Source organism: Equus caballus, chromosome 15 (genome assembly GCF_041296265.1).
Source record: "Equus caballus isolate H_3958 breed thoroughbred chromosome 15, TB-T2T, whole genome shotgun sequence".
In the NCBI taxonomy this organism is placed as follows: domain Eukaryota; kingdom Metazoa; phylum Chordata; class Mammalia; order Perissodactyla; family Equidae; genus Equus; species Equus caballus.
Window position 1 is genome coordinate 43170177 of NC_091698.1, and position 144179 is coordinate 43314355.

At 43.9% G+C, this 144179-nt stretch overlaps 1 protein-coding gene across 20 annotated transcripts; it reads left to right on the plus strand.

Annotated features, from left to right (window-relative positions):
- Positions 1-5716: 5716 nt before the first annotated feature.
- Positions 5717-95596, plus strand: EVA1A (eva-1 homolog A, regulator of programmed cell death). 20 transcript variants are annotated; one of them, XM_070234795.1, is made up of 7 exons: positions 39207-39347; positions 39786-40024; positions 69143-69171; positions 69500-69588; positions 70796-70915; positions 78091-78261; positions 94302-95560. In XM_070234795.1, the coding sequence occupies exons 6-7, from the start codon at positions 78216-78218 to the stop codon at positions 94676-94678; spliced, it is 423 nt and encodes a 140-aa protein (XP_070090896.1). In that variant the 5' UTR covers positions 39207-39347; positions 39786-40024; positions 69143-69171; positions 69500-69588; positions 70796-70915; positions 78091-78215; the 3' UTR covers positions 94679-95560.
- The last annotated feature ends 48583 nt before the right edge of the window (positions 95597-144179 follow it).

Here is a 144179-nt window from a genome sequence, read left to right on the forward strand (position 1 = left end):
TGTGGGGGGGTAAAGGAGACAGAGGCAGCAGCTATGATGACTCCCAAGTTTCTTACTTGGGGCCTCAAACGTAGGAGTTGGGGCCTCAGGTGTAGAAGTTGGGGCCATTCACTAGGACATGGGACACGGGAGCAGGAGCCCTCTGTGGGTCTGGGAGACTTGGGAAAGGCACTCAATTGTGTCTCCTTCTCTGTGGCCTCATCTCTAAAACGGGGGTGATGCTGCCCACCCCTGGCCCCTGCCCAGCGTGCTGGGGGCCGGAGCTGATAACAGAGGGCATGCTGACAATGGAGAAGTGAATAGTTGATGGAGAAAGTTACGACTAGGGGAGATTTAAAGAATGAAATGTTCTCTGTCTCTCTAAGTGAATAGATCAGAGCCAGAAACATTCCTTCTAGGTGTTTTTTTTAATTATTATTATGTAAGTTTCAGGTGTACAGCAGTATAATTCAGTAGGTCAGATGGAGAAAGACAAATATGGTAGGATTTCACTCATTGGTGGAATCTAAACAAACAAAACAAAACAAACAAACAAAATAAAACAAAAACAAACTCAATCCTTCTGGTCTGACACTGCTACTCAGTGTCCACATCATGGCCCACCTTGACCCGGCCTCTGTCAGCTATAAAACGAGGAGCACAATGTGGTCCCACCTCTAGGCAGGGCGGGATGTGAGGAAGGAGGGGAGAGGCCCTTCAGAGGATGGTAATTACTGATTGATCTGTCCCCAGAAGTGAGGCAGCAGCAGGGAGGATGAATGAGTATGGAGCCAGGTCAGGGTCCAGAGAGGGCTGGATGCTAGAGAGCGGGACGCGGGTGGGCAGACGCAGCATGTGAGACTTGGAGGAGCTGGTACCTTGCAGATGGTTGGGGGATGGTGGTGGGGCAGGGAGAGTGGAGAACAGTTGTGACCCGGGAGAATCAGGGTGGTTCAGGCCCAGGACTGCCTCACTGGCCTTCCCGGACCCTGGAGAGCGTTACCAGGATGGCTGGCAGGGCAGCCATCTTCACCACAGAGTCCTCAGCGAAGAGAGGAAGAGAGGAGATCATTGGCCTCAAGGATGTCTGAACTCAAGGGCACCCAGTTTGCAGTGCCTCCCAGGCCCTGAACTACTTCCTGTTCCCACCAACCATCCAGTGGAGGCACCAGACTTTTCTCCTATGTGACTGGTAGGCCCTTGAGTGTAGGGGCTCCTATCCTTTAGTTGCAAACATCTCACTGGAATACTTAGAAAGGCTAGTTCATGCAATAATATAAAATTCAGAATGGAGGGGCCGGCCCAGTGGCGCAGTGGTTAAGTTTGCACATCCCTCTTTGGGGACCCGGGGTTCGCAGGTTCGGATCCTGGGTGCAGACATGGTGCCGTTTGTCAAGCCATGCTGTGGTAGGTGTCCCACATGTAAAGTAGAGGAAGACGGGCACAGATATTAGCTCAGGGCCAGTCTTCCTCGGCAAAAATAAAAGAGGACTGGCGGCAGATGTTAGCTCAGGGCTAATCTTCCTAAAAAAAAAAAAATTCAGAATGGAAATTAGCATTCAGTTGTGTCCCCTCCTCCCAACTGGAGTAGAAGGTAGGTGAAAACCTGCTGTCTGAGAGGCCAAGGGGTTAGCTTCCTGCTTTCTCAGCTCACATCCCCCCAACTTGCTAAAGAAGGTTGACAATTGGGCTGGGCGCCAGGGAATGAGGGGGCAAGAGTGGGGTCTGACGTAGGCTCCTCGTGAGGCAACACCTGAAGCTGAGGTTTTCCCATGTGGTACAGTCGTGGTCTCTTCAGAGACCCCCCCTTCTGGGCCCTCTGACCACAGGCCCTGTGACGCTGTTGGCCCCTCTGCACCGAATCTCACTGTTGGGTCCCCTCGGCCTCCCACGTTCTGCTCTCCTGCCAGGCTCTTCCGCCTCTCCGCGAGCTGAGAAACACTCGCACATCCCTGCTGACCGTTCTGGGAGCGGAGCCCAGTCCCGGGGCAGCCTCTTCTGTGCTGCCTGGGCTGCTCGGCTGTCTCCGCGTTTCCTGGTCCCCCAGTCGGCGGCAACACGGTGCAAGACTCCCTCCTGGGACGGTGCAAGGCTCTCGGCAGGCGTGGGGGGAGGAGGCTGCCCCTCCACGCCCCTCAAGAGAGTGGTGGGCACTTGGCAACAGCGCCCTCCAAAGGAATCTTTTCCCAACTCCTTCTCTCTTCTCCGGATCTTACAGACTCTTCCGTGTTCTCAAGCCGCGGGCTGTGCTCAAGGATCATAGAACCAGCTTTATGATATTTCCCTTGTGAATTCTGCACGTTGTGAACTTGCCCACACTCGGCCATGCCTGGGCCTCGGGGGAGACTGAGGCAGGAGAAGTCGCATCTAACAGGTCTGTTAACAGTGTGGGTAGAAACCCTGGTAGGGTGGGGAGTGGGGGGTCAGTTCAGAGTCTCGATTCACTCCCTCATGTGCTCCATCACCCACACAGTGGCCTGTTCTTTGAGTCAGGAACCCGGAGACACCCCAGGGACTGGACAACCTTAACGTTTAAACAGTCCTTATTCCATTCAATTTGGATTGTTTTTAAGTCATCCATTTTTAGGTGAGGCTCCTGGCTGGGACGAAATTCAGCAGAGTATGAAAGTGGGCAAGACTGCTGGACAAACTTGGGGTGCAAATGTGGGCATATCTCTCGTTTTTCCAGTTGCATGGCAAGTGACCTCCATTTACTTGGCAGAAAAATCTGCATCTGCTTGAGGTCGCCCTCTCACCTATCCAAGAGGTCGGGGTGTGTGAGGGACAGAGGACTGGGAGCCGCTGTGTCCGCCGCTGCCGCTGCCCGAAGCTGCCACACGGTGGCGCTGTAGAGAGCGGTCCCTCGCCTGCCACAAAGGGGCTTTTGTCCGCGTCCCCGCGCAGACGCTCAGGTTCTCCGAGGGAGGATGACCCCGTTCCCTCAGCGGTCACCTCAGCCAGGGGTGACCCCGATTTGAGATCACGAGGTTGCAGCTCAGCTGAGTTCTGCCGCCAGTTTTCTTTCCCAGCCGCCGTCCAGGTGCCAGCTGGTCCCAGGAGCCCCAGGGCAGCACCAGCGCCCAGGGATCCCAGAGAACCTTTGTTTTCAACTCAAAACACAAGGCGTCCTGTTATCACCCGTCCCCCCTCCCATGACAAGTAGACAACGGGGCTACTTGCCATGCATATAGACTCCTGAGAAAAGGACCCTCAGTGACTCCCTGGGGCATTCCAGCCTGCCGTACCTCTTCCTTTCCCTGCCCGCCTTCTCAGGGCGGCAGCCAGGGAGGCGATGGTGATTTTCTGTCCGAGTCTACAGGCCAAGAAGTTGGCACTTTTCTCACTAAAGAAAAGGATGACAATTTAATCTTGTAATATTTTGCAGGCACCCCTCTTGTAAGTCACCCTGCCTCAAAGAGTAAAAGTGTGTTTAACCTGCTTTAAGATCCAGAACAGTCCGTGGCCCTGACCTTCAGAGCAGACCCCTGGGAACCATTTGAAAGCAGTGCTGCCGTTGGCCCCTCCCACTGATAAGGAAGTGACTTCAGGTGCCCAGGGCTTGTTCACCCATGGCAATCAATGTTAAAGCTTCCAAGAGCAAAGGGTGGGCTCCATGGGGATGCAGAGTGGGGAACCCCGTGCTTTTGCTGCAGGGATGGAAATCACAGAGTGCTGGATGTCACGCCCATCGCTAAGCCACACCTCATCATTACTGAACAGGAACCAGGCACTGAGGGGAGCAGAAGGCTTCCAGGGTGAGACAATACATCCCACAATCTGGGGTAACAACAGCGGCCATCTTTAAACATGGGTGATATGCAAAGCATTGGGGGGGCACTTTGCATATGTTATTTCTAATCCTCGTGACTGCTCTGTCTGCTAGATATTTACTACCCCATTTTACAGATGAGAAAAGTGTGGCTCAGAGAATTTAACTACCCAGTCCAGTGCCACACAGCTAGTTATTTGTGGAGTTGGGATTCAAACCCAGTGCTTAGGACTCTACAACTCATTCTCTTCCCATAATCCTATGTTGTCTCTCAGGAATGGTGTCCACCTTGGAAAAGGATGGCAAGGAGAAGGTAGTTGGCAATGGATCTTGCCACATTGCAGGGTTCCTTGTGAGATTTAAAGTTTAGACAAATGATTGCTTTGCCTGTGAGTCAGCCACAAAAATCATTGTGACCTACATCCCTGGCAGAAAGAGTGGGTGGGAGCAAAGGGCAGAGAATAAATGTGAGCACTTCTTCTCTTGGGTAGTGGGTGGGCTTCTTGTTCATCTGCACCCTCTGTCACATCTCTGTGCCTTTGCCTCACCGCTCCTCTGCCTGGAGTCACCTTCAACCCCACCCTGCTCCACTTGAGGAAAGTCTGTCTCCTCTGTGAAGGCGTTCTTTCCCTGATGGCTCCCCCAACACGCAGGTAAAGTGAGCTGCTCTCCCATCTGTGTTCCCATCGTTCTTGTGCAGGCAGCAGTGCAACTGCATCGTGAAAGGCACACTCACTGTTTGTTTAGGCCTGGGGCTGCCATGGTGGGTTGGGAGTTCTCTTTTACCCAAGACAAAAGCAGATGCCAGGAATAACCAGCGCCCAATCATTCAAGGAGAAGGAGATCTGAAGGAGGTCTGCAGAACCCCCAAACCAAAGGGGGCCATGGTCAGGGGGTATAGCTGGGACCAGCAGCCAGGACCCTGGAAAGGGTGATGAAAACCAGCACCAGCAAGGCAGGCCTGAAGGTGCAGCATCTACGCGGTGCCTGCATATCCATGGTGGGTCCTCAGTAAGTGGGTGATGAATGGGGGAGGAATGATGGAGTATGATGAACAGCCTTGATTAAGCCAAACCCGAGGGTGTATTTGTCACAGGCAGTTACCGCAGTCTGGGTTGAAGTCATAATTCTCCCAAGAACTCGTCATGCTCCTGGAACTTCCCCCTTGGTTTCCCAACTGACTTCCCACTAGTTTGACCAAAGACCTGGACTGCTTGAACTGGTAAACCACACCGACCATCCCTGCCAGCTGCACTCTGAGTGCTTCCCTCTGCAGGCGCCTGTTTGCAGAGCTGGAAGGAGCCGAGCCCTACTCAGTGGTGCAGGATGACTCAACCCCTCATTTAGGGGCCAGCCCCTACTCCTGGCCATGAATCTAACTGTGCCCAACACCCCCTTGTTTTCCTAACCGGGTATTGGGAATTTCCTTGGTTAAGCCTCCAGGTCTTCCCTCCTTCCGGATTTAATGAGCTCATTTATTTTTCTTTTTCACTTAGCAGGTTGTAGGGCTGGTTAATGAGTAGTGGGGTTCTCTTTAAGAGCCAAGTTGGGCCCAGCTCAGGGCACTTTTCTTGCCATTGCCAGCTCTCCAGTCCCCAGGGTCTCTTGCAGTCTCTCCCCAGCTCTGGCAGCCGCCCTCCCACTGCAATTCCTCTCTGCGGAAGTTTCTGGAATACAATGACACATCGGCCTCAGGGTTTTGTTTTGTTTTGTTTCTTCCCATATCTTCCCTGGGACAGTTGTCTCGAGATGAGCTTGTGCTTTCTAAAGAGAAGAAGCCGTGGAAGCATTGGGAAAAGAGATCTATTTTTAAATACAGACGCTCCCCTTGGAGTTTTGCCTGAAGCTTTTGGTAGACTTTGGGGTAGGGGGGCTGGCTGTGAATTCCAGGGAGACTCGCCAGAGGCTCTTTAAAGCCTCCCTTGTGTGAAGCTGATGTAAGGAGCTGCCAGGAGGGAGCGCTAATGGAGGGAACTTGGAAGCCTGGCTGCGGTGGTTGGTGCTTGGGCAACTCAGCCCACAGCGAATGAGAAAGAATGTGGGGTCCGCATGGCCACAACGGGAATCTACAGCCGCTGACTCAGTTCCCTGAAGATCCTCGAGGTAATGACTTCACAGCTGCTTTGTTGAAACGTGCACCGCAGACAGTTTAGCCCAAAGAGTCTCCTTGTTCGTTTGTCCGTCCATCGGTCCATCCATCCATCTGTCCGTCTGTCCAATAAGCAAAGCTTAAGCTCTCACTGGGAGGCAGGCACTGGGAGGCAGGAGGAATGAGTGGACACAGCCTTAACAAATGCCCGCAGGCCCTCTCCACACCTTCCAGGGGGTGAGGTTCCCCGTGTGATGGACGCTGACAGACCGTGGGTAAGTCAGCAGGCCAGGCTTGGGCGGTTTGCAGAGTGGTTGTTAACTCCTTGTTTCCTGCTGAGCCCCTGAAGCTTGGCTACCACCCTCGCTCTCCCCAGCTCCTCTCCCCACTGCGAAGTCACAGCCCTCCGTCTGCTTCTGTGGGCAGCAATGGGGAGCCTGAGGTGCCTCCATCCCAGGTGAGAGCCAGGGCTCTGGGGGGCCATGTCCTCGTGGCCAAAACACATGCTGAAGCTTGCTGTCATCTGCTCCCTACCTGACCCCAGCTAAGATCAGAGAGAGGGGCTCAGGCAGGGAGGCAGCCTGCCTCCAGTCAGTCATGTTGGGCTGCTGTGGGTGTTAGCCCGCTTGGGCTGCCGTGACAGAGTACCACAGGTTAGGGCACTCAGACGGCAGAAATGTGTTGAGTCACAGTTCTGGAGGCCCGACATCCAGGATCAAGGTGTCAGCAGGGTCGGTAGGTCCAGGTCAGTAGGGTTGGCTCCTTCAAGGGCCATGAGGGAGAATCCATCCCAGGCCTCTCCCCAGCTTCTAGTGGTTGCCTGACAATGTTTGGTATTCCTTGGCTTTTAGAAGCACCACCCAGTCTCCGCCTTCATCTTCACCTGATGTTTTCCCTGTGTGTGTTGTCTCTGTGTCTAAATTTTCCCTTTTTAGAAGGACACCATCCTATTGGATGAAGGCCACCCTAATGACTTAACTAATTATAGGGTCACACTGCAAGGTACTAAGGGTTAGACTTCAACGTAGGACTTTTAGGGGGACACAGTCACTCCATAGCACCATGCTTCTGACTTTATCCATCTCCTGCTGCCGTCAGCACGGCCTATGGGGAGGAGGCCAGAGTGAGTCCACCTCAGGGAGGGTCCAGAGCGGAGCGGGGGGACGGGGAGGGGGGGCACGTCATGAGGCGGCCTGGAAGCAGGGAGGCCTTTGCTGGAAGTAGAGGGTTTGCGCCGGCCCGCGGAAGTGTCCCGGGCGGCTGCAGAAATGGGGAGCGGCGGCTATTGGTAGCCGGTGCAGGGATTCGTCCTTGACGCCTTTGTGCTCAGAGCTGGCAGGAACCTGAAGGAGAAGAGAAGCCCCGAGTGGGCAGCCCGTCAGCCCGGGACAGACTTGCTAGGGGAAAGCAGGGGGCAGGCTGCCCCCAGGATCTGGGTGAGGGGACCCCTGGGACTTGAGGGGACGGGGAGAATAGCGATCAGGGTCCAGAGCTCTGGAGGACTTTCAGAAGGTCATCTGGTGGCAGGGACCCGAGGCTGAGGCTGCTGGTGAGAGCGCCCGGGGCGACTGAGGCTGCGAGACCCAGTCGCAGTGGTGTCCCTTGGCGGCCATCCGGGATTCGCTGAGCTCTTCACCACGCCCTCTTTGAAACACACGTGAATTTAATAAAAAGGATAATTATAGTGGGGCGTTGTATAGAGCCCTTGTAGACTTTGACGGATAATTGTGAAAAAGAAAACAGGGGACATTTGCCCTACCAAAAATTAAAATTTAAGATAAAGTGATTGTCATCATAAGAATATTTTTTGACACGAGTAAAAAACTCGATGGAATAGGTTTAGACTTCAGGAATGGACACAGTATGTTTACATACTTATTTGATAAATGTGACATTTCAATTCAGTGGGAAATTTATGATTGGTTCAAGAAATGGTGTTGGTCTCGTCGACTTTCCATCTAGGGGAACAAAGCGAGGTAGACACCATCTCGTACACTATCCAACGATACATCCCAGATGGGTTTGGGTTACTAACTGTCAGTAAACAAATAAGCACATACATAAAATATTTGAAGAAAATTTATTGGGAAATTCATTTTCCAAATTTCTAAATTTGTATAACTTCGGAGTAGAAGGAATATTTTTAATAATGATGGAAATCCCAAAAACTGTGAAGGGAAAAAGAAAAGGACACATGTTCCTACATATTTTTTCAAGTTTTAAGAAAAAACCACCATAAGGAAAGTCCAAGGACAAACTATAGACTCAGATAAACATTTGTAGCACATATGGAAGGATATTATCCTTAATTTACCCAAACCTCATATAAATTGGTAATAAAACGGCAAAAGGCAATAGGAATATAGGAAAAAATATGTACAGGCAATTCACAGGAAAGGAAGTGAAGATTTAAGTGGAGTCAAGAAGGATTAGTCAGAGAAAGTCAAATTTAGTTATTTATTCATCAGATTGGCAAATCTTAAAAAGACCAGTAACGCCTTGTGCTTGAGAGAATGCAGAGGATCGAGTACTTTTGTATCTTGCTGGGGGGAGTGTGAACTACTGAAACCTCCAGAGAAAAATAATCTGGCAATGTTGATTAAAGTTCAAAATGCACACTGTTGACTTAACAACCCCATTTTGGGCCATCATTTCAGTAGATATAAAAGTGCTAGTACCTAAAAATATATGGGCAAGGGTGTTTACAGAAGCACTGTTTGCTGGGGCAAAATATTGGGTGATGCACAATTATCCATCGCCAATAAATTGGCCGATAAATATGGTGCCTCCACTCTGTGAGCTAGCTGTCACACAGAAGAGTGAATGAGTTAGACCTGTCAACATAGTCACATGGGGAGATGCTAATATATTAAGTGCAGAGTTGTGGGAAAATGTGTATACTATGATCCCGTTTTTGTAAAAAAGTCGAATAAGCAAATAAAACCCAATTCACATGGCTGTTCTGTGTTCGCATCTATTTAAACCAGCTTGGAGAAGCGAGGCTTAACATAAGTTACCTCACGGGATAGAAACGAGAGGGAGTGGTTTTTCATTTCTTGTTTCCATATCTTGGGCTGTTTTGCTTATTACAAGAAAGTTTTTGCTTTAATTAAAAGCAATTGGATAAAGGCAATTTTAAAGGGAAAAAAAGGACAATGTGTTTGAAACACTTCTATGACTCATCGGGCCCTCAGGATAAAGTCTACTCTCTTTAATGGATTTACAAGGAAGGCCCTGGGATCTGGCGCCCGCATATGGCACCAGCCTTTTTCCCCTTTGCTCTGCCCTTTCCCCTGTGTTCGCCACCTGTGTGGGACCGGGAGCATTCTTGACAGTGCTCTGCCCTCCCCACACACCTGGACCTCACTTCCCACAGGAATCCCTGAGACTGGATACAGTACCTGCCTACCTGTTCCCATAGCTCCTTGTGCCTATGACCCTGGTGGCATTGCTGGCCTCTCTTGTAATCTCCTGTTTACTCAGTTTTGTTCCCCACTGGACAGTAAATACCAAGAGGGAAGGAGTAGCATTCCTCATGATGTCCCCAGTGCCTTGTCTAGCTCATTGTAGATGCTAAATACAATAAATGTTTGTTAAATGAATAAAGGAAAGAAGAACAAAAAGAATGAAGGCCAAGCATTAGAGATACAAACATCACCTGTGCTCTCAAAATTTCATGGTGGAGAGACAGGGATGTCAATAACCCAGTAATAATACAAGAAGATAATTATTGTTATAGGACAGAGGGAACACAAGCTTCCCAAAATCGCCTGGGGAAAGTCTGGAAGCTTTCATGAGTGAGGAAACACTTAATCAGAGATTTGAAGAATGAATGGACATTTACCAGAAAAATAGGAGAATGGAGTGATGTTTCTGGCACAAGGACCAGTGCCTGCAAGGGCATGAAGGCAGGAAAGAGCATGACATGTTCAAGATGTAGTATTGCTTGAGCATGAAGTTCAAGGTTGGGGAAAGGAGTATATGAAAGATGATAAATGGAGGCAGATACTGGAGCCAAATCCTTCAAGAAGGCCCCCGAAGGCCATGCTCCATTCATTGGGATGTAGGAGGAAGGTTTTAAGCAGAGTTGTGACACGAGGAGTTTTAGATCACACTGGCAAATGTGAAGGAGGGGTTAGGCTGGGGGCAGGAGGTGATATCAGATAAAGGAAGATTGGTCAGGAGTGCAACAGAAAAGAAGTCACTACAATCTTCTAGTGAAGAAGTAATGAGGGCTGATCCACGGTAGACTGGGCTCAGAGGAGGAAGATTGGGTGACGAACCAAGAAAGTCAGGCTGACATGACTCGGTGCGTCATGAGCTTGTGTGGGGGTGGGGAGGAAGCCAAAGCCGATCCTCAAATTTCTGATTTGGCAACTTGTTTCATTTCTTACATGAAATTCCGGCAGATGATGACTACAGCTAACATTGCTGCATGATCGATGGGAAAGTTAATCCTAAGAGTTCTCCTTACAAGGAGAACATTTTTTTCCTTTTTCCTTTTCTTCTTTCTTTTCTTGTTATTGTATCTATACAAGAAGATGAATGTTAGCTGAAGCTACTGTGGTAATCATTTCACAGTATACGTCAATCAAACCATCACGCTGTACGCCTTAAATCAAACCATCATACCGTATGTCTGAAATTTATACAGCAATGTGCACCAATTATTTCTCAATAAAACTGGAAAAAAAGATGGAGTCTCCCATTGTGATGCAGAGAATAAAAGGCTGAGCTGGAACTGTCCACCCCCGAAAAAAGAAATACAGGAGGAGAAACGAGTTTGAGGAAGGTCGAGAGCCCAAATTCGTTTTGAGTGATGTTGAGTATATTCGTTTCCTGGGGCTGCTAACTTCCACAAACCGCATGGCTTAAAACAATGGAAATTTACTCTTTCACAGTTCTGGAGGCTGGAAGTCCAAAATCAAGGTGTCAGCAAGGCCGTGCTCCCCGTGAAACCTGTAGGCAAGAGTCTTTCCTTGCTCACCTCTCTCTGGCTTCTGGTGGTAGCCGCCAATCCTTGGTGCTCCATGGCGGGCAGCTGCATCAGCTGATCTCTGCCTCTGTCATCACATGATCTTCTCCTGTGTCTCTGTTTTCATGGAGCATTTTCCTCTTTTTATAAGGACACCAGTCATATTGGATCAGGGCCCACTCCAATGACTTCATTTAACTTGATAACACCTGCAAAGACCCTATTTCCAAGTATGGTCACATTCACAGGTGCTGGGGGTTAGGTCTTCAACACATCTTTTGGGGGGACATAATTCAACCCACAGCACTGAGTTTGAAGGGCCATGGCGCCTTGGGTGGAGGTGTCCGGGAGGCCTCTGGATCAATGGGAGTGAGGGCTCAGGGGAGAGGCCTGGGCTGCGTATCTTCATCTAGAAGCTGCCAGCAAAGAAACAGAATGGGGAGATCACAGCAAACGGGTGAGTGGTCTGAGAAGGGGAACCTTGGGGAGGGTCGAGGTTTAGGAGCTGCAAAGGGCAGGGTGACTGAGAAGAGGTGACTGAGAAGGAAGGGCCAAAGAGGGCGTGTCTGTGAGGGACTCTGCGGACACGGCTGGGATGGAGCAGGCCTTTGTCCATCCTTTCCTGAGAGCTGAGGGTCGTCCACTGGAGCCCCAGACTGTTTCCTCTTGCCTGGTTCTTTCACGTCTGAATCTCTCCCCCGTCCGACGTACCCGACGTAGATTTCTTTCTTGTTCAGGAAGCACTGAAACTCTGTAGCCATCCTGAAAGGGTCAGCAGAGACATTACAAGATGTTGTTGGGGCGGCCGCCTCCCTCTACTCAGCCCTGCAGTGCAGCGTCGATGAAGCAAACAAGGCCGGCACGTTTATGTTTTGCATTTCTTCAGAAATGAGCCGGCAGTTCTGTCATAACACTGAGGAATTACACTTTACTGAGACACCAAAATATTCCCATATGGCTACAAAAGTGTTGTTGAGAGTGTCTACAGTCTTCCCCCTCCATCACACCCCCCACCCTGAAGAGAGGCTGCGAAGTCAGCTTTCAGGTGTCAGAGAAAGTCGCAGATTCTAGAATATGAGACGGGAAGTCGAGGCAGACCAGAAGGATTCAGCCAAGGCTTCTGAGGGGTGTGCCTTTCAAATATGGTAGAACAAGAGAACGTGCTCTTCATCAGAGTAGGCTCCCTGGCTGGTTTGTTCACTGCGGTGGCCCCAGTATCCAGTAGGCTCATGGTAAACACCTAACAAATATCTCCAGGCTCTGGGTGGCCTAGGAGATCAGTAAACGACTGAGCAGAGATGTGAGCTCACGTGGGTCTCCCACTCTGATGCCTAATGAGCAGGAGCGTGATGCACACAGCAGTCATCTTTTGCTTCCCCTATGGGGAGGCCAGAGGTCAGTGGCCAGGCCTACCCCAGTATGGCATTCCTGGGCCTCCCACTGCCTGCTCCAGCAAGATCCATCTCCTCTGGCTCTGGAAGATGCGCAGAGGCCAGAGTGACTATTGCTTATGACAGAAAAGACAATAGCTAATATTTAGCAAGTGCCCACAATGGACTGGACTCTGTGATAAATGCCTTATATGCATTATCTCAAGTAACTCTTGCAATGACTCTATGAGGTAGATGCTATTTATATCACTATTTTATTTATTTATTTATTTGTTGAGGAAGATTAGCCCTGAGCTAACATCTGCTGCCAATCCTCCTCTTTTTGCTGAGGAAGACTGGCCTTGAGCTAACATCCATGCCCATCTCCCTCTACTTTACATGTGGGACGCCTACCACAGCATGGCTTGCCAAGCGGTGCCACATCCACAGCCGGGATCCGAAACGGCAAACCCCGGGCCGCTGAAGCAGAACGTGCAAACTTAACCACTGCACCACCGGGCCGGCCCCTATATCACTATTTTAAAACAGGAAAATGAGGACCGGCCCTGGGCCGAGTGGTTAAGTCTGCACACTCCGCTGTGGCAGCCCAGGCTTTCGCCAATTCAGATCCTGGGCATGGACATGGCACCGCTTATCAGGCCATGTTGAGGCAGTGTCCCACATGCCACAACTAGAAGGACCTGCAACCAGGATATACAACTATGTACCGGGGGGGATTTGGGGAGATAAAGCAGAAAAAAAAAAGATTGGCAACAGTTGTTAGCTCAGGTGCCAATCTTTAAAACAAAAACAAAAAAAAGCAGAAAAATGAAATTTAAAATGGTGAAGTCACTTTGCCCAAAGTCTCTTCACTAAGCTACAGTGTGGTGTTGAGTGTGTTTGAACACAGACTGTCTCAGACTAGAGCCCACTCATTGAAGCCCTTCATTATGCCCGTGGGTTTTGCCAATCTCCTGTTGAAATTTCTTGTCTGCTCATTGCGTGTTTAGTTTATGAATTATTGCCCAAGAGATGGGGCAAGAATGATGTGGACGGTTAGGAAGCCCTGAGGGAAGCTGCTGTCAGGTTCCAGGAATTCAGATACTATGTTGGCTTTGGGGAGAAAAACGGCAGTGAGTTTAACGGGAAATGCAGAGGATCTGGGTGCCCAGGGTCGCTGCAGCCCTGTGAGCACTGCGTGTCTGCTGGCTGAGGTCAGCTGTCACCACGTGTAGGCTTACAAAGGGCATCGACTTGCAGACTGGGCTTCTTTGTCAGTCAGTAAATTATGCATCAGAACCAGTGACTCGTAGACTTTGGGGATTGGCAGGGCCCTCAAAGATAATCCAATCTGACTCTGATTTCACAGGTGAGAAGCCTGAAGGCCAAAGGGCAGAGCTGGGACTATGGCAAATTAAAGAAGCCTTCAAATGCTTTGATAGTTTTGTCATTGACAAGTGAGAACTATATCCACACCCACCCTCCCTTGAATCTGGGCAGGCTCTGTGTCTGCTTGGCTAATAGAAACCTGCTAAGTGACACGGTGCCGGTTTAAGAGACTGGCAGCTTCAGCTTCCTGCTCTGTGAACATGGACTTTTGGAACCCAGATGCCATGCTGTGAGGAAGCCCAAGTAGCCCCATAGAGACACACGTGGAAAGGAATTGAGGTCCCTGGTCAATAGCCCCTAGTGATAGTCAACCTTTTGTGGCCAATTTGGAAATGGATCCTCCAGCCCCAGTACAAGATCTTCTACTGGAAACACATGGAACAAGAATAGCCATTTCTGTAGAGTCCTGCCCCAAATGCAGATTTATGAACAAATTAAATGCTTGTTGCTATTTTAAGCCTCTAAGTTTGGGGATGGTTTGCTATGCAGCAACAGATAATCAGAACAAGGACCAAGTAACGAGTGTTATGACCCTCAGCCAGTGTTTCTTTCACTCTAGTGCATTCGTGCTCAGTGGCTCCCTTCGGGTCCCCAGACCGCTCGTCAGTCTCAGTGGTCTATGAAGCTAGAAAGGCTGGTGACTTATCCTGCATGAGGACAACTGGATGACTGAGTGTCTTCAGCAAAAGTGACCAAACCTAACAGACAAGAGAATCCCTGAGGTCTGGGGTTTGAATGCCTGGATTCTTGAGGCCCATTCCAGCTGTGCTTTGAATGAGAACTGTTAGGAATGAGACTCACACATTTCTATTTTTTAAAGCTTCCCAGATGATTCTGATGATCAGCCAGTTTTGGAAACTGTTGATCATAAATCGTTTGTGAGCAATTGGGAGAAATGCCCCAGCATCACCTACATGCCCAGAGTATCCTAAACTAGACATTACTGGAATTTTTCTATGTCTGTTAAGACTCCTGGACAGGATGAATTATGTCTCCTCCCTAGTTAAGCCAGCTGGGCCTCCAAGTTCTTAACATACTTGCCCTCCATTTAACTTGGTGTTGGCCTGGGATCCCCAGTGTAGATGTCTCTGGACCAGATTAACGTGACAACCAGTAGAGTTGTTTGCTAAATATTTATGGCTCTTTCCTCTTCTTGGCATGTAGTTGGGATACATTTCTGGACCCCTGTGATTGAGTGGGACCATACAAACAACCCTGGCCAAAGAGGAGAAGTGATGTGTGTCACTTCTGGGCCAGACCATTTTATTACAAGTGCAAGACCTTCCAGAATTCTCTCTCTCCATTTGCGTCATGAGTAGTAATGTTGTGGATGGTGGTTCTTTTATCAGCACGGGCTCCTGAGCAGCGATGATGTACAGGGCCTTCTTGCTTACCTACAGCAGACATATGATATTAGCAAGAAGGGAAGTTTTATTCTTTGAAGCCGCTGAGATTTGGGAGATGTTTGCTATTGTAGCATAATCTAGCCTAGCCTGACTGATACAGCCGGTGATGGCAGGTGTGTCACTCTGAAGCATCCTCTCTCTTATGTGTCTACTGGTAAGATCATGCCCATAACCAATGTGGATTTTTATATTTTCCACTTTAAAGACTTCTTAATCACAGAATTCTATTCCCATTCTTGCTTAAATGAACACTTCTCCCCAGTAAATATGTCAGTGACCTGTCAGGATTCTCAGAACAGCCACTAGGTGTTGAGAACATGATGCTACTGGTTGAAAGGTAATGGCCTTTGTTTGCCTATCACATGGAACTCTGATAATTACAAATGCTGGGACATAAACGAACTTAAAGAAAATTCTGCTTAAATGTTTAAAACTCTATGGAATATTATCTTTTTAAAGGCATGTCTTACAAGGCGTGTTTCCCAATTTTTCTGAAAAGCCAGTGGTGGGAGACAATCTCTCTGTCAGTGGAATGAGCGTGGATTTCCTGCGCTCAGCAGAGGTGTGCTCTATAGGAAGACGTTATTTCCAGAGGTCATTTTCCTCTCCTATGGTGGTAGAGAAGTTGAGAGCCCTAGTACTCAAAGAGAGGAAACGCTGCCCTATCTCCTGAGCCAGCGTGTGGGGCTGCATCCAGGCAGTGGCAACCTGTCAGAGATTATTATGCTTTTCCTTAGCAGGAGGACATCAACTGAGTGACTGCTTTCTTTCACCTTGTTTGCAAAACTTGTCACCAGTGCATCTTGCATTGGTATCCTGGGTAGTGGGATTTCTTTACCGTTTAACAAATAATTCTCTCCCTACTTGAGCTATATTTGAATTTGGTTTCTGAATTTAGAAGTGTTAACTTTTAGTTCAAGTAACATGTGTATATATTCTGTTAACAAATAATTCAGGTATTGCAAATAATGCTGAAATCCCTCTTGGCCAGCTCCCGTTTCCCATTCCCCTCCCCAGGGTGGATTGCTGTTATCAATTATATGTGTACCCCTTCAAATTTTCATACACATATTTACATGTGTATATATACACCTGTAAAATTATATAGTATTATTGTGTGTTTTAATTTTTTTACATACATGGAATTTATTATTCTTATCGTCTTCAAATAGCTTTCTTCACTTAACATATCATAGAGAATTTTCTATGTTGGTATAGAGAAATCTCATTGTTTTCTATGTAGTTGTTTTCTATAATATGGATGTGCCATAGTATATTTAATAATTTCCCTATTTAAAGACTTTAAGGTTATTTTCAAGATTTTGTTATTACAAAGAGTGTGGCCATAAACATCTTTATATATGTGACTTTGGGCACAGATGTGACTGTTTCTCTAGAGTTGATAAAGAAAAATGGAATGGCTTTGTCAAAGGATCTGGATCATTACATAAGAGCAGTATTTTCTCCTATTTCTGCTATTATTTTATATTGAGTCTTTTATCTCAAAGGTGAAAATGATATTTAATTTTCTTTTCTCCAAGTAATAGTGAGATTAAACTGTTTTTATATTTTTATTTCTGTAAATTATTTCTTTGGACTCTTTTCTCATTTTCCACTTGGATTGTTTATCTTTTTCTTATTGATTTATTGGAGTTCTTTATATATTCTGCATACTCTGCCTTTGTCTGGCATGGTCATTGCAATTATTTTCTATGACTATGTATATCTCTTTTCACTTTGTGGTTGTTTTCTCTGCTTGCCTCATTACCTCTGTTTTCCACTAGTCAAGTTCTTGTATTCCCTGAGTTTGATGCCTCTTTTTAGTGGTGTTAGCTTTTCTCAAATGTTTAATGATTTGTGAGCGATTCTTTGTGTTTGTTTTTCCCTGTTAACCACCATGTGTGCATTACCTGCTTGTAAGTATGCATAGGAGAGGGTGAGAGGTGGGAGGGAGGCATTGCATGCTGCTGTGCTGTACTCAGGGTGCATAAAGAGAGTCTAGGGAGAAACAAATTGCTGCTAGATGTGTTGCTTTGATGGTTAGACTCCGAGGCAGGAGAACTCCTCATACTTGCAGGGGGTTGTGAGTTGCTTAAGGCAAGAGTCTACTTCATTGTCCAAGCACACATGCTCGTTGCTCATCTCTAAACACAGTTGGCTCTGTTGCTTGCTGCCAGGTCCAAGTAGATCAATCTAAGTAGGAGGAATGGGTGGGAAGACGGGAAAGTGGGAAGTTAGGAAGGATTCTATACCCCTGGTGGCTCTTACTGTGAAAGCTTAGATAATAATCCTGTTAGTGATTCCAGGGCCCTGCCTTCTCTACCCTCCTGGTGGACTGTGCCCAGCCTTCACGTCACCTTTTGCAGCTGCCTTCTCCTCTGCGCCTTTTGGTTGTAATTTTCTTCTTCTATACAATCCTACCTGTATTCCATGTTTTAGTGATTTTTTTCCCCTGATTTCTGGTTCACTGAGGGTACATCTTCTTGTTTTCTAGAGTGGATTATCCTTTCTAAGAACTTTGGGTTAAAGGAGAGGTTGCCTTGTGAAATCTGTCAGCTGTCTTGAATCAGAAGGTCAGAAGTCATCCTACCTGATGTACATTGCACTGTTCAGGCTGTTACTTCTGAAATATTAAATGCTTCTCTTGAGCAAGAGAGAACAGAGGAATATTGGAGGATTTGCCTCACTAATGTAAATATTCTCATCTAGCCAAAGTTGTGCTAGGCAATTTACATAAGCTAAAGAGGGGAAATAAAAGGAAGGAAACCAGACAGTGTAAAAAAAAAATCTATCTTCAAATTTATCTCTGACAGTATTGTCTACTGGAATTTCCCCAGAGGGCCTATCCTGACTTATGAGCTGCATGTGTCAATTGTGTTTGAATAAAATTTACATGTTCACACCCTAGTCCATTTTTAAGTTGCAACACGTCTACAGCCCTCACTCACTAATAAGTCCTCTGGGAACAAAACTGTCCTCCGACAAACCTGGCTGAGTGAAGTGGAAACAAATAGACCATAAATCTCACAGAGCAGCCGTGGCTTGTGGCTTGTGGCTCAGGGGCAATATTTTTGTAAATTGCTCATACCCATGACAAATATTTGCCCTTGCAACTTCTCCCTCATGAGGGCTTGCTGCAGGTATACAGGGAAAATCCTGCTCATGGACTGGGGGCCTTGGCAAGCAGCCCCTAATGTCTCCTTTCTGTCTTCCTCACTTTCAGGGACCAGCTTCTCTGCTACCTCCGCCACCTGTGAGAATGGGAGAGTATCAAGAAGATCAACTGTATATCTCAGTGAGTTTCAGTCAATGTGTTATTTGATCTGGGGTGACACCTCCTGGGTTTTGCCACTTCTGCTTAATATATACAATACCTTGGAAAAATTTAGTTCACATGTCACAAATGGGCCACTGCAATTAAAAATAGAACCAGCATTTACATTTACGTTCACAGAAAGGGTGGGTGACCCCAGCTTCCATTAATCTTCTATCAGGCGGTTTTTTCCTGAGAATATTTGTATCAGTTTTCTTACACGATGAGGAAGAGAAAGTGAGCAAGGCAGAATTTTCTACAGGACTCTTCCTTGAGAGAGAGTTCAATAAGTTGAAACAGAGAATGAAAGTTTATTTTATTTAATGTAGTCAGAACTCGAGGTTTACTGAACTTTGTTCTTAGGCCAAGAATTTAGGGGAACAAGACCTCATTTCTCAGATTCTCCATAGCTCAGAGAATTTTACATCTTTGCTGAAATGACAAGACATCTGAACACATTAACCTTGAAACTGCAGGATCTCGAATTTATCGAAGGAAGTGAAGGTACTCAGATTCAGACTGGACATATTTTCCTTTATCCAACTGCCCTGCGTTCAGGGGGAATACAGATTCATGGAAATTGTAGATATTTGACAGAAATGAATTCACAGTACTAGTCCTAGATTTTTAATGTGTAGGAATCATTGTTTAAGTTTCTGTAGCCATTCTTGGAATGGAAACTTGAGGATATTCAGAACTGCTGAACATTAGCTCTAACAGCCTGACTGTTTGGGTTAAAAGTGTCTTGTATCCACTGGGAAAAAGTCATAATCCTGAAGTTTTGGAGACAGAGATGTGTATACTAGACTAAACTATGGATATATTCCACAGGCTTGATAAAAACTTAGCCTGTTGATACCAGTTCTATAATTAACAAGGACAAAATGGAACTGAGACCAATAACAGGCCTATAAATGTTTTATAGAAGCTACATTTATTAAAATGTATTTTGATTTGCTTTGGTTAATAAAGCCTATATTTCTAAAAAGCCCTTATTTCTGGCTAGCAAATGGACTATCAGGGTATAAACAGTTGACATACATACGTGGCCCATCAGTGGAAAAATGAAATGCACAGCTCTATGGCGTGCCTTCGGAGGGTTACTGACTTATGGCTGGTCTCTGGCCAGTTTCAGGATTCCTAAATACCCGAGGATGGTTGTGCAAGATGAGCACAGGTGCTGGTATCATTTGGCCAGACTCCTTTTTCCCACATACATGGGATGATGCTGTCTTTCATCTTTGTGCATGAGGTGCTGTTTTCTTCGGCATTCTGTAAGGAACCCTCACAGGGAGGGAACGACTGACTGGCTCACCCGAGCAACGGCTTTTCGTGTTACAATGCGATCCCTGTCCCCTTTGTGTTCCGTGTTTTGCCTGTGGCATTTCAGTTCCCTGACTTGGATTTTCTCCGCTCTGTCTTTGACAGTTGCATGAAGCATTTTTGTTTTTTCTTTTTTTTTTTTTTTTTTAAAGATTTTATTTTTTCCTTTTTCTCCCCAAAGCCCCCCGGTACATAGTTGTGTATTCTTCGTTGTGGGTTCCTCTAGTTGTGGCATGTGGGACGCTGCCTCAGCGTGGTCTGACGAGCAGTGCCATGTCCGCGCCCAGGATTCGAACCGACGAAACACTGGGCCGCCTGCAGCGGAGCGCGCGAACTTAACCACTCGGCCACGGGGCCAGCCCCGCATGAAGCATTTTTGGTAATGAGACTTCAACTTCATTCTGGATAACGGCCATACTTAAGTACATGCTTTTCAGCTTGGATTATTGCCACACTTATCTTATGAATATTTGTCGGCACTAAGATGTAATTTTGTTTTTTTGTCCAGGATCCGTTACAGAGTCTAATTCCTCCCCCTCTGGCTTTGTTTTCTGTCTTTATATGTGGGACGCTCATCTCCAGTTGAGATATCTTTGGCATGCTCTTCCACCTTGCTGGCCCTCTTGCCTCTAAGCCATTTGTGACTGCTTAGGAGCACGTAGACAGTTTTTCTCCAGCTCTAATGGATTAAGCCATAGTTCTTGTTCTTAAAAAAATTCCTTGTGAGTTATCTTATGCCGTGCAATCTTCAGACGTTGCTTCTCAGTCCTTTAACATTCTATAGTCAGGAAAAGCCTGGGGGAGAGAGGCGACAGGTGACCTCTAAACTGTTTACATAATGAAACTAGCTCAAACCTTTTTATGGATTTTTTAAATTATGAAAGTAATATGTACCTATTACAGAAAACTAGAAAAAAGAGAAAAAGAAAAAGAACCCAATATCCAGAGAAGATGTGTATTCGTTTTGAGTGTTTTTTCTTTCTAATCTTTTTTCTATTTGCTTAAATTGTATAGCATTTAGGCCTATGGTTCAGATTTGTATCCAGCTTTTAAATTTCATATTACATCATAAACATTTCCTTATGTCAATACCAACAATCATAAAAATTTGTAGTGGCTTCAAGACATTTAAACACAGAGATGTACCATAATTTAACAACTCCTTTATTATTGAACATTTTGTTTCCAAATTTTCATGAGCGTTCCTAATGATGTAATGAACATCTTTATACATACCGCTTTTTAAAATTATTTTCCTAGGCTGGTAGTTTGCTGTCTAGAATTAGACTCAAAGTTCCAGAAGAAGTCTCTCCAACATAAAGTTCAAATATTTAAAGGGAAAATAAACAGGGGAACCAGCCCTGATGATGTGGTTGGGGTTCGGCATGCTCTGGTTAGCAGCTCTGGTTCAGTTCCCGGGCACGGAACCACACCACTTATCTGTTGGTGGCCATGCTGTGGAAGCAGCTCACATAGAGGAACCAGAGGGACTTACAACTAGGATACACACCCATGTACTGGGGCTTTGGGTAGGAGAAAAAAATTAGAGGCCAGCCCCATGGTCTAGTGGTTAAGCTTAGCATGCTCCATTTTAGCCGCTCAAGTTCAGTTCCCAGGCATGGGCCTACATCACTCATTGGCGGCCATGCTGTGCCAGCTACCCACATATAAAATAGAGAAAGATTGGCACAGATTTTAGCTCAGGGGAAAAAAAAAAATCAAAGAAAAAAACAGGGAAATCCAAATAAACCTCTTATATAACCTTAGTGCATTTAACAAAACTAAGAAATTGACAGAGATGCCATGCATTGACTGAAGTATGGACTTTTTCCAGATTTCTCCAGTTTTTTACTGACATCTTTCTTCTGTTCTAGGGTGCAATCCAGGATGCCGTTTTGCTCTTAGGATTCAACTTTTAGAACAGTAGTGATGACAGTAGTTTATTCAGAAAGGGAACTGAATTGTGTGTTTTCTGGGTTCTTGCATCGCTAACAACGTCTTTCTCTTCCTCTGACTTATAAAAGGTGGCCTTGTTGTGAGTGGGCTTCCTGAGTCACAATTTTCCCGGTTTTCTTCCTTTGAATATTTAAATATAATTATCATGTTTCTTATACATTTCTTTTTCTTCAGTCTAATCATTCTGAGTCCATTGGGTTTTTCTTCTATGATTGGTTCCTCACATGATCTGGCTTCTCATGTGATATTTGACAAGCCTTCACAACTCTAATTGTTTGCAGCTTCTTAGAACCTCACTGGTGGTTTGCTGTGTAGAACTGGATCAACACTCAAGAAGTCTCATCAACACAAAGTACATTCGAATTTCCGCTACTTCCATCTTCAACACTTGACTTTTTGACACAGCCCATGATTATGATCCTTTAGCAGCTGTATCTCTTTGTTGACTCAAACTGAGCGTCTATTCAAATAAAATGTTAATATCAAATAAAAAGTTGACATTAACATGAGGAAATACTTATGATATAATATGAATTTGAACATTCTTTATTAAAATAAAATGCATGGGTTATTTATCCTATCTTAACCCATGCATTCTCAATGGGAATGATTAGTGAAAAATCTCTATATTACAATGGTTTGCGGCTCTCCAAAGCTCAGCCTTACTCAACAAAATCTTAGTCCTTAGTATTTAATTTCTCTCAGGGAGAGATTAAGTCAAATTTAAATGTTTTCCTTGGGGGAGGTGATAATAAAAGTTATACAGTTATTATCTACAACAAATACAAGTTGTCCCAAACTGACAAGATAAGATCAGTTCGATGGAGGCTTAAATGTATAAACATCTTTACTATGAATTGATCCAAACCATCAGTCAACATATTAAACAAGGCAGCACCTTGGTCGTAAACATCTTGGCTACCCTCAAGATTGACACAAAGTTAGTGGCTTGGTACGATTATTCACAGACCAGAGGTCCCTCCTCATAGGTAACATGATATCATTTTGAATACAAACACATGATATAATGAACGACCCTGCTAAATGCTTTAATAAAGTGAAGACAGATTAGGGTTAATGGTATTTCTTTAGTTTATCAACTTAATAACCCAAATTAAATAGTAAATGAAATCAGTCTGGAACAGCTATTAATAAATCTTCCCCAGTCCCTAATGATCATTGCATTCTCTCTCAGTGCTTATAAATCACCACCACCACCATTAGCATTATCACCACTTTTTATTGAGCAACTGGTATGTGCAGTTTCAATGCTAAATGCCCTACACTTATTTCCATTTTTACTCTTCAGAAAAAATCCTGTCAAGTAAGTATTAATATCCTTAAGTAGGCATTAATAGCCTTTTACAGCAAAGGAAACAGGGTCAGAAAAGATAAGGAAATTTTAAACTTCATGTTTTTCTTAGAAAGGGGAGCTGGCCTTCATGGCCTGCCTGATTCCAAAACTCATGTGAACATTGCCTCTCATTCATATTTTCATATTTTTATTGTAATAGTCACTACTATGTTCTAGACTTTATCTGATTGGTATAATTCCTGGGATTCACTTTTTCCCATGCACGAAAATTTGAATATTATTTTATCAATTTATACTTTACTCTGATTTCTTGGGAATTACTGACTACTTCCTCAATCATATTCTGTGTGTTCCTTCAGGAAACTGGCATGGTGTAGATATGGGCCTGGAGAAGTAACTTTACTTAATTGGAACCAGCTTCCCTCTGCCAGCACAATTAGAGTTAGATTTTAGTATAGAAAGAGTTTGGGAACCATCCAGATTTGGTAATGAAATCGCTTGGGGCTGAGCATTTGCTAGAGAAAAACCCCCTCGTTACTGATCCTGGCTCTGAGGGAATTCTGCTGGGTGAATGCCTGCTCTAGTTTCAGAGCTAGCATGGCTGCAAATTTTATGAAGCATTTGGCTCTCTCTCCTATGCAGCCCTGGTCAGATTTTCCTAAGTTTTGCCCACGATTGACCCAGCCACGGTCAACATGTGAGGTAGGTAGGCTCTGGGGACAAGAAGACTCCTTTAAGGCAGCTGAAGTGTTTGACAATTCCTCCTTCCTTTATCTTAGCCAACAGGAATATGTCAGGCTTTCAGCTTTTGTCCTATTGAAAATGTTAAATACCAGCTCAGTGCTGTTTTATGTTTCATTTTCCTGTTACTGGTATTTCATATGCTAATCATCCATTTATGTTCTTCTTCTGTGAATATAAGGAAAGAACACTTGTCCCTCTCAATAAAGTGGCCTTTATTGTACTGAAGCTTTAATTTTGATTTAGTCAAATTAATGAAGCCTTTATGATTTCTGCTTTTTGTATCTTGTTTAGGAGTTCCTTCTCTTTCCAAGGTCATATAGATATTGTTATGTTTTTCAATCAATCTGGAATTTATTTTTTGAATGGTATTAGGTGGAGATCCAGTGGTATTTTTCAGCTACGGAAATTTCCATATGGAAATCAAGTTGTTTTGGTTCCACTTATTAAATAGTCTGTCTTTCTGCCAGTGATTTACAATGCCTCATCTACTTTATACCAAGGACTCATTTATGCTTGTGTCTATTCTTGGGCTCTTTATTCTATTTCATTGATCCATTTGGCCATCTCTGGGCTGTTATTGTCTTACATTTTACTCGCTGTCTTACTTTGCAGTAAGCCTATATAACTGGCAGGGTAAGTTCTTGATTTCAGAATTATCTTGGCTATATCTTGGCGTTTTGTTCTTCCATATGCCATTTGTAAAAAATTTGTCCATTTCAATGAAAATGTCTACTGAGATTTTGATTAGAATTGCATAGGTAAATTATAAGGTAACTTGATAAGGATATTGTACCAGATATCTTCCATTTCTTCCTTCAAATTCACCTTTTTTAAAGAAATAAAACATTACAATAAAGTTGAATTCTCCTTTTCTCTCTTATTGTCTTACTCTGGAAGGCTGCCTTTTACTCAACTCCCTTTCTCAACCTCAGTTTCCTGATCTGTAATATAGGGATAACAAGAGTATTCTTATAGAATTGTTGATAAGGAATTAATATATCCAGTGCATAGTAAGCCCTATATGTAGGCTATTAAATAAATAAACACAATATCCAAAAAGTTAAGAGGGAGAATAATATCCATAAAAAAGAACAAGAAATTGTGAAACAAAAACAATATAGATATGAATCCTGAAAAAGGGAAAATGTTGACATAGAAAAAAAGAAAAAAAAAAGAACCAGAAATCTTGGAAATGTCAGGATATTACCTGAAATTTCAAATACAAATCGATACATAGAATAAACTCTAGATTGGGAACTCTGTAGAGACAATTGATGAATTGGGATGTAGTTGATAGAAACCACACAGAAAGCTATAGAGCTAAAGAGATTAAAAAATATGATTGAGATGACATGGAAGGCAGGCAAAAAAGTTCCAAGACAAATCAAATAGGAAATAAAAAAGTATAAAATAAAGGAAATGGCATATGTCAGAAAATCAATATTAGAAGGATTAATAACAGAATGTCAGAACTATAGAAAAACATGAGTTTTAAGATTGTAAGAACATACACAGAGATGAGAAGGATGAAATAAACCGACAACTAGACATATTAATGGGAACTCTAGAACATAAAGGATAAAGAAGAATGTTAAAAGTTAATAGAGGGAAAAGAAGAATAATTAAAATAAAAGAAATAAGAATTAGACTGACAAAAGACATTTCATAAGTAACAGTAGATGCCAGAATACAATAATATTTTCAAAGTTATGAAGCAATATCATGGTCAACCTAGAATTCTATACCCAATTAAACTATTGTACAAGAGGGGAGAAAATAAAGATATTTTCAGAAATATAAAAAGGTTGAGCATTTACCCTCTATAAACCTTTGAAGAAAGAGTTACTAAAGGATGTACTTGAGCAGGAAGAGATGTAAATTCATAGTGAAGACATGAAATGTAAGAAATGAGGCAAAGATAGTAAAATATATTGGTAAATCTAATGAAGTAATTTGAAGAAGTTAAAAAGATGAGACTAATATAAGGAAATTGTAGATTTCAGTGAAGAGGTAATACACATAAGGGCTTTCTCTTCTTCAGGATGAGGATGGGTGACAGTCACTTGGAACAGGGTCATAGACATTCCACTTTAATAAGCCACAGCTCTAGGTGTGATCTCAGCTTTTAGTAAGCTTCTTTCATGAAGTGAGCCCAGCCCTGGTCTCTCATCAGGCACAGGCTGCTTTTGAGTCCTGTCACCCTTCAGGAGTTGAATTTCTTTGTGTTAGTCAGCTGAGACTGCTATACTAAAATACCGTAGACTAGGTAGCTCGAAAACAGACATTTATTTCTCACAGTTCTGGAGGCTGGGAAGTCCCAGATCAAGGTGCCAGCACATTTGGTTCTGGCTTGCAGATGGCCGCCACCTTACTGTGTGCTCACATGGATCTTGATGTGCTCTTGAAGAGGGTGAGCTCTGCCTTTCTTCTTCTTCTTGTAAAGACACTAATCCCATTCCGGGACTCCAGCCCCATGGCTGTATCTAAACCTCATTATCTCCCAAATATTCTACCTCCTAATACTATCACATTGGAGATTAGGGCTTCAACATATAAATTTGGAGGGGGAGGGACACAAACATGCAGTCCATAACATCCCTAAAGGAGTAGAATTCTAACCCTCTTCTGCCCATTTCTGGATTCATAGGTTCATGGCTTCAGCCCCTATTCATTAATATTTGATTCATGGAAACATTTATCTTGTTTGTGAGCATGGCTTATCTCACTTAAAAGTTTTTTTTAACTGTTTTTTACTATCTTTGGAGCAGAAGGGAGAATTTCAAGCCAAAATTCATAGTATTATGCATGTTTCATTGACTGAAAATCCCCCAATGTCTTGGCTGGATTATCTATGGTCCGTTTGGCATCACCACCACCTGCGTTCACAGACTGCCTACATCAACAAGGCAAAGTTAGGAATCACATTTCCCAGAATTCCCTTCTATGATCCCACTGTAGTGTGAGTCAATGAGAGGCATCTGCATGAGAGTAGACGGCAGAGAGGAGTGGGAGAGGTCACACTCTCTGGAAGCAGATGTGAGGTTCTCAGCAGCTTCAGTGTACCCCCTTGTGAATGAACCTCTTGGGTACTGTCGGCAGCTGAGATAGCCAGAAGTAGCCTCAGAGAATCTCTCACTCCAGAGTTGCTGGCTAAGATGGACCGTAGGAATTTCTCAAAGTTTTCTGATATTTGAAGCAGCTTTCAAGTAAGCTCTTCAGAACCTGTTATGATGGTAATGTAGGCTGAGATCATCACAAATAGTCTCCTTGACCTTTGTTCCCTAGTCCTGCAAACAGATGTGAAAGCCTCAAATATCCTATTTTAAAGCCTTTAGAACTTGTAGGTAGAGGAATGTGGTAGCCAGCCTCTAAGATGGCCCTGGATGATTGCTTTCTCCTGGTATTCATGACTTTGTGGAGTCCCCTCCCAGACTGAATCAGGGATGGCTCTATGTAATCCATAGAATCTGGTGGAAGCTACTGGGTGTGACTTCTGAGGCCATGTCATAAAAGGCATATTGGCTTCTGCCTTGGCCATTCCAAACACTTGCTCTGGGAGAAGCCAGTTTTCAGGTCATGAAGACTGTCTACTCAACAGTCCTGTAAGAGAGGTCTGTCTGATGAGGAAATGAGGCCTCCCACCAACAACCAGCACCAGCCTGCCAGCCATGAGAGTGAGCTGCCTTGGAATGGACCCTCCAGTTCCAGGCAAGTCTTCAGATGACTTAAACCCCAGTCAACCTCCTGAGAGACCCCCACCTAGTATTTCCCCATTGAGCAACTTCCAAATTCCTGGCCCATGGAAACCATGACAGATAATAAATGATGATTGTTGTTATAAGCCACTAAGTTTCAGGGGATGATTATGCAGAAATAGCCAATACAAGTGGCTTCTATTTTCCTCACCAAATGCTTATTAAGAAGCTTTTCATTCTTATTCTTCCCAAATTGCCTTATGTACCTATACAGTCACTGAATAATGGGAATTAGACCCATTGCCATTTTCTTGCCTGGAATTATTTGACAGGCCCAGGCAGCTTGTGTTATTCAAACTGGTTGCCAGTTTCCGGTTGGAAGAGTGTTTGTATCTCCCAATATTATCAGCATGTCCACTGCTTATTCTTTTCGAAGAGAGAAGATGGCAGCTTTGAGAGTGGTCAGATTGTAACTGGTTGACTCTCATCTCTACTATTTTCTGGCTGTATAATCTTCAGCAAATTTCTAAAGCTTTCTAAATTTTAGTTTTCTTGACTATTAAATATGAATAATGGTACCTAACACATAAGTTTATCAGCAGGTTAAATTTTAAACGTATATTAAGAATTTATAACATAGCGCCAGGCACATACGGATCATTTACTAATGGTTTCAATAATGATGATGATGATAAAGTGTAGAGTTTGGTCTTTGGCATTCGAGGCCTCCCACAAGCCCCTTCCTATTTCACCTATCTATTGTTGTATAACATACCACTCCCAAAATTTGTATCCAACAGCAAGGATCATGGTATTATCTCTCACAATTCTGTGGATTGACTGAAATCAGTTGGGTGGATCTTCTGCTCCATGTGGTGTCAACTGTGGTCATCTGGGGCCTTGACTGGGTTGGAATATGCAAGACAGCTTGCTCGCATGCCTGGTCTTAATATGTCTGTTGGTTGGGAGCTCAGTTGGGGCTTTGATCAAAGAGCCAACACATGGCTTCTCCATATGGCTTGGGCTTCTCACAGCGTGGTATATGGGTTCTAAGAGACAGCATCTCAAGAGCCAAAGTTCCAAGAAGCAGGGAGTAAAAGCTACTGATTCTCTTAAAGACTAGGTCCAAAACTGGCAGAGTGTGTCCCTGCTACATTCTATTTGTTAGTTAGTCACAGAATCAGCCCAGATTCAAGAATAGGAGAAGTAAAGTCTACCTCTTGATTGGAATAGTGACAAAGAATTTGCCACCATCTTTAATCTACCACATTCCCCAATTTCCTTTCCAAATATCTCCCCAAAATCTCCCTAAGGGGATCCTGTGAAGCAAGGAAAGTCTATTAACATCCAAAACATGTCCAGTTGTTCCTTGCCTCTCTGTCCAGAGCAAGTCCATCCCTCTCCATAAAACTTCCCCTCAGATAACTTTACCCTCTGGAGGACCCTTAAAACTGATTCTCAGGATTGGCCATTAATCAGTGCCTCCTGCGCAGTTTTATGACAACACATGTACCTGTTACTTGACACTTTCCAGACTCGAATACTCATTTTGCATGTAGCTTTCCATTAAGTGGGTTTTCCTACTTCTTGGCTTTCTGCATAAGCCAGTACAGGTCTTATCGTTAATCAGTGTTTAGTATTTTCTGATTTGAATGATATACTGTGGGGAGGCAGAGGTGGAGGGGAATTGGCATTTATTGAACACTTAAAGTCAAGCATGATGCTAAGCTTACACACATTTCATATATTTTTTATGACCATCCTATAAGATAGGTATTATCATTCTCCACTGACAGACGACGAAACTGAGTCCTTAACTTGCCTTATTGCACAACTAGTAAGTGAAAGAACAAGAAATGAATGCAGGTCTGTTTAATGCTAAGGCCCTCATCTTTTATTGGTATTGTCCTGCCTACAGCTCCCTGGAAATGAAGCTATCTGGGAAGAGAGGGGAAAACGATGTAAGCCTGGACTGTGGTTTCTAGAGCATTTGAACCATAAACTCCCCATGGTGAGGGCATGCTCTAGTCAGCCTCGCTGCGTGCAGGCATTTACCACGGCCAGGGACCAAAGCTAAACATTAACCCACTTGAGCTCTGCTTTTTCTTTCTGTTTTCAAACTCCCTAGCTCCCCGTGGCTTTGGTCAGAGAAACTCTTCATTATTCTGCCCTTTTAAACAGCTTCTGGGCATCATGACGCCGTGTTTGGAAACACCGTGGCATATTTGTGGTGCTTAAAGTTCACGGAAACGTCTGGATCCCCAGCTTCCACAGGCCTCGAGGCTCCAGCATTGACCGGGAGTCCCTACTTATGCCTCCGTTTGAGGAATCTCAAGAGAGTGCTTGTGGCTCCTTCTCCCCAGCCTTGGAGGGGAGAAAAATCGCTGGCCAGGCATTTTCAGAGGGTTTCAAGCGGATCAAAGAGAGAAAAGCAAACACTGAGGAAAAATGTGCTATTTATTCTTGGAACAAAGTTACATTGGCAGCTTTCTCCTCGCCAGTAATACTTGTTTTCCTGAAAGGATTACAAACGCCTTTGCTTCCTCCCATAGGACTTAACCATCGCTCAGCTCCTGACCTGCAACTTCTGTCTCCCACCCCCTCTCAGCCATGCTTTCAGTTTTCTCACAGGCTGGGCAAAAATTAAAGAGATTAAAATCATCCATGAGAGAAAGTGGGTTAGTGCAGCTGCTGCAAATGCCCGTGTCAGCAATCCGAGTCAGCAGCTCAAATAAACTCGGCCATGTGAGCGGTGTTCCTGGGCCACAGCCCGGAGAACCCCGGGGACGTCAGGCCTACCTCCCTGGGGAAGGAACGAGGAGGCTAAGGCTGAGTGAGGAGGGCAGCCTGGTGGAGATGTCTTTCTTTGGGAGGGCAATTTCATTCATGTTTTTTTCATGGACACTTCTGCTGTTAATTAAGTAATTGGACAAATTCATAGAAGGTTATGTGGCAGGATAATTTATTGACATATTCTTCTGTGCCTTGTTCTCTTTGCTGTCTGTACTCTTCTCTCCTTGGCCTTAAGAAGGCAGTAAGACCCTGGTGTGCTTCCGTCTTTGGTGGCTTTTTTGTTGCAAGTCTGACAACAGATTTCTAATGGGAGCAGAGATCCTTATTTCTGTTTTTGTTTTAGCTGCCTGTGCTCATTGAGGGGCATCGTAAGGCTCCGTGCTGGGGCGGGACCGGGGGCTTTGAGTTTCTGAGGCTGCATAGCCAGACTGGAGGCTAAGGGAGAGCCTGAAAAGGACAGGAAGAGCTGGACCACTGGGGGTGGTGGTGAAGTGTGAATATCTGAACTCCGCTTTCCCACAGCATCCACCACAGGGGCTGCTCGGGGGCAGGAGAGGTGGCAGGAGGGTAGAAATGACTACACATTAAGGGCTGTGGCCTTGAGAAGCCATGTGATAAAAATCCCAAGGCCCAGGCCTCAGAAGAACCTGTCTCATGGTTCCATGCAGGCTTGGACAATAAGCCTGGATGTGGTGACCAGTGTAGACAGAGTCTAGAGGGCCCCCTTCACATGCTCTGTATGGTACAAGCCACCAGGGACCTTCCCCTGACCCTAGGGAGAGGGCATGCCTCAATAATGACTGAGATTAAATTTCCCTACAGAGGGAGTAGAGAGCTCAGGACAAATTTAATTCAATTCAGAGAAATGAAAGAAGTGTGATGTTTCTTGCACCCTAATCATATATATATAGCAGCACCTACTAGGTGCGAGGTACTGTGCCCAACACTGGAGACAGAGATGGACAAGATCCTTTTGCCCTGGCAGGACTCAGATTCAGGGGGTGCAACACAGTGCAGAGCCCACAGTGAAGAGGTGTCACAGGTGCTGGGGACCCAGGAGGGGGCGCTGCCTCTATCTGGGGGCAGGGAAGGCTTCCCAGAATTGCTCACCTTTGTTCTGAGTCTTAAAAGATGAGCTGGAATTCCTCAGGGGAGGATGGGGGTGGAGTCAAGAACATTCTGTACAAAAGTACAGAAGCATGAAATAGCATGACATGTTTGGGAGACTGTAAAGAGGTTGATAGGGCTGAAAACTAAGATTGTTACAGGATGGGTGGGAGAGGCAGACAGGGGCTGACCCGAAGGGTTTCGCGTCCCATGCTAAGGAGTCTAGACTTTATCCTGTAAGAGGTGGGTGACCCCCGAGGGATTTTAGTGATGTGAACAGATGCATTTGTTACGAAGCAAAGCTGGTTTAGGAAAGTTACAAAGGAGGAGTGATCACAAAGGTAGGAGGGCATCTGGGAGATGGGGAAGTGCAGAAGTGAAGGGAGGAGAGCTTGTGAACAGGAAAGTGGCCAACAGTGGAAAATACCCTGAGAGGTCACCAATACAAGCTCAGGGGCAGCCACTGGATTTTGAAATTTGCAGGTTATTAGTGACTTTAATAAGGGCAGTTTCAGTGGAGTGTTGGGAACAGAAACCAGACTACATGAGTTGAGGACTGAATGGAGTTTAAAAAGTGATGAAAATACAGTAACAAGCTGGGCTCCAGACCAGACCAACTGGATCAGAATCTCTGCTGGCGGGGCTTTTTTTAGACCTCTATAGGTAATTAAAATGCACAGTCAGGATTGAGAACCACTTCTGTAGGAAATGTAGAGATGACACCTGAGTCCAAACAGATGAGTTTACAAAACAGTAAGGAGCTCAGTGTAGTAGTGGATGATCTCCAAAAGTCATCAGGGAGAGGAAAGTGTAGAAGTTGCTCCCTTGTCTGAAGCGTGTGCAGACAATGCCAAACGGATACAAACCCCTGGACTTATCTCAGCCTTGAGTGAGTGAGGTCATCCTCACATGGTCAAAGGTAAGAAATCTGGTTCTGTCCCAAGAAAGTACAAATGGTTGAAAACAGAGTCCTTGTCCCTCCTCCTATGGCACCGCTATTTACATGAAGCCTTCCAACACCCAGCGCTTATGAATTCCAGAAGTGGTAAATGATCTCCAGGAGTGTTGGAGCAAGGCAGTCAAGTAAATCGAATAATGAAAGACAAAGGAAATTGCCTCATGGCCCTACGAAAGGCTAATGGATGTGCAGACAGAGACACCAATGTGTCACCATTAATGATGTCACTTTAGGAAAATCAAGAGGTTGAGAATTGTTTTTAATGCTATGCCCTACGGTCATTTCATTGTATTCATCACAGCAGGAGTAAGCTTGAAAAGAAAATGGGTGCTTGTTAAAAATATTAGTTTGGGGGAAACAGGACAATTTCTTTTTCTATCTTTCTTCTTTTTTTTTTAAACCCACTGTCTCACTTTTGCCATGACATTCCCTGGCAAAGCAATGGGATGGCCGTTAAGGCCCACGGATAGTCATTAACCAGGTGGCATTTAAATTCATTCATTCCACAACAGCCTGCTGAAATTAAACTAGTCATTTGATAGTCTTAACTACCAACACTTCCTAGACACCACAGGTCGGAGAATACTGCACCACACATTTACAGTCCAACCTTTCACCAACTTTTTACAAGGTCTAATGGATGCCTTTTATCACCAAATAAATAGCGTTGATGGCCATGCCCCCTCTGAAGTTCTAGTTTACAGATACAGACAACTAAATGATAAGATTCGTGTTCCCCAGGCCTTCTGGCCCTTTTCAGAAAGCGAAGTTTTATCTGCACAGGAATATGAGGGGATTCTGGGAGCACATTCAATTGTTTCAAAGAAATTTTAATACAACTAAAAAGCCCAGGGAATATGAGCTGCACAGCTGAGTTGCCCCAGCATTCTAGTCACCTCCCCCACCTTTCTTAAAATGTTATGTGCCCAAAAGGGATGCGATAATGAGGGACAAGCATCAGTTAAGCATGGGCTTTCTTCTATGGTGAAGTGGAGGCTCACTGAATTATTTCCTCACAGCTGCAGTCGCAGGAGTAGAGGTCTAAATACTCTTGGCTTACCCACTTTGTCTTGCTCAGGGTAATAGAGTAGAAATCAAAATATTTCTCTAGCCAGTTGCTGCTGCCCAATACAACATAACCTCTGATTAATGATAGGTTTTAAATCAAAACATAGTCACCAGAGCAACCATAAACATAGCTGAGTGTAAATTTTGCCCCTTTTTTCCTCTCCGTTTTCCACAGGGACGTTTTCATGCCTAGGTTGGCAACTCCTTTACTTTTTTCATCCTGGCCAACAAGGTTAAATAAGCATGAACAGAACTTTAATAAATCATCCGTACAAAATACTCTCTTTCTAACCAACAGGAAGCCACTGTAAAAACGAGAGGTTTCAATTATAAAAAAAAAATGAGACAATGGAACTATGAAACAGGGCTAGGGAAATGGCTAATCGTTGTTCTTTAAGAAAATGCAAGTTAGATCCCTACCCACAACATGGATGACCCTAAAAAGTTGTCTAGAAGATAAACATCTGTGTCTATTTTTATACTGAAAATACCACGGACTCGCAATGTAAAATTGAGACATCCCATTACAAGTAATTTTGGTCACATGACCTATTAAAAAATTATTTTTCATATGTAGCAAACTATTAAAATTCACATTTTTAGAGGAATAAGAAACACTAGAGTTTAAAATAAAGTATGAAATTTGAATTAAAATGGCTCAACCTAACAGCATAGCTGACCTGAACACAGCCCTATTTCAGCGCTCCCTGACAAGGCTGCCTGAAACTCTTCCAGATTCCTCAAACACTTGTTTCCTGTAACTCTGTGAACAGTGTTGAGCGAGAAATTCAGAGTGATTTGGCCTGAAAGATAAATGGCAAACACAGGACAGAAGACAAAACATAACAAATTATTCATTTCCTTGAAGAGTGTGCACTAACCAGAACAGATGGTCGCAGGGACCCCGAACTTCTGAAAACCCCGCAGTGCGTGCATTTAACCAGTTCTCTGATTCATCAGTTTTACGGTTGCACGTTCTGGAACATGGGGTCCGTATGCACAGGTGTGCTACATCTAATCAAATCAAATGGATGGCAATCTGCTCATTTGGGTTAACCAGTCCCCAAATGGGAGTGATTTCTATTCCTAAACTGGTATCTACAACCAGCAACTAGTCATCCTCCTGTGTCTGGGCAAAAAAAAAAAAAAAAAAACCAGCTGGAGGAGTTTGAGATCTACTTTGGATATGAACAAGGAGTCTAAAATTATTCTTCTAACAGAAGAAGAGATAATAAATGAAAGGCTGATTCATTTCTTTCACCAAAATGTCCACACTAGGAATCCTTTAAATTAGCAAGTTTGATTAATGTATTTACAATGCGATCCATGTGATTCATTTTTAATGGTTTACTCTACTTCTCAGAAGTATAGAGTTTACTTGTAATGAGATGTACAGAGCGACGGAGCATCCTTACACATGTGTGACTTCAAACCCCCCAGGCACATGGGCAGTTTGATCGGGCCAGGGGTCTTCTCTCTGCTTCAAGCCGCTGCTTGCCAGACCTTTCTTCCTCATTCTGCTTCTTCCCTTGTCTTTGATCTTCCCACTACCTCCTTCCCCTCCACCTTGAAGATGCCTGAACCTGCCCCATGATTTAAAACACATCAGTAAATTATTATTAAATAAACCTTCCATGTTTTGTATCCATTTACAGATTTTTTCTATATCTTTATTTCTTTTTATAATCAAACTTCTCGGACAAATGGGTGTATTTACAGTCATGAGCTGCATAAGGACATTTAGGTTAACAAGGGATGGTATATCTGACGGTGGTCCTATAAGATGAGTACCGTAGAGCCTGGGTGTGTAGCAGGCTATCTCATCTGAGGTTGTGTAAGTACACTCTATGATGTTCGCACATGATGGAATTGCCTAACAACACATTTCTCAGAACGTATCCCCGTTGTTAAGTGACGCATGACTGTATTTCAAAACACTCCCCAGGTGAGAGTTGAGTGTAACATGCAGATTGCCTACCCTGTTGAGGGCAATTCTCTGTGAAGGGCAGGCAGTCTCCAGGAAATGGCAGCTGAATTGAACTGCATGGGCCCACAATGGCCCGCACGATTTAGGGTGAGGACATACATCACTGTAAGCATCTTGTGGTGCCTTCAGCAGCTTATCTTTTAGGGGTAAAGCCATATCTGAAGTCCTGAAGGTCTCACCTTAGTTCAGCTGGTAGCTCAGCTTTGTTTTGTTGTCTGCCTTTTGATCTTGTGCTCTAGTTTCCTTATCAATAAAAGGAGGATAATTAAAGTCTGAGGTCATATTTTTGTTTGAGGCAAAAACCAGTACCACTAAAAATGTGCCACAAAAAGCTTTGTGTAAAATTGTTGAATTGCTGTCATGCAAACACAGATGGGAGTTTTGGAAGTGGAAGCAGCAGAATGTGTCTGGGGTCCCTGTCAGATGGGACTGATCAATGGAGCTCAGTGATGTCAGGACCCTCCTATCAATTCCAGGCCTCACGATGGTTGTGCTGCTGAAGGCATGCCACAGCCTCCCCTCACTTAGGGTTAAAATGACATCTCCTTTGTGCTAACTGGAGGAGCTCTGGGGGCCAGACCTTTTCCATGAGTTGGATGTGCTGTTGGCCAGGACATCAGTGTGCAGGACAGGATGGTGGAGCCCTGCTCTGACCACCAGCGCCCTGGGAGACCCCGCACACTCTGCATGGAGGCCCAGACCAGCTGGCACCACATCAGCAAGGCTGTTCATGCTGAGAGCCCAGCTCACAGCCCTGGGCCTGGACCCCAGCATGCAGTAGTTACTTTCAGATCCCAGTTTCCTGGGATGTACCCTTTTCTTCTTCTATTTTCCCACCCCTAGCTGTAACTGGAGCTGTGTGCTGTGCCTGTGCACTTGGACTCCCTCCTGCCTCTGGCCCTGCCGGGCTCATCTTGTGGATCTCAACCCCAGCTTGTGTGGGAACATCCCATCCACCTCTGCCTTAAGACCAGTCCAACAGACCCTATAGGACCAGGGGGGAGCAGCTTCACAAGGCAGCCACTGAATGTCTTTCCTGGTCTGGCAAATGGGCTTCATGCCCCTTCCTCACTTCTGACCTAAAGTCTGAATTGCTATGATGCTATTCTTTAATTATGTCCCCCTAGAGATGGACTTTCCCTTCCATGGAAGATGTGAGGAGGGGACAGGAGAGGTGGTGGACATGCACAATGGTGGCAATAAAGTGTACCACTTAAAAAACTGGGGCTGTGGGGACAAACAGATCTTCACTTCATGACATCTCAATTTTCTCATTTATAAAATAGGAAAATAAAAGAACTTAACCCATCAGGATGCTGATGCTATCAGGATTAAAATAAACATACGTGAAAAGGATTGGCGCAGGTTTTGGCACCTAAGATGCTCTCATTAAAAGGCAGCATGTGCACACCACCATGAGGCCAGCAGCTTTGAGACATCCCTTTCCAAGGCTTAGCCACAGCCATGGGTGCCCTGAGATAGCTTACAGGAGCATGTTTCTGCAGGACCCTGGAGCAGTCACTCCAAAGCCCTTTCCTCAAGCTGCCAGGATGCATGTCCTGGAGAATGACCTGTAAGACCTCCACAGGGGCTCTCTGGTCACCAATGTCCAGCTGCACAAACAGAGGCTGGGGCTGCCCTAGATGGCGGCTCTAATCCCTCCATATCTGTGATTCCTAAAACCAGTTGGAATGCAGGGGTTCAACAGTATCTTCTTCATTATAATGCAGTAAGGTGATCCTAAGCAGAGCATTTAGCCCAATGCCTGGTGTGTACTAGCATTCAACACATCCTAGCAGTTCTTAATACAGTAGTCCTCCCCCCAATCTCGGGGGATACATTCCAAGACCCCCAGTGGACGCCTGAAACTGCACATAGTACTGAACCCTACACATATTGTTTTTCCTATAGATACATACCTGTGATAAAGTTTAACCTATAAATTAGGCACAGTAAGAGATTTAACAATAACTAATAACAAAATAGAACAATTATAACAATATACTTTAATAAAAGTTACCATAGATCTTAGTGACCTCAGCTTGTGATTTTTTTTCTTTCCTTATTAAGTTGAGAACTTTCGCCTTTTCACTTAAAGGATGCGCCTATGACTTCTCCGGCATATCTGAATTACCAGCATCACTACTCTTGTGCTTTGGGACCATTTATTAAGGAAAATAAGGGTTACTTGAACACAAGCTGCGATATAAGACAGTTGATCTGATAACCAAGAAGACTACAAAGTGACTAACGGGCAGGGAGTGTATACGGTGTGGATACACTGAACAAAGGGAAGATTCACGTCCCAGGCAGGATGGAGAGCGATAGCAAGAGATTTTATCATGCTACTCAGAACAGCATGCAACTTAAAACTTACAAATTGTTTACTTGTGGAATTTTTCCATTTAATATTTTAGGACCTTGGTTGACCATGGGTAACTGAAACCACAGAAAGCGAAGCCGCAGATAAGAGGGGACGGCTGCAGTAGTAGTTTCAGATCCAAAGCTGGGTTCATGGGTCACAGTGCTTCCGGCTGGCCTTCCTCTGGCTTAGGGGGGCAAATGAATAGGCTCTGGATTAGGTCCATTCTATGGAAAGTCTATGCCACCTCCTGGCATCTGTGCCCTATTTGTTTACTCATTCATTTAGTACATATTTATTGAGCACCAATCATGTGTGTGTAGACCTGTGCTCGGCACACAATCCTCTGATCTCTGGTGTTCGTGCATGGCTGTGCACGGAGCTGGCACACGCAACATTCCACCAGGAAAACCCACTTCTCACCACCACCTCTCCTCCTTCCTACTGATAAAGCTGGAGAGTTAGGTGGAGCCCTCATCACAGCACCTTGCATGCCAGGGTGTGCCGTCTAGAGTTAGGTGTGTATTTTATAGATAAGGAAACTGAGGCCCGGCAGGGGAGTACTTACTTGCCCAAGTTCAGATAGTAACTTAGTAGCCATCTGAGGCTAGAATCTGGTTCCCCGATTAATGTAGGAAACAAAGGCCCCTCCCCGAAGACCAGTCATCTCTGTATGAGAGCGGGATCACTTGTCTTTACGTTTTCATCTACACATAGCTGTTCTTTCCCTTTCTGAAGGGCTGCATTTCAAGGTTAAAGGAAGTAGCTCTTGAGTAAGTCTAGAACAGTGGTTCTCAACTCTGACTGTATTAGATCATCTGGGAAGCATTTCAAAAACACTGATGTTGGAGCCCCACCCCAGACCAATTAAATAAGCATTTGTGGGGGTGGAGCATGGGCCTCATATTGGTTTCTAAAGCTCTCCAGGTGTTTCTAATATACAGTCAGTGGTCGAGAGAGCAGTGCCTCCAAAAGTCTAACGCACATTTGAATCATCTGGGGATCTTGATAAAATGCAGATTCTGATTCAGCAGGTTAAGCGGGCTGGAGAATCCCGACTTCTAACCAGCTCCCAGTTGATGTTAATCCAGCTAGTCCCAGGACCACACTTGCAGGAGCAGTTCCAGAAGGTGCTCTGGGATTCTGGTCACTCACTGGTTACTCGAGCCAGGAGCCTGGAAGTTACCTCTCTCCTTCATCCTCTCCTCATCCCTAACCTATTGCTCATGGTCATCAGGTCTTGTCAGTTCCATCCCAGTGCTCCCTGCAGCTCCCATCCTCTCCTGATGGCCTGCTGCAACATGCTGTTCCATCCTGTTCGCCCACCATCACTCCCCATCCTCGCTGTGTCCTCTGCTAGACTGCTTCCCAATGGGGCTTCCTCAGTCCTTCTTGCCTCTGCCTATGCTGTTTATACCCCGTAAAAAGCTCTTCAGTCCTTGACCCATCTCTTAAGAGACCACAGCATCTCTGGAGCTCCTCTCTGCCTGCACTAATCTATGACGATTGTCTAGGAACAGCATGTCCTTTTGGTTCATTTCTGCGTATCCAGCGACCAGCTCAGTGCCTATCAGGCTCTCAATAAATAGTTGCTGAATTTAACAAACAAAACCTCAACTCCGAATGAGCAAGGCCAAACAAAGACCGCAGTTGCTCTCCATCAGAACAAAATGAACATTCCTTCGAGATTATGCATCAGGCTTTAAAACTCTTCACTGGAGAAAAAAAAAGTTGGTCAAACTTAACAAAGTAAGTACTTATTTCCTGTCTGGGTTGGGTGGTTTAATAGGGGTTCAAAGAAAGCGACGGGACAGGAATGAAAGGATGGATGCTGGCAGCAGCTTGGAGGTCTGCTTTCAGATCTGGGCTCGTCCTAGTAGGGGGAAAGGCGAGAGCTCCGGGACAGGGTGAGAACAGCCGACGGGGAACCTTCCGGGGCCCTGAAGACGGTCGGAAGCGCGGAGAAGCAGGCAGGAGTTTGGGAGCGCGAACTAACTTGGCGCGGAGGGAGGCGCAGCACGCTGCAGCCGTTCAGGTTTCGCGTCTTCCGAGCGCCCACATGGGCCGCTGGCTTGGGGAAGGGGGCGGGGGAGAGGGAGGGCAGGTCCGGAGCAGAGTGGGTGGAGGAAGGGGGAGACCGAAGGAAATGAGACAACCTTTTCCTCCCACTGACTCGGGCTCCTCCAGCGTCTGCGGGGCTCCGCGCGGCCGCCCCTGAGCGCCGCGGCCGGGACCCCGCGCCGCACCCCGCCCCGGCCCCGGCGGCTCCTCCACTGGGATTTCTCTCCGAGGCGCCAGGGCCAGCCCAACCCCCGAGCACCGCCTTGTCGCGTCCTTCTCTCGGTGATCGGCTCCGGGTACCCCGGATCGGCCCCGCACGCCCCGAGCGCAGCCCCCGGAAGTGCGCGCCGGCGGCCCCGGCGAAGGTAAGCGGCGCCGGAGAGCGCGCCCGGGGCGCAGGGGCGCCAGGCATCCCGAGGGAGGCCCCGGCTTCCCCGGAGCGCCCCCTCTTCAAAAACACCCTGTGCACTTCTGACCTGAAGCCGCTGCATTGTTCCCCACCCCCTGCCCAGGTGTTGCAGGCTGGGTCCCCCAGGGGATTCTGTTTCCCAGCGCTTTCTTTATTGCCTCCTCTTCCTCCTACTTTCCTGTTGCTTCCCTTGCCCGCCGCGTCTTTTTCTGGATCCAACAACTCTCAATTCTCTGCTTCTGCAGCTTGGCTTCGGAGAGCAGGTCCTTTCCAAATCTCGGCGCCTCTCTCCTTCTCCGCCTCCAGGAGCAGAGGCTGTGCGGGGCGGCCCGAGGCAGTGACTGGCTTTGACCCCGGGCCTGCCGGGTGGGGACCTCCCTGAAATGTCCTTGGTTCACATTGAACTCAATTACCTGGCTCCTTTCGGAGGCATCCAGCTCGCAGCGCGCGTTTGGCGACCCCCAGGACCCCCAAATGAGAGGGGATTGGGGAGTGAAAAGGCTGTTGGCGCCCCCTAAAGCCTCAGTGGGACGCTGTGCTGATGGATAAGGGCGCAGTCAGCTCCTCGCTTACTCAGTCCTGGGTTCCCAACGATTGGGGGGGAGGAGCACCCCGCGCGGGACGCACATGTGGCGTGGAGGTAATCAGGAGGACTCAGAAGGAGAGGAAGGCCAACCACATCGTGCTGGTTTGCCATTATTTGCTCTTATTAACTGGCTGAGTTCTCACATCAAGCTTCTGCCTTAATATTCCTGTTTTACAAACGGACAAAATAAAATGCAGAGAGGTTAAGTAAAGCGCTTAGGGCACCCCAGCTAGGAAGGGGCCCAGCCAGGGTTTGGTTGGGTACCAGGTGGTTTGTACCACACATCCCACGTCCAGCCCTACAGAGGTTTCCTCTGTCCAGTCTGAGCGGGAACCTTCCACCTCGCAGCTCGTGCCACAGGAGACGAGGCTTTTTCCATTTTGAGCCAATGCATCTTGATTCTGTTCAAATCCAAACGATTTATTTAGTACCTACTATCCTCACAGTTCAGTGGCAAACACTGAGGTTTCACCTTTGAACTTCACTCATCCTCCCCCCGTCATCCAGTCTGTCACCAAATCTGTAATTCTGCCCCGGAAGGCTGGCTTGAGTCTCTCTCTCCAAAAGGCAGTTAAGCTCGATGGCTAAGAGCCCAGGCCCTGGAGCCAGACCACCAGCGTTTGAATCCTGGCTGAGGCCTTTCTGTACCTTTTGCGGCTGGATTTCCTCATCTGTGAAGTGGGATGGGAGGATGTCAAGCAGGGGTTCTTAACCGGGCTTTCGATTTTGCCTCCCAAGTGACATCTGGCAATGTCTGGAAACATTTTTGGCTGTCCACATGTCACTGGGGGGGATGCTGTTCATCTGGTGGGCAGAGGCCAGGGATACTGTGATGCACAGGACATCCCTCACAGTAAAGAGTTATCTGGCCTCAAATGTTAATAGTGCTGAGGTTGATAGTAGAGTGTATCAGTTCATGAAGAGTGCTATTATTCCCAACTCGCATCGTCTTATCTGTTCCAGTTTGGCTGATTATACCAGTCTCTGTCCCCAAATCGTCCCTCACTGCAGTGCCAGAATTCTGTTGATAACACCGCAGCAGGCCACACTACTACACTATCTTAATACCCTTCTTGGCCCCCCAGTGCTAACAGAAGGGATGGGAATCTACACGTGTTTTACAATCACCAAACGTAGATCCTGTACATATGAAAGTTCGAGAATCACTGTCTTACGCAAGCTAGCCTCTGATGTTGGCTCACATGGCTGTCCGTGATTGGCCTCAACTTACCTTCCCAGCCTCAACTTATGCCACTTCCTGTATCCGGCTGCCATACCACTCAACTCACTATTCTTTTGGTCTTCTAGATCCTGACTTTTTGGAATGCCTTTCCTCCTCCTTGACTGGCAAATTCCTCATCATTCTTTGAGGCTAGTGCTTAAGTCCCCTTCCGAGTGAAGCATCCTTCAGTTCCTGCAGACAGTTCTGTTGATCCCTGCTACCTTCTCCCCCTTTTTTTCTTTCTTTCTTTTTTTTTTTTTTTTTTGAGGAAGATTAACCCTGAGCTAACTAATGCCAGTCCTCCTCTTTTTTGCTGAGGAAGCCTGGCCCTGAGCTACCATCCGTGCCCATCTTCCTTTACTTTATATGTGGGATGCCTACCAAGCATGGCATGCCAAGTGGTGCCATGTCCGCACCCGGGATCCGAACCGGTGAACCCCAAGCCGCCGAGAAGCGGAACATGCTAACTTAACCGCTGCGCCTCCGGGCTGCCCCCCCCCCACCACCTCTTTCCTTTGATATATCTCTCTTGTAGTGTTGACTGCACTGTACAGGGATCCCTTGCTCGTCTCCCCACTGGTCTCTGTGCCCCTAGAACCCAGCTCAGTGCTGTGCTTATGGTGGTGCTTAAGCTTGCGGGCTTTGGAGTCAGGCTGAATCCCAGCTCTGCCACTTATTAACTCCGTGACCTTGAGCAAGTTGACTCAGTCTCAAAGCCTTATTGGTAAAATAGGAAGAAATAGTCTGCTTGCTCTGCAGACTAGTGTGACTAACTAATGGGATAATAATTGTTCATCTGAATACTGAGTGTCTACTCTGTGCCAGGACATGGCTCAAGTTTAGCATTTTATGTTTTTTCTCATTTAATCCTCATAATGACCCTTTAAAGTTAGTACTGATATTACTCTATTTCTCAAACAAAGAAGTGGAGACACTGAGAGGCTAAGCACTTTGCCCAAAGTCACACAGCTAATGAGTGGTAGGGCCAGGATTCACACAGACATTTGGACAACAGAACACTCTTCACACTGTGCACCTAAAGGGCTTAGCCCCGCGTATAGTAAGTGCTCCGGAAACATGAGCTGAGGTTGGTTGTGTGCATTAAGAGCTGAAGTCTGTTGGGTTTTCTACCTGTACCTCACTTGTGATCTTAAGACTGTGCCATTATATTTACAACTCCTGTTCCTTTCCTTTTCTCCTTACCTTGCCCCCAGCCACAGAGAGACAGGACATTGGGGTCAGTCCCCTGTCACAGTCCCGGGTCAGCACCAATGAACCTGATGCTAAATGAAGCCTTAAGGGTGCCTGGTCATAATGAGAACAGCATTAGCTCTTTGGGTGTGCGGCGTGGAGTCAGCACACCTGCCGGAGGAAAGAGGTGCAGATGTGGGGTCAGGAACTACCTGACTCCAGCTTTGTCGTTGCCGTGTGCACCTCACACATAAATATTGGTGAAGTCAATCAATGAATGTGGGGTGGATGGATCAATACCACCAGCTGGGTCTCCCCCATTATACTCGATCAGATGCGGAGTGTGCTTTCTCTTCAAGCGTTATGAAGAACATTTATATATAAAGGGTAAAGCTTGTTAAGAGAATTTAATGGCCCAGATGGGGTTTTGGAGAACCAGGTTTGGAACCATTCACTGACCCCTGTGTGAGTTGTGTGTGACACCGGGTACTAGGTTATGGCTGATCACTTCACCAACTTGGCGTCTTTGATTTCCCTGAATGTAGCCCTGGCTTTGAAAGCTGAGCCCCCTCCTTGCTGGTCCCTTGGCCACTTGCTCTGGTGGCAGACTGCCTTGTGCAGATCCCTGCACGTTTGTGGACTCTGGCTTCCTCCACAGCTGCCCCGCACAGCTGTGATTCCCCTGAGTTTGCTTATTTTGGCAGATTGTCCCCAAAACTTCAGTGAGATGAGGTTACCTGGTGTGTGCACAGCCTGGAGGTTTTATTAGGGGGTCACAGAAACGCTCTAGTAAGGCTGCTTTTGAGGGTGGAGCGTGGGAGAACTTCCGTGTCCGTCAGTCTGTCAGAGACCTTTCGGAGCCCCTGTGGCACTGCCTTCTCCCTGCAGCCCCCAGACTCTTACTGCCTCCTAGAATTATCCTCTCTCCTCAGCTGGTACATCTGAGAAACGGATCCCCGAGGTTCTTTTTTTTTTTTTTGAGGAAGATTAGCCCTGAGCTAACTGCTGCCAATCCTCCTCTTTTTGCTGAGGAAGCCTGGCCCTGAGCTAACATCCGTGCCCATCTTCCTCTACTTTATACGTGGGACGCCTACCACAGCATGGCTTGCCAAGCAGTGCCATGTCTGTACCCGGGATCCGGGCCGGCGAACTCAGGCTGCCGAAGTAGAATGTGCGCGCTTATCTGCTGCACCACCCGGCCGGCCCCTCCCCCGGGGTTCTAATTATAGCAGTAAAAGTCAGACCCAAGATCTTTGGGGCATCAGTTGCATTTTCACAGAGGCTTTTAGAGCCTGGTCCAGAAAATAAACTAGCCCGGGGGAAGGTCAGGCCCAGTGCCAGATGTTCAGACCTCTGATGTCACACATCTTGTTGGCTGCCATCTTGGGTAGCACCTCCTAACTGACCAGCAGGCAGATTCCTAATGAAGCTGGTTCCTGCTTGTGTGTCTGGTTCTAGGGAGAGACAGCTCACCCTGTTTAGGTCTTGAGCTGTGTTCTCGTGAGATGACTCTCCATTGTTTGACTCTATGTGAAATCCTGTTCAGTGCTGTAAGGGCCATCTGGTCTAGATTAGACTAGACTAGAGTGGTGATGGCATCCTGAGGTGTTAGGTGGGGTTGGAATACACAGGGGGTGAGTTGCTCTGTGCTGGGTGTCAGAGACACAAACATGAAGAAGACGTGATCCTTATTGTCAAGGTCATAGTCCATGACTTGTGATGGACATGTGAACAGGTCATCAGAGTGTTAGGTAGAATAACAGAGATCTGAGCAGAGAGCTGGGAATTAAAGGAACCAACCACTGTCTCTGACTGAGGAGTCAGGAAGGGCTTCAGAGAGAAGAGGATGTTTGAGCTGGGTCTTAATGGAGAAGTAGGAGCTTGCTGGGTTTGGGGGCACTGGTGATTATGGGTGTTACAGACAAGAAATTCCACATATACAGCACAGAGCCAAGAAAGGGGCTGGCAGATGCAGAGCTGAGCTGTGTGGCGGGACTGGAGAGCTGGAGATGGGCCTGGGGAGGTGACTTTGACTTTTCAGCAGTCACAGTGTCTCCCTTGGAAGACAATGGCATGGGCATGTAAAACCTAGGTGGGCTGAGCTCTTTGGTGGCTCTGCCTCCTGTCTCTGCTGGCATGTTTCCTTCTGGGAAACAGTGGGACCAGAGCCCGGGTGTCGGGGGAGGGACACTGTCTCCAGAAAGCAAAGAAACCACAGTCACAAACAAAGCTGCACTTGGTAGTTGTGGGTGGTTGTTTTGTTTTCTTTTCAAAGCCCTGGCTGATGAACCGTGCAGAGGGCCCCTCCTGAGTCTGGGCCTTTGAACATTACCTTTAGAGCATCTAAAGTCTGTATGAGTTGCTAAGTAATTGCTAGGTTTCTCTGGGCTTAGAGATGGAGGGAGAGAGGGAGGGTTGAGGGAGGGAGGTAGAGAGAAAGAGAGAAAGAGAGAGAGAGATTGATCAGATCTGTTTTACATAAAATCCAGCATGTGACTCAACAGATCAGCTGTCAGCACTGACACGTTTCCTGGGAATCGAGTTCATATGTGCAGTCCTTCTCTTTGAACCCAAAGCTTTTTGCATAGCCTTCACCATAGGTGATGGGTTCATATGCTTGTTGATTGGATGATCAATGTAGGTGCTTCTGTAGGTCATCCCGAGATTTCACTCACTTGTTCACCACTTAGTGACCCCTTGGCACGTAAGAGGCATTTAATAAGTGATAAATGAGTGAATGAATGCCCTCGCATGAAAGTCACATCCCGACCCTCAAGATGCTCATGGCTTGAATGGAGAGACAGACAAGAAAACAGACCAACACAGCACCGTGGACTGGTGTCGTGACAGAGAAGATATGGGTGCAGAGGAAGACACAGTCCAGCCAGGAGTCGGAGAACGGAGGCAGAGGGAAGGGTGGTCTCCTCTGAGCATCCTCCCTCTGGGGAACATGGACCCATGGATGGTTCCTAGTGCTGGATTATAATAGTAGCACCCAGAGGAGGTGCCAGAACCCATGCTGAGGGCTTCCCATGCCTTTATTGGATTGATCCCCACAACCACCCTCAGGGGTCAGTATTAGAGGAGGAATCAGGGTCCTACCCACAGCTAACAGGCAGACCTGGGATCAGATCCAGGACCCCAGGCTCTGAGCCCTTCACCATGGCCCCAGACAGTCTCAGATGGTCATATTATCACCAAAGATGCTTTTAGAAAATCTGCTTTGCAGAAAGGAAAGTAGAGGTGTGTGGGCTGCTGAGGTCTGGGTGGGAAAGGCCATTTCCTCCCTGTTTTTCCCCCTTTCCCTTGCCCCTGCCTGACGTCTGAGGCCTTGCCCTGGGTGGTTGGCAGCTCTCTGCTCTGGGGGTCGGCACCTCTTTCTTCTTCCTCTGGCTCCTCTGTGATCCCCTGGCAGCTTGCACTTTGTCCTCCCCAGTGAGAGGTGGCGGAAATGCCACTCAGCAGAGAAGGAACCATAAACTTGCGAGGAAAAGAAGGCTTTTTACAAAACACCTGCTGTAATTTAAGCCTCTCCCCGTTGCCCTGTGCCCTCCTGCCTGTGTCACTCAGAAGAGTAGTAGCTGCAGGGAACAGACTTCAGGGGATCTGGTTTCTGCACGGGGACCTCTGATCAAAAGCCCTGCCTAAAGCCGTCTTCCCTTGGGCACCTACACAAACACGGCTGGCTTGTCCTTTTACTCGCTCATCTTGTCAGGACAAGACAGGCCATGGCAGCCCATGGGAAGGGCCTCTTACTGGAAGACACGCTCAGGACTTTCCTGCAGCTCCCTATCCTGTGTGCCGCTTGGCTGAGCAACCTCTGGCAGCAGCTCCCTTCTTTGCTGCATGAGATGCAACCATGAAGCTGTGGGTGGGTGGAGTGAGCGCTGGAAGGGCAGTCAGCACTGCCACTTACCTGCTGTGAAGGCTTGGTCCCTTAATCTCTCAGCAGGTCACTTATGCGAGGGCAGAATTGTTGGTCTGGAAATTCTCCAATATTGGACCTTGTTGATGTCACAGCAGGTGCACTGCAGGGACTCATGAAAAGATAGACACAAAGTCTTGGACATTTAGACTCTGGAAAAGACACACATGAAAGGGAAAAGTCCCTGTGGATGGGCTTGCATGCTCACAGAGATAGCTTGCTGGCCTTGGCGTGTCTGCTCAGGTAAATCTGTCAATGTTTACTGACACCCTTGTGTGCCAGGCACAGTTCTAGGCCCTGGGGACACAGAGATGGACAAGATGCTCTTCTTGTCCAATAACCTCAGCAATCCAGTGTGGAGACAGGGGAATCAGAGATAGTAAGCAGCATTTTGCTGTCCATCTCTCATGAAGGTTAAGTTCTCTAAAAGCAGGACATCTGTCTTCTGATTCCCAAATCACTGGAGCCTGCTGTGAATGCTGGCATGTGGTAGGTACTCAATTAATGACTGTCGCACCACTCGAAATGCCGTGCTAGAGGCAGTCACAGAGTGCTAGGGGCGTCCCGAGGAAGGACACCTCAGCGCAGCTTGGACAGCAAGTGGATCCAAGAGGACGTGTGTCTAGGAGGCTGAGATGGAGGCGCCCAGGCTGATGGGAGAGGGACCATCTAGGCAGAGGGACCGACGAAAAGTAGAGCGTGGCCAGGTGAGCAGGCATGTGTGTGTGCTCCAGGAAAGGCAGGGAGGCAGGTGTGACTGGAGAGAAGGGAGGCAGGTCTGGAAACGGGCAGTGACCACATCAGGAACAGCCTTGCTGGAGAATTTGGATTTTATTCTGAAGGGGCTGGGAACTACTGCAGGATTTCACGCAGCAGAGAGACTCGGCCAGAGTTTCATTGTAAAATAGACCCCTCTGGCAATAGAGTGGATATTGGAGAGGGTTAAGACAGGTGGCGGGAAGACCAGGTGGGACACCATTGCACTTGAAAGGCTGGAAAAAGCCGGGGGTTTGCAGTCAGATGGATGTCAGACGACATCCCAGCCGCACAGCATCTTTGTGTAACTTGGGCCACTTATTAAATGTCTCTGAGCCTCTGTCTTCTCATCTGAAAGCAGGGACTCTAATTCCCCCCTCATGGATGGTATGGGTTGTGGTCAGGATTATGTCCGATGAAGTATGTGACGTGTCTGCTGCAGCGATTGATCCGTAATCACCATGTGATAATAGCGGCCAATATTCTTTTTAATATTATTGTTGCTTATTTATCATCCAGGTGAGAAATAATGAGGTTCTATCCAAGACACTGGCAACAGGGGTGGAGAAGTGGGCACAGACTCAAGAAATACTTTGGCAATAAAGTCAACACAATTTGGTGACTGATGAGGCGGGGGAGTAAGGGAGGGGCAGGAGGCTGGGATGACTCCGGGGTTTTGGCCTGGGCAACCAACAGGGAGGATAGTGGGGCCATTCATTAGGAGAGGGCATGGGTGGGGAGGAGGAGGAGAAGGAGGGAATGGCCTTTGCAGAAAACGACGATGAGCTCAGTTTCAGACAAACTGAATCTGAAGCATCTCGGGGGTGAACAGGGAGACATGTCTAGTGGGCAAATGGTTTTGCAGGTTTGGCAGTCAGAAGAGTATTCTTAAAAAAGATGCACATGCAAACTTTTAACAAGAGGTGATGAAGTCAGGTCATGGTGTGTCTCAGTTGCTCAAGGAGAGTCTGGAGCATGGGAAGAGGAATTATAGTGACTACTGCTTGTTGAGTGTGTACTGTGTGTTCCAAAGATTTTATGTGTATTAATATCTCTTCTACAAATGAATAAACTGAGGCACAGAGAGGGTGAGTAAATTGCCCAAGGTCAAACAGCTCTAAGTGATAGACCTAGGATTTTAACCCGGGCGGTCTGTGTCAGATTGGCTCTGGGGGTGGGGGGGCCGTGGCTAGCGTGTAACACTGACCTCTGAGGGAGGGAAGTAGGGGGGCTAGTGAAGGCTGAGAGGTGGAGGAAATGAGAGACTGGAATGTGGAAGAGGAGAGTTTCCAGGAGGGAGGAATCGATATCATAAATGATGTGGAAATCCACTAAGAAAAGATTTGAAATATCCATGGATTTGGGAGTTAGGAAGCTATTGATGACTTAGTGAGGGGAGTTTGAAAGGTGAGGTGGGTTGAAGAAAAAAATGTGAGGTGAGGAAGTGGAGATACCAAACATGGGCAATTCTTTCCAGAAGCTTGGCTATGAAAGTAACAAGAGAGGAGACAGTAACTAGAGGTATTAGGCAGAGCAATGTTTTGGAGATGGAAAAGGCCTGTTAAGGCGTATATGGGTAGGGACGGAGCCAGAGGGGGCCCTGCCGAGTGGCCACAAGTGTGCTATGCACACCGGGAGAAGTATCTCCATGCTCACTTTCTTTTTCCACACAGATTTTAAATATTTCTCCCTGTGTTCTGGACAGCTTCCATACGGATGGTTGGAAATCACTAAAGAAGCCCCTGATAGATGTTTCAGAGCTTCACCTTTTATTGGGAGTAGAGAAAATTTCTTTCATAATGACCCACGGTGAATCTTCACAAGTTGTGAAATCCAGACCATATCAAATTCACGTACAGTATTATCATCCACTGAATTTGTCTTCGAGGTATTCTCTGAGAGAGTGTAATGTGCTGGGGCTCCACATCATGCGCGGGGAATTGGTATCTGCTCTGCAGACACCAGGGCAGTAAGGAGGATGGGTGACAGGGCAGTAAGGAGGAAGGAAAGGGACTTGGAGCGTGGTGGGGGTGGGTGAGGGGAGGGGAGGGGACACTGGCTTTGAACTGGACATGAGACACTTGATCCTCTGAGCAGAGGGAGAAGTGGTTGGAGATGAAGGTAGATCTGGGAAGGAGACAGAGAGCTGCTTGGGTCTTGTAGGAAATGGAAGGCACGTTATAAGGAGGTTTGCTGGGGCAATGACCTTCTGCTTAGAAAGACCCTAGATGATTTGGCTGCTGCCATTTCAGTTCTTATTTGCAGTAAAGGCTGACATTTCCTTATGAAAGCTTTGTTGCCAGGCCTAAAGGACACAGGTCGAACAGGCTCTGAGAAGATATATTTATCTACAGCCAAAGACAATCTCTGTGTTTTAACACATAAGATTCTTTTGTTGTTCAGATGAGAGGTAGAAACCACAGAGGGTTAAAAGCTTGACTTAAACAAGAAATTCAGCTTTGCTTGGTTCATGGTGCTGACATCCCTGAGGCTCAGGGCTAGAATTAGAGTTTGGCTGCCAAGTTCATAAATTTGCCTCCGTTGAAATGGCATCTTTGCTCTTCTTGGAAACATGTCGGTGAAACGCACACACCTCCACAGAGGGCCTTTGTGGATGGGGCTCTCCCAAAGAGATGCTGACGCTGTCCAGAATCAGAAAGGCCACACAGGAATGGCCTTGGGGTATTTTTTTTTCCCACACGAAGCAGCAACTCAGCTGAATTATTTGCTTGATCTTGAGCTTTGGGTGTCAGGAAAAGTGAACAGTACATCTTTCAAGAGTCACATTTCAAGCTTGAAGTTTCCCTTGGTGCTGGACACTGTGCAAGGCAGGGGAGGATCATTCCTGCCTAACCCCCTCCCCACCCCGCCCTGCCCAGGCCTCTCACCTGGATGTGGGCATGGTGCAGAGGGCCTTTGGCTGGGTGTGGGTGTGATGGACAGACAGGACACTATCCTTAGGGACAGAGAGAAGAAGCCGCAGGAATCTTTTCCATCTTTCCTCAGTAGGCAAGGAGGAGAGGGTGTCCTTCTCCAGGAGGGCACAGCTAGGACACTGTATGGGTCAGTGCAGACGTGAACTCCATGATATAATCCTGCATGTGGCTTTATTCCAATTCCACGGGGTCTGAATTTGCTCTCATGGGAAAGGGCTATGTGAAAGTTCCGCGTTGATTCTAAGAATGAGTGAATAGAGCTGAATACATGCACCAAGTATGTACATCAGGTTTATCAGTGGTGCTTATGCCCATCCAACCTTTTGGACCATGGAGGTGCCAGAAGGGTCTGCGAGGCAGTATCTGGTGTGCTCAGAAAGTAATAGCTTTGATATCTTCGCTTCTTTCATTTGCATTTGATTTATTAGTAAAGGCATTTTTTCATTAATCCAATCATTCATTCATCCAACAAATTCAACAACTACTATGTGGCTGGCTCCAGGCCAGGTGAGGGTGATGTGGTGATGAATCCAACACTATTAGTTCCTGCCTTCTTGGAGCTCACAGCTGTTATGGAAAGACATTAAATAAATAAATACACAGAGAAATACATGATTACAAACCGTGGTAAATACAATGATGGAAAAGAAGAGGGTGGTTCAGGAGGGAACGAGAGAGGATAGTTTGGACTGGAGGCGTCCGTGAGGAAGACAGCTGTGTAGACCCATGTCTACTATATACAACATGCCATTATTGGTGGGATATCACTTCTGAGGAAGGAGTGCCTGACCCTTGGGTAGGGCTGAGGAGCAATTCTGGAAGGTTTCATACAAGAAGGGAGATTGAGGAAGAATCTTGGGGAATAACGGGGAGGTTTCTCTCTGGAAAGGGAGTAGGGGTGTTCTGGGTGAAGGGAACCTGGTATGTTTGGGGGACTCTGGTTCAGCGAGGATGCAGTTCAGGCTGCACATGGGGGAGTAGTGAGAGAAGAGCCCGGGAAGATGTGCAAGGGCCAACCCACACAGCTTAGACTTTATCTTAGAGGCAAGTTGCTGGAGGGAGTGACGAGCTACCAAGGGCAGTGTTCTAGAACAAGTTACTAAGGCTCTGGAAAGCTTTTTTTGTAAAGGACCAGAGAGTAAATATTTTAAGCTTTGCAGGCCATATAATCTCTGTTGCAGCTACCCATCTCTGCCACCGTAGCGTGAAAGCAGTCATAGATGGTATGTAAGTGAATGAGCAGGGCTCTATTCCAATAAAACTTGACATACAAAAGCAGACAACAGGTCGGATTTACCTGTGAGCTGTAGTTTACCAACCGCTGCTCTGGAACGATAATTCTGGTGGCTCAGTGGAGGTTGGGTTGGAGGATGGGGAGGGAATGGAGGTGGGGAGGCCAATTAGGAGCTGTGGCTTTAATTCTGGGGAACTAAGGGAGGACCGTGGCGAGAAATGGTTTGTGACACGCTCCAAGGTAAAACTGACAGGACTACATGCCCAATTTTATGGGAACGTGTCTAGTTGTTTCTTTAATGCTCAGTGGACTGAGTCTCCCAGTGAAGAAAAAAAAATCTCAGACATTCTGGACGTGTGACTCAGAGCCACGTGCACATCCTGGGAGGTCACCTGCTGGTCGCGGGACACCAGGCTGGGTGCATTAGGTAGATTACCTCAATGTTAAGCATAATTCTTAAGAATTCTTAAGAATATTAAGTTGCATTTCCTATTTTCCAGACTGAAGTTTAGAAATGGTTCAGCCGTTTGCCCAGAGTCACGTAGCTGGTGAATGGTGGAGCTGAGATTGAAGCCAGGGCTGGTGTCAAAGCCTGTGCCATTCCTAAAATGTAGAGTCTTCTCTCCTCGCCGGTGCAGCTCCCCCCTCTCCCTTCTCTCTCCCTTGTAAGACCCGTCTAGCCGTTTAAGGTTCTCAGTTAGTCTCTGGCATAGCAAGGACTGGACCTGTGTTTTAGCTGCAAAAACCGTTAGGTGTGAGATTATTTTTCTGAGTTTGACGAAGGTCATGCAGTACAACCCAGACCTGGACTTAATCACTGTAACCCGATGATTTCCACATGTTACATTATGGAGAAGACAGTGTGGTGTTGGGTTATGGATTCGCGAATCTCTGAATTTAACTGTCCGGATGAGAACATGTTCGTCTAATTGAGGTAATAGTATCAGATGAGGGAAAACTTGTAAGTTTAAGCCCTGGAGATCAAGGTTAGTGCCTGGAAGGACAAACGTGACAGGTGTGGTCAAGGAAATCAAGTCAGTTACCATTCTCTGTCAGGTTGTCTAGTGACCCCACTGATCATTAACTTAGTGTCTGTCCAGGTTCAGATACAGACAGTCTCTGCACCAAATAGTTTAAACAGGACTTCAGAGACATAGAAATATCCAAGAGCAAATGAATTATCTCATGGGTACAGCAGTCCTTGTAGCGAGATCAGTTGGCCAGGATGGGGTCACATGGTGAATGGAATGGCAAAGAGACCTCCATGATTGATGTGGATCAATCACGTGACCCACGCCTGGGACTGGGGAGGATGGACACACAAACAAGAGTGGGGCTCTTCCAGCAAAGAGGAAGGGAGAAGGTCTGTTGGGGAGATAATACCAGTGTCTACCACAGTTGTTCATCTGTTTTGACTACCAGCCTGCAGTGATTTCCGACGGCTGCCATAACAGAATACTACGAACTGGATGGCTTAGAACAGAGATTTATTATCTCACAGTACCGGAGGCCAGAGACGGTCTCAGCAGGGCCCTGCGCCCTCCAAAGGCACTAGGAAAGGATCTGCGCCTGGTTTCTCCACTGGCTTCTGGAAGTTTTAGGCATTTTGTCTTCTCCGTCTGTCTCTTGACATGATCTTCCCTCAGTGTGTGTCTGGGTCCAAATTTCTCCGTTTTATAAGGACACCAGTCATATTGGATGAGCTCATCTCAACTTGGTTAAACCTGCAAAGGCCCTGTTTCCAAATAAGGTCACGTCTGAGGTAGGTCAGGTTAGGACGTCAACATCTCCTTTTCAAGGCACGCGATTCAATCCATAGTACAACCCTTTCCGAGGAGGAGTTCAGGACTGCTTCTCAGACCCAGGTGACTGAGAAGCAGTCCAGATCCCACTCCAGTATCTTCATCTGGTCATTTGTCTGTCCTCTTCCTCTCTATGCTGCTTGGGACATAGAGGTTCTGTCGATTGACTCATAGTTGATTACATTTCAGATGGTTTCCTGTTGTAACTTCAAAGCCTCTGCCCTTCCCAGTGTTCTCCAGCCCACACTCACTGCATTTGCCTCTCCTTCCCCTTCTGTGCACTTTGCTCATCATTCATTAGTTCATATGACAGTAACTACTGAGTTTCTGTTGCATTCCAGAGACGACACTAAGCTCCGAGGATGTAAAGATGTAAAAGGTGAAAAACACAGTTCCTACTCTCAGGGAGTTCTCAAGGGAGGCCACATGAGCAAAGAGTGTGAAACAATTGAAAAGGAAAGTGTGCATGGAGATTCTTACTGTACTGTCCCCAGCATAGGATCCTCCTTGGCTCCCTAGTGCTGACGGGAGAGTCCAATCTCCCAAGTAGAGCACCCCAAGCCATTTCAACAGCTTCATCTCTTGCTGTTCCTTTCCTTTCACTTTGTGCTACAACCGTTTTAATCCACTTGCTGTTTCCCAACTACACAGTTTTCTCTCAAATCTTGTCTTTCTCTAGGAATGCTGCCTCTGTTGGAATGTGCTCCCCCATTCCCATCCCCAGCTGTTACCCACTTGATTAATCCTAATTCTTCTTTGAGACTCATCTCTGGGGCTGCCTCTTCCAGGAAGCTGACCATGACCCCCTAGTCTCTCCTTTGGGAACAGTACTCGCCTCCCCCAAAGAGACACTGTCTGAGGCTTCTCTTCCCAAATCCAGTGTCTGGTGTCATGCCTCTGTTAATAGGTGCTTAATCGATAAGTGAGTGAATGAATGAATGATTCCTAGGCTGTGCTTTGCTTCTGCTCTCCAGGCTGCACTCTTCTTTTGGCCTCCTTCCCTCAAGATTATGTATCTGGTGGGGCCAGCCGGTGGCGCAGCGGTTAAGTGCGCACATTCTGCTTCTGCGGCCCGGGGTTCGCTGGTTCGCTGGTTCGGATCCCCGGTGTGGACATGGCACCACTTGGCACGCCACGCTGTGGTAGGCATCCCACATATAAAGTAGAGGAAGATGGGCATGGATGTTAGCTCAGGGCCAGGCTTCCTCAGCAAAAAGAGGGGGACTGGCAGTAGTTAGCTCAGGGCTAAGCTTCCTCAAAACAAAAAAAAGATTATATATCTGGTCACCACTACTTCCTACCACAAGTCCAGAGACCTCACTGTTCGTGACGTACTTTCTGATAGGCTGACACCTCAGCTATGCTGGCCCTCATGGTCAGTGGCCACATATGGCTGCCCCCTGGCCATCATCTCTTTGGTCTGCTCTACTTCACACAGAGAAAGATCTGCTTACTGGCCTGTAGGATGATGGTTCTCATAGGAAAAACAAAACTCCCTCCATGGCCTTCCCTGTTTCTCCATTTCTGAAGTTCCTCCCTCTCCCAATTCCAGGAGCCAGGGACACGCATTTCTGCTTCATTGATTAATTCAACAAGCCTTTTTTTGAGCCCCAAGTTTGTATCTGGGGCTATGCTTGAGGCACATGAGTTTTCATCTAGTTGCGGCCATTCTAACCAAGAAGATCTGTTTCTTTAACTCCTTCCTGTGTAATATATTGGGTTTCTCCTATATATTGAATGACACAGTAGCTTTCAGATTTTTTTTTGCCATTAAACTTCTTCAAATGAAATCTTATATGAAATATCAATGAGTAAAACACAAGAAACCAATATTTTGTTGTGTAAATTATCATTTTATTTGATAATTCTAATTTGTAAGATAAGTTAATTAATGAAAACAATGAGACTGTTATATGACTGTGAAATTTGAAATTAAGCGTTTGGGCTGACAGTTGCAGCCTCATAGCATCCTCGCTGTCAGTGCATCCCTGTATTTTGTACTGGCTGTACAGTGTACAGCCTTGAGAAAACTGTGATGGCTAGACATTGGGAGTGATAGCACTTAAACAGGATACCTTGCAGAGTCAATTTATTCTGATTAAAATGACCCAGAAACTTGAAAGGACTCTAAGAAATACAGGAAATATAGGAATATAGGAAAATTTGGTTTTAATGTTATGTTATAATTGTTTGTACTTAATTATAAGGGATCTAATTGAAAAGAACAGATGAATAGGTTCTTCATCCGATTTATATCTTTGTTTGCCAGAAAATCCTTCCCCAAAACATATTGTGCCATGTGAGATGTTAATTATGTTATTAAAGTTATTTTCAGAAACTTCAGTGCCTGTTTCTCCCTAGTAATCACTTAAAGCCTTTAACACAGCAGAAAACATTTAATTTGGCATGTTGAGTCCAAACTTCAGTTGTCCTTTTCATCACTGACACTTTATCAGCTCCAGGAGTCATGAGAACAGCATGGCCCTGCGTGGCTCAGTTTTTCTTCTTTGGATTTTTGGTTTTTTGGTTTGTTTGGAGTTTTAAAAGCCTGCCAAACACTGTGAGGATAAAACAAACACTAAAGCTACAAATATACTTACCACGGTGCCAGGTGTGATGTGGTCACTTATCACTGTCCACTTTATCATTGCCTCTTTATAAGAGTGTGCACTCAGTGGGTACCCTGAGTCTTGGCTGGCATTTAATTGAGCATGGCACATGTGAGCCAGGGTGGTGATAATGCACTCGCTTATACAATTTTACAGCAAGAGAAGACTTGCTTGGATCTGAATTGTTAAAAGACATTTTTGGAACTACAGCTTTCCTAATGAAGGACATATCTACATGTGTTCAAACATATTCATGGTTTTGGCAAGAGAACTTTTATTCTGAAGTGGGTGTGAGTCTGTTAACCTGTAGGTCATAGAGTCTGTGATTTTTCACATTTGACATATTACACACTTGAGTGTGTCTGTTTGCAGTTTAAAAAACATTGTAAAAAATGTAATTTAAATCAAACGTTTATAAAACTCTCAAAACAAATAGGCTGAACTCCACTGTATTGGAGTAAGGTGTATGACAAGTGTGGTTTCAGGGAAGCTGCAGAGCTGGCTTGGGAGGGCCTCCCTGTTGCGATCACATAAGAGTCTGCCCAGCTCAGGGCTTTTCACCTCCCAGGTGCCCAGCAGTTTGTCTGAGCTGAATCGAATTGGCCAAGAGCAGATCCAGTGTGGCTGTGGGACCAACGGCCCCTGGTCAGGGGCCATCCCCAAGGATCCACACAGTTCCCACCAAGGAAGGCTGGCACAGCCCCTATCTAGAATTTCCTTTTCCTCCAGCTCCCCAAGGGACTGCTTGGGCTTCCAGACTCTCTGTAGTCAGGGTATGTGGTCCGCCCTTCTGACTTCCTCCATCTGGTGCTTATACTGTGGATTTAACAATAGTAATGGACTTAGAAGTCAAGTTGGGACCAGGAGGCCAAAACAGAAAAGAATCAGAAGGCCAGCAATGCTTCTTGTTCCCATTTACATGTTCCTCGGTTGGGCGTTATCTCTGTGAGTTCTTCCCATTCGCAGACTGTTCAGAAATACTGGACTTGGGAGGACCCACTGGTGGTAGACTGAAGCCTTTGCTTGAAGAATACTGGTTAGGAATAAAATGGCAGGTGGATCACCTTTTTTAGTGGCCTAGATTAAGGATCCACAAGTCTTCCAACATGTCCTGCCCTGCTTGCAATTCTAGAGAGAAAGCCACACGGGATCGGATCAGACTTACTCAAGCACATGTTGGTGTGAAATTCTTTTCATGCCCGGTGTGGTATGAATGCTGTGATTCTGTCTGACCACTTCCTAAGAGTTTCCATGACACTTTCTTCTTTCTCCAACTGACGCTAGCAAGCTAGTTTTCTCCAGGGTCCAGGTATGGGCCTTTCCCTCTACATTCGGTATTCTTTGTCAGGGTTAACTCATCTGTATTCATACTTCAGCTGATGACTCCCAAACACCTGTAATTATCGCTCCAGGATCACAGCATGACTCCCATCTTCCTTTCCAAACTTATTCCCCCAAACTTCTTTACATTTCTTACAAGCTGGCCAAATGCAATGTTCTTGGGCCTCCCTCTGCCCCCTCCATGAAGGAGAATCTGATGAAAGACCCCTATTCTCAAAGGGCTTATAGCCTAATACAAAAATATAGAAAGCATATGCTTTTATTGTATGCAAAATAGTGGCATGTGGGATTATGGGAGTCCAGAGGAAGGAGCAATTATTTAAGCAGGGGAAGATTCTAGAATATTCTTGCAGGAGGTGATGTGACATGGATCTTGAAGGATAGGTAGGACCCAGAAATGCAATAATGTAGAGAAGTGCATTCAGCAGAGCAAAGCCCAGAGGTAGACCCGCATGGGAAGAGTACAGAGAAGAGAGTGATTCCATTTGCCTGGACATTGGGCTGTATTGGAAAGGATGGGACCAACCCATGAAGGGCCTTGGTTTACAGTCTCACAATTTAATTTTACTCCGTAGATGACAATTTTAGAACAGAGGAGTGGCATTATTAGAACACTGTTTCTGAATACTCTGCCTGGCACTGGTGTATGATATTGGGATGGATGAGAAGAGAAGACAGGAACTCCTGAGTTAGGCGAGTGGTAGTGGGGATGCAGAGTTACAAGGGGCATGAGATAGAATTTTCATGGCAAGGGAGAGGAAAGATCTGTGATGACCCCACGGTTTGAACCTGAGTGATTGGGAGGCTCAGGATATGTGAAGACTGTATTAAAAAGAGGAAGTGGATTGGTGGGGGCAATAAATTTAGGACACATTGGGCTGGAGAGATTTCTAAGGATCCAGGTGGAGACTCCCATCCTCCTTCATCCAACCTCAGTGTTCTAGACTCCCCTTTCAAGTCAGGGTGGTCTGGCTTCTTTCCCTACTCCTCCCAGCTGGTAACAGCCCCACTTTGATGCCCAGGCTTATCTGACTTCAGCAGCAAATCTTGAGACCTGACCCTCTGGGCACAGATAACAGGGCGTCCATCCTGATGGGCTGACCTAGGGCTGATCCTGAGAACCTTGCTGCTCATCTCCAACCATGTGTTCTGCCTCACAAGATCAGCTTTTGCTTGACTCCTTTTCAAATTCCTGTCCCCTTTGTGATAGTCTCACTCGTATAGGCCTTCCTGGGACGGAAACCCTGCCCTCAGACTGGTGCCAGGGCCCTGATATTCACAGACAGAACCCACAGGCTGAAAGCTAGTTTTTAAAGATAACTTCCTGAATTGTCTGTCTGTTCCGTCAACCTAGGGGACACCTTGTGGTTTCTGGTCATTAGCCATTCTAAGACCATAGGGTTGGCTCAACTCTTGTCTGCAGGCCCAGTCCCCAGTGCCCGTATTGTCCTCAGGGATGGGCCCTGGCCTTCTCCCCAATCCCAGGTGCTCCTTCAAGTCCAGCCCCACACCTTGCCAATAATTCCAAGAAATTGTGAGATGTTCAACAAGTACACAGAACACTCTGCACCTTGCAGTCACCTGGGACCTTTGATGAAAGCGTTTGCATCCTGCCTCCCAGGTCTTGAACATTCCTTTGGATTCTCACCCCTCCCTCTGTCTTTACCCTGGTTGTCCTTCCACCACTGGACGCCTGACCTTCACACTACGCTGGAGGTCTTTGGACTGGTGCTGGTTTTTCCTGTCTTGGTTGTTTTTGCTACTGGTTGCACCTTGGTTCTGACAGTGCCATCTTCCATTTCCATGGGAGCTTCCTTTGTGCTTATGGTCTGGGGACTGCCGAAATAAACTGCAACTGGGGAGAAATCTGGGAGCATCCAGAGCCTCTGTGACTGATTTAGTCAAACATCTTCAATCACTTTCTTCTCATTCTGAAGACTTCACATGATTAAAACCATTCCCAGCCAACACTAAATAAATTTTGCACATGCTGCTTGAATTACTGTGCAATCTTACCCCAGTGTGGCTTTCTTAGAGATTAATATTTCACTGAAACTATTCCTCTGGGTAGACTGAAACCAGCAGCTGTGGAAACTCAGCATTTGGTTTATACAATGAAACTTTAGGACTGGGCTGCTTTTCACATGTCTCAGATATGCTGCTCATTTGGAAAAAAAATAAGCATTCTTGGCAGAGTCCCTGTGGCATGAGCTAAACATCTCAGCTTGTGTTTCTGTATATTCGGATATAAAGTGATGAAAAAATGTGGTTCTAAATGCCCATCATATGGCATTAATGCATAAAAGTTAGAATTACCATTTGTTGAGCACCTACTGTGTGCTAGGCATCTTACATGCTCTGCATCTCCACAAACACCCTGTAAGTGGTCCAGCCCTGGGTCTGTTTGCCTCTGATTCCTGCTCTGCCCTAGAGGCTGTGTTTCTCAGGCTCAAGGGTGCTCTGGCTTCCCGCTAGATTTGGCCAATGGAGGCACCAGTGCGAGGTTGGGGGTAGAGGAAAGGAGGAAGCCAGAGTATATCCTCCCTCTCTCTCCATCAAGCATCTTCTCCGGTAGTGACCATATGTCCATGGTTCCAGCTCCCACTGTTTGAGACCTCCATGGTTCCAGATTCTTCCTGATGACCCTGGCTCCTGGATAGTACTGCCTCCTCCCTTTTTCCCTTCAACTGCCTGCCACTCGTTGTTGCTGATCTCTGGATTATCTCATGGTCCTGTCCTGTGTGACCTTACTCCAACTAATTTTGTCTTTCTAAAGTCATACCAGTTTGAGAAGATCTTTAAACTCTTGACTTTGTCATCTATTGCAGGAGTCTCCACATTTCAGCTTCTCTAGCACCTTCAACCCATATTTCTATCTTTATCACTGCAGCCAATTCCCTGCATTAAATTCCTTTTGTTGCGAATACTTGAAGAAGTTTCTGTTTCTCTGCTTGGATGCTGATTGATAAATTGAAGTAGGAATCATTAGCCTCATTTAAAGAGGAAACAGGGAGTCAGAGAGGTTAACTAACTTGTCCAGTCTTAAAGATAGGAAATAGTAGAGCTCAGGTTTCAACTCAGGCCTGATGAATCCTGAACCTTGTGCCCTTTCCCATACATCAGCCTGTGTTCTGTTTACTGGTGCCACAGGAACCAAGTCTAATTTCTAATGTATAATCTTTTATATTCTGGAAAAAGAAAGCTCTCATGATCTTCCTTCTCCAAGACTTGCCTAGATGAAATGTTCTTTTCCCTTTGACTGTTCCTTATGAGAGAATTGTGAATTTCTGCTAATATCCTGGTGAGGTCCTCTAGATTAGTGCTTCTTAAACTTTAATGTGAAGATTATGATTCAGGATGACTCTGGAGATCATGCATAAAAATTCTTTTTAATTAGACTTTTTTTGGATGTAAGTTCAGATTTACAGGCAGTTGTGAGAAGTAATTCAGGGATCCTATGTTCCATTTAACCAGTTTCCACAATGATAACATCTTGCAAAACTATAGTACAATATCACAACCAGGATATTGACATTGATACCATCAAGATACAGAACATTTCCATCACCACAAGAATCTCTCTATTGCCCTTTTATAGCTACAACCACTTCCCTTCTGACCCCACCCCCTCCTTAACTCCTTAAACCACTAATTTGTTCTCCATTTCTATAATTTTGACGTTTCAAGACTATTATATAAATTAAAACATGCAATATGCAACCTTTCGGGATTGAGTTTTTTCACTCAGCATAATTTTCTGGAGATTTATCCAAATTGTCATATGTATTAAGTTTTGTTCCTTTTTTCTTGCTAAACAGTATTCCATGGCATGGATATACCACAGTTTGTTTAAACATTGACCCATTGAAGGAAATTTGGGTTATTTCCAGTTTTTGGCTATTACAAATGAAGCTGCTATAAATATCAGTGTGGATTTTTGTGTGAACATAAGTCTTCAGTTCTCTGGGATAGATGCCCAGAAGAAGTGCAGTTGCTGAGTTATATGACAGTTACATGTCTAGTTTTTTGAGAAACTGCCAAAGTGTTTTCCAAAATGGCTGTTTCTTTTCACATTCCTAGCAGCAACGTATGAATAGTTCAGTTTCTCCACATCTTTGTCAGTATTTGGTATTGTCCCTCTTTTTTAGTTTAGTTCTTCCGATAGATGTGTAGTGGTATCTTATTGTGGTTTTAATTTGCATTTCTCTAGCGACTAATGATATTGAATATCTTTTCTTTTGCTCATTTGCTATCTATGTCATTTCTTTGATGCAATGTCTTTTCATGACTTTGTCCCTATTTTAAAGGGATTGTTTGCTTTTTTTACTGTCGCGTTTTGAAGTTTCTTTATGTATTCTAGATACTAGTTGCTTTAACAGATATATGATTTGCAAATATTTTTTTCTACTCTATAGCTTGTCTTTTCATTCTCTTAACATAGGGGAAATGTTTTTAATTTTGGTGGAGTCCAAATTATTAATTTTCCCTGTTTTGGATTGTGATTTTGGTGTCACGTCTAAGAATTCTTTGCCTAGCCCTAGGTCCCAAAGACTGTCTCCTATTTTTTCCCAGAAGTTTCATAGTTTTACATTTTGGTCTGTGATCCATTCTGAGTTAATTTTTATATAAGGTGTGAGGTTTCCTTCAAAGCTCACTGTTTTGCCTATGGATGTCCAGTTGCTCCAGCGCCATTTGTTGAAAAGGCTGCCTTTCCTTCATTGAATTGCTTTTGCGTCTTTGTCAAAAATCAGTTGAGGGGGGACTGGCCCCGTGGCCGAGTGGTTAAGTTCGCGCGCTCTGCTGCAGGCGGCCCAGTGTTTCGTTGGTTCAAATCCTGGGCGCGGACATGGCACTCCTCATCAAACCACGCTGAGGTGGCATCCCACATTCCACAACTAGAAGAACCCACTATTGAGAATATACAACTATGTACCGGGGGGCTTTGGGGAGAAAAAGGAAAAAATAAAATCTTTAAAAAAAATCAGTTGGGCATATTGGTGTGGGTCTATTTCTGGATTCTCTATTTTATTCCATTGATCTGTGTGTCCATCCCTCTGCTATAATACACAGTCTTGATTAATGTAGCTATACAGTAAGCCTTGAAATTAAGTAGACTAATTCCTTCCACTTTATTCTTTTTCAAACTTGTTTTAACCATCCTAGTTCCTTTGCACTTTTATATAAATTTTAGCATAATCTTATTTATATCTACAGAAAATCTTACCGGGGAGTTTTAATAGGAATTGTGTTATACCTGTATATCAATAAGGAGAATTAGCATCTTACTATGTTGAGTCTTTCTATCTGTGGCCATGATATGTCCCTTCATTTATTTAGATCTCTGATTTCTCTCCACAACATTGTGCAGTTTTCAACAGTCTAGTTTTGTGCATGTTTTGTTAGATTTATGTCTAAGTATTCCATTTTATTTTTTTTTACCTTTTTTTTTTTTTTTTTAAGATTTTATTTTTTCCTTTTTCTCCCCAAAGCCCCCCGGTACATAGTTGCATATTCTTCGTTATGGGTCCTTCTAGTTGTGGCATGTGGGACGCCGCCTCAGCGTGGTCTGATGAGCAGTGCCATGTCCGCGCCCAGGACTTGAACCAACGAAACACTGGGCCGCCTGCAGCGGAGCGCGTGAACTTAACCACTCGGCCACGGGGCCAGCCCCATAAGTATTCCATTTTTTGAGCTATTGTAAATGGTATTGTATTTTTAATTTCAGTAATTTAAGTTCACGTGTTCATTTTGATCTAGTATGTAGAAATAAACTTGATCTTCATATGTTTTGTATGTTTATCTTGCTTTTGACTTTGCTTAATTCACTTACTGTAGGATTTTTTGTTCTTGCTGTCTGTAGATTCCTTGGGATGTTCTCTGTAGACCATCATGTCATCTGCTAACAGGGACAGTTTTATTTCTTCTTTCTGATCTGTATCTGATCTACAGTTAAGACATCATTTTTCTCAGGCTGCTTTCAAGATTTTTTCTTTGTTTTTAATTTTCAGAAGTTTAATTATGATGTGTGTTGGCATGGATTTCTTTGAGTTTATCCTGTTTGGGGTTTGCTCATCTTCTTGAATTTGCAGGCTTATGTCTCTTGCCAAATTTGGGGATTTTACAGCTATTATTTCTTCAATTACTTTTTCAGTTCTGCCTGTTTTCTCTCCTTCTGGGGCTCTGACGCCATGAATGTAAGATCTTTTTGTTATAGTCTCATGGGTCCCTTAGGCTCTGTTCAATTTTTTTTTTTTTTAATCTATTTTCTCCCCATTGCCCAACTAAGTTCATTGTTTTATCTTCCAGCTCATGATTCTTTCCTTTGTCCCTTCTACTCTACTGTTGAACCCATTTACTGAGTTTGTTATTTTGGTTATTGTTTTTTTTTTATCCTAAAATGTTCATTTTTTTCTTTGTATCTATTTCTTTGCTGAGGCTTTCATTTTTTTTCATTTGTTTCAAGCATGTTCATAATTACTTGTTGAAATATTTTTACCATGGCTGCTTTAAAGTCTTTGTCAGATAATTCTAACATCTCTGTCATCTTGGTATTGGCATCTCTTGATTGACTTTTCATTACTGCTGGGTGAGAATGGGAGTTCTGATCCCACGTGGTCTCCACTGATACCATGTTGGTTATGGTGGGGCTTATAACCACTGTGGGTAATGAAAGTCCTGACTCTCCCCTAGGCCTCCTCTGACACTCCCAGTGGGGCGGGAGAGGGGCACCTAGTTACTGCTGGATCTCCTGTGGTCCCCACTGATACTGCCAGGAAGGGTGGCTCGTTACCAGCTATTCTCCCTATCTAGGCTTTGTTGACAGCACCCCTGTAGGGATGTTGGGATGTCTTGTTATAGTCTCTTGAGGGTAGTAGCCTAAGCTCCATACTCAGCATTTTCTGGTGTGGGCTTAGGTGGGGCCACAGTTTTTTCTATGGAGTTTGGCTAAAGTAGAGTGGTTATCATCAGAGTTTTCTGTCTTACTAAGCTGTCCCTTTCCTGGTCCTTTGGCTAGAGAGGAGGCATTTGTTGGTTGTTTTTTTTTTTTTAGTCTGCCCTTGTTGGGTTGTGTTTCTGGGTTGCCAGCTTCTTCATCAACTTTATCCCTGTTTTATTCTGACCATCTTTATTTTGAGTACTTATCCTTTACCTGGACTATTGAGTTGGCCACGTAGTGAGTCTTTCACACCATAATCTCTGGCTTCTGCTACATATTCTCCACACTCTGCCAATGTTTTCACCCTAGGAGGCAGAACTGACCGTGTCATTCTCCTGTTTGTATTATTGTCCATAAAATGAAGTTCAACCTCCTTTGGAAGGCACTGCAGATCCTCGAAGATCCACTTCCAGCTTTGCCTTTCCAGCGTCAATTTCTACTAAGTCCTTCTGCCTACCCCTTTGCTCTAGCTGTGCCATATACTTCAGCTCTTCTTCTTCCTTCTGTCTCCACTGCCTTTCTTTACTCTGGGGAACCATAGTTTCGAAGTTAAGAGCAGTAGAATTGGGCTGCCTAAATTTAAACTCTCTGACATTTTCTACCTGGATGATCTTGGGCAACTATACCTCTTTGTGCCTCAGTTTTCCCATATGAAAAATGAGGATAATATTAGCACAGAGTTGTTATGAGGCTTAAATTAAATACTCTACATAAAGCTTTTAGCAAATTGCCTGATTGCAGAGGAAGACCTCGATAAATGTGAGTTGTTAGTATAATTAGTTATTAAATTAATACTTGTTGGTTCAAAGTTCAGTTTAAATCTTACCTCTCTCTGAAGTCTTTATGGGTCCTCCCCACTGCTCTTACATTATTGGACTTTACTACTCTTTCCCATCTGCACCCACACCACTTAACTTACATTGCTTTTGTCCTTCATTCTGTTTGCCTTGGAGGTAGCTAGGTTGCAAATCTCTCTCACTGACCACATTTGTTCATTTCTGGATTCACTCAAACGAAGGAAGGATTTACTATGAGTCGTGCACTGGGCCACGGAGGTGACTAAGACATGGACCTGCCTTCAGGCAGTTCTCAGTCCTTGGTAGCAGCAGAGTACTTTGCTAAATAAATGGTTCCAGTGGGGCTTAACAAATATTTCTTGGCTTAAGACAAGCAGCTGTACCTTAGGATAGTAAGATAGGCTGATCCAGCCTAAAAGGCATTGCAGTGTGTTAAAATTAGAAACTTTTGTGAGCCATCCATAGCACTGAGCTCTGCCTAGCCCCAAGGGAAGGCCCCAGACTTTGTGTTAGAGCTCTGCTGTAACAGCACCTTCATCTGTGGCCACTCTGTGAGTCCTGTCTGGACCACACTAGGTCCAAGACCTGATCTGTAACTCACCTCTCATTTGCAATTCAAGACAAAGCTCCTTGTCTGGGTCTCAGGAATTATATAGCTGTCATTTATGGTTCAGAAACTGTTCATTCTGTTTTATTTTTTAAAATAATTTTAATGGATTTTATTTATTTTTTTTTAAGATTGGCATCTGAGCTAACAACTCTTGCCAATCGTTTTTTTTTTTTTTTTCCTGCTTTATCTTCCCAAATCCCCCCAGTACATAGTTGTATATCTTAGTTGCAGGTCCTTCTAGTTGTGGCATGTGGGATGCCGTCTCAACGTGGCCTGACGAGCGGTGCCATGTCCACGCCCGGGATGCCAACAGGCGAAACCTTGGGCCGCCGCAGCGGAGCACGCAAACGTAACCACTCGGCCACAGGGCCAGCCCCGAATTTTATTGTTTAGAGCGGTTTTGGGTTCACGGCAAAATTGAGTGGAAAGTATAGTGAGTTCCCATGTATCCCCTGCCCCCAAACATGCACAGCCTCTTCCGGTGTTACGGGCTGCAGTGTCCTCCCAAATTCATATATTGAAGTCCCAACTCCTAGTATCTCAGAATGTGATCATATTTAGAAATAAGCCCTTTAGGGCCGGCCCCATGATCAAGCAGTTGTGTTCCTGCACTCTGCTTCGGTGGCCTAGGGTTTTGCTGGTTCGGATCTTGGGTGCTGACATGGCACCGCTCATCAGGCCATGCTGAGGTGGCATCCCACATAGCACAACCAGAAGGACCTACAACTAAAATATACAAGTATGTACTGGGGGGCTTTGGGGAGAAGGAGAAGAAGAAAAAAGAAGAAGACTGGCAACAGGTGTTAGCTCAGGTGCCAATCTTTAAAAAAAAAAAAAGAAAAGAAGATCTTTAAAGGGATGATTAAGTTGAAATGAGGCTTTTAGGGTAGAAGCCTAATCTTATATGATTGGTGTCCTTATAAGAAGAGGGAAAGACACCAGGGCTGCGTGTGAACAGAGGGACGACTGTGTGAAGAGGCAGCAAAAGGGTGGCCATCTGCAAACCCAGGAGAGAGACCTCAACGGAAACCAGCCCTGCCAGCACCTTGACTATAAGTTTTTAACTCATTTGAGTAAATACCAAGGAGCACAATTGCTCTAGCATACAGTGAGAGTATGTTTAGTTTTGTAAGAAATTGCCAAATTGTCTTCCAAAGTGGTTGTGCCATTTTGCATTCCCACCAACAATGAAAGAGTTCCTGTTGCTTTACTTCCTCACCAGCATTTGGTGTTGTCAGTGTTCTGGATTTTGGCCATTCTAATAGGTGTGTAGTGGTACCTCATTATTGTTTTAATTTGCAGTTCCCTAATGTTGATTGATTTGAGCATCTTTCATATGCTTATTTGCATCCATATATCTTCTTTGGTGAGGTATCTGTTCAGATATTTTGCCTGTTTTTTAATCAGGTTTTTTGTTTTCCTATTGTTGAGTTTTAAGAGTTCTTTGTATACTTTGTATAGTTGTCCCTTATTAGATATGTCTTTTGCAAATATTTTCTCCCATTCTGTGGCTTGTCTTCTCATTTTCTTGACAATATCTTTCATGGAGAAAAGCTTTCCACTTTATTGACGTCCATCTTATCAATTATTTCTTTCATGGATTATACCTGTGGTGTTGTATCTGAAAAGTCATTGCCAAAACCAAGGTCATCTAGGTTTTATCCTATGTTATCTTCTAGGAGTTTTACTGTTTTATGTTTTACATTTAGGCCTAGGATCCATTTTGAGTTCTTTTTTTTGTAAAAGATGTAAGTTTTGTGTCTAGCTAGATTCTTTTTTTTTTTTTTTTTTTTTGCATGTGGATATCCAGTTGTTCCAGCATCATTGGTTGAAAAGACTATCTTTTCTCCAGTATATTGCCATATTCATTCTATTTTAAAGCCTGTATCTGGCCACCTCAGCCCACTCACTTAAGTCCTTGACTCCCACCTCCATGACAGAATTCATTTTAAGAACTTGTGTTCCAGGTGCTGTGCTGGGCAGCACAGATGCAGAAGGATGGGACATGAGATCCCCAACAGCCAAGAGCTTGTAGTCTCCACTCTGGAGCTGTTACAAGTGCAGATCTGGTGGTTTCATCCTGCCGCCTTACCAACAGATACTTTGGTAGATGGGCTGGATGTGAAGCCAAATATTTGTGGGCTGAGGATTGAATGATGGTAAAGAAATGGAGAGAGGAAGTGTAGGTTTCCTCAAAGGTGTTTGGCTGTGAAGGAAGGAGATTGAGTGACAAGGACCCAGAGGGGAGCCTGAGCAAAGGGAAGATCATTAAAGGGTGGGGGCAATTAAGCCAGTTTATTGTAGATAAGGAGTAGATAAGATCAGGAGTTTGAAAGAAAGAGATTACGTGAGTGATTGGGAAAGAATGAGAAAATGTTTGAGAGAGAAAGGTATACATACACATATGTATATATACACACATACATATACACATGTGTGCACATATACATGCATATGTTTATGTGTATACACACCTCTGTATATATATATGTATATGCATGATATATATACACATATTATATATATATTTATATCAGACTCACACAGAGAGAGAGAAGAGAGAAGGGGAGGAAAAAGAGAGATAGAAAGTATGAGAGAAAGAATTATACATATAAATAATCTGTCTCTCTTTCCTTCTCTGTGTGTGTATAGTCTATCTATCTATTTATCCATCCATCCATCCTTTCATCTATCTTTCTATCTGCCTACCTCTCTAGAGAGAGAGCTTGAGATCAGTCAAAAAAGAGAAGATGAAAGAAGGATGAATCATTGATGGGATGAAGTCTTATAGGAAGAAGGAGGAAATGATTTGATCAAAAGCACAGGTAAAAACTCCCTTAGAGACAGGAGGGAGGAAGGTCAGAATCAGATGCAAGAGAGTGAAGTAACCATTCATATAGGTTGGCCTCTATTTTCTCTGGGAAGATGGGAGGCATGAGAGGGATGAGGATGGAGAAGGGAGCTGGAAGAAAGAGGTAGAGGTTTGATGTATTTTCTCTTGGAAATGAGAAAGTGCGATGCCAAGGATGTGTAGGGTCTCCTAGCAACATAAGGGCCTCACTGAGGATGTAAATCAAACATTTATAATGATGCTCATATGAATGATTCTTTTTTGTTGTTGTTTTCAGAAGCACTCAGCCTGTGGGCAGGAAAGCAGGTGGGTAAGGGTCAAGTGGTCTTGGGGTTAGGCCCGGGGTTGGTGGGAGGGCAGCAGAAAGGTCCTGGTAAGAGCTGAGTGTAATGTAGTTATAGTTGCCAGGCTGTGGAGAGAAAAGTGAGTGTAAGACGAGACTGATAAATGCGGGGAGCTGAAGAGTACAAGAAGCCAGAGGTCTCAAAGAGGTTGAGGAGCACATTTACTTTGATTCCAGGAGTGAGAGAAGTAGAAGGATAGAAGGTTCTGGTTGGAGAGTGGGATGTCCGAGTGTGAGTCATTCATCCAGCTGTCACTCAACATCAGTATCGGCTCTGTGCACTTACTGTAGGAAGCTCTGGGAACAAATCAAAGAATGAAGATGTGGTCCCTGTCCTTAAGGAGTTCACAGCCCAGATTTCAGAGGTGGTGCCTTTCCAGGTGACGACAAGTTCCAGGATATGTCCTTGGAAATGGTGTGCTGCAAGGGTTTGGAGGGGAAGGTTGGTGGAGCAAAGGAAGCAAAGTGGCTGGCAGGCCAGCATGTTGGATGTGTCATGCACAGGTGTTTATCAGTCCTGCAGAGAAAATTGGAGTGTCTCTCTGCTCAGTCATTTCTCCAGGGCCATGTGTATCCTCTTTCCATCCTGTGATGTGGGAGCTATTTTTCCATTCAAGCCTTTGCATCTCAGACTCTGTGTGACCTCGCTGAGGTCAGTCTGTTGTGGTTTTCGTTAGTGAAGAGTGGAGGGCAAGTGGGTCTCAAAAACCTGCTTCCACACTTTGGTGCAAGAGTCTCTAAAGAACTACCCGTCTTGTGCTTCAAGTTTCCTTTTCTTTCTTGCCCTTAATTTCTTCACCAATAAAATGGAGATAGGAAGGTGCTATAAATCTTTTGTGAGGCAGACACAGCTAGGATAAGTATCTATAAAGACGTAGATAAACAAGCAGAAGTCGATGCTGCAGGAGTCGACAGGAAGCAGTGATGACAAATGAATGAGTGTGTGCATGTGGAGCAGGGGATGCTCGGTTCTCTGGGAGCTCCGGGACTGATTTCATTCTTTCTATGACTTCTAAATGAAGCTCACAAGGAGCCCACTGGCTCTCCTAGCTGAGTTGACCAGAGGTCTTGAGACTTCTGGATGGAAGGCATGGGCTGTGGGAATCCACATATCAGCATTCCAGGTTTTCCATGCCCACACAGAGCTTTGTGAGACCTCATTTCATGGCCCATCTGGGCATTGCTATCTGGCAACCGAATTCCCTTCCTTCCTGTTCCAGAGAGGCTGGCCTGCAAAATTCCCTGACGAGGGGCCACGCAACACATCCCACTAGCTGTTTTGTGAGTTTTGGCTGACAGGAGGGAAGAGGAAGCATGCGTCTTTGATCTTTTACCCCTTGCTTCCCTTTCTGCTCTGACCTTGGGAGGTTGGTTTCTGGCTGTCTGTCAAATTCCAGATTAAACTCAGGCAGTGGGCTTCATCCTCTCAGGGGATGCAATTCCATCTCTTCAGGGGTCCAGACAAATACCACCCAGGTTCATGTTCGTGCTAAGCAGTTCATGACGACACCAGGTCTAATGCGTGATATGATCTCCTGGGCACATGATGGCTCTTTGATATTTTCTGTGCCATTTCTCTCTTTGTAGAGCCTGAGAAGCCAACTGGGGCCAACCAAGATTCAGAACCTCTACTGCCTGATACCAACATCATCAGGGATGAACTTTTCTTACCAGATACTTCTCTGCTCCTGACACACATCTCCCCAGGTAGCTAAGGGGATAATGAGATTTTTTACACCCTCTGCACACTGTGTAATGAGATAGTCCCCTGCATGGGGGCTCACATGCCAAGGATACTCACCGCTGTTACTGAGATGTAAGATGAAATGTACCATCACCAGGCGCGTTTCATTTTGCATATTCAATGATTACACTCAGTATAAATGGGTGGACTCTTAAGGTTCCAGGGAATATGAATTTGTAGCACTGGGAAGGAGGTTACCTCTAAAATGGAAGCCATGAAAATCGTGTACAATGCATGCAATTAGCTGTCCAGTCTAAGAGAGGGCGCCCATAAGACAGGTTGTCATCCCCATCAGGTTACGAACGTGTGTTCAGGAAGTGAACTGGGGTGTAAGTGATGGAAAGAAGCTGTCTCTTTTCAATTGTGCTGCAGTTTGTCAGTAATTAGATGAAGGAGCTTTGGGTGTAGGATGAAAGACAGTTGTTGGAGACTGAGGATTATGAGAATTGGTAGGTGCTGTCCAACGAGACTGTGTTTTGATGCTGGCTGACTGGCCCTAGAGTGTTCTGTAGACATGGTTTTTCTCTAGAATGGTATAGGGTTAATCCAATGGGTTATCGCTGGCTGAAGCCCTGGCTTTGAAAATATACAGCTCCTTAGTCATAATTTGTCCTTGCCAAGATAATCCCCAGGGTTGACTTGTCTGGAAGAGGACCTCATCTAGATCTTGTGCCAAGTGGCTCTCCAGTTAGAATTAATAAACTGGTGTTGGTGGATGGTGTGTTCTCTTGTGGGCTAGGTAAATGTGAGTTGTTCTCCCAGAGCCCATTCCTTTCTAGTCACTGGGAACATTGAGTTGCTGGCCCAGGGCTTGGACCTGTCGCACCCTGATCAAGGCTGCTGGAAGCTGCCAAGTGCCCCTCTCTCTGACACCTTTCTAACTATATTGGTGATGCGCATGAGGGTCACAAACACTGAGAATCGCTGAGGCTGGTCAATGAAATAATGATGTTTGTTCTAGAACAGGGTTTCTCAACCTCGATCCATTAACATTTGGGGCCAGATAGTTCTTTGTTGTGGGGGGGCCTATCCTGTGCATTATAGGATTTAAGCAGTATCCTTGTCCTCTACCCCCACTGCAGTTGTGACAACCAAAAATGTCTCTAGACATTGCCAAATGTCCCCTGGGGGCAAACTGCCCAAGGTTGAGATTCAGTTTTAGGAGCTAGCCAGTGATAAGGACTTCCTTGAGGAACAGAGCACAAATTTGCACTTGGGGGTGGAGGAGTGCTTCATGCCCCTTATCTTTATACTGGTAGGTGTATTAGTCAGGGTCTTCCAGAGAAACAGAACCAGTAGGAGACATATCTATATATATCTTTATATAGAAGTAGATGTATTTTAAGGAATTGGCTTACGCAATTATGGAGGCTGAGAAGTCCCATGATCTGCCTTCGCAAGCTGGAGACCCAGCAAAGCCAGTGGTGTATTCGATCCAAGTCTGAGGGCCTGAGGACCAGGGGAGCCAATGGTGTAAAGCCCAATCTGAGGGCCAGAAAAGATGAGCTGAGCTGAGATGTCCCAGCTCAAACAGTGAAGCAGGAACAAAGGGGCCAATTCTTCAGTCTGCCTTCCTCCACCTTTTCTTCTGTTCAGGCCCTCAGTGGATTGGATGATGCCCACTCCTGTTGGGGAGGGCTATCTCCTTTAGTAAGTTCACCGATTCAAATGCTAATGTCATCAGGAAACACCCTCACAGACACACCCAGAAATAATGTGTAATTTGGGCACCTTGTGGCCAGTCAAATTGACACGCAAAATTAACCATCACAGTAGGAGAGGCAGAAATGTTTTAATTACAGGGCAAACCGCCAGTGGAAAGTGTCCAGAGCTACCTGGAGCTGGTCCATCCCTATTAAGGGAGGGCTCAGGGAGAAGGGTTGGGAGTAGCTTTTGGCACTGGGGATCATCCTTTCTCTAATTTCTGCAGACCTTGTCTCAGTGGCAGCTGCCCTGGAAGAATCCCTGCCGAGTCCTGCCCTCTGTCTCGGTGTCCTCACTAAGGTCCTCTGCAACCACTTGAAGAGCTGGCTGTGGGGCAGGGCCAGTGAGGACTCACTCTCCTACCCTGGATCAGATTTATAAAGGAGTCACTAAGTGAAACTCCTCCTGGGCCTGTGCCGTTGTAGTTCCTGAGTGCTCAGGCCGAAGGGGATCTCAGAGGTCAGGTAGAGCACTTTGCAGACTTTACTGGGCATCTTGTGAAATGAGACTTCGATTCAGAAGGTCTGGGGTGGTGCCCAAGATTATGTGGATCTCACAGCTCCCGAGTGATGTTGATGCTGCTGGTCCTTGAACCATACTTTGAATAGTAAGAATCCAGGCCAGAGGTCTGCAAACTATGGCCTGTGGGTCAAATTGGGTCTGCCACCTGTTTTTGAAAATAAGTTTTATTGGAGCACACATTCAGTTGAGTAGTTGAGATAGAAACTACATGACCCTCAGAACCTGAAATATTTACTCTCTGGCCCTTTACAGTAAGGGTGTACTGACCCCTTCTCTGGGCTGACTTGTGCCGCATGGACCATGGAGGGTCTTCCTGATTGCTCTTTAGGATGGGCCATGCAGAGGTTGTCTTTCTTCACCCTTGACCCGCCTTCCTTGTCCCTCTTCCTCTTGCCTCTGGCTCCTGCAACCCTCTCCATTAGCGCCTGTGGGATAAGGAGACTTGCGGGAAGAATTTCTGTGCCACAGTGAGGCTCCCATCTTGCGTGTGGTCCTCTCGTAGTCCTGAGGAAGTGCTCTGCTGGGCGTCCCACTCAGAGCCAGTCAGCCCTGGTATCCTTTTAATCCTCAGAGTGTCTCACCCTCAGAAAGACCCTCAGAGACTAATGCTTACAAAGCTCACACCTAATTGCTCTTTTGGTTTTTCAGCCAGCCAGCCGACATTTACTGAGAGCCACCTTTCATCAGGCACCGTGCTAGATGCGTGGGTAACACAGTTTATAAGATGCCTCTTCAGTCTAGGAGACAGACGTGTAAACTGATAATTCCAATTACAGTATCATAGCTGCAATATTAGAAGAATATTTGGATACTTTGATAGCCAAAGAATGGGGTCTGGAGGATCTGGAGCATCAAGGCAGTAGAATTTTTTTTTTTTTAAATCATGAATTTTTAGTAAATTTTACACAAACATTTTTTTCATCTATTGACATGATATGTTTCCCCTGATAGTCTATAAATGTGACAGATTACAATTATTTACTTGCAATATTTTTTATAAGTGAGATACCATCTTTTACTTAAAATTAAGCCTTATTCATAGTGTGATATAAATTAGAATTTTGTGGACATCAATTTTAATATTACTGTAAGATAATTCTGCTACCATTCCTGTTAAAACAAAAGTTTGAATACAGGATCCTCTGACTGAAGTAACCTTCAAAATTCACTGTTGTCCCTCATCAATACCTTATTTTTATTATTATTAGTTTTTAAAACTGTGCTGGAATACATATAACATAAAATTTGCCATCTTGACCAATTTAAGCATACAGGTCAGTGGCATTAAGTATATTTACATTCTTGTGCAACCATCACCATCATCCATCTCCAGAACACTTTTCATCTTGCAAAACTGAGACTTTGTACCCAGTACCCATTAAACAATAACTCCCCACCCCCCCGCCCCCAGCCCCTGACAACCACCGTTCTACTTTCCGTCTCTGTGACTCTGACTACTCAGGGTACTTAATATAAGCGGTATCAAACAGTATTTGATCTTTTGTGACTAGCTCATTTCACTTAGCATGATGTCCTCAAGATTCATCCATGTTGTAACATGTGTCAGAATCTTACTCCTTTCTAAGTCTGTGAGTAATATTCTATTGTATGTATATACCACATTTTATTTATCCATTCTTCTGTGGATGGAATACTTTTAATTAATTCTACCTTTAGGCTACTGGAATAATGCTGCATAATAATTGGTGTACAAATATCTGTTCAAATCCCTGCTTTCAATTCTTTTGGGTGTATCCCCAGAAGTGGAATTGCTGGATTATTTGGTAATTCTATTTTTAATTTTTTGAGGAGCTGCCGTACGGTTTTCTGTAGTGCCGCCACAATTTTACCTTCCCACCAACAGTACAAGGGTTCCAATTTCTCCACATCCTCTCCAACGGTTGTTATTTTCTGGTTTTTTTGATAGTAGGCATCCTCATGGGCGTGTGGTGGTATCTCATTGTGTTTTTGATTGACATTTTCCTAATGATTAGTGACGTTGAGCATCTTTTCATGTGCTTAGTGACCACTTGTGTATCTTCTTGGGAGAAATGCCCTTTCAAATCCTTTGCCCATTTTTTACTCAGTTTGCTTGTTTTCTGTTGTTCTTGAGTTGTAGGAGCTCTCTATATAATCTGGATATTAACCCCTTATCAGATATATGATTTACAAATATTTTCTCCAATTCCGTGGGTTGCCTTTTCACTCTGTTGTTTGTGTCCTTTGATGCACAGAAGTTTTAAGTCCTGATATAGTCCAATTTTTCTATTTTTACTTTTGTTGCCTATGCTTTTGATGTCATATCCAAGAAATCCTTGCCAAATCCAATGTCATGAAGCTTTTCAATTATGCTTTCTCCTAAGAGTTTTATAGTTTTAGCTCTTATGTTTAGGTCTTTGATCTATTTTTGGTTAATTTTTTCATATGGTGTCAGGCAAGTTCAACTTCATTCTTTTGCATGTGGACGTTCAGTTTTCTCAACACCATTTGCTGAGATTGTCCTTTCCGCATTGAACGGTCTTGCCACCCTTTATGAAAATCATTTGACCACATATATGAGAAAGTATTTCTGGGCTCTCTGTTCTATTCCATTGGTCCGTATGTCTGTCTTTATGCCAGTACCACACTGTTTTGATGACTGTAGCTTCGTAATAAGTTTTGAAGTCAGGAAGTGTGTGACTTTCAACTTGGTTCTTTTTCAAGGTTGTTTTTGCTATTTGGGATTGCTTGGAATTCCATATGAATTTTTGTATGGATTTTTCTGTTTCTGAAAAAAAAGCAGTAGGATTTTGAGACTGCCATAGAACTTTTTTTTTAATGAAGTGTTACTTTGTTATCATTCTTATTTTGTTCTTCTACTCCCCAAAGCCCCGCAATACATAGTTGTATATTCTGGTTGTAGGTCCTTCTAGTTCTGGTATGTGGGATGCCACCTCAGCATGGCTTGATGAGTGGTGCCGTGTCCACGCCCAGGATCCAAACCAGTGAAACCCTGGGCCAGTGAAGCAGAGTGCATGAATTTAACCACTGGGGCCCGGGGCAAGCCGTGCCATAGAACCTTTTAATTCTCTCTTCAAGGAAACATTTGTCAGACAGATAAGGTTCCGAGGGGCATTTTAGGCAAAAGAAAGAGCACAATGAAAAGCGTGAGAAGATAAAAGAGCATAGTGTATCTGGAGAACTAAAAGTAATCTAGTATCATGGGAGAATTAGACATACTTGTATCTCTGTGTATATGTGTGTGAGTGTAGATTCAAGTGAGAGATGAATTAGGAGCTAAGGTAGGGGTCAGATATTGTAGAAGTGGACGTGTGTTGTGTTAAGAAGTTTAATGGGGATTAGTTGAAGGGTGGCGCTGTGGACTAAAGTGATCAGATTAGTACTCTATAAAGATGACCCTGTTTTTGAGAGTAGGTGCTAGATTGAGCAGGAAGGACGTGTTGGCAGTGTTGGCAGAAGGAGCAGGTAGGAGCTATTGCAAAACTCCCAGAAATGAAATGATGAGATGGCACTGTGGTAGAATTAGTGGGGATTGATAGGAGGGAATGGATCTGAAATAGCCTCGTCCTACTACATACCCAGACATGTTCCAGTGGCCCCTGGATCCTGAAGTCCTCAGACCTGCAGAACAGTCTCAGAGCTCAGCTTGGTGGTTCCAACTATTCGCCTGTATCATCCAGTTTTAGGAACTCAAACGGCTATTGAGGTAGGCCTTGTGCTCTGCCTCAGAGGTGCAGGGGTCCTTCAGCAGTAGCCAGCCCCTTCTCAGAGCCCCTGAAGCTCCCATTCCTCAGCCTGTCACTCTCGGGGCCTCTGGCTGCCCCAAGGACCTTGTGATCATTTCTGTCTTACCTGTGCATTGGTCTGTCTTTCCTTGCTTTGGTCTTCCATTGGAGTCCAACACAGTGAGAGTTGTCTTTTCTGTTGTGACCCATTCCATTCACTTGTGGAATTGCAGCTCTCCAGGCCTTCTAAATGTAGCCCATGTTTCCAACATCCATGACCCACCTGAGAACCTGTTTCTTCTCCATGGACTAGAGCCTTCTGCTTCTCTAGCTTTCCCAACCTGCCATCCTGCCACACCGTGTGACTCAGTTCCCCATCCTCAGCTAGAGCAGCATTGAATAGGAGTCGTCAGGGTCTTCGCAGCTTCTCTCCCCTCTATCATCAGGAGCTCTCTGAGGGCTTCGCTGAGTGAACTGGGTAAGGATAATGTCAGGTCTGGGCTGCGGCAGCCAAGCCGCTGAAACTGAGATCCCAAGTCCCTGTTCTGAACCCTGGTGGGACGGTTCCGCTGATGGGCAGGCTGTGGCCGTGTTCGGTTGACCATCACAGTCACAGGTGGAGTCACGGAGCTGCGGGCAGGGAGTGGGCTCAAGCTCCCAAGTTCTTGTGGGCATTTTAGACCTGGAACCGCTTTGGCAGTTGTGGAATAGCCAGCTCTGGCCCATTGCCAAGGACACGCGTTTGGTGACCTGTGGGATGAGACAAACTGATCGAAGTACATGGGTGCCGTCAGAGGAGGGGACAGCAGAGACAGGAGAGGAGCGGCCTGTGGCTTGGGATTCCAGTGCTGTGATTAAAGTGACTAGGGGCTGTGCCTCAAAGGCGAACCGGGGAGAAGGCAAGAAAAAGCGCCAGGAAAGGTGAGGGAGAAGTGTTCAAATGTGTTGGGAGGAGATGGGGAAGAGAAAGGAGAGAGGCCAGGAAAAACAGAGACTTGAGGAGTTGCCACTGCCTTGAGAGCCAAGAAGCTTGCCCAGAGCAAAGAGGACAAGACCCCAGATCACAGGCAGGAAAGGCTGGCTGGCATTTAGGAGGCTGACTCTTTGTTCTTGAGCCCGGGCTACCTGGAACATAGCCGCAGGAAAGCAGAATGTGTTCTCATCACTCACTTTGTGTTCCCAAACAGAAGAGAAGAGAGGGAGGGGCCGCTGTGATCCTGCTGAAGCCTTCTCCAGGCAGCCTCCTCTGGATGCTGTGGCGGGGCTGACATTCCACGGCAGCGCGGAGCCGGTGATCGCGGAGCACGGGGACATGGCTTTGCTCAGCAACATCCTGGCGGCCTATTCCTTTGTCTCAGGTAGTTGTCCCTTCTTGGCTGGGCCAGGGCTCTCTCCTGGGTGGCCATCCCTGGCCTTCTACTCAGGAGAGAAATGCTATGCCATCATAGCGGGGCTGTGCTGTGCTGAGTTTTGAGATGAAAAGTCTTCTGGTTTGAGAGTTCAGCTTGGCATTCTCTGCTTTGGCAAATGAGGGTTTCTAAGAGCTTTATCTTGCTGAAAATGTTTGGTTTTCTTTTGGGGCTTGAGTGAGTGAATGAAGTAGCTTGGGGCTGTTGCCTGCTTCTGTCATGATGCATTTAAATACATGAAAGCACACCTCAATAAAGCAGAAATTAAAAAAAATATATGAAAATGCTCCATGGTTTGAGTGACCAAACTGATTTTCCGATGCTTGAGTGAGTTTTTAATTTTTTGATGTTTTGCTTTTGCTTTGTTTGTTTTGCCTGATGTCTCCGGATGCTGTATAAAAAGGAAGGGACTGAAGTTCCGATTAGAATTCCTCTGGGCAAGGACTGGTTTTATTTTCTAATTCTCTAGCCAGGGTTGATGTGTGGTGACCTAAGAGTTCAAATGCAAAGCCTGACATTTCGGTTTATAACGGTGACTCTGAGCCAGGGCCGAGGATAAAGGAAGCTCGTGGCTTCTCTTTGTCTTGGATGGCGTGCAGCCTGATTTTAGAAAGGAGGACTACTCAGGGCTTACCTGGCTGGCTCCTTTCTGGTTGACAAGATGCACCACGTAGTCTGCGTGTGCCTCCAGTCCAGGACTCTCCCTTCTTGGATCAGCAAAGGCCCAGGTCATCAGTTAGCTCCTTACCCCGCAAGGAAGTCCGGTGCCTGGGGCCTCCTTACCCGGGCACCCACACATCATAGGAATCTCAGCTTTGCTCTTTGTTTAATGCTGTGCTGGGAAGAAAGGACACTGGAACTGGAAAAGAGATGTTTCAAACTCTGGTATCATGTTTCACAAGCAATTGAATGATGATCCCTTAACTCTATAGTGAAGACATCCCCCAAATGAAGTGGGAGATGGAGGCAGGGAGGGTCTGGAGTTTTCAAGGCCTCAAAGGACACTTGCAAATCAGCTGTTGCAAGAAAATGTCTTGGGTGAGAGCAAACAGGGTGCTGGACTTTGGAGCTCTGCTCAGCACAGGAGGTACCTGGCAGTTTTCCATTTTGGTCAGCATGACCCTGAGTGGTGACCATTGAACGTGGAAGCTCACTCAATACGCTGGTGTTTACTGTGTGTCTTGTGATCTTGTTAAGGCTGAAAGGGTGCATCGCCCTGTTTTTCTCTCCCCTCCAACCTTTCTCCTTCCCACACCATATTCTAGAATTAAATATTGCTTGGGATACAGGAAGACAATACTTTCAAGTAAGTATGGACTGAGATAAAAAGAGAATGCAAAGAAATGGAAAGTAGAGTGGCTAAAATAAGTAGAGTGTTGGATCCAGTAAACAGACTTTCTGGCTGAAAATTGCTACTGAATGTGGAGAAAGAACACTCCCTGACTATAAAGTAAATGAATTAAGAAAATTTAAAATATGAAGGTAAATATAACAGATAATCATTAACAGAAGTAAATAGAACAAATGGATCGGAAGCAGTAATGAAAAGTATGATAGAAGAAGATTGTTGAAAATTTCCTAGTCTTGTAGCTCTCTCCTGTTCTTGTTCAGCTATGTCTAGTCTTCAACTCCATAGGGGCCCCCAACCCCTCCTATTTTCTCCCAGCATATCAGTTGCCTCTTATCTTGTCCGTGTGGTCCATCATCTCGGCAACACACTTGCTAATACACACCACTCCTTTATTCCTTTGTCCAGCTTCAGATTAAGCCAACAGGCAAAATCCTAACTCTCAGCAAATCCTGTTTTCTTCTCCATCTCTCCCTGCACTCAAGTTACTAAAAGTTGCTACAACTTTGCAGATTGAAGCCATTAGAGATTCATGGTCAGCAAACCTCAGCTGAGCCTTTCAAATAGTGCTTCCGTCTTGCCGGTTGCTCTTGGAAACATCTTGTTCCCATTCTTCGCAATAGCCATTTCAAACCTTGACCATTCCAATAACTTTAAATATCTGTTTATCAAAATGTACCCTAAAATTAAATGGCAAATGCATGCTAAGAAAAAAAATTGTGGTGTTAATGAAGAAGGATAAAGTTTATAATATATAAAGAGCTGTTACAAATCAATGAAAAGATGTGTCCCAAAAAAAAGGGGACAAAGGATAAGAATCAGCAGTTTGCCAAAAAGATTTTAAAAATACAAGTCACGGATAAAACATAAGCAGCTCAAATTCTAGCAATTAAACAAATGGAAAATGAAGAGAACATGAGGTTAACATTTTATTTTATAAAATTTTCAAAGATTTTAGCATATTTGCTGCTGAAGTGAGCACAAAATTCTCAAAGATTTGAGTGATTAAGTCTATAACTTCAGTTTTGGAGAAAGAGTGGGGAGATGAGGACCTGTACATAGTGCCAAGGGGATTGTAAATTGCTACAACCTCTCAAGAGAATGATTTGGGAACATCTGTGCAAAGCCTTAACTTGACTTCTAGAATTTATCCTAAGGAAATTATTAGGGATATGGGCAAAAATTTTACTATGAGAACAATTTGTCTCATAACTGTTTATAATAGTAAAAAGTCAGAAAAATGGGTGGATATTAGTTGAAGTTGAAAGATGTTTAGGATGTGCTGTTGGGTGAACAAAGCCTGTTACCATACAAGAAATGCAGCATAATCCCATTTATGTGTGTATACGCATATGTATATGTAACCACATTTTACTGCAAATTCTATCTGGATGCTGGGATTGTTGAATGTGTGTCTCTCTTTTTTTATCACATGAAACAACAACATTTTATTTGGCCTTGATTCAGTGGGTCAGGAATTTGGGCAGATATCAGTGGGACACTTCGTATCTCCTTCACTTCTGTGGTCTCAACTGGAATGGCTTGAATGGCCAGGCACTGCCTGGGATGGGTAGGTCTCTCTCTTCTAATTCTCTCATCTCATTCTCTCACTAAAGTGGGAGGATCCAAGATAGTCTCACTCATCTTTGTGGGGCCTTTTTGCTGACCGTCAGCTGGGGCCATGGTTAGTCTCTCATTCTCTAGCACATTCTCCATTTGATCTCTCTCTCCAGCAGACTAGCTTGGACTTCTTTACATGGTAGCTGGGTTCCTTCTCTGCCTGTGTGGAAGACCTCATAAGACCTGGATTTGGACATCTCAGTGTCCCAGAATGTCACTTCTATCTCATTCTGTTGGTCAAATCACAGGTCCAGCCTGGATTCAAGGGGATTGAGTCTTGATAGAAGGAGTAGCAAAGTGACATTCTGTGTCTGTCTGTTTTTAATTTTCTTTTGCTTAGCTGTATTTTTAAGTATTCTGTACTTCATTGATATTACTTTTGTAATAAGTAATGTTATTTTATTGCAATTTAAAATTTTAAATTACATCATACGTATATTTAAAAAATTATCATTTCTTTACTCTTTTCTGACTTCCAGCCCTGTGTATCTAAATACCCTAAATGTTACCACTTGGATGTTCCATAAGCATTTCAAATTCTACCTGGCCTGGAATGGAATATTGGCCTTCTCTTTCAATATGCTCCTTCTTTTGTGTACCATTTAGGGTGCCACCTGTACCAGAAATATGACTTTTAGCCTTTTGATGCATCTTCTTCACTGCCTGTATCCAATTGCTTAGGGTCCATCTTTTTTGCATCTCAATGTCCCTCAGATGTATCCCCTCCACTTTATTCCACTTTTGTTCAAGCCCCATCATGTTTTTGTCTGCCTTGTCATAATGGCATTTTCCATGGTCTGCTTGCCTCCAGTCTTGCTTTACAGTTTGTGTTTTGTAGCAAAATGATCTTTCTAAAATGTAGACGTGATGATGCAATTTTTAAAATTTTTTACAATTCTTAATAATCCACCAAAGATCCCCATTATCTCTGGGATAAAATCCAAACCCTTTGTGTGGTTTAAAAGTTAGAATTGTTTTCAGCTGCAAATAATAGAATACCTCAACTTGGTGGCCTAAACACATAGGAGTTATCTTACCCACATAACAAGCAGTCTGGTGGTAGGTGGTTGCTAGCATTGGTCCATTGGCTCAAAAATGTAGGAGCCAACATACCTGTGATTCTCATGGCTTTTCTTTTATGCTTGTCATTTCATGGCTGCAAAGTGGCTGCTGTTGCTCTTGCCCTCATTCAAAATTGAAAGAAGGCAGAAAAAGGAAGAAAATTCCAGTAGATCTCCTTTCGTGTTTCATTGGACAGAACTGTGTCACATGGCCATCTTTAGCTGCAAGGGAGGCTGAAAAAGTAAGAAAGTAGTCTAGCTTTTTCAACCTCCAGACCAGTAGTTCATAACCAGGGCTGATTTTGTCCTATAGGCTGATTTCTGGCAATGTCTGGAGACATTTTTGGTTGTAACATCCAGCACTGGGGGTGCTGCTACTGGCACCTGGCAGGTGGAGAAACATCCTACAATGCATTGGACAATCCCCACAACAAGGAATTAACTGGTCCAAGATGTCAGTAGTGCCAAGGTTGAGAAAAATGCTTTAGAGTAGAGACCAGCAAGGGAGAAGGAACTTGGGGATGGTTTGAGGTTTCCAGTCTGCAGATTTTTTTTTATGGCTTGCTGGGGCTTTTTGTGCCTGACCTTGACTTCTCCATGCTCTTATTTAGTTATAGCCCTCCCTGACCAAGACCTCACTCCAGTTATTCCAAATCACTTGCCAGGCCTTTTCTTATGCTTTTGCACAGTTATTTCCTTTTCCAAGAATTCTTCTCTTTAGTCCTGGACTGGCTAACTCTCTCCCAGTCTACAGAACTCTTTCTGTGTCATCTTGTCCTCTCTCTCCCCACCCTGACTTAGGTGCCCATTCACCTAAGAACCATCCATGTGACCTCCCCATGCATGTTTTGTTTCTCCCTTTCTCACCACTCGGATTGGAGGAATTAACATTTCTTGTTTTAACTATTTGCAAGCAACCCCTTGGGGTCACAAAGCAATAATTTATAATGAGGACAATAATCTCATTGATACTAATAACCTCATTAATAACTTCTACCGGTGTTGTTCGAAAAATTAAATGGAATAATTGCTCTTTTTAAAATTTTTGTGAGGAAGATTATCGCTGAGGTAACATTTGTGTCAATCTTCCTCTATTTTATGTGGGATGCTGCAACAGCATGGCTTGATGAGTGGTGTGTAGGTCCACGCCTGGGATCTGAACCTGCAAACCCCAGGCTGCTGAAGTGGAGCATGCAAGCTTCACTACACCACCGAGTCGGCCCGATTGCTCTTTTTAATTTAATGTTTGAATTGATAATATATTCTCCAGGATCTCTCTTCCATTCGCTTTAGATTTTCCTTAAAATTCACCTTCTCAATGAGATTCCCTCTGGTCACCCTATCTATCTCCTCCTTCCAGCATGCATTCAACACTTCATATCCTCCTTCCTGTTTTTCCTGTTTTCCCTCCCTGATTGCCTATCACCATCAAACATACCACCTATTTTATTTACTTACCTTGTTTATTACCTGTCTCCCCTACCAGAATGTAAGCTCCCAGGAGCACATAAACTTTTGTCTCTTTGGTTGACTGCTATGTCCTCAGCATCTAGAAGAGTCCCTGGCACCTATTAGATGCTCAGCAGATCCGTGAAGGAACATGGCTCAATGATCAAACAATATGAAAAGACATAAAGTAAGACGTCTTCCCCACTGCCACCTCCATCCTGTCCCCAAGTTTGACCCTTCACCAGCTTCTCTGCATCCTTCCAGAGTGCTCTGTGCAGATGTAAGAAAACATGAACATACAGTCTCATCGTCCACACTGTTGTACACAGGCACCATATCATACATACTGGGTTCTACTTTGCTTTTTTCACTGAAAAATATATTGTGAAGATATTTCTTATCAGTGTAGAGAGAGCTTCCTCATTTTTAGAAGAGAATTACATACTGTTCCACCGTACAGGTGAACCGTACAGTGCTGTGGTAAATAATCGTGGCATACATACGTGTTCAAGTGCTTTTGTAGAATAAATTCCCAAAAGTGGAATTGCAGGATCAAGGGTATATAAATTATTAATTAAGATGTCATTAATTATTATTAATTAAGATAAATTATTAATTAAGATGAATTTACCAAATTGCCATTTAAAGGGTTTTACCAATTTACATCATACTGATGTATGAGAAGGCCCTGTAATAGTATTTCCAAACTGTTGGATTTTTGGCAATCTGATAGGTGAATAAGATCTAAATGTCATTTAATTTCTGTTTCTCTAGGTCACAGGTCAGCACACTTTTTCTTGAAAGGGCCAGATGGCAAATATTTTCAGCTTTGTAGGCCATACAGTCTCTGGTCTAACTACTCAACTCTGCGTTGTCACATGCAAGCAGACATAGACGAAACATCAATGAATGGGCAGGGCTGTGTGCCAGTAACAAAACAGGCAGCTGGCCGGGTTCGGCTTGTTAGCCATGGTGTGCCAGTCCCTGCTGTAGGGGAGCAGCTTCTCGTATGTTTGAGAGCCATTCATATTTCTTTTTCTGTGAACGATTCATATCTTTTGTCTTTTCCTTAAAGCTCTTTCTAGGTGCTCTTTCTAGATTAGCCCTTTGTCTCCGTTATAGATTTCAGATATTTTTCCTAATTTGGCATTTGTCTTTTGACTTTGCTTACAGTAATTTCTGTTTAATGCAGAAGTTTTGGGAGATCATTAATTTTTCATTTAACCAATATTCCTTGAATGTAACTGTAGGTACAGCTGTGCAGACTGTGTAGTATTTAACCAGACTTTGAATCACTTTTTCTCTGAGATCGGTGTGAGGGAGGGGGTCTCAGCAGTGAGGGAGCCTAGCCCTCCATAACTCAGTTGAGAGTCGCAAATTTGGGGATTTGAGGAAATATGGTCATTTCTGTTTTCTATTATCCCCTTTTATATGGGGATCCAATGAAGGCTGAGAACATTTACGTCTCTAGCCCTGAAGGCATTGTAGACTCAGTAAATTTTTGTGGAATAAATAAAGTAACCATTAACTGACCTATAAAATTTGAAAAAATGTTAACGGTTGGAATATCCTCTCCTGGAAGAGTTTGGTGAAAGTTTTTGGCAAGATAAATTAATGTACCACTTTTGAAAAGCCACTTGGCAATGTGTATCAAGAGGTATAAAAATAAATCTCTTTTGACACAAAGATTCCTTTCCTGAGGATCCATTATAAAGCAATGAATTGAACAAATGAATTGAACAAATAAATAGGCAAAAAAGGAAGTAGTAGTGATAAGCACAAAAATATTCCTTCCCTCTTTTTCTGTGTGTGAGGAAGATTGGCTCTGAGCTAACATCTGTTGCCAATCCTCCTCCTTTTGCTTGAGGAAGATTGTTGCTGAGCTAACATCTGTGCCAGTCTTCCTCTACTTTATGTGGGATGCCACCACAGCATGGCTTGGGAAGCGGTGCTAGGTCTGCTCCCGGGATCAGAACCTGTGAACCCTGGGCTGCTGAAGGGGAGCACGTGAAGTTAACCACTGTGCCACCAGGCCAGCCCCCTCCTTCCATCATTTTTAATAAAAAGAATTTTTTTTGCAACAGCCGAAGTATCCAAAGGTAGGAAACTGTTTTTGTAACTTTTTGTGCATTCACTAGATAGAATACTATGTAGCCATTTTTAGGCATAATTGACCGGAAGACTATGGAACAATACAAAAAGATGTTACACATTGTATGAAATGTATATCCCTGTGGGGAGGGGGATGAATGGGTGGAGCATAGAGGATCCTTAGGGCAGTGAAACCACTCTGTATAGATGCTATCATGATGGATACGGGTCATTATACATTTTTTTGAAACCCATGGAAGGTACACCACCAAGGGTAAACCCTAATGTAAACTATGGACTTTGTGTGATTATGTGTCATGTAGGTTCATCATTTGTAACAAAGGTGCCACTCTAGTGGGAGATGTTGATAATGGAGGAGGCTCTGCATGTGTAGGGGTGGGAGGTATCTGGGAAGTCTCTGTACCTTCTTCTTAATTTTGTTGTGAACCTAAAACTGCTCCAAGAAATAGTCTTGAAGACAAACAAAAGAAGTATATCCAGAGAAAAATATATAAGTTGTGTATATACTCTGACTATAACCAGTAAATATAAATAAATTGTACACATTTATATGAGAGAAAGAACAGAAGAAAATTCACTTCACTGTACTATGTAGTGTGTAGTTATATTCATATTGTGAGATTATAGTCATTTTATACATTTTTTTCTAGCGCATATATATCTCAAATATATCATATATATACACACATATATATATTTATCCACATATAATACATTTATTAACTGGACTTTTAGAAATTATGTATTCATGATTTAATTCAATAAATATTTGTGACATCCACACCATGAGCAAGGCACTGTGCTGGATGCTCTGGAAATCCAAAGTGAGTCATGTGGATTCTGCCCTCAAATTTCTCACTGTTGCTAGCAAAGATAATGGTTACACAACTAACTATAGTACAATGATATATAGCGCTGCCTAGATTGGAGGGGCTAATTAATCACACCCTTCCACACTCAAGGAGCCAGAAAAGTATCAGTATATGCTATCAACTTCAGCGGTGGATAAGCCAGGTCAGAAAAGATGTCAGGGTTTTCTTCTTAGGTCCCCTTGAGTCTTAGGGCGATAGGACTGCAGGTCTTTCTCACTGCAGGTGAAGAAGTGAGCAGGGTGGATTAGGATGACGGGTAGGGTAGTGGAAAGCCTCTTTGGGGTGCCTATTGCTGGGGATGGGGAGGGGAAGGAAGGGGAAGCTAAAAGAGGTGAAAGCAAAGGAGGACACACCAGAACTGTCTAATGAGCACAGTGCATCTCCACTACTCCTTCCTAAGGTGAAAGAAAGTCAGAGCTGGAAGGAGAAGGAAGGAAGCTTCCTCCAGCCTTTCAGAGAGGGCAGAACTGTTAGTGGGAGTCTTTGCTTTCCTATGGGGAAGGGCAGAATCCCATAAAGAGACATCCTTGCAATGCCTTAAGAGTTCAGAGAAGAGATTATGTTGAATATTCCCTGATTCCACATAAGCCCTGCTGTTCTCTTTAAAGCCTACTTTTAAAACTTTCTCCTTTCCACTCAAGGGATTGTAAGCTTTAGGGCCAACAAGAAAGTCCAGGCAGGGAAGAGATTACACTTGCGTGGACACCAGCTGATCTGGCCTGCGCTGGTGTTACTGTTCTCTCCTGCAGTGTCTACTGGGCATGCTCTGACCTCCAAGGGTGCAAATGAAATTAGCCTCAGGACCTCCACATAGGGCCTCTTCCTGCCCATGGAAACAATGACCCTGCAGGAAGCAAGATACAGCAATACATTTATTTTTATTTATTGGGGGAAAACAACCAACAATAGCCCTCCCCACTCTGCTTCCTGGGTAATTAACAGCTGTCTGGATCCGGTCAAGACCAGGGTGGATCATTGGCCAAGAGGAAGTGACCTGGAGCAGAGAAGAGAAAAAACAACCATAATAGAGCTGCAGTTTTTATTTTTGCAGAAGATTGATGAAGAGAAACAACACAAATTATATCAGCTGTGAAAATTTTTACCGGACTTCTCTGGGAATCCACGTCTGAGATTGCTGTAGGCAGAAGAGGATACTTTCTGATCTGGGTGGCAGGAAAGGATGGACTAGTTAAGCTAGAGGAGGAACAGTGGTTTCTAAGATTCAGTTCAGTAAGCATCTTCAAAGTTAGTCTATGTAATAGGCGGAGTGAGGGCAGGGTGTGAAAGAGAGACGTACACTCACAGGGAAGGGCGAGTGGGATGAGAAAAGGAAGGAAAGAAAGAAGGGAGAGAGGGAAAGAGGGGGAAAGGCAAATAGATTGGATGGATGGGTGGATGGGAGGGAGGGAGGGAAGAAGAGGAAGAAAGAAGGAAGGCAGGCAGGCAGGCAGAAAGAAAGATAGAGTGAGCTATCATTTACTGAATGCCTCTCTGTGCCAGGACCTGGAATAATCAATCCCTTTTTGCTGATCATCTGTAATACCTTTAACTTTTACCACAATTCAGCAGGGTAGGTGAGTAGTGTTTAAAAGATGAGTCTGAGATGAGGTTTCAAACGCAGGTCAGCCTGATGGTTTTCCACCATGGTAAAAGCAGGGATTGGGGTATCCTTTCTAGAAAACCTTCTCAGATCCCCATATCTGAACTTAGCTTATCCACTCACCTTTGTGCTTCCAGAGATCCCTCGTCATGCTTCTATAGTAATATTTCCCTTTGGTACTGGAACGGGTGGGTCAACTTCCCTGCTGGACTGTTAAGCTTTTCAAGACAAGAGCTCCCTCAATCCTTTCCCTGTTTGCTGAATACCAACTGGACAGAGTCCAGTTCCAGCCTCTTCACTGCATTCATTTATTTATTTATATTGAGATATAAATGACCTATAGCATTGTGTAGATTTAAGGTGACAACATGTTGATTTTATACATTTATATACAGTCATGCACCACATAATGTTTTGGTCAATGATGGATTGCATGTATGACAGTGGTCCCATAAAATTAGTAACATATAGGCTAATGTGTAGTAGGCTATACCATCTAGTTTTGTGTAAGTACACTCTATGATGTTCACACAATAATGAAACTGCCTAATGACACATTTCTCAGAACATATGCTTGTCGTTAAGGAATGCATGACTATATTATAATATGAGACCATCATAGTGTTAGCTAACGACTCTTTCACATCACATAACTATTATCTCTTTTTTGTGTTGAGGACAATTAAGATCTAGTCTCTTTGCAACTTTGAAGTCTATGATACAAGATTGTTGTCTATAATCACTATGCTGTGCATTAGATCTCCAGGACTTACTAGTTGCACATTTGTATCCTTAAACAACATATACCAAATTCCTCCACTCCCTAGCTGCTGGTAACTAGCATTCTACTCTGTTTTTATGAGTTCGGCTTTTTTAGATTCCACACATTAGTGATATCATACAGTAGTTGTCTTTCTCTTTCTGACTCATTGAAATTTATAATGCCCCGAGGTCCATCCATGTTGTTGCAAATGGCAATATTTCCTTGTTTTTTATTGCTGAATAATATTCCATTGTATTTATATATGTACACCACATTTTCTTTATCCATTCATCTGTTGATGGACACTTAGGTTGTTTCCATGTCTTGGTTATTGTGACTACTGCTACAATGAACATAGGGGTGCAGATATTTCTTTGAAATAGTGATTCCATCTCTTGTTTCCTTGATCATCTCACTAGATGCAGAAAAAGCATTTGACAAAATATAGCATCCTTTAGTGATAAAACCCTCAACAAATTGAGTGTAAAAGGAACATATGTCAATCTAATAAAGGCCACACATGACAAACTCATAGCTAACATCATACTCATTGGTGAAAGATTGAAAGCTTTTCACTTGCATACAAAAGCTCCAGCCTTTTACCCCCCTCTTTATATTTTTGGTGTCACAATTTACCTCTTTTTATATTGTGAATTTGTTAACAGATTACAGTAGTTATAGCTATTTTTAATACTCTTTTCCTTTAACCTTTATAGTGTGCAAGTGGTTAATACACTATCCTGTTACGGAATTAGAGTTTTCCTAAATCTGACTGTGTATTTACCTTTACCAGTGTGTTGTATATTTTCATGTCACTAATTAGCATCTTTTCATTTCAGCTTGAGGAACTCCTTTCAGCCTTTCTTGCAAGGCAGGTCTAGTGGTGATGAACTCCCTCAGCTTTTGTTTGCCTGTGAAAGTCTTTACTCTTCCCTGGCCTGTAGGGTTTCTGCTGAGAAATCTACTGATGGCCTAATGGGGTTCCATGTGTAGCTTCCAATCATTTTTTCTCTAGCTGCTTTCAGGATTCTCTTTTTCTTTGATTTTTGACAGTTTTATTATAATGTGTCTTGGAGAAGGTCTTTTGGCGTTGAGATAATAGCGTGATCTATTAGCTTTGTGAACTTGAATGCCTAAGTCTCTCCCCAGGTTTGGGAAGTTCTCAGCTATTACTTCTTTAAATAAACTTTCTGGCTTCTTTCTTCTTTATTCTCCTTCTGGACCCCTGATTATGTTAATAATTGTACGTCTGATTGACTCCCATAGATCATGTAGTTTCTTTGCTCTGTTTCCTTTTTTTTTTTCTGTTTGCCTCTAATTGAGTTATTTCAAAATTCCTGTCTTCTAGGTCACTTATTCTATCTTCCATTTGATCTGTCCTGTTGCAGATTCTCTCTATTGCATTTTTCATTTCATTCATTGCATTCTTCAGCTCCAGAGTTTCTGTTTAGTTCTTTTTTATTTTTTTTAATGGTTTCTATCGCTTTGCTAAATTTCTCATTTTGTTCATGTAATTTTTTCCTGATTTCATTGAATTGTCTTTCTGTGTTTTCTTGTACCTCGTTGTTTCCTCAAAACAGCTATTTTGAATTCTTTATCCACTAAATCACAAGATTTCATGACTTAGAGCTCAGTTATTGAAGGATTATTACCTTTTGGTGATCCTTTCTTGATTCTTTGTGTTCTTTGTAATGTTGTGTTGCTGCTTTTGCCTTTGAAGTAAGAGAGACCTCCTCAAATCTTTACTTGTTGCCTTCAGATGGGATATATTGTTCACTGATCCTGTTATATCTGGGGTTCTCTCTCACCTGGTATTTAGACACCTGCTCCACACTTCTTCCTCCCTCTTGTGGCAGAATTCTTAAGCTTTTATGTCTTCTCTGGTGCTTACAACTCTCTTGTAAGAAACTTGCTGGAAACTTCTCTTTTATTTTCCAGAAGGTGGTGCTATACCTCAAGTTTGTAGTTTCTTTCTTGCCTACAGAGCCTGGTGTCTTTTTCTGATAGCACTCCATTTACTCAACTCTTGCTGCCAACTCTTGCCCATGCAAGGAGCCACTGCAGAGTGCAGGGAGGTGTAGGTTTAGCAGTTGGGGCATTGGGAATGCCTGCCAGCTGGTAGGAAGATCCTTGGATGAGTCTTGTGAGTGGGCTTCCTGCTGAAGTCCTGAGAGCAGTCAGCAGGAACCACATCCCTTTAATGCCCTTTGATTTCTTATCTGCCTCTTTCTTTTTATTTTAATTTTATTTTTAAAGATTGGCACCTAAGCTAACAACTGTTGCCAATCTTTTTTTTTTTTCTGCTTTATCTCCCCAAACTCCCCCGTACGTAGTTGTATATCTTAGTTGTGGGTCCTTCCAGTTGTGGCATGTGGGACGCTGCCTCAACATGACCTGACGAGCAGTGCCATGTCCGTGCCCAGGATCCTAACCCTGGGCCGCCGCAGTGGAGTGCGCGAACTTAACCACTCGGCCACGGGGCCGACCCCCTGCCTCTTTCTTGATATCCTCCCTACCCTGAGTCATGGAGGTCCTGCTTCAGTACTCTGAGTGTTGCTGGAGAGAAATGAGTTTCTCCTATAGCATCCAGCACAGCTGGGGTAGTTAGGCAGTCACACACTGCTCTCCTTTTGCTGGAAAAATTCATCTTCCCCTCTGCTGCATCTGAACTCTTTTTTTTCCACCCCCAGTGGTGTGCTGGACTCTCCCCTCTGGAGGGCTGGACTTTTATAAATTCTCTCTGGTTCAGGGATATTTGCCCAAGTCAGCCCCCTCCAGGTGTTCTCCATCCGCACCTGGGAGGGGTTGGAACAGGTTTGCTGGCTCCACTGGTTCTGCAGCCCAAACCCAGGTCTGTCTGCCTATTGCCAGATGAACAGGTGGGCAAGACGCCTCCCCGTTCCTTGGTGTGTGTTGTTGGATCAGCCAACTCCCACAGAAGCACTTTTGTTTGTAGATAGATGCCTAATTAGTTGTTAACAAAAGGAGGACAAAAAGTAGGGATGTCTTATGCCACCATGATGTTGATGTCACTCCCCTTTCACTGCATTTACATCCTTTGTTGACTACTCTTGTTAGACTATTTATGTTTTCTATTTTCTTCACCACTCTTCTCTTTGTATCTACCAAATTTATATCTATTTTATGCATGTCACTGTCATTTTGGTGGGGGCTTCAGAGAGAAGGAGTGATCATAAACACATGCATTCAATATGCTGTGTTTAGACTGATAGAGCCTTTTTTGGGTACAATTCAGAATGCATAAAACTTCAAAATGCTTATGCCCTTTGACGCAGTTGTTCTATTTCTAGATAACTAAACTGTAGAAATAATTCTGCATATGCATAAAGAGATGTATCCAAGGACAAAAGGACATTGATTCTAGCATTGATTATAATATGAAAAATTAGAAACAATTTATATACTATCAATAAGGAAATGGTTAAATAAACTTTGATAGATCTATACTACAGAACATTATGCAGTAGTCAAAAAGATTGCTGTTGACCTACATACACACATCTGGAAATCTCTCTAAGAAATGTTCTTAAATTTAGGGGGCTGGCCCGGTGGCTCAGTGGTTAGGTTTGTGTGCTCTGCTTCGGCAGCCCAGGGTTTCACTGGTTCAAATCCTGGGCACAGACATGGCACCGCTCATCAAGCCATGCTGAGGCAGTGTCCCACATGCCACAATTAAAGGGACCCACAGCTGAAAATACACAACTATGTACCGGGGGGCTTTGGGGAGAAAAAGGAAAAATAAAATCTTAAAAAAAATTAAAAAAAGAAATATTCTTAAATTTAAAAAGCAAATGTGTGTCATATATGATCCTACCTATATTCTTAAAAAGCCCACAAAATAATATATATTTTGATCCATACTTATAAGTGAATATAGATGATGGAAAACGAATTTGCTGATGCCCAATCTTGGGTCCTGTCAGTTGACCATGCCCTGCAACTCAAGGCTAGGCATGTCCCTATATTCTCACACTTAGGTAGGGAAAGGTTCTCATTCTGTTGAGCACATCATACAGGGAGGATCACTGGACCTGCTAAGCATAGTACTCTTCACCAGAATGATTATTTTCTCCTCTCACCAAGGAAGAGCTCAAATTCCTTCCCCCAAAATTAACCAGATGAAGTCATTCCAAAATGCCTACACTGGCTTTCAATCTGTGATTGTATAAGTTATCTATTGCTGCATGCAAATTACCTCAAAACTTAACAACTTAAAACAACACACATTATTATTTCTCAGTGTCTTTGGGTCAGGAATCTGGGTTTGGCTTCGCTGGATTCTCTGGTTCAAGGTCTCCCACAAGCTTGCTGCTGGTCCAGGGCTGTGGTCACCTCAAGGCTCCAGGATCATTCACTTCTAAGCTCACTTACATGGCTGTTGGCATGATCTATGCCTTTGAAGGCTGTTAGCCAGAGGCCATTCCTAGTTCCTTGTTATGCAGGCCTCTCTGTGGTACAGCTTACAAGATGGCAGCTGGCTTTATCAGAGCCAGTGAGTGAGAAAAGACAGAGGGAGAGAGAGAGAGAGAGAGAGAACATGAGCAAGTTGGAAGTCAGTCTTAGGTTACCTAATCTTGGAATCATCCATCACTTTTGCCATAATCTATTTGTTAGAAATAAGTCACGAGGTTCAAACTTCTAGGTCCAGCCCTCAAAGGGAGGGACTTGCACAAGAGTGTGATTACCAAGGAGTGGGGGTCATCTTAGAAGTTGCCCACAACTATGATCAAAAGGTAATTCAAGGGATTGCAGGAGCAAGTTCAGAAGCAAAGATTTTTCTGGTATAGGTAAAAAGGGGCTTTAGACAGATACAGCTCTTAAGCAAATGGCATCTAAGCCCAGTTACTTGCTTTCAGTAGGTGCTAAATAATATTTATTTTTTTACTTTTCATTTTGAAACAATCTCAGACTTAAAGTTGTAAGAATAGTAAAAGAATACCATACACCCTTTACCCAGATTCACCATTTGTTGATAATTATATTTTGAATACATTATGCACTTTGTCACTTGGGAAGGCAATGCTATATCCATCAAGCTTTGCGGTCTGCTGAGAGCTGTGCCAAGTGGGCTGGAGTCATATTTGCTCTCTGCATCTGGAGTTGTCATCTCTCAAATGCTGTCTTCTTCTCTCCACTCCCCCAGAAAATCCCGAGCGAGCAGCTCTGTACTTCGTCTCAGGCGTGTGCATCGGGCTGGTCCTCACCCTGGCTGCCTTGGTGGTGAGGATCTCCTGCCGCACAGACTGCCGGCGGCGACCCCGGAAGAAGTTCCTGCACGAGCAAGAGAGCAGCAGCAGTGACAGCAGCGACAGCGAGGATGGCAGCTCGGACACGGCATCGGACATCTCTGTCAGGAGACACCGCCGCTTCGAGAGGACTTTGAACAAGAACGTCTTCACCTCGGCGGAGGAGCTGGAGCGAGCCCAAAGGCTGGAGGAGCGCGAGCGCATCATCCGAGAGATCTGGATGAACGGCCAGCCCGAGGTTCCAGGGACCAGGAGCCTGAACCGCTACTACTAGGGGCAGGAGCAGGAACCCGCACACCCCTGGAAGCCGCCTGCAAGGGAAAGTGTCTGCAGGGAGGGTGGGCACAAAGGGCTGAAGGCAGTTGTGCTACTGTTCCAAAGGCAGAGATAAAGCAGGACACGCCCATTTTCTAGCCAGGAGGACTGATATCTCCTTTTTAACTAAATTTATGGAGAAGTAGAAAAACCAAGTCGATTCATCAACCTTTCTAGGTCTCGGAATGGTGCTGAAAACCCCTCTCCAACAAGGTGCATGGAGATTAGAGAAACGGGACTTTGGTTTCTCTTGATTTCTGAGGATCTCAGAAATTTCTGCAGACTTGCTTGCTATGCATTATTCTTTTACAAAAGGAAAGATTATCGTAGCATGCGGGCCAGGAATAGCAGGGTGAGCTTAACCCAGTAAATGCAATTTCCTAAATGACTCTGTGCTGTGGAGGTGATTCTGATCCAGACAGCATGATCCATACTTAACTATTTAAGGCTGATTTTTTAAATCTCATGTTGTAATGGCAACCTCGTCCATTTTAACTGGCACCTCAGGGATCAAAATCCTATTTTTTAGTATAGTTCCCACCTCATTCATGAAAATGAATCCAATTATTGTATTATGGGAGATGTGTCAGTGAACTAAAAAAATGTCAATAACCTCAAAGGATGAAGGGTTTTATTTTAAATAGTTTATAAAATATATATTAACATGCATATTTGAAAATGCTGCATAAGAATAAAAGCTGTGGGTCCCCCGTCCCTTTTTTCTGGAGAGAGCAAAGTTTTGTTGTGACTTGAGATAATCATGATTTTAAACATTTTGTTAAAAAAAAAGTTGGACTTCCAAGAAAAGAATGGGAATGAGAGGTGAGGAGTAAAAACAAAATTAAGATGGGATAAAAAATAAATGTTACAAAAAATCTTTTTCTTTCATGTTGGCCTCTGTGGTTACACGCACTTTCTAGGGCAGCCCTTTTCTCTCTGGTTACACTCATCTTCTATGGCAGCCCTTTTATCTAGGTGGGTATGGGCTTTTGCCAGGTCCTTCAAATAACTGGAGAGTTGGAGAAACTGGAGAATGGAGAAATGGCCCCTGTGTGACTAGGGGCTTTTCATTTCCCATCTGTGGTATGTTCCGGTTACGGTCTAGTTGAGTGATTGTTAAGCAGGTAGAGGAATAGAAGACTTACCTACGGCTGGAGATAAAATGGTGGCCCTGTGTGGAGAGGGAAAGTTGGCAGGGAAGGAAGAGAGGCAAGAGTGCACCACACTTAGAAATCGGTTACAGGGGTGGAAGCAGCATCCTCCAGCCTGAAAGATAGGAATATGAGCTCTGTCTATCGGCTCCCTTTTCTTGCTGAGTGGGCTCCGTAGGCAGTCTGTCTGGATGCTCCAGAGTCTGCCTTCTGGGAGAGTTTCCCCTGTCCACTGGCTTCATCACCATGCCTGCAAGGATAGTTGGGACGCTTCCTCTGCTGGGGTCTCTCTTGCTTTAGCATCCTGCTGTCTGTAATAGGAGCTTGGAGGGCTGTCTTAAGAAGTGAGCAGTCGTAAATCTCTCTTTGCCAAGGGGGCAGTACATTTTCTTGAAACCCTCGGTGGCTGGCCTGATTATATCATTTTGGGTGGTCTCATTGTCTAGTAACAATGCCAAAACTCTTGTTAAATTAGTTTCTCTGAATCTGGGTTCCCACCCTTGTCGATCAGTCTCTTGGTAATTGCAGGAATCACCCCATCCTCCTGGGCACTAGATTAACGTCGTCTGGCTTGGTCTTCTGCCTCTCAGAAAAGTGAAACAATGAGGAGCTGCCTTCATTGCCAGGATGCATCCATAGCTGGTTACAGGAGGGATGTGACCCTTAGGTTAGGCAGGGGCTCTGGTGACTGCAGAGGTGGACGTGTTTGGGAAGACCCCAGGGCCTCTGCCTTTCCCGGTTCTCACTACAATATCCTGTTGCCTTTCTACCAAGTCCATAAAGTTTCCATTTTTAGGGTGGTGGGTGCTTTGCCTGAGCACAAAACAGGTAACTAGGTACCTAGGTACTATACTAGATAAAAGTTTAACCTGCTGCTTCACTTCCATATACCAAGGATTCTGGCTTTTTTAGCCAAGATATTGGCTGAATATCAAGCAGTTCCACCTTTTAAGTCTGTCACTCACTCCTGGTTCCAGATTCTGTATTAGGACACTTTCATTTGCAACAGAAAAGATACTCAACTTAAGAGCATCATTTGATTCCCATAGCTGGGAGGGGCAGAGTTGGGTCTGGCTTCAGGTATGACTGGGTCCAGAAGCTCAAATGCTATCAAAAAAGTTCGATCTCTCTCAGCTTTCATCTCTGCTGCTCTCTGTCACTTGTCTCATTTTCTTCTACTGCAGATGAAACTGTAACCCATTTGTACCAATATAGTGTGTTGAACTGCTTGCTACCGATCAAACTCCCACACAGCTCACAGGTTGTGTAGTGTGTGTGTGTGTGTGTGTGTGGCACAGTTTCGGAGCTTATCTAGCTCAGGAGAGAGCATGGAAGGGATGCTTTTGATGTAGCTTCCCTGTTCTTCCGTGGTTCCACAGAGAGGCACTAGCTGTCAATCATCTGAGAAGATGTGAGGAAGTGTAGGTGCCTTAGGCGGCTCCCACCAACTTCCCTGAAGAGCCTCTTCCTGTGCTGCGAGGCACAAGTGGCCAATACGAACTCATGGCACATCTAAAGCCACTCAGGGACCTTTGTCATTGGCAGGGAATATGACACAGGCTCTTCTGGATTTACATCATTCCAATATAAGAGCACAAGAGGAAAGAAACTTCTTCTTCAAGGCCAAAATATACAATCACAGGGAGGGACTGCTTGGCCTGGCTCCTGTAGTGTGCCCATCCATGGACCAGCCACTGTGGCCCAGGGGTGGCTCTGGCTAAGAGGAGAATGGGGATACGGTGCTGGGCAGACACTAGCAATCACCACTGCACCACTCTTTCCTCTCTTCCTTGGTTTTCTTCTCTCTCTCTTGATTTTTAGTTTTCTTTTTCTTTAAAGATTGGCACCTGAGTTAACGTCTGTTGCCAATCTTTTTTTCTTCACCTCCTCAAAGCCTGCCAGTACATAGTTGTATATTCAAGTTGTGGGTCCTCTGGCTTTGCTATGTGGGACACCACCTCAGCGTGACCTGATGAGCGGTGCTAGGTCTATGCCCAGGATCTGAACTGGCGAAACCCTGGGCTGCCGAAGTGGAGCGCACAAACTTAACCATTCTGCCACGGGGCTGGCCCCAGTTTTTAATTTTCCTAACATTCTCTTTTTTCCTCACTCCGTCGATATGAGTCTGTCCTTCTCACCTTGACCCACTGATCTTCTCATTCCACATATCCTGAGACATCTCAAAGCTCACAATGGCTCTAATAACTTCCTGCAGACTGCTGATTTGCAATGTCTCTCTCCAGTCCTACCTAAGTTTCAGATTCATATCGCCCCCTGGGCCTCAACCACAGGAGGCAGCTGCCCTACAGGAAGTCTTGGCAATGTCAGGAAAACATTTTGTTTGTCACAATTGAGTGGGTGGGATGTTATTGGTGTCTGGTAGGTAGAGGCCGGGATGCTGCTGAACTCAACCTTCGAGCCTTTCCCATCAAGGTCCCGGCATGGGAGTGAAGAAATCTCCATGTGATTCCAGCCATATGGTTCTTCCAAACCAAAGCCCCCAACCCTGGGGAATAGACATGAATCACTCCTGCTGAGCCCCATCCAACTTCTTGGCCTACGGAATCCATGAGCACAATAAATTCGTTGTTTTATGCCCCTAAGTTTTCAGGTGGTCTGTTACACAATCATAACTGGACAATGCCCCAGACTGTACTCACCTTTTCCTGAATCTACCAGTCTACCTGTATTTTTTATAGGTATACATTTCTATGGCAGTTCATGACAAGACAAGTTACAGGGTTGCTCAAGTCAGAAGCCCAGGACTGATTCCAGGCTCTTCCTTTTCCTTTAACCCTCAATTATAACCAGTTAGCAAATCTTCCAAATTTTAAGTTATCTGTATTTCTTGCATCAATCCTTCCATCACAACATAGTTCAAGCCCTTATTATCTCCTGCCTGAACAATTGTTCAAAAACCTTCAAACTTCTCTGAGTCTTGCCTGCCTCAATGCCATCCTGAATATAGATGCCAAAAGGATCTCTGTTAAATGCATAGCTGCCCATGTGTCCATGCCTCTTTTAACCCCCCAGTTTCTTCCCATTGCTTATTGAAAATGTCCAAATGCCTTTAGAGACCATGCCAGGCTCCCCAGGACAGGCCCCTGCAGCCGATCTCCTGCCCCTCCTTGCCCATTCCTTTCACTCTAATAAGATGGAATTGTTTATAGTTCCCTTCCACATTCTTGATTCTGATCATTGCTTTTGCCTGAAATACCTTCCATACCTCTGTCTCTCATTCTGCTACCCATCCTCAAGGCTCAGCAAAGAGTTTTACCTGCCAGAAGGTCTTCCAAGACCTCTCCAGGCTGGGCTAAGTATTATCCTTTAAGTTTCCATGTATCCTGTGTTTGCTAAGATCATTGCTCTTACCACATTGTTGTGAAATTATCCATCTGTGCCTCAAAGGCAGGAAGTCTGTCTTGTTCATCTTGGATCCCAGCAGGATGCACACAGCTTGTCACAGCATATGCTTTCAGCAACTATTTATTGAACTGTAGTAAAGACTGATGTATTCAAACCCTATTTCCTTTGCCTCCTGGGCACATAGATGGACTACATTTCCCAGACTCTCTTGTAGTTAGATGTGGCCATGTCACCAAGTTCTGCCCTGTAGAATATAGCAGGCTTCCCTAAGTGACATTTGCGTTTCGATGGTGCATGGCTCATAAAAGCTTCCACGTGATCCTCTGTATTCCCCTTCTTCCTACCTGCTGACTTGAGGTACTAGATCCAGCAAAGAATTCTGAGGCTCTAAGGGTGGTGGAACCACAAAAACGAAGGAGCCTGGGTTTTGAATGACCACATAGAAGGCCACACACTGACCAGGAACATCCACATTGTACTTTGTGTGAGCAAAGAGAGGTTGATGAGATAAATTCCTGAATCTAGAGCTAGAAGGACTCTTGAAAGTCTCTGGTTCCAACTCCCTATCTCTAGATAGGCTTACTCCTAACTCATTCTTCACGAGTAAAATTGATCCTAGAACTTTAGAAGGAATTCTATGGATCAGAGTAACCCTCTTATTTTGGGAACCATTTCCCATTACTACTTTTAACTTCTTTTATTTGATTTGATATACATATATTTTGTAAAGTGGTTACCACAATAAGGGTAGCTAATACATCCATCACCTCACATAGTTACCTCTTTTGTATGTGTATGGTGAGAATATTTAAGATCTACTCTCTTAGCAAATTTCAAGTATACACTACAGTATTGTTAACTATAGTCACCATACTGTATGTTAGATCCCCAGGACTTATTCATCTTATAACTGAAAGTTTGTAGCCTTTGTCCAACATCTCTACATTTCCCCTACCTTCCCAGCCCCAAGAATCACTAATATATTCTGTTTCTCTGAGTTCAGCTTTTTTAGATTCCACGTATAAGTTATATCATACAGTATTTGCCTTTCTCTGTCTGACTTATTTCACTTAGCATAATGCCCTCAAGGTTATCCATGTTGTCACAAACAGTAGTATTTCCTTCTTTCTTGTGCCTGAATAATATTGCATTGTATATATACATATACCATATCTTCTTTATTCATTCATCCATCAATGGACACTTAGGTTGTTTCCATGTCTTGGTTATTGTGAATAATGCTGCAATGAACATGGGGGTGCAGATATCTTTTCGAGATGGTGACTTCATTTCCTTCAGATATATACCCGGAAGTCGAATTGCTGGATCATGGTAGTTCTTTTTTAAATTTTTTGAGAAACTCCCATACTGTTTTCCATAGTGGCTATACCAGTTTACATTCCCACCAACAATGCACAAGTTTCACTTTTCTTCATATCCTTGCCAACATTTGTTATCTCTTGTTTTTTTTGATAAGAGCCATTCTAACAGGTGTGAGGTGGTTTCTCGTTGTGGTTTTGATTTGCATTCTCTGATGACTAGTGATATTGAGCATCTTTTGATGTAATTGTTGGCCATTTGTATACTTTCTTTGGAAAATGTCATTTGGTCCTTTGTCTATTTTTTAATCAGATTATTTGAGTTTTTTGGTTGCTGTTTGTTTTGTTTTGTTTTTGTTATTGAGTTGTATGAGTTCATTAGACATTTTGGAAATTCACCCCTTATCAGATATACATAGTTTGTGACTATTTTCTCCCATTCCATAGGTTGCCTTTTCATTATTTTGGTCTCTTTTTTTTTTTTTTTGCTATCCAAAAGGTTTTTAGCTCGATGTAGTTCTACTTACTTAATTTTGCTTTTGTTGCTTGTGCTTTTGGTGTCATATCCTCAAAATCTTTGCCAAGACCAATGTCAGGGAGCTTTTCTCCTGTGTTTTTGTTTTCTTCTAGGAGTTTTGTGGTTTCAGGTCTTACATTTAAGTCTTTAATTTTTGTGAGCAGTGTAGGATAGGGGTTCAATATTATTCTTTTGCATATGAACATCCAATTTTCCCAACACTATTTATTGAACAGACTATCCTTTCCCTATTGAGTATTCTTGGCTCCCTTGTCAAATAGTCGTTAACTGTGTATGGGTGTGTTTGTTTCTGGGCTCTTAATTCTGTTCCATTGGTCTATGTGTCTGTTTTTATTCCAGTACCATACTCTTTTTATTACTATATCTTTGTACTGTAATTTGAAACCAAGAAGTGTGATGCCTCCAGCTTTGTTCTTGCTCAATCTTGCTTTGGCTATTTGGGGTCTTTTGTGGTTCCGTATGAATTTTAGGAGTGTTTTTTCTATTTCTGTGAAAAGCATCATTGGAATTTTGATAGAGATTGCATTGAATCTATAGATGGCTTTGGGCAGTATAGACATTTTAACAATATTAATTCTTCCAATCTCTGAACATGGGATAAGTTTCCAGTATACAGATCTTTCATCTCCTTGGTTAAATTTATTCCCAAATATTTTATCCCTTTTGATGCTAATGTAAACAGGATCATTTTCTTTCCTTCTTTTTCAGATAGTTCATTGTTAGTGTATAGAAACACAACTGATTTTTGTATGTTGATTTTGTATCATGCAACTTTACTGAATTTATTAGTTCTAAGAATTTTTTGGTGGAATCTTTTGGTTTTTCTATATGTAAGATTATGTACGCTTCAAAAGAGACAATTTTACTTCTTCCTTTCTTATTTGGATGCTTTTTTTCCCCTTATTTGATTGCTCTGGCTAGGACTGCCAATATGGTGTTGAATAAGAGTGATACAAATGGGCATCCTTGTCTGTTCCTGATCTTAGAGGAAAAGTTTCAACCTTTCACCATTGAGTATGAAGTTAGTATGTGTGGGCTTGTCATGTATGGTTTTTATTACACATTTGTTGAGAGTTTTTGTCATGAAGGGATCCTTTTAAGTTCTTTTGCTTCAACTGGAGTTAGTTTATGTTCATCAAGGATGTTCATCCATCTCCCTTTGCAATAATTCATGTTAGATTCCAAGTTAACTTGTTCCTTGCGTTCCCTCTCTTAGTGCTAAATATTTTCAAATTTATTTATTTGTTCACATGATACTACTCTTCTTTTATCCTAATATTTTATTTACGTGTATTCACTTTGTTGGAGTAAAGTGGGTCAGGCAGTACTTCCTGCCTATTGTCATGCTGTCACAAAAGCTTCAGCATCATTCTCATCAGAGTGGCAGTTCTGATAAAGGCAGCTAAACTTGCTCTTCTAATCATCTTTGGGCAGAGCAAATATAGCCTCATTTCTTATGTCTTACCTCATCTTCTCAACCTATGTCAAGACTGTACAAATTGAAAAATGGACTACTCTTGAAAATTGTAGTCAGACAAGGGGTATTAATATTCTAATTGTTTGCCAGACCGAATTAGTCTTAATAGATCAGGATATGCTATTTCCTTTCCTTAAATATTGGATTTAACATTTAAAAAATATAGCACCGAAAGTACCAGGCTTCACGGTGAAAGTCTCTCCAAGTCTTCTTGAAAAGTCTGCATCATGACCTCACTTTGTCACTAATTGTAGACTTGAAAATTCATGATTTTTTTAAGTTTTAAAGAGATGAATTGTTATTTCACCCTGGATAGAATATCTTCCTTACTTTTTTGAGATAGAGTCAAGTTTTCCCTTGTGTACCCACTGTTCCTTACACACTCACACCGTATGTGATTTTTTGGCACCTGTCTTTGTGCCCTAGTGTTTAAGGCCCTGACTGCTGTACCATACCTTACTCACTCAGTCTGCATGCAGGTCTTGTCTCACAGTAGCTTCTCCTTAGATGTTTTTGAATTCATATAGTAACACATAAAGTTTTAGAGAATGTGAAATAAAGGCTTACTGCAAAGTGCTGTTCTACAGGAACCCAAAGCCTTAATTGTTTATGACAAAGATGTTTGTCTTAAGTTTATGAAGGTCTGCTTCATCTGTCTTCATTTATTCTTTCCTCTACTATTAACCATTTCCTTGTGTCTTCCTGCTTCAGAGTCTCTCCCATCTCCTTCTACATTAACTCAAATGTGACCATGTGGTAGGGCTTTCAGTGCACTTTCCAAGTTCAATTCATCATTGAGAGTCTTACAAAATTCTTATAGGTTTATAAGGCATGAGTGTTCCTTCCTGAAATTACCATGGCTGTTCTGAACCTCACTGATTACCAATTTTCCAGTCTCTCAGGCTTGAACAAATAAAGGGAAACTTCTAAAGCTTACCCACTGGGAGTGTGCCTCCAAAGCAGTTAGTCATATCATATGTCCTTTATTATTCCTGCTTTAAGATCATCTTGATCTCACTTGATTTGAGGCACTCGACCCTCGGATGCATTTTAAAATATCCTTTCTATAGGGAAAACCGTCATTCGGTCACTGAGAGAGGGAAATGCCATGTGAACGTCTCTCTTCCTAGCCATCTGTTCCTTTTTGTTGTCTTTCTTTTAGCAGGAGGCAGAGATCTGGGCCTAACAGAGGCAAGAGTGAAATTAAAAATGACCTGGACTTCCATCTCCCATTTGAAGAACACGAGGAACCTCTGAGGCTCCAAGAAGAAAGACTTCTTTGGGCCTAAGTGCAGGCCTCATATTAGGGAGTTCATTCAGACTCAGAATTGTGCAACCACTCCACATAGTCAAAAAGACTAATGAGGAACCAAAAAGTTTCCTTTTTTCTCCTGAAAATTTGTGTTTTTAGCAATAGTCTCTGGTCTTTTCACGGAAAGTATCTGATGCCTTATACTGTGTTACACCACCAAGTCTTCTGTATGTCTTGGGGATGGAATTGCCACTCTGGGTATTCCTGAGTGATTCCTTGAATGAGAACAGCACATTTCTGAATCAGGAACTTTCAGAAAGGAGAGATGCATGAACAGAAATATATTTTCTCTTTATGATGTTACTATTACTTTGCAGAATTAGACTTTTGCACATCCAGGACTCAAGAGGCTGTTTCCACCTTTTTGGATACTTCTCCAAGTGGGTAACTCATCAATGTGTATTAAAGGGTGACCAGGATATCTGTCAGTGACAAGGCCAAGTTAAAGTAGAGGTGAGTTAGCTGAATGGCCTGAGCTTCTAAGGAAGTATTTTATAAGAGATTGCAGAGCAGAATTTGGCTAACAAGAGCCTACGGGCCAAATTCAGCCTACCATCTGTATATGTACCACTTGTAAGCTAAGAATGGTTTTTATATCTTAAAATAGTTCCATTTAAAATGGTTATGTAAGCCTTGATTTTACCTCTGGGCCCACAAAAACCTAAAATATTTACTATCTAGCCCATCATGGAAAAAGTTTGCTGACATCTGTTGTAGAGTAATGGTCTGGAAATATCAATGGAGAATAGGACTAATGCAGAACTCTATCCCCTTCCCAACTGTGGCAGGCTGAACGTGACTCCCCAAATGCGTTCACACCCATAGCCTTGGAACCTACGAAAATGTTACCTGACATGGCAAAATGGACTTTACAAATATGATTAAATTAAGGATCTTGAGATGGGAGATTATCCCGGATTATCTAAGTGGGCTCAATGTAACACAGGGGTCTTTATAAGAAGGAGGCAGAAGAGTCAGGGTCAAACAAAGATATGTCCCGACAGAAGCAGAGATTTCAGTGAAGATCATGAGCCAAGGCACGTGAGCAGCCGCTAGATGCTGGAAAAGGCAAGGAAATGGATTCTTCTGTGGACTCTCCAGAGGGAACCGACCTTGCCAACACCTTGACTTTAGCCGCATAGGATTCCTTTTGGGCTTCTGAACCCCAGAACTATAAGATAATAAATTTGTGTTGTTTTAATCCACTAATTTTGTGGCAATCTGTTACAGCAGCAACAGGAAACCAATATGTTCATCAGCCCTGCACTCTTTGGGTTGTAGAAGAGGCATAGGCTTCACCATAGAGTCTCGCAAAATAGAGTGAGTTCCTCCAGGCCAGCTGGGTGAGAGGGAGAGGTAAGGTTGTGAGAGGGAGTTTAGAGTGTGGGACATGTAGCTGGTTGCAGATTGATGGTTTCAGAGAGTGTTTGGAAAAGGCACCCAAGGAAGAGCTCAACTGTAATCAGTTAGGGGAGGAAGAACGGTAGAGGGGAATGTGGCTGAGAGTCAATGGGAGGTAGATGATTGAAGGACCTGGGAGATGAGACATGGTTGCATTAGCTAGCCTCAGGTCTTGAATGGCCCCCACCCAGGTATCTACCTGAAATCGGATGATGCTTCCATTGGCAGAAGAACAGAATGGAAGAAGGCCCTTAAAATTATAAGGATGTGTTTTTATGTCAGCCATATAAACCCTGTGACTTCCTTTCCAATCAGAATATTAATCTCCACCTACCTCTTAAGTTCAGATGAATTTTCTTCCCTCTGAGTAAGAATCCATCTGTTCATTATGTTTTCTGTAATTTGCACACAGTGGTATCCTTGGCAACCAATCTTTTAACGCAGATACAGCCGTCAGAGTTCAAAATTATGTCCTTATTCCAGAAACTATTCACTAAACAGACCAATATCTCCTAAGACCATGTTTCTCAAATTATGTTTTGCCGACCATCAATTACCACTCCTTGGAACTAGGGGTCCATAGAAAAAGTTTGGGAAGTGCCTCTTTAAATCATTAAAACTGAATGCAAAACACAGATTAAAATGGAAATTTGGAGTGAGCTCGTGCTAGTTCCAGGCCTTGGAAGAGATACCAGTACATGGAATTCCTGAGGCTTTCTCAGAAGTTTGGGTCCATACTGGAACAGACTCTACAATTCAAAAGTATTTATAAACAATAGAAATATAAAAGCGTGAAAATCCAAAGCTACTTTTGGAGGTTCTCTCCAAATACCTGAGTAGTTTTTGAACCAATTTGCATGTGGGCACAATGATCCACAATGTTCCTTTTCCCAAGATGTCTGCAGCCCAAAGTCATCAGTTCCTTCTAGGTGCTGGGGACCATAGGCAAAACTACTCTAGGGACCAGGAAGGCAGCAGGTGCTGCTAAAGGTCACCCTGACATGCAGGATGCCCACCTCTGCCCCTTTGCCTAAACTTGAAACTGTGAAGAATTGTAAGAATGCTGGTGTTCCCAGCTTGGATATGAAACAGCCTTGAGGATCAAGCTTGACATATTGCAGAGAGGCAGGCAATTGTTAACTGAATTTAACTGTTCTTATGTACTCCATGCTTAAAGGGTATTTGGCAGGTAATTTCTTGTTTAATTGTCTGTCTCCTGTACTAGATTCTAAGTTCAGTGAGGTCAATAAATTTGTCTTTCCAGTATTTCTAGCACAATGCCATGGCTTAGTATGCGCTCAGTACACGTGTTGAATGAATGACTGCATGTTAAGTTTTAGCATCCAAAAGCTCTTTTGAAATTCAGAGACAATTTTGGTGGTGTTGTTATTGCTATACAAGGCGGTAATACTAGTTCTATTATTATTGAATTATTTTCTCTCAAGCTAGTTGAGTTGCCAATAGAGGAAAAATGTCTTCTTTTGGTGAAAATTAACAAATAAATAAAATAATCTCTGGTTATATCTGAAGATTCTAATAATAGGAGAAAAATCTATGAAAGAGTAGAAGGTTTATAAAACACACATGTTCTATCCCTGAGATTCTTTGGCATAGATTCTGGAACTTCCACTGGTATCATTCCAAAAGTGTTTACTGAATCCTTACTATGTTCAAGAGCCCAAGAGAATTGTGTCCTCTACCTCAGTCTGCCAGAGGAGATAAGAAAATACATAATGGCTGCTTTGCAAAGTATAATATTGTAAGAGTAAGACTGAAAGATACAAAGTTCTAGAACTTCCAAGGATGGAGAGAACACTGGGGCAGCTGGGGAAATAGCCAAGGAGCTGCTTCCATTTCCCTGAAGTGTTCCGTCTTACAGAGCATGAAGACTCAATGACACAGGAAGGCCAAATAAATTCACATACAGAGTAAATATGCATCCATTAGGCATCTTTTCTTAAAGCAGAACACCTCCTAGCCAGTTGGGGAGTAGCATATGCACATAGTGCTTGCCTTCATTCATAGAAGGGCGGCCTTGTCAGCACCTTCTAGTTATGGGTAATGCTTACCTCCATGCCTTGTTGTTGCTCCCTGCGCCAGCACACTGGGTTATTTCTTGTTTACCAAAACCCTTTGTGGGTAAATAAGGTGCTCTCATAAATGAATCTTATAAGGCAGAAATCTATCATCCAAGAGTAGCAGAAAATGCCCATCTGATCCAGGCTTTCTGTCCATTTAAAATCATTTTAAATGACTACATCACAATCCCTTTTTGAAATATCCACAGAGGTCCTGGAGTGGGGCCCAAATAGTGGTGAGGACACTGACAGAGAAGGAGAGGATGGCTTCCTGAGGGTAGGAAACAGCCAGAGAAAGTTTCAGAGGCAGAATGAGGGACAATGAGTAGTTCCAGTTGGCTAGAGGCGTGGCACATATTTAGGGTGGTAGGGGGGTAAGTCTGGAAAGGTAGGTTAGGTCTAATTTCTGGAGGGTTGGACTTTGAGAACTGGCTGATAAGATTGGCCATTTGTCCTTAGGCAATGGAGAGCAAGGAAAGATTTACGGAGCAGAAAGTTATATGATCCACATGTGCTTTGGAAGAAGTTTGCCTGTATTGGAAAGGATAGAGTCTTGTGGAAAGGAGTTTAGGTAGAAGATTTTGGTTACAGAATCACGAAGATCCGACAACTGATTAAATGTGGATGGGGGACAAGGCGGGGAAGATGAAGTCAAAGAGGCATCTGAAGGTAGAAGTCTGAATTATTTAAACTTGTGACATCATTAAAATAGTAGTAGTAAGATTAATAACATTTCAGGATTACAGTTTAGTTTACATATTTTTACTTATATTATCTCATTTAACAAAAACAAGTGAGTCAGTGGGCAAAATTTGGGTTTTTTTGGTGGATTATATTTGACATGTGTTGATTTTGCCTATTCAGCATACTTTCTCCTTTTTCTCTTTACCCTATAGAGGACTATAGATCATGTGACAGAAGTTAATCCATAGCTTCTGAGAACTTAGGTCAATAATTAGTGTATTTCCACATTTCTGTCATGTGATTGGTTACAGGATGGACAGTGTCCCACGTTAGCCCAGTGAAATTCAATTGTAGGATTTTTGATGATAGTATTGGGAAAAAGAAGTTCTCTCTTTCTCTAGGTTTACTAAGCCAGTGCAAGTAATCCCAGTGCTTATGGCAGCCATAATTTGTACATATAATAATAGGGAGACTCTGACTTAGAAAGAAGGAGGTCAACACATACACACACACAAATGAAAGAAAGAGAGACAGTAAGGGAAGGGAAGGAAAAAGAAGAGACTCAATTCCTGACAACAGTGAGTTCCTAGGCCTAGTTCAGAATTCTTTGGTTACAGAGGGAAATAATTCCTCTTTTCCATCACTCCAGCTACTTTAGGTTGAATTTCTGTCATTTGCAATATAAAAGACCTTGGTAAATACAATGACGATGTGTTTGACTTCAAGCATATAGAATCTCAGTTTCCAGAATGATATTTGGTAGACTGCAACCCAGAAGAGAAGTTGTAACCAAGGATGTATATTTGAGACTCACCTGCATAAAAGTGATCTTAAATTTCTGGGAGTGACTGAGGTCTCCAAGAGAAAGAATGTAGAGAAAGATGGGCAAGAACAAAGAACAAAATAATGCTTAGTTAGAGGAACCAAGAGAGGCAATTGGAGACAAGAAATAAATAGTCCTCAGTCTTGAGTAGAAGAAGTCAAGTAGAATGAAGATTCCCGCTGGTTTGGCAACTGGAAGTCATTGGCTGTCATTGAGGTAGTGATTTGTAGGGTAATGCGTCTTAAAAATGATTACCAGAGGATAAGAGTTGGATCTCCCCCTATACAGTACTTGACTTTATCTACCATTGGCATTTGTATAAGACATTACGTATCTTATCCATCTTTAACACACTTTGTCTGGTACCCAGTAGGTGCTCCGTAAATGAATGAATAAAAAGAAAACTGGCTGATGTTATGTATGGAGCATTTTTATTTATGAAAATGGATTTTGTCAGGGAAACATTGTTTACAAGGTTCTTCAGGTTGAAATCTAAGAATATGCCCTCTGGCAAACAAGATCCACAGTTTAAGGCTGGTAGTTAGGGTTAATCAGGTTAGGTAGCTGCAAAGCCCTGTGACTGTGAACAGGTCATAAAACACTCAAGAGTTGAGTTAGAAACTCAAACATACAAAGTAAACATCACAAAGGGATAGAAACATCTTGTATTAATGACAAGAGAAGGGAAGAAGACAATCGATCCTACGTCATTAAGCTCTTAAATAATGATGGATCAAAAAAGCTGATCCTTAGATTTATTCTCTATTTTACATTTTCTTCCTTGCTTTAGAAAAGGAAGATATTTTTGGAACAGGATGGAAAATAGACCTAATCATGGATGTCAACACCAACCAAATGGCAGGGATGGCCTGGAGTGCCGAGAGCAGGATTGTATGGCACCATGGAAAAGAACTGATAGCTCTGATTGATTACTGATGTCTTCCATGGGTAAGGGAAGGGAGAAGGATCTCTAATTTCATTCAGATCTCTGCTCAAATGACACCTCAGAGGGGCCTTCCTTGATCATTCTGATGTGGGTTAAGGCTGCAGGATTAGGCCAGCTAGAGAAGCCCAAGGTGACCTGGCCTACATGCCAAACTATATGACCCAATGGATTTTTATGGTATGAATTAGGGCTGCCCCAGGGAGAGAAGCCCAGGGCATCCTCACCTACATGCCGATCTATATGGCCAGATTCGTATCTAAAGTTATATGACCGCACAATAACCAGACCCCATCTGCACTGAAATCATTTAATGACTTTTTACATCATCTTTTCTTTTTCCAGTAAAAATAAGTCACGTACCCATGCCTTATAAAATTAGCCCTAACCCTCAACTCAGGGCAGCAGCAGGAGCTCTGACTGCCCATGGGTCCTGTCCCCATGCAGCAGCAGCAGGAGCTATGACTGCCCATGGGTCCTGTCCCCATGCCAGCGGCAGCAGCAGAAGCTCTGACTGCCCGTGGGTCCTGTCCCCATGCACCAGCTCTGCCTGCCCGTGGGTCCTGTCCCCATGCCAGCGGGGGCAGCAGCAGCGGCTCTGCCTGCCCATGGGTCCTGTCCCCATGCTATTCCACACTATTCTCTAAATAAAAAGAGCACTACTGCCAGATCTTGAGAGTCCAAGAAATCTTTCTTTCGACTCCTCGGCTCACCGACCCCGCATCAATTCTATCTAAAATTATCTTCTTATCTTTCTTTATAACACTTAGCACAATCCAATATTACATCATGTTTATATATTTTATTGTCTATCTTCTCTTCCCTGGAATATCAGATCTACAAGGAGTCCACTGCTGTGTTCCCAGCTCCTAAAACAGAGCCTCCTCAACAAACATTTGTGGAATGAATGAATGGTTTTCATGCTCTGTATTAGACAAGCTGGACTAAGATAAGGTTCATCTCTGAGACCAGAGAACTCAGAGATAGTGCAGTGGACAGACAGTTGCACCCCGTTCAAAATTTTTTACTGTCTTTTAGTGAAAGGAAAGGCGAGTAGGATCATCATGACCCGTGTGTGCAAGTACCGACATCCATTGGAAGTTAAGTTTTAGGAAAGGATAAACAAGCATAATTTCCCTTTCCTCCCCTTCTCAGAGGCTGTATTCGGAACACAAGGCTGGGACCACCCACCGAGCTGGGGATTTGGGCCGACATATGTGTGTGTTCTATGCTGACTCTTCCACCTTAATGGAAGAGCTGCTTAAAAGAAACAACCACAATCTTGAGAGAGCGTTAGAGCAATGAATCATAACATTGTAGTGACACTAATCTAAGATTCAAAGGGTTTGGGAGGCACAACTGTCAAACAGCAGGATGAGCGATGCGGGGCTTGAAAGCCTTAGTTATGAACAAGTGAGCATGCATTTACCAAGCAGCAAGACAGAAATACACAAAGGGAGACCTTGGTTAAGTTATTTCATTGCTTGGGGTTTGGGGCCAGGATGTGAGAATCCCTGAACTAAGTCCCATTTAGGTCCCCCCCATCCGATGCTCAATTTCCCTGAGGGAATTTGTTGTGGGAAGAAAGGAGACTCTGATCCCACTCAAGTTGAACGAGTATCATGGTGGCCAAGATCTGGAAGACAGAGGGAAGCATCAGAGCCAGAGAAGAATGTAGGGGTCAAGGGTGGGAGCCAGAAGCCTGGCCAGCAGTGGAAATCGAGGAGAAAATGAAGGGAATGGAGAGGATCCAGGAGTATGTTGGTGCCTGCTGCAAATAGTAACAAAGGATTATTATGGAGATTGGGGACAGGCCAAAGGAAGAGGCGATGTGACTGTGGTCAGGGCGAGGGGTAAGGGATTTCTGGGTGGGAGAAAATGGCCACATGTGTTCTATTTATTCAGAATTTATATCTGCATCAAACTTCCAAAAAATTTAAGGCAGCTTTCAAGAATAGAAACAATTGCAGTGCAGCTGTTAAAATAGAAATTAAAAAAAAATATTGTAAAACAAGGAGAAGGAACAGGAAACAAATTTACTAAATGCTTAGGAAAATTAGATTATTTTAACTGGGCATTGACTTTACTTCTGAATTTCCTAGTAGCCGGGGGAAAAAAGAGGACAAGTTTCGTAGCTGGCAGTCAAAGAGAAGAAAGCAGCAGGATTAAATGCCGGTTTTCTTTTTTATTCAAAATAAAGAGAACAGAACCTGCCTGTAGCAAGAGATGGATTCCCAAGTTGAAGGGCATAGGGAGAAACTGAGGGTTGAAGGGGACAGGACTGTTCCACGTCTGCTCCCCGGGGCTCTTCTCCCTCTGATGCTGGCTCCACACGCATGCTTATTTCTGGCCATAACGCTTTCACCCTCCGTCTGTCTTCTTCCTCCCTGTCTAGCTGCTGTCTGCACCGTGGGAATGTCAACTTCTCAACACCCGCTTCTGCTACACTCTGAACAAGCACACCCACTTTTTTACCTTCTGGCTTTTACTGTTTGTTACTTTGGGTGAGGCTTCAGATGCCACAGCGATTGGGAAACATCCCCGCCTTCTGCTGACATCGAAACGTAAATGGTCCCAGACTTCTGCCCTCACCTCCACATTCCGTGGATGACATAGAGCTCTTTCACGCCCTGTTGTATCCCTCTCTTGTTCCCATGGGTGGCACCCAGTCTTCCTCTCACCTTCCCTGTCCCCTGAGTCGTCTGGGGTCTGATAGACCCTGTGAGCTCTCACGTCTATACTAGGATGGGGGGCCGTCTGCAACTGAATGATAAAGAGAGGGGTGCCAGACTTTTCCCTCCCTTCAGCAGCCTCCTGAGTCATATCTGCAAACTCCGATATGACTCTCACCACACTTTATCCTACCTTTATCTTTACAGTTTATTATAACTGCTTATTTAGTCTCCAGCCTGTCTGCCGATCCCCCATCAACCCACCCCCATTACTGAGAAGGGCACACCCAGGGTCTGACACAAAGTGAGCATTCAAAAAACATGTTATTTATTTAACAAAGATTTATTAAGCAGCTACTATGTGAGTAGTGTTCTTCTAAGAATTTGGGATCCATCAGTCATCAAGACAGACAAATCCACTTTTCCTTATAGATCTTACATTCTCAGGGGTCATGGGGGAATATGGAGCAATCAATTTGGGAGCAATGATAGGGGTCTGGACATTCATTAGTGGTTCTGAAACTGGAATGTGCCCAAGAGCACTGGGGAACTTGATAAGCATGTAGGTTCCCAGCCCAGTGCTGGGAGCCCGACGAGAGGCGGGAGGCAGGGTCTCTATCCTGTGGGTGGTCCTCAGACCACACTTGGAGGAATCTTGCCTGACCTCCCAGTGGGGGAAGCTTGAGAGGAGACTATTGATGAACGGGGTCAGGCTTCATGTTCAGGTCAAAAGCGACATTCTCGACAGAGCAGTGAGTTGTGAAACAGTTAAAAAAAAAATATTGAAAGCAAGTCAGACTGTCTTTTGTCACAAGTGAAAAGACTCTGGCTGACTTCTGCCCTAAATCACTGCAGGAACTCCTGCCCTGGGGCGTTCACCCAAACCCAACCCACACCACCACCTCTGCTGGCATAAATAAGCAGCTATCAAGAAGCTTCTGGGAGGACAAGGAAAAAGGCTTGTGCCACACTTCATTGAGAGGCCAGAGTGTACCTATAGTTTCTGGCTCAAATCTTCAGCTTTCTAACCTCGCATATATGATGGTTTCTGTGCTGTTCACGTTCTTTGGAACTCAAGGCTTGCGGGTGAGGGACCCAAAGGCACCATTTTCCCTAGGGCTTTCTCTACCCTACACAACTTCCTGTCTCATCCTCAATCCTTCATGTGATTCTTGGAAAGAACGAACATTGGAAATGAGGGACAGAACCACCCCCCATGGCCCTAGCCAGCCCCTACCTCAGCATCTGAGCACCATATGCCCAGGGTGAACCTGTGCTCCAGGGCCCTGGGGGATGTGTAGGGCTGGTACCTTCTCCTTCCCCATCAAATGCCTCTAATGCCCGTAATGCAAGCCTTCTGGTGGGCTCTCATCTCCTGGCCTCTTGATCCCACACACTCCTTGCTTTCTTCATCTCTAACTTCCAAACCTTTCTACTATGCCTATGGAAGCCCTATTATAAGGGTTTCCTCCACGTCTTGTTGCAATGAAAACCTGACTTCCCTCTGGGGTGCCACTTCTCTGTGCAGCCCTCTGGGTGGGAGGCTGCCTGCTCCCCCAAGTTCCACAAAGCACAGGATCTGGCCAGGTCTGCATCTGGCTCCAAGCCCTTCATTGCTTCTTTAAAACCACTCTCCACTCTTGCGTAAAAGCTGCATCTTCTTTGAGGTGTATGCCACCTGGCTGTGTACCAATCTGGAGAAACCCAACTGTTTATCTTTTTTGTTCCAACACACAGACCACTGCTTAAAAACAAAACTCACTGAAGTGTGCAGACTGGTGCTTCTACCAAACCCTGTTCTCCAGTGCTGCCCCACAATGTTTTCAACTGGCACTGGGTAGCGCGCTCGCTGTCTCTCAGGCCCCCACTCTCACTATTTCAGACATTTACCAGTGAGTCAACCTGCCTCACTCCACTCTCACTCCAGCAGATGAGTTCACGCTCTATTATGAAGGAGGGCCCTGGATATGGCAAGAATCAGCTGAGGTCAGAAGTGGGAGCAGCCTGGGTCTGAGCCTGGGCCCCTCCACTTCATGGCTGGGTAGCTCTGGCTAGTTTTTTTTATTTGCTTCTCTGTGCTTCAGATTCTTGCTGTAAAAAGAGGATAATAACATTTGCTTTGTAGAGCCGTTATGAGGGTCGAATGAACAAATACATGGGAAAATAGGAATAGAGTCTGGGATATGATACAAGCTCAAGTTTGTTAATCATCTTTTTGATTATTTCCAGGGCTTCTCCTCTCCCAGGAGTGTGGGCTTCCAGCTAGAGAACTTCCAAGATGAAGGGCAGGGCTACCCTGGTGGCCTAGTGGTTAAAGTTCAGCATGTTCTGCTTCAGCAGCCTGGGTTTGGTTCCTGGGTGTGGAACCATACCATTTGTCTGTCAGCAGCCATGCTGTGGCAGTAGCTCACATACAAAAAGAGGAAGATTGGCAGCAGATGTTAGCTCAGGGTGAATCTTCCTTAGCAAAAGAAAAATAAAAGATGAAGGGCAGAAATGGGTTGTATTTGCTGAATGCTAGGAATCTTTATGTCTGCATTTATCATGGAAATAGGCTGTGTGACATCTCAAGTCCAGGTCAAAGGAAATTTGCACAAAAGTTTGTGTCACTTATAACCTCCCTCCCCATTGCACAATCCCTTCCCAGTTTAATCCTTTTCCATCACTCTAACAACTTGTATCCCTTAATAAGCAGAAAGGGCATTTTTAGGGAAAATGGGAAGTATGTGTAGAAATGCAGTTTTTGCCCTGATTCAGAATTGTCCACTCTCCAGGGTGTAATTTGGCATTTTATGGCATATAGAACCTGCATATACAAAGTGAGCCCTGGGTAATCCACCAGGGGGACTCAGGGGGTGCTAACGTCAATGTACCCAGGAGATTCCTCTCCTGATGCCCAGGAAATACCAATATTAGGAAAATGTTCCCAGGTTACAAGAGGAGACCATGACTCATGCAACTCACCCCCCACAAAGGCTCTGTTTAAAGGGCAGGGCGAGCTGGCAAGCGTACGAGCTTTGCCTCTAGGTTTAGGTGCCTGGTCTGGCTCACCTTCACCCCAAGTGCCTTTGCATTTTCTGTAACTCTACTGACCATTGGTACAGTTTGTTTTCATATGAAAAGACTGAGGCTTCCTCTTCTATACCCCCAGATGCCCTTTATATTGAAGTGCCGTACATTCCAAACAGTCCAGCTTGGCTTTCGGGAAGACCAAAGTGATCCGCAGTTGGGCACAAATAATGGAGCCCAGATGTGGGGACACTGCTGGTTCCACCACGTGTGCAAGCTGATGTGCTCACTGGCTGCCTCACACAGACACACTTGGACAGAACGACTGAAGGAAAAACAAACCTGAGTCTCCCAAGAGAAGGCACACCAAGGGGACCCAAATGATCTGATCTGCAAAGGGAGGCCCTAATCTCTTAATAAGAGCAATAAGAATATGGAAAAAATGCGATTTGAAAAATCCCTCCTTACCACTTTTGTTTCCACTTAATAGCAAATATTTGCCATTGTTCTTCCTCTTGTTGTAGGCAGTGTAGATCCACTTTCCCTTTTCCATCTCCTTAGGCCAGGTTTATTGCATCTTCCAACATTTTGTTTATATCTTTTTGTTAGGTTAACAGTATTAGAAGCTTCCAGATCTTTATCCCCATTCCCAGAAGTTCTGAATCCCATTAGTGAGAAGATTGGGTGCAGCAGGAGGGATGGTGAGGACCACCAGGCAGTGGTCCCAGTGGGGGTCTCAGCTTCATCAAAGGTGACCAAGGTTTGCTCAGGACTTTCCTGGTTTTACTGTGAAACTCCTCAGTCACAGGCATACCAGGACAGTTAGTCACCCTATACTTGGGAACCTTATAAACACTGATGTCCAGGGCCTCTCTCCAGACATTATGTTTTAATTAGCCCATGGTAGGGGCTGGGCATCGGTGTTGTTTAAAAGTCTCCCCAGGTGGTTCTGATGCTCAGTGAGGGCTGAAGACCACACCTTTAAGAGAAAATCAATCAGCTTGGATCAGGCCAGAGAAAAAAGGATTCTCTTAGGACATGTGTCCTCTGATAGATTTCTAGCCTGACTCCAATTTCTCGAAGGCCTTTGGGAAATACAGGTACTTGTGGTTTAGCAATCTCCAGTCCTCAAAAGATAAGAAGGAGCCAAACATGGAGATGAGAAAATCCAATGAAATCAAATATCTAAAATCATCACAGGGATACCTCTGACATTGCACTTAGACAATTAGATGTGAACAATCTCTAGGAGTCTGTATATCGTACACGACATCACCTGGTTCCTCAAGAATCCAGAGCCAATGAATTAAAAATTCAAACAGAAAAAGCCATCACCTAGGCTCAACCAATGTCCCAGTGCTGTGCACCTTCCATTGCTGGCTGCAGCACACCCAGCCACTGACTCATATTCTCCTTGTATTCACAGATCTCTCAATATACACAAAAGCAAATCCAGCAAACTTTGGCAATATCCAAGGATACTTTTCAAGGTGAAAAATCAAACTAAATAAAAAAGAACAAATAAAACTAAACCAAACAGAAATATTAAGAGCAGAAAATGCAAAAAAAATTATCTTTCAGTATTTCTTGATGTGTTATACTACAGTCTGGATGAATTTTCTCTTTCTAATTTTCAGTCCATCCTCTTAGAAAACCAATGGGATCAGTATATCAGGCATAGGAGCTGAAGGCGCTTTATTATTAGGGTGACCATAACATTGATCTTCCAAAATGGGGCATTATTTTTTTTTTGAGGAAGATTTGCCCTGAGCTAACATCTGCTGCCAATCTTCCCCTTTTAGTCGTGACCCACCGCCACAGCGTGGCCACTGACAGATGAGAGGTGGAGGTGTGCACCTAGGAACTGAACCCAGACCACCAAAGCAGAGTGTGCTGAACTTAGCCACTAGGCCAACAGGTCTGGTCCCAAAATGGGGCACTTTTGAAAGTATAAAGGGCAGCTATTAATGCATATGCTAGGCTAGAGGCATAAACTGGGACAGTCTAGGGCAAACAGACCTGGGCTATGTTTATCCTATTATTTCTCACTAAGCCCTTACCACCATGTGACAGCCCCCTGGTCTTTGAATCTGTTGATACCGACAAAATCTGTCTGAAACCTCTTCCTCCCCTATCCGGTACAAAAGCTTTGGACATTCTGGTATTCGATTGAAGGTCTGTGGTCTTATGTCTGACTCTATTCTTTTAAATCCTCTTTATTACAACAAATCTCCCTAATGCAGAAAAGTACGTAGAATTACATGACAAATAACACCTGACCTTATCAGATGTCTAAGATCCAGGTGGGACTTCTTGTATTCCCTTCCCCTTGCCATCCCTCCTTCCTTCGCCAGAGAATCCCCATTCTGAATTAGCATTCCTGAATTTATCCTTCCTTTGTGTGTTTTATACTTTACCATGAGCCCATAAATAACGCCTGGCGTTGTTCTCCCTGTTTTAAAACCATATGTGTTATTTTGCAATTTGCCTTTTCTCTCCAACATTACGTTTTTTCAGGGATTTCTCCATACTCAGGGATGTCACTCTAATTCACGCACTTTAAACACTGCATAAAAGCCCATTCTAGTAGAGCACAATTTAGTTAGCAAATTTCCTGGTCATGAAAATTTATGTTTTTCCAACCTTTTGCTCTTACAAACAAGGCTTCTATGAAAATTCTTCTACGTATCTTCTGTTGGAAGATGTCTGAGAGTTTCTCTAGTGTAGTTATTCCCAGAAGTTGAATTTGGGGTCATAGGTTTGTGCCTCTTCAGCGTTAGCAGATATTGCTAAATTCCTCTCTCAAATGATTGCACCAGCATACACCCCCAGCATCCGCATGGAGAAGGTCTCCTTTCTCCCCATCCTTGCGAACACATGGTGTTATCAGCTATGTTAATTTCATCGCTCTGGTATATGAAATGATACCTTGTTCTTTTCAATTGCATTTCCCTGATTACTAGTGATTTTGAACATCTTTTCACGTATTTATTAGCCATTTAGGTTTCCTCTTCTGCGAATTACTCATTCACATTCTTTCCTCTTTTTTCTCACTGGGCTGTTTGCTTTTGCTGATATGTTGTAGTTCTTTCTAAATTCTGGATACAACTCTTTGTTGGTTCCATGCTTTGTAAATCTCTCAGTCTGTGGCATGAATTTTAGTTTTGTTTATGGTGTCTTGTTTTGAACACAGGTTTTTATTTTAGTGGAATCAGATTTATCAGTCTTTTCCCTTATGGTCTGTACTTTCTTGGTGTCTTATTTAAGAAATCCTTTCCTATCTTGAGATCAAAAGGATATTCTCTTATATTTTCTTTTAAAAGCTTAAAAAGTTTGTTCTTCTTACCTTACTTATCTTGGAATTGATTTTCATTGCTGAAGTGACTTAGGGATCTAACTTTGCTTTTCCCCTGGGGATAATGAATTGTCGTGGTATCATGTACTGAATAGTCCATCCTTTCTCCCACTGCTCTGCAGGGCCATCTGTGTGACTTACCAGGTATGTTTTTTACTCTTTTTTTTTTTTTTTCAAAAGGAACTTTTATTTCATCTTTCTTTCAAATGTATATACTAAAGCTTATTTGTAGTTATTTTGCTAAATTTCTTTTTAAGATTTTATTTTATTTTTTCCTGTTTGTCCCCAAAGCCCCCGGGTACATAGTTGTTCATTTTTAGTTGTGGGTCCTTCCAGTTGTGGCATGTGGGATGCCGTCTCAGCATGGCTTCATGAGCAGTGCCATGTCCGCGCCCAGGATTCGAACTTCGAAACCCGGGGCTGCCCAAGTAAAGAGTGCAAACTTCACCACTCAGCCACGCACTGGCCACGTGTTCTTTACTCTTATTTAATCCCCTTGATCTATTTGTCTCCACCAGCACCATTACCACAACCTTAATTAACATAGCTTTATAATGACTTTTGTGATCTGGGAGATAAATATCGTTAGTTTTTTCTTCTTCAAAATTATCTCAGCAGTTCTTGGCCCTGCCTCTTCTTTATGCAACGCCCTGAGGTCAAATAAAGGAGTAGAGCTGCCTCTTTCAGTTCCTCCACGTTGTTGAATTTCCATTTTTTCCTCAGGCAACTTCATGTACTGCTTGTGATGCATGACTCCCGACACACAGACCGAGTGAAGGAGCCAACATCGATTCATGTGGTAAATATTTACATAGCTTAATTATCTTCTTTCTTTCTGAATAAAAATAATATAGAAAGCAATTCTATTATTTTTTTCCCATACCTCAATGGATACACTTATATTCCCCACGGTGTAAACCCCGTTTGAAAAACCTCTTGTCCAGATCATTGGGTTGCTTTTAAAATAACAGTTTCCTAGCCCCCCTATATGACTAAGTTAGAATTTCTGGAGATGGAGCCTGAAAATTTGTCTTTTTAACAAGTACCCTGGATAATTGTGTTGTACTTCCAGGTCTGGAAACCACAGTACAAGTTGGTTCGCTCACCAAAACGGTCCAATATCTAGGCGAGACATTAGATTTTCTGGCCTCTAGGTGGCGCTCAGGCCTCTTCCTTTCCCATCTGCCCTCTCATCCTTCCTGATTTCCAAGTAGAACAGGGCCAAGCACTCCACGGCCCCAGGGCCAAATCCTGCCTGCCAGTCTTTGTATGACTGTGAGCTGAGAATTGTTTCTATAACTTCAAATGGTCGAAGCAACTGAAAAGAAGAATAATATTTTGTAACACATGAAAAATTATTTGAAAATCAAATTTCAGTGCCCATAAATAAGGTTTCATTGGAACACAGCCATGCCCATTCAGTAACGTATAATCTGTGGTTGCTTTTGCACTACAGTGGCAGAACTGAGTAGTTGCAACAGAACCCGTGTGGGGCAAAGCCGAAAACATTTACTGTCTGGACCTTTGCAGAAACGGTTTGCCAACCCTTTCTGCAGGGTGATGGGTGAGGCTGTTACTGGGCCACGGAGCACGGGGTGGCGCCGTCACAGAGGCTCCGAGTCTGAGCAGTTAGCTATCTCCTGTGACTCTCTCTGCCACTTTCTTCTCGAGTTCTCCAATGAGGCTCTTGGGGCCCTGAGGACCTCGGGTCAGAGCCACTTTAAGACCTTTGCAGTCCCTAGCCCCTCCTACTGTACCACATCAAACTCTGTAAAACGTACTACATCCCTCAACAGAGTAATTTATATGCAACTGTAAGAGTTGATTTGGAGCACAGTTTTCTAGTTGACAGAACATTACATTTTGTAGGCATTTAAAATAAAGATGCACTATTTAGAGGGGTGTCCTGATTTATAGCTCCAGAATCAGGAACTCAGGGAGCAGGCACTTGGGTTCAAATCCTGGCCCTACCACTTACTGGCAGAGTGACTGACTGGTATATGCCTCAGTTTCCCCAAAAGTAGCATGGAGATGGAAGTAACAGTACCAGAGGGATGCTGAGGAGCAAATGAGTTAGTGTGAGAGGAGCTCTCAGAATAGAGCCTTGGGCATCACAAATACTAGATAGGTGTTTGCCGATATTTCAATTTTATTTTGTGTTGTTTTTCATATTTCGGAGCCTAGACAATTTTTTTAGTTGGTTCTCAAGCGCTTTGTAAAATAAGCCGTTGAAAAGTCCATTTGACCACAGCCTTGTCTGTAGTACCTAATGGTGTAGACGAGTTCTGCCCCGTCTTTGGGGAGCAGTGACATCCTTGCTATTCTGGGTGTGGTTTTGCCTCGGGCTTGCCTCTTGTTTCTTCTGCTGGTTAGTTATCTTTCTAGTCACCATCAGGGAAGCAAGACCTAGAAGGCTGACGTGGGGGTTCAACCCTTTGGGGGAAAGGACTGGGAAAGCCACCAGGCGGGTTTCTGTTCTAAACCTTGGTTTGGGACTCCATGAAGTCAGTTTAACCCTCAGCAGACAGTGTCAAGGTTGTCATACGATGAGGGTAGAAAGAGCCTGCGTGTGGGGCCCCTGCTTCCTATTGCATGTGGTGCTCGGTAGTTGTGTGTGTTCAGAATCCTGGGTTCTAGTCAAGATGTGGTTAGCCAAAATGTTTCTTTGGAGGATATATTCTACAGTAAAATAATACATTTGACCACCACCATCCCTGACTATGGAAATCCTCTATATCTCACTAGCTTGAACTTCTTAGGATGGAGACCCTGGGTCCTTCACTCGGCATTCCACCCTCAGACCGGCCTGCGTGTCAATATCTTTCTGCAACCGGGTTGTCTGGACCAAGGAGAACTTTGCGAAGATCTCCAGGAGCTTAATTGCTGTGTCACTCTGTTCCCCTTTTCTGTCTGTTATATTTAGGCAGCCTTCAATCCACCAATAATCCTAGTTGCATGATTTTATATCAAACCATTTTTCAAGTTATTCTCATTTTTTCCCTGTAAATCTAAGCATTACTGTGTAATGAGTATTATCTTTGTTAGCAGGTGAGAGACTTCCCTCTACTGGGCAGATACACAACTGCTGCCCACGCTTAGAATGAAGAATACTAGTTTTTACACTGTATATTAAAAAAGAAAATAAATTACACATGTGGTTAAAAAAAAAAGGACTTTCCCATACAGTTGATCTTGCCCTAGGATAAATTGCCACCAAGTCTTGTCCCTTCTCTTCTTTCCTTTATCCTTTGCCCAAAGCAGCCGAATGCGTGTTGCTGGGACCCATCGTGGTAATGACCAAAGCAACTCCAGGCTGTTGTTAGCTGTTTCATTGCAGTGTTGTGAAAACTGATGCAGAGCCAGCGGGCAGGGCCAAAGTGCTCTTAACTTGCTCCTATAATGGAGAATTTCATTCTAAAGCCAATTCAATTATGGATTCAGGCTACACACGGGTTCAGCACAGATGGGTGCTAAGATCTGTGGCTTCCTCATGCAGCTAGTGTTTCTAAGGCTTTGTCTGGGAAGAAATTCTGTAATCTTTCTACAACTTGTTCTCATGACTTCTCCCTGCCCCCACAACTCTTTTTTCTCATTCTTAACAAACAGGTGGTGGCCGGGCAGATGGAACACCGTGTCCTTGGGTTGAGAGATAGGAACAGGCAGGGTATGTTGTGACCATTTTCCATTAACTGAGAGTAACCAGAATACTGTGATGCAGAAGAAATGATGCTGAAGGGGTGAGCTGGGTACAGGTTGAATAGGTCTTTCATGCTGACTTTAGACTTTATCCTGAGACAAAGAGTCACAATCTTAAAAGCCTCGAGGGGACAGATGGATCTGAAAGTGACTGAAACAGCTGAGTGGGGATAGGAGAGACATTGACCCATTCAAAGGGGACAACCACCAATTTACCAGCCAATGGTTGCCACTGCAAATGATTTTCTTTCCAAATAAACCTGTATTTTAAATTTTTGGCAATTAATCGAAACCCCCACAGTTTAGGCTACCTTGTGAGACAAGTTAGTAAGCTCTTGCAACAGACAAGTGATGAGGGCCCATACTAGAGTTGGGTCAATGAAAACTAACCCATCTCTGCTGTTTTGTCCGTGGAATTATCACTAGCTGGTTAGTTCTCTTTTTCGTCAAATTTTCAGAATGATAAGGATTGAGTTCCTAGCCTGGCAAAAAGAAAAACTGCTCAGCTTCTCCTCAATATGCCTTCATGACCCTGAGAAGTAAGTCTAGTCTTCATGATGGACCTCTTTTTTGTCTGACTATGGATCAGTGACTACGCACACAGTAGATGCTTCGTTCATGCTCAATAAACAAATTAATGGAAGACGGTTTCACTTCCTCTCACAGAAAATATAATCCCTTGGATTTTCTAACCTGTAGGATTAGAAATCCTATGTCCCCAGTAATTGACAACTGATGTCTTTATTATAGGGCTATAAAATAAAAACTTGTTATTCCCAGCTTATGGATGATTTGATTCTATGCCAGGAGAGGGTGCAGACATTTATTATTATTCTCTTGCTGGGGAAGATTGTCCCTGAGCTAACATCTGTGCCCATCTTCCTCTATTTTGTATGTGGGACACCACCACAGCGTGGCTTGCTGAGTAGTGTGTAGGTCTGTGCCCAGGATCCAAACCCACGAACCCTGGGCTGGCAAAGTGGAGTGCGCAAACTTAAACACTATGCCACCAGGCTGGCCCTGTGAAACCTATTATTTTTATGTGGGAAGAAGTTTCAGGATACACTAATTTTGCAAGTCCTTGGGAATAGAGTCTTAGTACTAAGGTACTAATCACTTGAGTACTTACTACTAAGCATTAGTACTAAGATCAATAAAGAAGGTACAGCTCTCAAGAAAGAGGAGGGAGATTGTCCTCTGGAAAAGGAGGCTCCATTGTTAGACCAGGGCTACTTGGGGAGACACTTTCCTTTGATCACTCATTCAACCTGCCTTTATTAAGAAAGTATTCTTTTATCAGGCGCTGGGAGTATAGCAGCGAGCAAGTCATTGCCTGACCCTTACAAGAAGATAATCACAACAGCAGAGTGACAGGTGCCGTAGAAGGGAAAGTGCAAGGCGTTTGGGGAACTCTTAGGAGGGTGGGATGGGAATCCTGAAGTTGTTTTATGGAAGAGATACCTGTATAAAGAATTATAGGATGAGCGTAAGTAATCCAGGAGAGGATAACTTTTGGGCAATGGAGTAGGGTAGGCAGGAGAGTGTACCAAGATGAAGAAAGAGTTTACTCAAAGTCTGGGAGGCGAGAGCAAGCTTGGCACGTCCCTAGAAAGGAAAGAAGTTTATTCTAGCTGGGGTTTAGAGTGTAAAGGGGAGGTGGTTTAACACCTGAGGCTGAAGCCATAATTGGAGGATAGACCCTGCAGGGCCTTGTAACCATGTTAAGGAGTGCGCACTTTATTACAAGAACAAAGGGAAACCATCGAATTTTAATCAAGAAGCTCATCAAGGGGTTCACACAATCACACTTAACGTTTTAGAAAGGTCACTCTGTGGGAGGGAGAATGATTGAATTGGAACAGGCTTGAAGTGGGGGGGACAATTAGGAGCTTATTGCCCTAATCCGGGAGACAGTTGACAGTGGCCTGGAGTAGAAGAGAGGCGGGTAGTTAGAGAGAACGACATAGATGTGAAGGGTTCTTAAGAGATGACAGTCCTCTCAAACACACACTCATCCTTCAGGAATTGATTAGTTTTGATGGGCTGAGAAGAAATCAGGGATGAAGGCTTCATGTGGATGGTGCTGGGCACTGACATAAGAAATGCAGGAGAGGGACCAGGCTGGAGGCGGGGGCAGGGGGTGAATATGACTTTGGATGAGTTTATTTTTTGTGTATATCCAAATGGAAGTATTCAATAAGTAGTCTGATAAATGAGTCTTAAATTAGGAGATTTGGGAGACCTCACTATTTTGATGATAACTGAAGCTATGAGAGGGGATGGGCAAAGTATGTGAATAGATACTGTCTCATCAGTTGTCGTGGGGACCAGCAGGTGGACAGGTAACCAAAATGTTGTTTAAGGTAAAAAACAAAAAGGACACACGTTGTGTAAAATGATCAAACATTTTATACTAACTTAAAATGTAAATGTATTCACATGATAATCTTTGTTACAAACTTGTGGCTTTTAAAAAGCTTAGGTATGGCAATTAGAGTTCTCCATGGTCTTTCTTGCTTAGATCACACTTAGAATGTGTCATCTGTGATTGCCAGAGTCAGTTTCTCCAAAGTGGAAGGAGAACCAAAAGACACTTGCAAGAAAATCTTTATATATACTCTCTCTAGATGTTCACTTTTCCTTTTGGTTATTTGTGGTTGTCTCAGTGAACCTAATTCATTTTTTCTTTTTTTTTAGCAATTTGTCTGTATTGGATCTTTTTGAAACATTCAACTCTTTCTTTTTGCAACCACGTTTTATCAGATTATGGCATGTTTAATTACAGTGCATGTAAAATAACAAGTGGAGTTAGAGGAGGAGCACACAGTCCTGGTAAGCTGTGTACTTACCAGGGTGGGAGCATTTTACAGAGTAACTGAGCAGCCTGAACAGGGGTCAGAGTGTTTTACAAAGGGAATGAGGAATATTTGTTTATCTGCTAATTGGTTGAGACTATTTAAGAGAGCTTCTACTGTACTATAAATCTTATAAATATAGTGATATTTGTTTTTAAATCCTGAATTCCATTTTGCAAAATCAACCTTTAAAATAAAACATTTACCTCTCCATCTATCAGAATTGCTGCTCCTGTCTTTCTGCTTATTACGGGAGCAATAAGGGATGCACAAGCCTAGATTTCATATTTTTCAAATAAAAAATAGAATTCCATACTAAAATAGTGATCTTAATGTTACGCCAAGTCTTGATGACCAAGAGCGAATTTCACAGTTAAGAGGACCTTGTCTTTCCCATCGTTCCCGAAATGTTTTCAACTTTTCCCAAACCTAATCATAAGCATAGATGCTGATGAGATTGCTGAATCTGAAAATCCCTCCTTGGAGCTTGGCATCCTCTGTCTCTTTCAGCAGTTGGTGTTCAACTTGGTAGCCTGCCCACCATCAGAGAGGCTTCACCTCTCTCTCTCATTGGCCGCCCACGAGTGTTTCAGATGAGAAGGCCTTATTTTTCAGTCTGCTAAAGATTCCCCAGGTTCCTCATCCCGCCTCTCTGAGCTCCTCTTTGTTCCTTCTATGCGAATGACAGGAGATGAAACAAGATGTGAAAGGCACTGCTATGTTGACAACATAAAATTCCCATTCCAATGACAGGCCTCCCTACTGATTTATTTTGTCTTGAAAGAGGAAAGAAACAGCTTCCCTCTTGAATTCAATATTTCTCGTCCCCACCTGACCTTACCCCACCTTGTTCCTCCTTCTGTCTGCCCTGTCTGCCCACCATCCTCCTGTCTATCTATGATCCCAAATCACAAATGTGAGCAGCATCCTGGGCTCTTTCTTCTTTCAACCCCACCCCCTAACCATCACCATGTGTTACCAAATTCTAAATTTATCCTCCAGCTTTGCCCTCACTGCCCCAGGATTCTCTCACCTGGATTACAGCCTCGCGCTCCTAATTTACCTTCTTCTCTTTAGATTCAGCCCATCTTTCATCAGTCAGTCACATTGCCACTAAAGCAATTTGTGCATGTCATTTGTCTGTTTAAAACTTCACCCAGGGCTGGCCCCTTGGCTGACTGGTTAAGTTCGTATGCTCTGCTTCAGCAGCCTGGGGTTCGCCAGTTCGGATCCTGGGTGCAGACCTAGGTACTGCTCATCAAGCCATGCTGTGGTGGTGTCCCACATAGAAGAACTAGAATGACTTACAACTAGGATATACAACTATGTACTGGGGCTTTGGGGAGAAAAAAAAAAGAGGAAGATTGGCAACAGACGGTAGCTCAGGGCCAATCTTCCTCACCAAAAAGAACAAAATAACCCCCAAAACACACAAACAAACAAAGCGCAAAAATATGCCCAGATGCTCATCTTCTTCAGGAAAAAGTCCAGGCTTTTTACCTCCTCCTGCCAATTGCTTCAGCCCCCTCTGCATGTAACAGATGACTTTGAGCTTCCCAAAACCACTACACAGTCTCACACCCCCTTGCATTGTGTGTCCCCTCAGTCTAGACAACCCTACCTGCACACCAGACTCCTTTCCATCCTTTAAAACCCATGCATCAATTTCACCCAGCAGCGCCCTGTGCCGCCTCTGCTTTCACTCCCTCCTGGGTGTCATTTTGGAGTCTTGGTCTGCCTCCAGTGTGCAGATATTTATTGGAAAGTCTGTTCCCCCGTAGGGCTGTGATCTCCTTGACCCCTGTTTCACTCATCTTGGTTTCTTCGCAAATGCCTGGCTGCACTGAAGAAACACAAATTTACTAATGCTTGGTGTATAAATTAATAAATACATGAATGAATGCACCCAGCACAGTTGCCCTTTTTATCTCCTGTACTAGTGGGAAACCACAGTCCTGAATAAGGATATGCTCACAGCGCCTTGCTCGAGTGGAATTAGAGGTGGGATAGAATGGATCTCTGTGAGGAATAAAATAAACTGGTTGGATACCCCACATATTTGTCACTTCTGGGGACTAGAAAAGAAGAATGGCTGGCCTCTGTATGCTGGACTTCCCTCACGCCCAACCTCACCCTGGAAGGAAACTCCACCAGCAGGCTAGTACCATGGGACTCCTCCTGGCATACTGTGTGGAAACGACCCAGACGTGGCCAGCTAAACTGTGTACAACAATAAATGTCATTTAAAAGTTTCTTAGATTTAATGAGCACTCACAGCGTTACGGGGCAACCTTAGAGAGAGAGACTTCTTGGCAAGAGTTAGGAATTAGTGGGTCAGCAATTGGGAATGTGGGTTTTATCATTGATGTAGTAAAACCTCTCAATGCTGAGGTGACAGTGTCTGTAAAGTAGCTCACCACTCCCTCTTAGGCCGGTAGAGAGGAAAGCGATCCTCCAGCTCCAGAACAACAAATGCAAAATTGAACCAGTGATTCCTTACTAAATTAGTTAGGATTCAGGAGCTAGTGAAGCAGCCTAGCTGAACTAGCTTAAACACAAAAGGGGAATTTATCGTGAGAGTATAAGATCATCTCATGAAACCCCAGAATGAGAATGCAACTGCCGGAACATCTGGGCCCCTAGGGACTCTGGCTCATCTCTCATGTCTTCTCACCTCTCAGCAGCTGTAATCTTCTCTATCTTTTCTATCTTTTGTAAGTTAGCCAGCCATCTCTCCTTGCAGGTCAGAAAGATTTTCTTTTCAAAAGTTTTAAAATATCATTTTAAAAAGTATCATACAGCAAAATTGACTTTTTTTCTTTTGAAAAGTATTTATGAATTTTGTGAATTTTAATACATGTATAAATTTGTGTAACCACCACAGTCAGGATACAGAACAGTTTCATAGCCCCCCAAACTGCCTTGTGCTATTCCTTTATAGACATGTTCTCCCCCCAACCCATAATCCTTGGCAACCACTGACATGTTCTCCATCACTATAATTTGTCTTTTTGAGAATGTCAGATACACAAAATCATATAGTATGTAACTTTCTTGGACTGGTATCCCTCAGTCAGCATCGTGTCTTTGAGATTAATGCAAGTTGATGTGTATATTAATCATTCCTTCCTTTTTATAGCTGCATAGTATTCCACTGTGTGAATGTACCTGAGTTTGTTTATCCATCCACCTACTGAAGGATGAGACAGAGTTTTAATTCTTACCTCGTGAGTTGCCAAAAAAAGATTAACTAATGTTGTTGCTTTCAAATCCAGAAACCCCTGTGAGGTACTCACAGGCCCAGCATGTGTTAGATTTCCATCTCTGTAAAAATCAGCTAAGATAGGAGATAAAGTTTTAGGATCACTCCAGTTTGGGTCTGTGCTCAGCCCTGGTGCATCATCTGTGGCCAGGAGTGCAGTCACAGAGAACAGGCAGCTGCTGTAGAAACCATGGGGTTGGAGAGGGAGAGGAGTCTGGGGTGGAAAAAGAAGGCATTCTTAACCTATTGCCCCATGAACTTTTTCTTCATCAAATCTCTTCCCGGATAAATTGATCTAAAAGGTGTGGTTCCCCAGTCTTAATTCATGAGCTCTTAGAGCCGTGCTGTAAACTCAGTTGGGTAGGAACAATTACATTCCTTCACTGTCTGAGTGGTAACAGACAAGGGGTAGTGATTGCCTGTGGGGCACGTGGGCCAGCCCATTCACCTTCGCTGGACCGGCCCTGCTCTCTTAGCGCTGTAACTTGATTGGGTGTCCTTAGCAATGGCCCACATTCCAAGGGAAGATCAAAGAAACATATAGTTTAAGCCCTACCTGGGGCAGGCATTTTGCTTGCAAGTCATGTTCTCATTTCTTGTTTGTGTTTCCTTTCCTTGAAAGATGAAAAGCTTCTTTTTCTTGTTTTTCCATCTAAGGCATCTTTTTGATCAGTGCTGCACTGCTTTCAAAATATATTTATTCCAGCCAGTGCACAACAATGGCTGTGATTGACCAAAGGTTGAAACCGGGCTTCCATTCAGCTTTGTCTGTTCCCCACATATCACGTGCATCCAACAGAGCTGCCTCTTCTTAAATCCCTAAAGCCAAAAAAACAGAAAAGAAAAAGCCAAACCACTGCCTATCTCACTTTCGGAGGTGCCTCAGCCTTTGTTCCTGGGGAAAGTTAGCCAGAGAGGATGGTGACCTCAGGATAAGAGGAGCAGGTGGGGCTCAGGGTCTCCTATCCCTTCAACCACAGGAGTGCTCCTGTGATCTGTGGTATACCCAGGGCCTCTGTGCAGATTTGATTTGAAGAAAGAATTCCGATGCTGGAAAAAATCTGACAACCACTGCTGTAGCCAAACACAGAGGCACAGGGATTCCTACCACTTACACATGCCGGCAGCTGCTCCTCCTCCTGTTTCTTCTGTTTTGGTTTTCTCTGAAGGATTTTTCTTATTTGGAAGTTGTTTCTCCAGGATCTGCCTTGTAGATAATCTAATTATCCCTTTTTGGTGTATTCAGGAAGGATTTTTTTTTAATTTAGTTTTCAAATTTTAAAAAGTTATTGAAATAATTGATGTTCATCATAGAAAAATTACTTCAAAAAGTTATAAAATGCACAAAGAAAAAAGTGACTAAAAATTATCCTCCAATTCCACCAGCCAGAGATAGCTACTTTTAACATTCAGTCCAGCACTAAATCCTGTCATTGTACCTTCAATGTATTTGGGAAATCCATCCACTTTATTCCATTTCTACTGCCACCACCCTAGTCCAAGGCTCTTAACTGGTCTCTTAATCTGTTAAAAATAGTGTCCAATACATCACTCACCTGGTTAAAGCCTTTCAATGGCCTCAGTGGACAAGTAAAACACTCTTCCCATGAGCCACAAGGGGCTGCATGCTTTGACCCTGGAAACTTCTTTCACCATGTTTTCCCTCCACTCTTTCACTCTTGAGAGTCTCACGTCAGCTCCCATTGGTTCCATTTGTGCAATATGTCTAAGAAATCCCTTCATGTGCATGTGTTGGAACCCACCCCTGCTTCAAGTGCTAACGCAGACAAACCCCTCTTTGGTTATTTCACTGAGAATTTCAGAAAGGAGAGATTAGGTACATGGATTCATGTTGCCATCTTGTGTCGTTAAGAAGAAGCTCCTTCCTACTCAACAGTCATCTGTGCTTTTTGTAAAGTGCTAGCTGCATCCCTAAGACATGGTGATGAAGGTCAGAATAAACAAATTTGGCCATGTTGGGAGCCTGATCACCAGGTAGGGCTGCTTTCAACACTGGCAAAGCAGAATCATCACCATCATTGGCCCTCTCATGGACCTCAGTCACATGATCTGTTTAGTGTCCACGGCAAGTTCAGGGGCATTGTCTAAGCTGAGACTGGGAAGCTTGTGATCATTGGGAAGTACATCTCCAGCTTATAATGCCAAAGGGGGGTGATGTTGCTGCTGACTACGTCGTGGAGTCCACTGGTGTCTTCAGTACCTTAGAGAAGGCTGAGGTTCACTTAAAGGTAGACCCCCAAAGGTCATCATCTCTACCGCTTCTGCTGATGCTGCCATGTTTTACTGTTTGTGGTGACAGTGAACCATGAGAGGTATGACCACCCCTTCAAGATTGTCAGCAATGCCTCCTGCATCAACTCTTGGCCTCCCTGGCCCAGGTCATCATGACAACATTGGCATTATAGAGAGATCGGTAACCACATCCATGCTATACTGCCATATAGAAAGCTTCAGATAGCTCCCCTGGAAAACTGGCATGAGGGCTGCTGTGCTTCCCAGACTGTGTCCACTGGTACTGCCAAGGCTATGGGAAGGATCTCTCTGAGCTGAACAGGAAGCTCGTTGGCATGGTCTTCCAAGTTCCCACCCCAAGGTGTCTGTCATGGATCTGACCTGACCTCTGGAGAGAGTTGCAAAGTATGACAACATCAAAAAAATGGTGAAGCAGGCATGAGAGAGACCCTTTAGGGATGTCCCAGATGACACTGAAGTTTTATAGTGATACCCACTCCTCTACCTTTGATGTTGGATCTGTCATTGCCCTCACAACCACTTTGTCAAGCTTATTTCCTAGTATGATGATGAATTTGGCTATAGTGTCTGTGTGGTCTCTATGGTAGACCTCATAAACCGTGTGAACTCTAAGAAATAAGCACCCATCAGTCCCAGGAATAGCATGAGAAGAGAAAGGTTCTTGGACTCTGGAAGGGTAGGGGGTGCCATTGGCTGTTATGGAATGAGTTGTGTCCCCCTAAGTCATATGTTGAAGCTCTAGCCCCCAATGTGATGGTGTTTGGAGATGGGGCCTTTGGGAGGTAATTAGATTTATATGAAGTTGTGAGGGTGGGACCACCATAATGGAATTAGTGCTTTATAAGAAGAACATCAGAGAGAAGGCAGCTGTTTACAAGCCAGGAAGAGAGCTCTCAGCAGAAACCAACCATCCTGGCACCTTGATCTTGGACTTCCAGCCTCCAGAACTGTAAGAAAATACATTTCTGTTGTTTAAAGCACCCAGCCTATGGTATTTTGTCCTGGTATCCCGGGCTGCCTAAGACACTGGGCCAGCTCTCTTCCTCAATCACTGAGAATCTCATCCTCACATTTCCATCTTAGGGGTTCTGAAGAAGAGGGAGGGCTTATAGAGACCTGCCTTGTCACAGGTCATCAGTCACATGAGTAAAGTCTATACTGTGCCTCCCCACAAAGAAAAAAAAGTTAAATGAAACAAAGCAAGACAACAACAAAAAAAGAAAGCGTACCTCATTACAGTTCAAATCAGAAAACAGAACACAAGAAAAGGGAAAAAATAGAAAGAAAGGTACATGGTTAGCAGTATAAATCACTGGCTAAAATCTCTCATTTGGGGGCAAATGAGATTTTCTGAGCAGAATCAGTGTCTATAGCTTGGGGCCCCCAATGGAAGACTTTTATGATAGGGAATTAAGGAACCAAAAGTCAGACCTGAAGCTTCTTCCTTTTCTGACAGCATGTGCTGGCAACGCCTGCTTCTACAAGTTCATGGTTCTAAACTACCTGACAGGAGTAAATGAACCCTTGAGGAAATGACCAGGCTTGGGACCAATCTTCCCTCACACTTCACACCGTCCTCTATTTTTGTATGAATACCTAGCTATCTAAACATTTTTGTAGCAGCATAAAGTTACAAATGATTTTCACTTACATTATCTATCAAATTCCAGTTCCTATATTCAAATGAAAATTAGTCACGTTGCTGGAAGCTCCAGTTAATATTTGTTCCCTAATCCCAATATTTTCAATAATTTGCATGAAAATGCTGAAGTGGATCACCTTTGAGCATCCTACTTTCCCTTCCTATGCTGCAAGGCTCCATTCTCCCCTGTCCTGTCCCGCAGTCTTTATGTGACAAAATGCTCAGTGTGAGCGCAGTGGGTGCTCAATAAATATTTGTTGAGTGAATAAGTGAATGGACACACGTGAATATATCTACATTTAAATTAATAGCTTAATGCACTTTTCCTGCTAGTCTGTGGCCTCTTAGTTAATTCTGCCATAGTTTCATCCCCTTTGCCTGCATCTCCTCCATACCCCGCTTGTCTGTGTTGAAATCACAGCAGGCGATGAATTGCCCACTGAACATGCCAAGTACTTTCCCTCTTTAGCATCTGCACTCAAGTTTTTCTCTCTTCTTGGAATGCCCTTCTCTCCCATACTTTTGTCTACCAAATGAACTCCCTTCGTCCATCACTGCCTAGTCCAAACACTGAGTCTAACCTGTGGATTTCCCTCTTCACTCTCCTAGTCAGTATCAATTGCTTGCCCCTATCGTACTTTATAGATGTTTCTACTGTAGAATTTACAGCACTGAATTACTATTCATTTTACGGACTACTTCATCTCTTCCCTAGACTAGTGGGTTCTAATTCAGGCTACATAGCGAAACCACCCAGAGAACTTCTATTGAATCAGAGTCTCTGGGATGGAGCCTGACGATCTTTATTTTTATTTAACAAGGATCTCGGTTGCCATCTTTTGCAGTTCTTTGGGCTGGCTTTAGGAAATCGCTGCTTAGACTACGTGGTCCTTTGAATAAGGAATGCATTTCACTCAGCTTTGTATCCTAAGCCTAGCGTGGGGCTGGTCTACAGGAGGCACTCAATACATATTTATTGACTAAAACGGAATTGATTATAACCTCTTGCCTGCAGCTCTGAAATTCTTGAATTTAACAGAGGAAAGGGCAGGACACACAGGGAGAAAAAAATCACTAATAGTGAAATTTCCAGCTGTTCAGGAGATATTTAGGGCAAAGCAGTCTTCCTAATGATTGCCATCAATAAGACCCTTGCATAAAGGAGGGAGACTTTCCCCATCCCCTAAACTTACTAGAAGCCCCCACGCTGACGTCCACTGCAGCTTGCATGAACTGACTGAGGATTCACCTCAGTGCTGTGTGCACTTCAGCTTCCTCTCATCCTTTTGTGTAGCTACCAGGATGTAGGGTCTCACCAGAGTTCAATCGATCACCAGAGGGCGAGATGGTTTATTGCCGCTGATCAGGTTATAAAAAGCATTAAGACGTCAAAGAGTGAGTTCTATTTTGCCACATTTCAGAGAATTAAACTAAGAGCTCTCAGTCCTTCTTTGCTGCCTTCTCTGTTCAAGAGCAGCTAAGTTTCATGACCAATAGCAGAGAACCTGCCACTGTAATAAAATGAAAGAGTAAAAGACAGCTTGAGAGTATTGATAACTCCTGAGCCTTCCTTATCAGAATAGCTTAAAAGCCCTTTGAGAATATCAGCTATTAGGACCATAAATAACTGTCAAATCTTCTTATCTAGTCAGATTATTTAATTGCTTCTCAGAGGCAATGTTGACTTTCTGCTTCGTCATGTGCTGTAAACATTGTGAAGTCCCTTAAACGGTATTTGCCTCATTCCCTTCCTATCTATCTTATTTCTTTGCCCACTGTAGGTGACCAACAGGTGTTAAACTTGTTAATATACTATCCTTTGCTTTTATTTTCATTTTATTGTTTTAATTATAAAGGTAATAGCTACTTCTAAAAAAACCCCTGACACATGCACGAATATGTCAGGTAAAAAGTTAAAGTTTATAAAAAAAGAGAGAAGGCTAGAATGACCTCTGTGGTGACATTGAAAAAGGATTTTTGTAGTCATGAGACTTTTGCCCTGATTAGCAGGCCATTCATAGCTACATTCGATGTTAGCTGCCAGTACAACCTCCCCCGTCCCCCTTCCCAAAATCCCCTTTAACCTAGAATGAGGTATATGGACATTTCCTGCCATAGCTCTCTTTCCTCCTCTGCCCTCAGAATTGAGACTTTCTTTTCCATCTCTCCGTCATCCAGCATCTGACTTTTGTGAAAGCGGCAAATTTCACCTCCAATACTCATTAGTCCATTTGAACATTATGTGGTCAGAGGAATATATATAAGAATTCCAGGGACTGGGATGGAGCTGATGTCAGCGTGAGGTGTGGAGGATGAAACAGGGTTGGACACAGAGCAGGCAGAGATGGGTGAGATAGAGGCAAGGGCGAGAGTGTCCAGGAGCTAATCTAACCCTGGATTTCAAGAGCTGTGTCTCTTAAGTGAGGTTGTTGGCCTCCTGACCGCCCCCTATGATGCCCACCTGTTTCATATGCACACGAGTCTTTTAATGTTTCTACCAGAGCGTTTATAAGAATGTTCTGAGGTTATCTATTTACCTGCTTCTCTGCTGCTGCATTTTATTCACCTTTGAGTTCCTACAGCCTGAATAGTACCTAGAATGTAGGAAAGAGCTCAACAACGGGTATTGATTGAATGAGAGACTGAATGAATAATGCTTGGGATGAAGAAAGTGGGTGAAAGTGCTCACAAGCTAATGAGATTAGAGCAAATGTATTCTAACACACAAAATACTATTTATCAAGCGGTTGGGATTGTTAGTGGTTAAAGAGAATCCAGTACAGAGTCTAGACGTGACCAAAATCCTCCCCAACATCTAGTATAGGCACCAAAATAATTCCAAACCATGGATTTAACAGGAACCTGAGGACAATAAGTCCATTATTTGATATCCCATTTGAATCCCAATTTCACCCTTTATTAGCTGTATGACCTTGAGCAAGTTAGTTTCCATCTCTAAGCCTCAGTTTTCACATCTGTAAAACAGGGCTACATAGTAACCTACATCATAGAGGTTGCGGTGAGATGTCAATGAGTTAAGTTATGTAGGGCTTAGAACAGAGCCTGGCACATATTAAAGGGTCAGTTATTATAGTACTTAACTCCCCACCAACCACATGCCTTGGCCCACCATCCAAGGTACATCCCATAGCCACCACCTTCTTCCAGGCTGTCACCCCTATCTGCTTCACACTCACCCTGCTGACGTCTCCAGTTCTGATAACTTCCCCTTTCTAACCATTTTTACTATGTCCTGTGTATGATTAAAATAATACCTTATAGATTACTTAACCTATTTCAGACCCCGTGCTAAGTGCTTTCCATGAATCATTTTAAACTTCCTCCCAACTCTATGATTTAGGAGCCAATATTATCTCCAATTTCCAGATGAAGAAATAGAATCAGGGACTAGGTAACTTGCCCAAGGTCACCCAGCTAATGATTGATAGAAACTCAGATAAACCTGTCCTCCAATCCTCTTCGTTATCCTCCTTCTGTGGTATGGCAAAGACATTCCCTTCTCCACTTCGTTCATGTGGAATGCCTCCTCCCTGCCCCCAGGATACTCTGCTTCCTTGGGTTGCACCTTTTTGGGATGAAAGCTGTCTAGATCCATCCATCCAAAGGCCACACGCTGCCTGCTAATACCCAGTTGGGTGTGGCCCCTGGAGCCCACCCACCCCTTGAGATGGGTTCAGTATCGGGTCCTAGGTTTTATAGCCTTCCCGGTCTGCTTAGATAACAAGATGGATCAGCAAGAAGATGCTCTCTGTAACCTACTCTTATCTGTACAAACTACGTCCTCACTTTGATGCTCTCCCTACTTCTGCAGAATTTGTGCTCTGCCCTTTACAGAACTGATTTATTTTTTCCTATTCGTATCTTCTATGTGTGATGCTTTCTCCAGCTATATACCACAATATAGAGGGCAGAGCCGTATCATACTTTTTTGTGTTAGTCTGTTCAAAGGCATCTCCTTAAAACAGAACGGTGGTTCAGGAGCCAGAGGGACCTGGACATAGACTTTGCCTCTCTACTTTCTAACTTTGTGATTCAGGGCATGTTACTTAACCTCTCTGTGCCTCAGCAGTTACACCTATACAATGAAAATACCCAACTCATAAGGTTGTCTTGATGGTTAAATGAAATAATGTGCTTGTAAAGTGCTGTGCCTAGTGTATAGTCATACTCAATGCATTGTAGCAACAACTACTTGTGGTACCAGTGTTGCCTGCCATGACCAGCACTGCCCCCCTGGGTTGGGTGATGGGCCAGGCCATACAAGCTAGGCATGTCATGACATGTAAGGAATGCAGGCTGACAGCTTGAACTGATGGCCAGGTTGAGATGTGGTCCCTGCCCCAGCAACTTCCTCCTCAGGCTGTGTTTGGAACTACGGCTTTGACTCTGACTTCAGCCTCTTTTTGAGAGTCAGGCAGAGCATTTCAGTTTCTCAAGCTTTCTGGCTTGTCTTTTCCATATTAAACTGATCCCTTCAGAACATGAGGTAACCATGCAGCAGTGCTGTCTTTAAAACAAAGGTGTTGATTATGCTGCAGCCGATTTCTGACACTGGTGGGATCGCATCTCAATCAGAAGCTATTGTTCCCCTCAAGCCCTAATTGAAATTGCACCTGCGCACTTCTCATGGGTGAGTCTTGAGGATGACAGACTTCAAAGCTGTGGGCGAGGGCACTGCTGGGGGCCCAATGCCGGTCCCCCATACCTGAAGCATCTCTGTGTGTGAAAGGAAGGTGCTGCTCACAAAACCCTTCCTTGTTGTGCTCCACAGCACGATGAATAGCTGAGTGATTGCATTCTCTGGGAGGTTCTAGCAAGGTGGTTTCAGAGAGTCAGACGGGGAGAGTGAGAAATATATGAGGAGAAGGCAGAAGAGTTCAGTTCAGATGGGACTACAGTAACGCAGAACTTCGATGTGTCTGTTGGGAAGGGATCTTAGGTCATCTACTTCTAATGGCTAAAGATGGAGTGGCTTTGACCTGGTCAAGGTCGTATTGTAATGAGGCTGCGCCCTGCATCTCTTGGGTTCTTCTCTGACAGCTTTCTTTGGGCTGAAAGCACACCTGGCACAGTTCAACTTCATTGTCCAGGTTGACTTGGAACAATATTGAGATAAATAAGTAGCAAGTGGCTGAGTCATAAGAAAGGAGTATTCAGTGAGGACAGGCTGGTCAATGGTTCTCAGACTTGGGTGCCCATAAGATAAACAAAGGGAGCATGTTACAAAAACACTCTTCCACCCCACCCCAGATCTGCTGAGTCAAAATAGTTCGGGGTAGGGGTATAGTGCCTGAACATCTGAACTTTAAATATAAATGTAATACTGAGGATAATCTAGGCAGTCAACTCTTATATAGTCATTACTAGGCAGCAAGTGCAGTCCAAAGGGTTCACATTCATTAACTCATTTAATATTCACAATAGTCCTGTGAGTAGGGTGCATTATTCTCATTCCCATATACAGATGAGGAAACAAAAGGTAAGTAGCTGGCTCAAGGTCACATAGCTAGTAAATAACCCAGCTTGGCTTGTCTGGGACAAAGGTGAGGTTCCAGGGCACAATATTTAAGGAAGCACTGGCTCTCAGGATTATGCAAGTACCTCTCAGGGAGTAAGGGCCTCCTTAAATTTTGTGCCCTGGGGCCTCACTTGAGTCTGGGCCTTGGACCTGGGATTTGAACCCAAAGAGTCTCTCTCCAGAGTGTAGACTCCTATCTGTAGTACATGCAAATGTCACAGAGAAGGATCTTACAGATGGAGCCATTTCTTCCTTGACCTCTCTGTGATGGCCAAGGATCTCCCTTCAGGAGAACCTGTTGCAAGAAGTATAGTTGGTGGACAGCCTCCAGAGCTGCATTTCAGAATCTGCCATCACTTTCAAGCTGAGGCTATGTGCTCCCAGGAGGGTGGGATAATTTTTGCTGGACCATTCCTGCCCAACACAGAACAGCTCTAAAGGACAAAATTTGCTCCGGCTTTCCCATCAGCCTAGCCAAGACAATCTCAGAGCTGCACTTCAGTCTGAAGCTCTTTCTGCCCAATCCACCTCCTGCCCTCTCTCTTTTGGGTGTCAGATCAGCATCACCATCTGAACGCCCTTTCTGCCTTCTCCTTCTACCTCCCTCTTTATCCTTCACATTGGTGCCACCAATAAGTCTCCTGCACGTCTAATTCTAACTTGGTGTCTACTTCTTGGACAACCTGGACTGACATACTGCATCTCTTTCTTCTACATCAGTGGCTTTAAAATATTTTTGCCTGGGACCCACGTAAGGAAAAAAATGTTTTATCTTGTCATGGTATATATGTTTGAGTGTGTGTGTATATTCATATATATGTGAATATATATCATATACATGAAAAAAATTTCAAAAACAATACCTCTCTTTCCTATATACAATGCATGATTCTATTCTGTCTCATTTTTAAAAAGAATAATTCTTGTTATAATCCCCAAAATCACATTTAAGACCAAACACTCACTAGATATACCATCTACTTTCATCCACTGGCAGCATTTGCTGATGATCACATGACGGTAGCATTGACATTTGTCCCATCATCAACCAGTGCAGGAGGCTCCTTTCCCTGTGTTGACCTTTCCCAATGATCTGTTTCTTGTATTGGCTTCTTTCCAGTGAGATGCAGCCCTGCGTGGATAAGTATATACCAAGACCTCAAGCAAATGGATGCCAAATCAAAAGATTTATATGAATAGTTTCCAACTTATACCAATGTCAGGAGTACCTGGAGGTCAGGATGCTCTTTTCAGAATACCTTAGATTTGACAAATTTAAGGTCATGTGTATGTGTGTGTATTTACTTACTTAATGAAGGCATGTTTCTTGTGTCCCCCATGAATACCAGTTTCTTAATTGTTCATTTGATACTTGTTAGGGCTCATTATTAGCAAGCATAGGCAGTTTCCTAAGATTAGGAAAGATTTATTGGATAACAAATTAAAATTGAAAATTCTGTTTATTTAATTTTTGATTAATTGGGCAAAGGTTGATTTTTTTAAATTTTTGCTCAAGGAATGCCATTTTTCTTCAGAAGCATGCTTTGAGAGGCAGTGATTCATATACTGGACACTGTGTTCCTAGCCTGTGTGGTTCACCCGAGCATTCTGCTCATGCATTTTAAAGATGTCTCAGTGTGTTTGGCTTATTAATTCTATTTTGAGGTATCTATCCTAGAGAAATCATCAGAGCTACAGAAAATGATTTATGTGCAAGGATGGTCATCATGGCATTATTTATAATGGTGTAAAATTTGGAAACAACTTTAATTTTCAACACTGAGGGATGGCTCCATAAACCATGATATATCCATCAGAATACAGGAGATGTTCCTGATGGGCTGTCAGGGAATTAAGGCAGGAGCCTGAACTGAGCAGAGAATTAAAACCCTACATTGTAAAAGCATAAAGACCAATGGTAAATAATCAGAGTGTTAAAAGTGATACTTTCTATATTCTAGAACAGTGGTTCTCAATAGGAGCTCTCTGTCAAGCTTCCAGAAGATAAACGGGGAAAGCTTTCCTTAGTATGAATATCTACTAAAAGAATTTCTACCATCTATAATATAGACAAGCTGAAGTTGATGAAAGACACCAAGGATTGTTCCTCAAGTCTCCTACTTGAAAAGTAGAGCCCATTAGAAGAGTCTCATTAATATACCCTAATTTGGAAGGATTAGAGCTGGAAGTGAAAGCATATTGTGGAACAGATGGAGAGTTCTTGGCATGAAAGTCCTTTTAGCATCATAGAGCAAAGCTCTGGGGAACCAATAGGATGGGAGGTGTGAAGGCAAGCATGAGCGTGGCAAATGGAAAGATGGCCAATGGTGGGGCTTCCCAGAGATGTAGATTCTTTTGTTTTTTTTTGAGGAAGATTAGCCCTGGGCTAACACCTGCCATCAATTTTCCTCTTTTTGCTGAGGAAGGCTGGCCCTGAGCTAACATCCGTGCCCATCTTCCTCCACTTTATATGTGGGATGCCTGCCACAGCATGGCTTGCCAAGCGGTGCCACGTCTGTACCTGGGATCCAAACTGGCGAACACCAGGCTGCCGAAGCAGAATATGGAAACTTAACCACTGCACCACCGGGCTGTCCCCCAGAGCTGTAGATTCTTTGTTCCTTTCTGTGTTTCCTGTTTTAGTCTTTAGCATGTCATGCACTTGTAGTTAAAATATAATGTTAACTTAAAAAAAGGATTGGGACTGCATCAGCCCATTTCAGTTTTACTTGTAGTATTGGTAGGCTCAATAGCAAGTGGCTGCCCACAGCAGAAGAGAGAGAATTGCTCTTCTGGCAGTACTCACATCTACATTGACTCAAGGAAGACAGGGAGCACCTCTCTCCACCTGCCTGCCTGCTCTCGGGCGGTTCAGAGGCTCCACTGGGCTCACTGCCAAGATTGCTAAGCTGCTTTGTTTTCCAAGATCAACAAAGCCACCAGTATGGCCTATTAATATTGCTAAGGGCCCTGCAACAATTGGCCAGGGTCTCTAGGTATGGCAGGGATCACACATACCTAGGGAGGGCACAAATCAAGCATGGTGTGTCGTTCCCAGCATTCTTCCAGAACAGCCTCCTTCACATCATGGAGACATTTTCAATTTCAGATCTGGAGCTTTCCATTCAAGGTGCCCATTCAGTTTACTTCAGACAGCTTCCTCTTTCACAGGCAGAAGTACCACCTTAGGCTCTCCACCCACCCCTTCCCCACAAGCTTCTTTACAGGACCCTAAAATATGGCATATAGCAGCACAACAGAGCTTTCCCAGCAAGCCTCACATCTTCCATGACGCCTCTTCCCTTAGCACTGCATTGGTGAGGAAGGGAGATTTCAAAATCCTGACATTCTGATGTCATTGTTCCTCTGCTCAGTTTATGTGATGAGAGCAACCCCTTCTAACAGCTACAAATGGAGAGTAATTTAAGATGCCAGCTCCTAGCATTATTAATCCACTTGGTATGCCTCTATGGGACTAGAGGACAATCTTCTAACTCTACTGCTTGATGTTTCAATAGCCTTTCAACTGGCTTATATAGACGAATCTCTCGGGATTTCTTCACCATAGTTAGTCCTTGGCGTACACTTAGCCTGTTGTTTGCAGGGAATTATGGACTGTAAGTGGAAAGATACTGTTGGGGATATGTGGAGTCAGAGGGGTGGAAGGAACTCAACATTACAGGTGCCTCAAAAGTCAGCCTGAGCTCTGCAGAGATAAAGGAGCATGGATTTTCTGAAACCCTCTAGGAGTTTTCAATCAAGATGCAGACAGTGAGGGAAAGAGGCCACATTTTCCTCCCTCTCCTTTTTTTAATGTTACCAGTCAGTTCGCTCTATTTCTGATAACAAAGCTTGTGTGGGCTGCCGCATCAAATTCAGTTCCTCTAAGATCTTTGTGATAGATCGATTTTCAATCCTAGTTGATGAAATTTTGTCTTTTTTCCCCCGTGTCCTCATAGGCATTTAAGTGGAAAGTTGCAAAAGGCTGCATTTGGGCCCACTGTCCATATCACTTGCTAAATTGAAACTCCTAGATGTAATTTTCAAAAGCCTGCGTTGTTCTTTGATTTTTCCCTCAGTGTTTATCTATTCAGATAAGCCCATTTTATGGATTGTAGAACAGGACTAAATGAAAGTGGTTATTATGAAGAATGAGGCTCTTCATTCAGTACTTATCTTTTTTTTTTTTAGAAAAAATTCTGATTTGAATCAAAATCTCGGAAGCTCTTAGCTTTCACATTTATGTACTTTCTGGAGGTTTGGTGCCAATTTTTCTTTGCTTTGGATGAGAGATAGGTAATTTGTAGTTGATTGTGTATTTACAATGCAGTGCCTGATGTCTTGATGTCTTGATGCAGAACATAAATTGCATCACATGTCAGCTAATGACATATCGTCTCCCATAGTGTATGGCAATTCTTGGATACTGAGAAATTGTTTTAAACATTGAAGGGTTTTATTTTGAAATCTAGCTGCCACTCTATTTCTCTATTCCCCTTTCAGTCTTGATCTTTGAAAGAAAAATCAGCACGTGCTGCTACTCCAGTCACTCCTTCACTCACTGGATTCTGGGTCGCCATCACTCCATGGCAGCTCGTCTCAAAGGTCATCGTTGAATTTCTACTGACTAAATTCAACCTCTAAACTTTTCAGCCCTTTACTCATCTGATCTCTGTAACATCTGATTTCATGACTTACTTCACAGGGAAAATATATGTGAACAAGCTTGAACTTCTCATCTTACTATCCTGAAATCACTCATTCTTACATTCTTCCCTATGGAATGAGACCATATCTTGTTCAAAGCTCCATTCTTGATACTATTCCCTTCAATTTCCTCTAGGATCTTACTCCATCAATAGCTCCTTTCTGGTATATTCAGCCTTCATCCATCTATCGGCTCCTTCCAAATCAACCTATGAACGTGTTCAAGGCTCAAGGGCATCTCATCTTTAACACACACACAAACACAAGCACAGTCTTTGTCCTTGGTCCCGTATCCTCCTTCCACTGTTAGACCATCTGTCTTTCCTTGGACAACCAAACTGGTTGACAAAACAGTTTCCACTTGCTATCTCCAAATTCTCACTAACATTTTCTCTTGAAAGTTTCAAATGAGTTTTTTGGCTTCTAATGAGATGATTATATGGTTTTATCTCATCTGATCCTTTGAGGTTTTTTTTTTTTTAAATTCAATTTGCTAATGTTTTGATGGACATTTGGCATGTCACAACAATTTACTTCTATGTTTTCTTCTGAGAGTTTTATAGTTTTAGCTTTTACATTTAGGTTTTTGGTTTTCAAGTTATTCTGAAGTCGAATTTGGGAATTTGTATTTTCTTAGGCAGTGGTTCTGAAAGTATAGTTCCTGGACCAGCAGCATCAGCACCTCCAGAAACTTGTTAGAAATGAAAATTCTCGGGCCTCAACCCCAGACCACGGAATCAGAAACTCTGGTAGTGGGGTCCAGTAATCTGTGTTAACAAGTCCTCTAGGAAATTCAGATGCACAATCAAGTTAAAGAACATTATCCTAGAAATGTACCTTTTCATCCATTTTTTAAGTTAATTGGTATGAAGTGTTATTTATTCTTTTTGCTAATATTCTTGGAATATTACATGAAATATTTTGAATATGAAATTATCTTTTCTCCCATTGCTAATATTGTTTGTTTTTTCTCTCTTCCTTGCTGTTGATCATATTTGTCAAAAGTTTGAATATATTATTGGTTGTTTTAAAGAGCAAACTTTTGTTTTATTGAGTAACTTTTCTGTTTTTGTCCTTTCTTTCACATCCACATTCTAGGCAGGAGTCCTCCCAGGTGGGAGTGATCACACAGCTTCCCTTGCTATGCAGGATGCTACCCTAAGGGCCCATTTCTCTCTCCTCCCATCCTATCCCATTTCATCCCCACTCTGAGTTGTGAGCTGCATGATGGGGGGTAGGGGCAGTGAGCAGCTCGGAGAACAGCAGCCAGATCTTGGAATGAACTATCAAAGACACATGAATCCAACTAACTGCTTGAGGACTCTATCAGGAGATCCCCCCATCTGACCCACCGGCA

What these genes read in the sequence shown, in the direction of transcription:
- EVA1A (XM_070234782.1), top strand. Translation starts at nt 5,785, where the DNA reads ATGTGGGGTCCGCATGGCCACAACGGGAATCTACAGCCGCTGACTCAG. An exon ending in GTTCCCTGAAGATCCTCGAG is followed by an intron (nt 5,852 to 18,200) that starts GTAATGACTTCA and finishes CCTCACTTTCAG; the next exon opens with GGACCAGCTTCTCTGCTACC. An exon ending in AAGATCAACTGTATATCTCA is followed by an intron (nt 18,273 to 70,795) that starts GTGAGTTTCAGT and finishes CTCTCTTTGTAG; the next exon opens with AGCCTGAGAAGCCAACTGGG.